This window comes from Manis pentadactyla, chromosome 4, assembly GCF_030020395.1.
Source record: "Manis pentadactyla isolate mManPen7 chromosome 4, mManPen7.hap1, whole genome shotgun sequence".
NCBI classification, from domain to species: Eukaryota; Metazoa; Chordata; class Mammalia; order Pholidota; family Manidae; genus Manis; species Manis pentadactyla.
Genome location: NC_080022.1, coordinates 111,349,834 through 111,494,012, shown reverse-complemented (window position 1 = coordinate 111,494,012; position 144,179 = coordinate 111,349,834). Strand labels below are relative to the sequence as shown.

Sequence of the window (144,179 nt, the reverse complement as noted above, 5' to 3'; positions counted from 1 at the left end):
TCTACACCAACGCAGTGGCAAGATGCCAGAGAAAGAGAGCGAGTTTCAATACCACAAAGGCTTTATGGGGTTCTAGGGCAGTTGGTGGGGTGATGGTCATGGCTCTGGCTGATTGGCTGGATCTAGGGGTAGTTGGTGGGGTGATAGGTCGTGGCTCTGGTCAATTGGCAGGGTCTAAGGGTGGTGGGTGAGCTCCTTGCTGACTGGAGAGGAGAGAGACCAAGCTCCGATTGGGTGAAATAGGATCCGGGTCCCGATTGGCTGAGGTAGGATCCGGGTCCCAATTGACTGAAATAGAATCTGGGAGCTTACCCTTTCACCCAGGAGCTGGGGAAGCCTTTCACATGGCCTACCAGTGGTCCTTGTACCTCCCTTCAAAAGAGTTTATAAACTGTGTAAAATGCATGTTTTTTAGTAGTCCTAGAATCCAATTTTTAGTTTTCTTCAGTAGCTAAAAACAAATTTTCAAGGAAATTCTACCCCACTTCATTGTTTTTTTAAGAAATTTAGGTAAATGTACATCCATTTTTTATGTAGCTGTTGATTTTTTTTTGTATAGTCATAATTAGTGGCCTATAGAATTAAGGGAGGCTTTTACTGTCTTGAGTGTAAACATTCCATGGGCAGAGAAATGGGGTAGTTTCTAAAATGGATAAACAAAATTTGGTGAAATACAAAGCATAAATTAATGGCAATTTGGAATCAGTCACTAAGATGTCTCATGTCTTGGAGATGGTCTAGGACGTTAGGCCACCATCTTCCTGAATAAAGCAACCTTTCCTTTTTGCCAACACTTGTCTCTTGAGTTTTGGCTTTTTGAGTAATAAGCAACCAAAGCTGCATTTGGAACCAGGCCACAGCTCCATTAAAAAAAAAAGGACATAACATGTCTTAAACATTTTGAATGGTCTATCTTCTATACTCATATTTTTAAAAATAAATTTACTGAAGCTTGTTTTATGAATCATATAATTCACCCTTTTAAATGTACAATTCAGTGATATTCTTAGTAAACTTACCAAGTTGTGTAGCCATCACCATAAATCAGTTTTAAAACATTTTCATCACCCTGATAAGATCCCTCATGCACATTTCTTCTTAATCTTGTTTCCCTCTCCTCCCACAGGCAATCACTAATCTACTGTCTCTATAGCTTTGCCTTTTCTGGCTGTTTCATATACATAGAATTATACAATAGGAGGTCTTGTGTGTGAGAAACACACTCACTGGTCCAAATTCAATAAGTGGACACGGAGACAAAGAGAACAGTGGAGCGAGGCTTTAATGACGGTCTTGCACGATCGGGTGTCTGGTGGGCAGGCACACCTGGGGAGATGGGCACCAATAATCTATCTCCTAGTGCACGAGTCCCTCGCTGGTTCTTCATTGGCTGAGTACTACAGTGTTCACATTCTTTCCCGGACGTCGCATAGGCCAGTTATATCTTTCCCTTACATTTGCCTTAATATTATTGGTAGGTTTAAAAAACTCAAACAGGTATAGCTAGGCCCTTATCAATTCCCACCCCTACTCTCAGCCGGAACAGCTTCCACCACATGGCCCTTTGTTAATTTAAGAATTTCTGATTTTATTCCCAGTAATGTACTTCAACTCACTCTCGGTCTTTTTTCAAATTTCTCTAGTAGATTTTTACTCTCTTGTTTATAATCAAATTTATCTTCTAATAACAGAAGATTATTTTGGGTGTATGTCATAGGTATTTGTTTATGGCTGCCTCTATAAGCCTCTGCTGAGTCAGGCCTCTCACACAAGGGATTATACAGCATTTTACAGCAGTTACAACTCCTGCGACTATAACAAGGGATGTTAAAACAGAGGCAACCATACCTTTCCATTTTCCAAACCACCCTTCTAACCAGTTCATAAAAGGGTCATTGATGCCAGAGTCTGCAGCTAATCCATTAGCTAAAGTGGTGAGCCCTTATAGGCCTTTAGTAATAGTACCATCAAGGCCAGTATTATTTGGGATAAAAAATACATTTTCCTCTCAACATAAGATTCTTCTTTTTTTCTGCTAACATCACATCTAATGCTTTCTTATTTTCCCAGGCCATCCTGCTGGTAGCATCTAATTGGCTAGCTACTCCTTGAAGAGCATGCCTGGCATAGTTAATAATAACCCTTTGTTGATTATAGTAAATACAACTGACTAAATTTACCTTTTTGTTGATGGTGGATGCCAAAATAGTGCTGATTTAAACCCTACAGCTATTTGGTTTCTAGCTTTAAATTTATTAGGGACTCCCCTAGGGACTCCTATTGAGTCAATTTATATATTCAAATCAAAGGATCTTTGTAATGATCTGTGATTTCTATGAAAAATTTTTTTCTTGGGTGTGGAGAGAAATGCCAGGGTAAATGGGATGGCCAATTGGACTAACACACAAGTCCCAGTCCAGGTGGGTGGCAAAAAGTAGCACAGGTTCCCCTTTCCACATTACCACCAAACATCTGCTCAGGGGAGGCGTAATTTCAAGAAGTTGCCCTTTTTAGAGACAGAGGACGTGGGTACAAGTCAGTAAGTTCCCTACAGGAGTTGTGAAACCTTCCCCTTGTGTAGAGAGGCATGAGGAGTGATTCACCTTCCCTATGGAAAAAGAGGGGATTGCCCTCGCGTCTGACTTCTTTAGTGCAGGAAAGAGTAGAGACAAGCCATTGCAAGTCTCATTTCCCCAAGCATCATTGTCCTGGTACAGGGCCAACATGCAGTTCATCTCAGTGGGGTCTGTGTCCCAGCTGAGAGGAAAGAGGACCACCTGCACCTGTGGCCATCCAGCAGCACATGCGTAACAATCTCTTTAAGCTAGTACTGAAAATTTAACCCACTCTACCCAGGCATTGGTGTCTCTATAACCTCTCTCTGTTTCAAGAGTCTGTTTTAGATCTTTTATCTCTTTTACAGTAACTAGTCTAGGGTCATTATGGGGAAGCTCTGGCTCATTATTTCCCTCAGGATTGGGGGTGGCCACTATGGGCAAAGTCTTGTCTTTGATTAAATTAAGACCAAACCTTACCACAGGATCTACTCCAATGACATCTGCACCAAGTCCGTAAACATGAGGGTCAATTGCAGGGTCTGAGTCTAAGTTTTGAGGTTTATGTATAATTAATAAGAGGGGGTTACACTGTCTGTCCTGGCAATTATCAGGAGGAATTCCTTTAGCTAAGTGGAGCTTTCTTTTTAAAGATTTTCCTGCTGCATGAGGGGCTGTCCACCTTTGAAACTGGGTAGTGTACCAAACACTGCTCCACCCTGGACATGGGGGCCCACTTGCCTTTTTTATTCTATTAACATCCATCTATTCAGGACAGAGATACTTATTATCTCCAAAAAGCTGTCTTTGGTCATTTAGGTCACCACAAGAGAGAACCTGACAAGCATCAAACCTAATGTTTTGGAGGCTTGATGTTTTAGTAATATTGATCACCAGTTTGACAGGATAACCTGTAGTTCCTTCCCATTCTAGGGCTCCCTGCAACTTGCCTGTGAAATACAGAATTAGAAGGATAAAAGTTAACATTTTAGGTTCTTTTTAGTTTCAGCCTTAAGGGTTGGTTAGCCACCTCGGACACCAGCCAATTCTCTGTTTTGTCCTCAGATCCCTCAGTCAGTTTCTTTACTCTGGTGTAATGAGCCCAACCCTTTTCAGCCGTCCTCACTGCAGTCTCTGTGGTCAGGGGCCTTCCCAGCTAGGCTGGAGTTGATCTTTCCAGGATTTTACTAACAACCAGGTCTCTAGGCTGGAAGCAGTGAGCAAAGAACTCAAGTGGGGGAGTCTGGGTGAGGAGTCCTTTCAGCCTGAGAGAAGATAAGTTAGAAGACATGGCTGGCACATATTCCCTTAAAAACTGATCTTTTGTTTCCAAAGTGGCCAAGTCTGTGGCCCTTCCCAGATATGGTAGTGAGACAGGGACCGTTGATGTACTCAGGAGTAGGGTGAGGGCCTCTGGAGGGGGCAGGGTGGGATATTTGCAGTCAGAGCAATGTAATTACATGCAAGGAAACCCCCCCCTACTAAAACTCTACATGGAACATTAAGTTTTTTTGTTCCCATTAATTTTCACATTCCCAAATATCCTCAACTGCCTATAAAATCCCCAGACTATGCACTACCACGGACTCTTGTCCCCTCCTGGCATGAGTCAGGAGCTCTGTCCTTTCACTGTATCTCTAAATAAAAGCCTGTACTTTGCTCTCCTACCTTGAGTGTTTGTGAAGCTCATTCTTCAGCTTCATGAACAAGAACCCCAGCATCAGTAACTCATATAATAATTCATAAGGAGAAAGTCCTAAATCCTTTCGGGAGCAGTTCTAATCCTTAGGAGTGCTATAGGAAGACATTTAGTCCAAGGCAACTTGGTTTCTAATATTAGCTTGGTTAAATGCTTCTTAAGAGTCTGATTCATTCTTTCTACATTTCCAGAGGACGGTGGGTGGCAAGGAGTATGGAAATCCCACTGTACCTGGAGTGCCATCATTACTCCCTGTAGTACTTTTGAAGTAAAATGACTCCCATTATCTGAGTCAACACTTTCTATTAACCCAAACCTAGGAATTACTTGCTCTAAAAGTACCTTTATCACTGATCCTGCCATTGCAATTGTTAATGGGTGGGCCTCCACCCATCCAGTGAGATGGTCAACAATCACTAATAAATATTTAAGCTTCCCCACTTTTGGCATCTCAGTAAAGTCAATTTAGATACTTTGGGGTGGTCTTATTCCTGGAGGGTCTCCATCCAGGTACTGGCTTTTTCATATACTTGTTAATTATTTGGCATGTTATACAGCTCCTACAAACTTTTTTAGCAATGGTGTAATACTAGTGATGCCGGGGTTCTTGTTCACGAAGCCGAAGAATGAGCTTCACAAACAGTCAAGGTAGGAGAGCAAAGTACAGGCTTTTATTTAGAGATACAGTGAAAGGACAGAGCTCCCAGCTCACACCAGGAGGGGACAAGGGAGTCCGCGGTGGTGCGTTGTCTAGGGGATTTATAGGCGGTTGAGAGACCAAGAGTTCCACCAGATGGTCTCTAAGTGTTTATTTTTAAAGAGACACTAAGTTTCTAATCAGTTTTCCAGACTATTTTGTGGAGTTAACATAAGAAATTTACTGTTTTGATTCTTTCTTAGAATAGCAGTTTCTTGGTTTGGGAGCATATTATTCAAGGCTGCTTGTTTTTCTTTCAGGTTGGGCTGAGTTATTGTCTGTTAAATAGTCTTAATTTCTTATCCTTAAGATGGAATCCTTCCTGCCCTTCACTACGTTGTTTATGGCTGGGCCTGCCTGTGACATTAATTGCCCAGGTTATATATTACTTGATTAAGGGCTGTGGGAGGAAAAGCAGCAACTGGATAAAGTTAAAGATAAACTGGGCTTTTTAGCAGGTTAAAGTTAATTTTACAATAGTCTCATTTAATTGATACAAACAAGACATGAGCTATGCTGCAGTATTTTCTTATCTGGGGGATGTTCAAACCTTCCAGGTCAGGTTATTCCTGGCTTTTTAGTTTTAACTAATCTTCAATGAAGAATGCTTATATTCTTAGCTTGATATTTTACTTTAGAGAATTAATGTCACTTTGTCTTCATTTAATTGTTTAATATGGAGTTTTGGTAGGGGTCTTTTTCTAGAGGCCCTCACCCTATTCTGACTACACCCATGGTCCCTGTCTCACTAGCACACTCATAAACCTTTAGTAAAGCATCACACATCACCTGAGGACCCCAGTGGCTCCCTTTAAGATGTGTTCATCAGCTCTCTCATAATAGGTCGGCTGATCATTTCTCTCCCATCTGGTAAAATCTACCTCCCTTTCTCATCTCGAGATGCCCCCACCTCCTGTAGCTTCTTAATTTCTTTCTTTTTTTTAAAGAAAACTTTGGGATAAAGGAAATTTTAGGGATATTAGGTGTGAGACTTCAAAGTCTAATTTCATCTTCAGATGCAGCCTCTTTAGTGGCTCCATCAGCAGTTCTATTACCTGTTGCTTCATAAGAATTTCCTTTCTGGTGACCATTCACATGCATTGTAGATATTTCAGCTGGAAGTAACAGATTTTCCAGAACCTCCTTGATTAATTCCCCATGAATTAATTCTTTTCCTTTACTGTTTATGAGACCTCTTTCTGTCCAAATTTTTCCAAAGGTATGGACTACTCCGAGTCTGATATTCTATGAGGTCTATGTAACTATGACTCAATTCTGATTGGCCTTCAGCCTCCCCTGCACATAGGAAGCTGGTCAGATTGAGACAGGTGTCTGTGGTTAAGGTCAGGTCATCTTTTTCAAGTAAACTTGCTTCATATTTTAAAATTTGAGAATCTATTAGTCAGTGCCCAGTCCACTGATTAAGTATGACCTGAAGCTAGTGAGGATGACTGACCGTGAGGGTTCCGCCAAGTTAATTTCCTGCCCTCTTCCACCAGTAAGGTCGTGGCTGTGATGGCCTGAACGCATTCAGTCCATCCTCAAGAGACAGGGTCCAACAGTTCAGACATAAAGGCCACCCTACTCTGACTGGTTGTTTCTTTCCTCCCCAGGCTTGGTCAAAACCCCTACAGGGAACCTTGTTCAACAGTAACAAACTAGTGAAATGGCTTCTCTAAATATGGGAATGCCAGGACTGGGGTAGTGACTAAGGATTGCTTTCAATTCCCCTAGAATTTACTGTTCCCCTGGGATCCATTGGAGAGGGTCTGGCTCTCCATCTAATAATTTGAAATACAAGTTTCTAGCCTCTCTTCTAACAAACACTTTTTGAGCTTCTCTCAGTAATTTCTCTATAGGTTTCTCATTCCATCCATCTAAATTCTGTAATTTCTTAGCAGTATCTCGCCAACTTTTGGTTACAAAATTGACTTTTAAAAGACCCTGTCCTACCTGAGCTTCTGGGTCAAGTCCTGAATGAAAGGGCAAGCTCCCAGATTCTATTTCAGCCAATTGGGACCCGGATCCTACCTCAGCCAATCGGGACCCGGATCCTATTTCACCCAATTGGAGCTTGGTCTCGCTCCTCTCCAGTCAGCAAGGAGCTCACCCACCACCCTTAGACCCTGCCAATTGACCAGAGCCACAACCTATCACCCCACCAACTACCCCTAGATCCAGCCAATCAGCCAGAGCCATGACCATCACCCCACCAACTGCCCTAGAACCCCATAAAACCTTTGTGGTATTGAAACTCGCTCTCTTTCTCTGGCATCTTGCCACTGCGTTGGTGTAGATGAGAGATTGAGCTCGAGCTAGCTTGAATAAAGGCTCTTTGCTTTTGCATCGGTGTTGGCTCCTTGGTGGTCTTCTGGGATTTTCAACTTTGTGCACAACACTGAATACTTTCTCATCTGGCTCCTGAGTCTGTGAAAATGCCGTTGGGGTCTCTTCCTTTTACTGTTGGACTTCAAATGCCTTAAGATTTTGAGTGCTTGGGGCTGATTCCCTAATTCCCTTTATAATTAGCCCTTGAAGATTTTAGTTCTATCCCCTAGATTATTATTATCCCATCTAGGATCTACATTTGGGAACTTTTGTTCCACTGGCTGAACCCCCTAGTCCGGTGGGTGTTTTTGTTCCCAAATGGACACAGCAGCTCTCCTGATCACCCCCCTCTCACCACCAGGGAGAAGGATATTCATGATGGGCATCAGTTCAACCTAAGTATATATATTAGGTCTCAGGAATTGATCTAGTGGGTCCACTAGGCCAAGGGGATCTTCTAGCAATGCTTAAAACTTCTCACCTCAGTACCCATGAGGGGAGCATTAACAAATTTCCCCTTGTCCTAGTGGGACCTCTCAATGGAAACACCTTGGGATTCCTGGTGGGCTCCCCAGAAGGCAAGGGGAAACTCTAAGTCCTTCTTACATTGTTAAGTCCAGTGAGAGGAAATCCTGGGGCAAAATACCTCTAAAAACTGAAATCAGTCAAAGGGAGAAATAAAGTTTAAAATCCATTTATTGCTCAGAAGCTGTGGTCTGGGGCCATCTCTCTCTCTCTCAGGCTCCAGCATCAGCCAAAAACCAGACATCCCCTCACCTCTCAGGGACAGATAAGCCCTCCTTGCCTAGGTAATTACCCATTGATGTGGAGATCAACTTCTCTCCACACCTGAGGAAAGATGCAAATACACTAAAGCCATACTTCATACTTCTTTCCACCTCTGAATGCCTGTTGATATGCAGATGTACTAAAGCCGGCGAGATATTCTGGAAATGTTACAATTTTACCTACAGGGAGAGAGACAAGAAGGTGTATCCCAATATAAAATAGATATGAGTGGGGTGGAAAGAGAAAAAGGCCAGGAAAGTCCACTAAAAGACCCAGAGCTAATTAATTAAAGCTCAAAAAGACAGGAGCAACTTGGCCTGGAATGTTTGAATATTCCTCAAAGGAGGAAACCGCAGCATAGCCTGTCTTTATTATGTTAATCATACAGGCCCCAGCTTCTTTTTTTTTTTCTTTTCTTTTTTTCCCCTCCGACCCCAATCAAATAGTCTGCAACCCAGGCAATCAATTCAGCAGGCAGGCGCAGCTGTAAACAATAGAGCAGAAGGCAGGAAGGATTTCATCCCAAAGATTGCATTTTAATACTCAGGAGGTCAAGAAGCAAGACTCTCAACTTACTCATTAACAAACATACAATAACTCTGCCCCCTTGGAAGAAGGGCAGCCAGTCCTGATATGCTCCCAAACCAGGAAGCTGCTATCCTGGGAGGGGACTAAAGCAGTAAATTTCTTGTATTAAGCTAGTTTTGAAGAATTACCTAGAGGACTGATAAGAAATTAATGTCTCATCAAAGATAGTTGAAATGACCTAACAAGTCTACACCCCCAGCCCTGAGACCACCTAGCAAGTCTACACCCCCAGCCCCACTCCTAAAGAGTCCTTAAAAAAGAACCCCCAACCCCTGGGGCACTCCTCTCTCCAAGGCCGCTGGCACCCTCAAAGTGTGCAACCTTTTAACTTCAAACTTTCTCTCTCCAGCCTCCCAGGACGCCCCTCCCTGCTGAGGCAGCCTCACTTTCTCTCTCCAGGAGTAACTCCAAACAAAACTTTCACTCTGCCTCACCGCCATGTCTCTGCCCTTGAACTCTCCGCTGCTGCGGCAGGGACACGGACCAAGGAGAAAACACAACACTTCCCCAACACCCGGACTTATCCTGGGAAGTCTCTTGTAGTTCCTCCTCCCTAGCTTTCCCTTCTCTGGTGTTGAGGGGAAATAGGGGAAGCGCCCTTGGTAACCAACAGATTCCTCAGGTGAACTGGAGGCTTTTTACTATCAAAAAAATAACTTAAACCTGGCAAAGCCAGTTTTCATCTGATCCAACTTTAATCTAGACAAAACAGCAAAATTTAATTATCTTCTGTTTGTCCTTAACCCAGTACAGGAGGTGTCCCCCCACTACTTAGCCTTCACCCCAGCAGGCTATCTGGGGGAATTCCAAGGGCGATCATCTTTCTCTTTCCCTGCTTCCCTAGGCCTAGAATTTGTATTCCCCATCTTTCAAGAGGTCCCTGTGTCTCAGTTCCTGTGTACTCAACCCCACATAATGGAAGTTTCTTGCACACACCCCGAGATTTGCTTCGTCCGTCTCAGGCTGTTTCCCTCGTGGGAGAATGGAACCGCGGATTGGGACCCCACACTCGCTTTGTATCTACGACACATCTCAGCCACACACACTCGATCTCTGAAAAATGCCCAACCACTGAGGCAGTACTTACAGCCCAATTTTCCTACCGGGCTCGTGCATGAGGTTACCTGGTTGCTGCGGTGCCTACATTTACTCCCCTGCTTTGGTCATGCTATCTCTGCACAACAGTCTCAGGTCTTCTGTCGGCTTCCGTGTAAAGGTGAGATGCCCAGACAGAGCGGGCCACCCAAAGCCAGGGGGACTCGTCTTCCTGCTCTGCTTGTGCCCCCACCTTGCACAGGCAAGAGGATCCCGGACGAGCCCCCAAATTGTGAGAAACACACTCACTGGTCCAAATTCAATAAGTGGACACAGAGACAAAGAGAACAGCTGAGCGAGGCTTTAATGACGGTCTTGCACGATCGGGTGTCTGGTGGGCAGGCACACCTGGGAAGTTTGGCACCAGTAATTTAATTCCTAGTGCGCAAGTCCCTCCCCTGGTTCCTCATTGGCCGAGTACTACAGGGTTCACATTCTTTCCCAGACGTTGCCTAAATTAGTTATATCTTTCCCTTGCATTTGTCTTAATCTTATTTGTAGATTTAAAAAGCTCAAACAGGTATAGCCAGGCCCTTATCAATTCCCACCCCACTCTCAGCCTGAGCAGCTTCCACCACGTGGCCCTTTGTTAATATCTTACTGTTAAAACGTTTTAAGCCTCCTGGTGAGAATAAATCACATTTAGGTTTTATGCTGTTTTCTAACATTGTGTATAACTTATTTCACAGAGCATAAAGTTTTTTGATGTTCATCCATGCCATAGCATGTATCTGTATTTTGTCCTCTGTAATTGCTGAACTGTATCCTGCTGTAAGGACATACCACCCTTTGTCTATTTTCCAGCTGATGGACATTTAGGATGTTTCCAATCTGATTTCCATTTTGGTTATTATTAATAAGTCCGTTAAGAACGTTTGTGTCCAAGTCCTTATGTGGATATATGTTCTAATTTCTCTTGATGGATACCAAAGAGCAGAATCGCTGGGTCATATGGTAAATATGTTTTAATTTTCAAGAAACTTCCAGTTCTCCAAAATGACTATTTTTTATTCCCACCAGCAAGGTCTGAGGCTTCCTATTTCTCTACAAGCTTACCAACATTTGTTATCATCTGTCTTTTTGATTATAGACATTTTAGTGGATGTGACATGGTACCTCATTGTGGTTTTGGTTTGCAAGTCCCTAATTACTAATGATATTGAGCATTTTGTCATATGCTTATTAAAAATGTGTATATCTTCTTAGTGAAATGTCTACTCATGCCTTTTACCCATTTTTTAATGGTTATTTTCTTATTAATAAGGTGTAAGATTTCTGGATATACACCCATTTCTTCTTGGTAGAATTGTCTCTCAAGCACAACTGTACTCTGGTCTTGGGTCTCCCTCTCAGAACGATTTGCTGTCTTGCCATTTCTGGTAGGTGTAGTATACTTTTTCTGAATAACTTTGATAATGTCCTATGAAAGCTGGAAATTTTTATTGAGTATATGGTGTATATAATACCAGAATTTCAAAAGACTTAAACACTGTATTAGTTTCCTATGGCTGCTGTAACAAATTACCAAAAATTTAGTGACTTAAAACAGTAGAAATTTATTCTCTTACAGTTCTGGAGGCCAGAAGTCCTGAGACCAGAGTCTTATAGAGGTAAAATCAAGGTATCAGCAGTGCTGGTTCCTTTAGGAGGCTCCAGGGAAGAATCTTTTGTTTGTTTCTTACAGTTTCTGACAGCTGTACACACCAGTCACTCCAATCTCTGCCTCCATAGTTGAATTAATTCTCTTTTGCTGTCACATCTCACTCTGCCTCCTTTTATGAAGACCCTTATGATTACTTTTAGTGCCAGATAATCCAAGATAACTGCCCCATCTCAAGGTTCATACCCTTAGTCACATCTGCAAAGTCCCTTTTGCAATGTAAGGTAACATTCACAGATTTCAGATATCACAACCTAGATACCTCGGGGGGTCATTATTCAGCCTACCAGAGTGTCCAGTAGAAATATAACATAATGTGAGCCACAAAAGCTGCATGTCTAGCTTTAAATTTTTTAGTAGTTACATTTTTTTCTTTTTATTCTGCTATCATGAATGTACAATTACATGAACAACATCATGGTTACTAGACTCCCCCTATTATCAAGTCCCCACCACATACCCCATTACAGTCACTGTCCATAAGCACAGTAAGATACTATAGAATCACTACTTGTCTTCTCTGTGTTATACTGCCTTCCCCATGCCCCCCCTACATTATGCGTGATAATCCTAATGCCCCTTTTCTCCCCTCATCCCTCCCTTTCCACCCATCCTACACAATCCCTTTCTCTTTGGGAACTGTTAGTCTATTCTGGGGTTCTGTGAGTCTGCTCCTGTTTTGTTCCTTTGGTTTTTTCTTTGTTCTTATACTCCACAGATGAATGAAATCATTTGATACTTGTCTATCTCCACCTGGCTTATTTCACTGAGCATAATACTCTCTAGCTACGTCCATGTTGTTGCAAATGGTAGGATTTGTTTTCCTCTTATGGCTGAATAAGATGCCATTGTGTATATTTACCACATCTTCTTTATCTATTCATGTACTGATGAACAGTTAGGTTGCTTCCATTTCTTAGCTATTGTAAGTAGTGCTGCAATAAACATAGGGGTGCATCTGTCTTTTTCAAACTGAGCTGCTGTATTCTTAGGGTAAATTCCTAGAAGTGGAATTCCTGGGTCAAATGGTATTTCTATTTTGATCTTTTTGAGGAACCTCCATATTGCTTTCCGCAATAGTTGAACTAATTTACATTCCCACGAGCAGTGTAGGAGGGTTCCCCTTTCTCCACAACCTCACCAACATTTGTTGTTGTTTGTCTTTTGGATGGTGGCAATCCTTACTAATGTGAGATGATATCTCATTGTGGTTTTAATTTGCATTTCTCTGATGACAAGCGATGTGGAGTATTTTTCATGTGTCTGTTGGCCATGTGAATTTCTTCTTTGGAGAATTGTCTGTTCAGCTCCTCTGCTCATTTTTTATTTGGCTTATTTGCTTTTTGTTTGTTGAGGTGCATGAGCTCTTTATATATTTTGGATGTCAAGCCTTTATTGGGTCTGTCATTTGTGGATATATTCTCCCATACTGTAGGATGCCTTTTTGTTCTACTGATGGTGTCCTTTGCTGTGCAGAAGCTTTACAGATTGATATAGTCCCACTTGTTTATTTTTGCTTTTGTTTCCCTTGCCCATGGAGATATGTACATAAAGAAATCGCTCATGTTTATGTCCAAGAGATTTTTGCCTATGTTTTTTTCTAAGAGTTTTATGGTTTCATGACTTACATTCAGGTCTTTGATCCATTTAGAATTTCCTTTTGTGTATGGGGTTAGACAATGATCCAGTTTCATTCTCTTACATGTAGCTGTCCTGTTTTGCCAACACCAACTGTTGAAGAGGCTGTCATTTCCCCATTGTATGTCCATGGCTCCTTTATTGTATATTAATTGACCATATATGTTTGGGTTAATGTCTTGACTCTCTGTTCTCTTCCACTGGTCTGTGATTCTGTTCTTGTGCCAGTACCAAATTGTCTTGATTACTGTGGCTTTGTAGTAGAGCTTGAAGTTGGGGAGCGAGATCACCCCCACTTTATTCTTCCTTCTAAGGATTGCTTTGGCTATTCGGGGTCCATATGGTGGTTCCATATGAATTTTTGAACTATTTGTTCAAGATTGTTGAAGAATGATGTTGGTAATTTGAAAGGGTTTGCACTAAATCTGTAGATTGCTTTGGGCAGGATGGCCATTTTGACAATATTAATTCTTCCTAGCCAAGAGCATGGGATGAGTTTCCATTTGTTAGTGTCCTCTTTAATTTCTCTTAAGAGTGTCTTGTAGTTTTCAGGGTATAGATCTTTCACTTCCTTGGTTAGGTTTATTCCTAGATATTTTATTCTTTTTGATGCAATTGTGAATGGAATTGTTTTCCTGATTTCTCTTTCTATTAGTTCATCGTTAGTGTATAGGAAAGCCACAGATTTTTGGGTTTAATTTTGTATCCTGCAACTTTGCTGAATTCAGATATTAGTTCTAGTAGCTTTGGAGTGAAGTCTTTAGGGTTTTTTATGTACAATATCATGTCATCTGAAAATAGTGACAGTTTCACTTCTTCTTTGCCAATCTGGATGCTTTGTATATCTTTGTTTTGTCTAATTGCCATGGCGAGGACCTCCAGCACTATGCTGAATAACAGTGGGGAGAGTGGGCATCCTTGTCTTGTTTCCAATCTTAGGTGAGAAGCTTTCAGCTTCTCTCTGTTCAGTATGATATTGGCTGTGGGTTTATCATATATGGCCTTTATTATGTTGAGGTACTTGCCCTCTATACACATTTTGTTGAGAGTTTTTATCATGAATGGATGTTGAATTTTGTCGAATGCTTTTTGAGCATCTGTGGAGATAATCATGTGGTTTTTGTCTTTTTGTCCTTCTTTTTGTTTATGTGGTTAATGATGTTAATAGATTTTCAGATGTTGTACCATCCTTGCATCCCTGAGATGAATCCCACTTGATCATGGTGTATGATCCTCTTGATGTATTTTTGAATTCGGTTTGCTAATGTTTTGTTGAGTATTTTTGCATCTACATTCATCAGGGATATTGGTCTGTAATTTTCTTTTTTGGTGGGGTCTTTGCCTGGTTTTGGTATTAGGGTGATGCTTAGTTTCATAGAATGAGTTTGGGAGTATTCCCTCCTCTTCTATTTTTTGGAAAACTCTAAGGAGAATGGGTAGTATGTTTTCTCTTTATGTCTGATAAAATTCCAAGGTAAATCCATCTGTCCTGGTGGTTTTGCTCTTGGGCAGTTTTTTGATTACTGCTTCAATTTCATTGCTGGTAATTGGTCTGCTTAGATCTTGGAATAGTTGTATTTTTCTAGGAAGTTGTCCATTTCTACTAGGATTTCCAGCTTGTTAGCATATAGGTTTTCATAGTATTCTCTAATAATTCTTTGTATTTCTGTGGGCTCTGTCATGATTTTCCTTTCTCGTTTCTGATTCTGTTGGTGTGTATTGATTCTCTTTTTCTCTTAATAAGTCTGGCTAGAGGCTTATCTATATTGTTTCTTTTTTCAAAGAACCAGCTACTGGTTTTATTGATTTTTTCTATTGTTTTATTCTTCTCAATTTTATTTATTTCTTCTCTGATCTTTATTATGTCCCTCCTTCTGCTGACTTTAGGCCTCATTTGTTTTTCTTTTTTGAATTTCGATAATTGTGACTTTAGACTATTCATTTGGGATTGTTCTTCCTTCTTTAAATATGCCTGGATTGCTATATACTTTCCTCCTAAGACTGCTTTCGTTGTGTTCCACAGAAGTTGGGGCTTTGTGTTATTGTTGTCATTTGTTTCCATATATTGCTTGATCTCTATTTTAATTTGTTCATTGATCCATTGATTATTTAGGAGCATGTTGTTAAGCCTCCATGTGTTTGTGAGCCTTTTTGCTTTTTTGTACAATTTATTTCTAGTTTTATACCTTTGTGGTCTGAGAAGTTGGTTGGTAGGATTTCAATGTTTTTGAATTTACTGAGGCTCTTTTTGTGGCCTAGTATGTGGTCTATTCTGGAGAATGTTCCATGTGCACTTGAGAAGAATGTGTGTCCTGCTGCTTTTGGGTGTAGAGTTCTGTATAAGTCTGTTAGGTCCATCTCTTCTAGTGTGTTGTTCAGTGCCTCTGTGTCCTTACTTATTTTCTGTCTGGTGTATCTATCCTTTGGAGTGAGTGGTGTGTTGATGTCTCCAAGAATGAATGCATTGCATTCTATTTCCTCCTTTAATTCTGTATTTGTTTCACATATGTTGGTGCTCCTGTATTGGGTGCATATATATTTACAATGGTTATATCCTGTTGTTGAACTGACCCCTTTATCATTATGTAATGTCCTTCTGTATCTTTTGTTACTTTATTTGTTTTGAAGTCTATTTTGTCTGATCCAAGTAACTGCAACACCTGCTTTTTTCTCCCTATTGTTTGCATGAAATATCTTTTTCCATCCCGTGACTTTTAGTCTGTGTATGTCTTTGGGTTTGAGGTGAGTCTCTTGTAAGCAGCATATAGATGGGTCTTGCTTTTTTATCCATTCTTTTACTCTGTGTCTTTTGATTGGCGCATTCGATCCATTTACATTTAGGATGATTATTGAAAGCTATGTACTTATTGCCATTGCAGGCTTTAGATTCATGGTTACCAAAGGTTCAAGGTTAGCTTCTTTGCTATCTTACTGTCTAACTTAACTCGTTTATTGAGCTGTTATAAACACAGTCTGATGATTCTTTATTTCTCTCCCTTCTTATTCCTCTTCCTGCATTCTTTATATGTTAGGTGTTGTACTCTGTGCTCTTTTTTTGTTTCCTTTGACTGCTTTTGTGGTAGTTGATTTTATTTTTTGCCTTTAGTTAGTATTTGGTTGGTCTGCTTTCTTTGCTGTAATTTTATTTTCTCTGGTGACATCTATTTAGCCTTAGGAGTGCTTCCATCTGAGCAGTCCCTCTAAAATACCCTGTAGAGGTGGTTTGTGGGAGGCAAATTCCCTCAACTTTTGCTTGTCTGGGAATTGTTTAATCCCTCCTTCATATTTAAACAATAATCTCTGTCCAGTAGTCACATTTTTAAAAAGTCAAATGAAACAAGTGAAATTAACTTACGTAATATATTTAATTTATTCCAATATTCCCCAAATATATTGCCTAAATACAGTCAACACAAATTTATTAATGAGGCATCTTGCTTTTTTTACATGTTAAGCCTTCAAAATGTAGTGTTTTTTACAGCACCCCGAAATGTAGACCAGCCACACACAGATTTTAAGTGCTCAATACCCAGTCAAGTGACTGGTGGTTACTATATTGGACAGCATGACCAAATGCTGAACTCGAACGTCACTGAAGTAAATATCTAGAAATAGATTATAACAACATGGGTTTTCTCTTTTTAATATTTATATAAAATAATTTGTACGAACTGTTTCTGACATTTGTGTCTCATCAGGAAACAATAACCAAGACAGTGTTGAAAACAAAGAAAGTGGGAGAACTTTCCCCGTAGATATCAAAATTTGTTATAAAGCTACAGACTGTGTAGTAGTGTACAAGGATGGACACAGAAGAGAACAAAGGGTCCAGAAATAAGCCCATGCAAATATGGACATTTGATTTATGACAAATGCGGCTCTGCAAAGCAGTGGAGAAATGAGTCTTTTCAACAACTGGTGCTGGGGTAACTAAATCTCCAAGTGGAATAAAAACTGAATCATTATCCCTACCTCCTAGAATAAATAAAAATCAACTCCAGGTTCACTATTAAGTGAGATAAGAAAAACAGTAATACTTTTCAAAAGATAGAAGAGGAGCTTTGTGATCTGATGGTATGAGATTGTGAAACAGACAGGAAAAGCACTAAACATAACAATTACATTAAATTTAAGAACATCTTTTCATCAGGCACTATTAAGAGAGTGACCAGGCAAGCCACAGAGTGGATATTTCCAATATATTACCAGTCAAAGAGTTCATATCCAGAATAAATAAAGAACTGCAAATCAGTAAGTCTAGTAGACAAATATGCAAAAGACCTGAACAGACATCTCACAGAGGATATCCAAATGGCCTATCAACAAATAAAAAGATGCTCACCTCATTCATAGTCATGGCAATGCAAATTAAACCCAACACACATTCACCAGAATAGCTAAACAGATGGACTACCTTAGTTGCTGGTGAGAATGTGGAACAAGGAACTTTCATACCATGCAGGTGGGAGTAAAAATTAGTACAACCATTTTAGCATTAATTGTTGGAGTGAAGAGACTCTATGACCGAGCAATTCAACTCCTAGCTGTATACCCAATAGAAATGCATGCAGTTCTTTTTATATTAGCGTATTTGAAGTAGCCTAAAACTGGAAACAACTCAAATATCCATCAGCAGTATATAAATTCCAGTATATTTCTAAAATGGAAATCTATATGAAAATGAACATAAATGAATGCTTTAAGTCAGACACACAAAAACGACATTCTCTCTGATTCCATTCTTACAAAGTTCAAATGGGCAAAATTAGATGATTGTGCATTATTCACAATAGCCAAAGATGGAGACATCCCAAGTGTACATCATGGATAAACAAAATGTAGCATATCCATACAGTGGAATCTCACTCATCCATAAAAAGGAATGAAGTTCTGATACATGCCACAATGTGGATGACCCCTAAAAACATTATGCCAAGTGAGAAAAGCAAAACACAGGAGCCCCTACAAATACTGAAGGTATTTACATGAGGTTCTTAGAATAGGCAAATTCATAGAGACAGAAAGTGGATTAGAGGTCACCAGGGGCGGGGGGAGGTGAGAATGGGTAGTTACTGCTTAAGGGTTGTAGAGTTTCTGTTTGGGGTGAGGAAAACACTTGGAAATTATGATTGTGATGGCTGCACAACATTGTGAATGTAATGAATGCCACTAAATGACACACTTAAAAATAGTTAAAATGGCAAATTTTGTTATATATATTTTACCACAATCTTTAAAATTTATGTAATATACCAAAAACCATTGAAGAGTACACTTTGTGGGTGAATTACATGGTATGTGAACTATACCTCAATAAAGCTTATCTTTAAGAAACCTAAATGAGTGTTTTTAGGATTCATATTTAGGTGTTAAAACTATAAAGAAAAAGCAAGTAAATTATTACTATTAAGTATCAGGATAGCAATAGTAATTATTTTATAGGGGTAGGAGGAGTCTGTGACCAGAAAGCAGCATTATAGCTGCAATGCTGGCAATATCACTTTTCTTGACCTGGGTGGTTGTGGCAGGGAGTTTCATTTTATAATAATCCATTGAACTATACATTCATGTTTAGCACACATTTTAAATGTGTGTTATTTCACATGATTTTTTTTTTAATTTGAAATTCAGCAAGAACAAAGTATTGGGGGGTTGGAGGAGGATGGCTTGCTGAGCAGACAAGAGCTTAGCCATCTGAGCAGAGTGGGGAAGAGTTTTACTGGAAGAAAGCAGCATGTGAAAGTACCCAAAGCAGAAAAAAATGTGGTGGATCTGAGGAAATGAAAGGTGGACTGCCCAGGTCTGACAAGGCTTAGAGAATAAGAGGAAAGAGGTGTCTGTGATGAAGTTGATGAAGTAAAGGACTGGGCAGAGGCCAGATGGAAAGCCTGGGCATCCATATGGAGGTGTTTTAGACATTGTCCTGAGGGAACAGTGGGCATCATTAAGGGATTTAAAGCAGTGAAGTGACCTGGTCAAATCAGTTAGCAGGTCATTCTGCCTGGAGTGTGGGGAATGAATTGGACAGAGTAAGAAATAGGAGCCAGGAGACTAGTTATGAAGCTGTTTCAATAATCCTGAGGGTTGGTGGAAGCTTGGAATAGGGTGGAGGCAAGGGAGAGGTGAGAAATAGTGTCCTTACGCCCTGTGTGCATTTAACAACTCTGTTCAACTATATGCAGCACTATCTCATTTTGAAAATGTAGCTTAATGTACATATTGTGTATAAATTTAATGTTATATTGTGTATCCTGTTGTGTACATACTATATATGCACATATACACACACTTGTACATACATTTTGAGTACAGAGTTGTGAACACAAAACCATGGCTACTGTATTTCATGAGTGATTTAAGGGATTTCCAAAGGTTACGTTGACTGTGTAACATTTGCCTTATGTACTGACGTTAGAACCTAACCTTGGTGTAAGGAGCAACTCCATTGTTGATGGACTTAAGAGATATTTAGATTTACAGACTGATTGGAATGGAAGGGGGAAATGGAGGGATTAATTAAAGAATGCTTGTAGCTCCAGGAGGAGGGGGTTTCCTGCCCAGGCTTAATTCTCCAGGAGCACCATGGCTCTACGGCTCTCTCACTGCTCTCCCAGCCACCCAGTTCCCTCCTCCCATTTGGGAGTAACTCTGTGTGCGGGTCCCTGGTGACTGGCAAACACCTGACCAATTGTGTACCAGGAACTCAGGCAGAGGAGTGAATGGGTGTTTCCTCTACACTGCCCCTGGTAGGTACACCCATGAGTGACCAGCGGCTCTGTCGCTGGTAAACATCCCATAAATGTGCAAACAGGCTCTTACAGGCACAATGAGTGATATTAAATTCAGGCAGGAATCCTGGTCAGAAAGTTCCATTTTCCTCACAGTGATATTCCTAAGTCTCTTGCCTAAATAACTGAGATGGTGGCTGTGTTTATTGAGATGGGGCACACTGGGGAAGGAACAGTTGCAGAGTAAAAGATGACAGTTCATTTTTCTCAATATTTTATGAAAAGTTTCAAAAATATAAGAATTTGACACATTGTATGGTGAAAACTCACATACCCCCCACCTAGGGTCTACAACTCATTTATTGTTATTTTTTTCTTTTTCACTCCCTACACCCAGAAGAGTTCACTTTTGAACAAGCTGAATTTGTGGTATTTTAAGATACTTCCAAGTGTTGTGTCTAATAGGCCACTGGTTTAGAGCACAGGTGTACATTTAAAGATCAGGCTGTATATGCTGCCTCCCCTTCTTGGCCTCCCATTCACACTCAGTACCCTAGAATTAGGCTTTTGACATCTTCCTTCTGAAGGTGCTTTCACTTAGGATGACTGAGAGTCCAAATCGAAGTCATTATCATCCTCCTATAAAACCTTTTCCTCTAGTGTACATCCTACCTTATAGCTACCCAAACCTCAAACTTGGGAGTTATCCTAGACATCTGCTGCAAACAGGTTCTGTCAATCCTATCTCCTAAATATATTTTTTAAATATCCCCTCCCTCTTCATCCCCTGTACAATTAACAGATTTTGGGGTCTCAGAATTTCTCACAATTTTACTGAAGTTATAATTTCAACCTCTGAACCGTCCCTGTCTCTATCCTCTCACCAGCTCAGCTATTCCTATCCACTGCCTGTCTGTGCATCTGATTTATCTTAAAAAACAAAAAAAGTTCACACCACTTTTTTTTACAGTCCTTCACAGGTGCTTATGCCCAGGTTGGCATAACTTCTACAGTCCTTCAAGATCTTCCAGAAGGTATGACTAAGCCTAAATTTCCAACCTCATACCTAGCATCTCCCTCACACCGTTTTTACTGCTCAGCGGCTCTTCAAATATACCAGCCATACCTTCTCCTTTATTGCCTTCTCCTAGATCTCCCTGAAAGCTAGGGTAGGTGGCTCCCACAGTCTTGCGGGTATGTACATCATTAAACATTCAAGACTCCACAGAGGTAAAAATCCTTGAGGATGGTGTTTTAGTCTTTTTTATAGCCAGAAATCAGCACTCTGCCTAACTCAATACGGATACTCTGTTGACTTGAGCTGAATTTTGCATATATCTAGGGTTTTGTACATCCAACCCTTCCATTATAGCAAAGTCCTATTCAAGCTTGAATTCCTCCATGAAGCTTTCCTACTCCCCTTCAAGTAGGTGGGTGCTCTGACTCCTTTATTCACCGCCCCTAAACTTAATAAGCTGTATTTTAAAGTTTATCTATACAACCAAATGCTAACGCTTTCACTTTTTCTTGGTAACTAACTGCAATCCTAATCCATGCTCCCGGGCTCTATCCAAAGCCACCTCCTCCACTTAAATAGTTCCCGGGTCTCTACAAAGAATTACTTCTTTTAATTCTCTGCTCACGATGCTGATATTTATTTAGCACTTGATAACCTTTCACCGTAGGTGCTTACTATTGCTTTCCGGTTCTATTCTGCACCCAGATAGACTACACTCTTAAGCACTGCGGCAGTGGTCCTGGCAGTTTGACTCCCTATCAAGCATTTGGCACTGCTCTTGGTAAATGCAGCCCTAAAACATCTCCTGGAAGCTCCTGAAACGCCTCCAGGTGGCGGTCCCGCCCTCCGGGCCCTCCACCGGCCAGGGCTTCGATCCCCCGCGAGCTCTTTCGGGCCCGGCCCAGAAGGCGGACTGGCAGCTGGGGTGCCGGGAGCGACGGCCGGGTTTCCGCCTCCCAGTCCCTTGGTCCTACTGGCGTCAGAGAGGCGCCGCTCGTCTGCGCAGGCGCAGGGGCGGGACACTGAGCTGCTCTCGTCCGCTCATTGGCCCCGGTGCTGACGGACAAACGAAGGAGCAGCTAAATTACGGCTTGGTTAGAAACAGCCTTCCGGGCAAAGTAGAAATAAGTAAATAAATAAAAGGCTGTGGAGGTGGGGAGGAGAGAGCGGCGGGTGTCTGGCTGAGAGCCACGGAGGCTCAACCGTCTCTGGCTGGGGCAGGACGGCGGTCCTTGGCTCACCCTCCTCCGCCACAACGAGCTGGGGAAGTCCCGCCGTCTGGAAAGTTGTCGTGGCGGCAGAGTGACAGAAAAGTCGTCCCGACGGGACCTGGGTCTTCATTCCGATTTTTTTCAGCTCGTTTCCTGGGGGCAGCTTCCAAGGGCTGTTGAGTCCCACCACTCTGTGGTCCAGTTCAGACCTGGAGCTACAGCCCGCTCCCCTTAGGCATGGGCACGAAACTCTCCGAACTGCCCTCTCAGGTTTCTCCTGGCTGTCTGCCGACTAGACTTTGTAAAAGGCAAATCAGAGCACATGCTCTTCTTGAAACAGCCAGTGCCCTCGTGCCGCAGAATCGCCAAGATCTGCTTAACACCCTTGATGAGGCATTCGCGACGACCTGCTTCTTAATTTCCTGGCCGCATCGCGAGGAAGACCACCAGAGGCACTTTCGGCCTTTGCGCTTCTGCATGAGCTGTCCCTTCTGCCTGAGCCATGGCTGTTCCTTGCACCCTCTACTCTCCTGGAGAAGCTGGGACTTCACCCCCAGCAGAGGCCTTCCCCAGTACTGGCCCCAGCCTTACTCCAAACCTCCCTGCTGGGTTATCTCCCGCTCTTACCATACTGGCACACTGGGAGCCCTACACCACAGCACTTGTATCTGCTAGTTTCCTGGAATGTGAGCAACTTGACAGAAGGGGTTGTGTAGTTTCTGGACGTGTAGCCCCTGGTCAAGCACAATGGACATAAATGTTCAATAAATGGTTTCTGAATGAATCAATGCAGGGACTTCAAGGATCAAAAGGATCGAACTCCAAGGAATTAAATGTCAGGCTGGGCCGTGGCATTCTTGGGGCTCTGCAAAAACATGAACCATATCTTTTTGCCTCTGAATCCCGATAGCTGGCTAACAAGGTGACACTCCTTTCAAAATACATGAATACATTCGAGGTGACAAGAGTGAAGTTAAGCCATTTAGTTATATCCCATCACAGCTGTGGACCAGTTTTGCTTGGTGGGGACAGGGCAGTGGGCCTAGTGGCCAGTCACTGAAGAAAATCCAAGCAGCCTTAGGAGGAGGGTGTGTTTGTACATGAGATGTTACAGACAACAAAGATGCCAAATCCAAGAGGTGTTTACTATGAGTGTTCAAGGAGGGTGGGGTGGGGTGGGGTTCCCCCAATCTGATCCTCCAAGGCTCTGGGGTGACTCACTCTTCCTTGGACTTGGGCGTGGGGCTGATATTTGTTCCCTGAGTTGGGCCCTGCTCCCCCTGGCCCTTGGCACCCCCAGTGTCTCCAGCCACTAGAGCCACATTCCTCAGATAATTAGTGTTGAAGCAGTTGGTCTGTTCATCTCCAGGACTCAGGTTACAGCAGAGGGCAGAGTCTTGCCAGAAGTTACGTCGAGGACCACACAGGTCATTGATGAAGGCTGATTTCTAATGAAGGAGAAGAGTAAAGCAGAGGTGGTAGGGGAAGGGGACTGTCAGAGGTCAGGCATGGATTCTTGGGTGCCCAAAGTGCCCCTTCCCTCAGCAGCTTCCCTCTACTGCTCTCTCCCTGGGTCCCTTCCTAGATCTCCTACCCAGAGAGAGTACAAGGCTGCCTTGCACAGCTAGACTCTGTGACCCACAGATATGCACATTTGGAAATGCTTGAAGCTTGAGGCCCAGAGAAGACATAATAGGAACTTAGAGGAGTAGGTCAGGTCAGGAATGAAGACTTCTAGAACAAAGAAAAATGTCTTCCCCCTGGTGCTCATTCTGTGGACTGGTTTGAAGTTAAAAAAAAAAAAAAGAGAAGTGGTAGCCAGCAGTTCTAGCCCTCCGTCTTCCCTCCCGACATTCCTTTGGGGACTATGACCCCTGCGCCTCCCACTCACCTCCTCCTCAGCACAGCAGGCCTGCTCTGGAAATGGTAGGTCACAGCAGTGGGCAGTCATATTCCGGATCAGCCCAGGAATCTGTTTACTATGTTGGTGGAAAAGGGGCAGGGGTCAGGGTCTTTAGACATCACTAAGCATCAAAATGATGCTTGGAGACCATAATTTTGCTCATCCCAGTAGCACCTCAGAGGGTCTCCTAGAAGGTAGGTTTTGGGGAAGGGAAGAGAGTTAGGGAAGAACTGGGCAAGACTCACTGCTTGGTGAGAACTCTTCCATTTCCACAGAGATAGCCCATGAGGTTGGGGGTGACTCGGCTGAGGTCAACGGTCAAGATGTCCCTGTCATAATTGGGGTAGGGGGCCCGATGGGCAAAGCACTCATCACGTGCAGGGCTAGGAGGGTAGTGGCAACACAAGTGGTGATGGGTCTTTATAGCCTGCTCCCGATCACAGTATCCATCAAGGGTATCCTCCCACTGTGGGCCAGAGAGAGGAAGTCAGAAGCCTGGACACTTGGCCCCTTCTCCCCTGACTCTCTGTTTCCCTTACTGCCTCACTCTATAAGATGAAGGACTCCCAGCTCTAGGTGCCAAACGGGAAGGGTAAAGAGGCAGTTGTGGGTGTACGGGGTTGGGAAGGTGGAAGGTTGGAAGCACAGGTAAGGTTCGGAGCTGGTCACAGATGAACTGGAACGGCAGCTGGAGAGGGTCAGGTGAGGCCCAAGCTGGATGGATGGATGGCAGATGCATGTGTGGGATCATGGGTAGACGAGGCCAGAGTGTAGGAGGAGGGCTCAAGATGAACAGACTCAGATGATGAACACGATGGGTGGATGGACACTCACAAGCAGACAGACAGACGTGCTCACAGTGGGGAGGTACATGGATGAATGGACTGGTGTGATCAGAGGTTGGAGATGGGCAGGCAGGCAGACAGGCTCTTGGAGGGCCCACTTACAGCCTTCCATATACAGGTGTGGTTGTTCCCCTGCTGGCAGCAGTGCTGAAACTCCCCCTCCAGCTGGGTCAGTGCCTGCAGCTGCCTTTGGATGGGGTCAGTAGCTGGGAGGTTGCGTGGCACTGAGCGGAAGCGTCTTAGGTGGCAGATGTTCTTGACATTGTCCAGTGTCGGTACCCCAGGGGGAAAAGGCAGCTCGGGGCCGGAGGAAATACCAGGCTGGTGGCTGAGGCAGGCCCGGAGCTGGTAATGCGGCCAGGGAGCTGCCTCCTGGAAGCAGGACAATCGAGCCTCCCCCTGCCGTTTGCAGCACCAGTGGGCTCGAGTCTTGATCGAGAACTCGGCCTCACAGAACCGGGTCATTGCATCCTTCCACTAGAGCAAGAGGGGTGGGTCAGCCCAGTAGCCCACTGTCCATATTCCTGTCTTCCTCCCAGGCTCCAGAAAAGGACTCTGGGCAGGCAAATAAGAGAGAAATAGAGGCTGTCCTCTACTCTCCCGGCATACTGGGGAGGTCCAAGGTAGGGCCAACAAAAGGGACCCGAGGTTCCTGTACGTGCAGGCCTAGGTTTCTAGTGCTTGAAACGTACATACCCTCTGGGGGTTAAAGCACACCCCCAGGATCAAGAGCCCAACCCTTACCACAAGTTTTGCACAGTCCAAGCGGTTTATGTAGTTCTGACAAACGCAGCAGCGGGAATATCCAGTCTCCAGCAAATTGAGGGTCTCACCCTGGCGAGTAAGGTGGGAGAATCCAGACTGCGGCAAGTTCCAAGGGCCATACACCACATGCTGACGATTAGGAAGGCAGATCTGGTCCAGGTTGTCGGGAGAAGGTCGCCCTGGGGGGAAGCCATCCAGCCGGTAGCCCCAGCCCCCTCGGGATTGGCCCTGTTGGCAATGCTGGGCTGGATTCCAAGACTCAGCCTCTGGGGGGCCACGGTCCACAAAGAGAGCTGGCTTTTCTAGAATGGGGAAAACAGAGTGGGAAAAGGGAACATGTGTTGCAACAGAGAAAGGCCAGATAAGATAGGAAGATTTAAAGAACTTGGGTTGAGGAGAAAGGGTTAGGGGGGATACAGGGAAAAAGAGAAATAAATGAATCTGTGGCTCTTACCTTCAGAGTAACTGACTGAAAGGAAGAGAACTGAGGCATGGAAGGTGTCACACTGACAGCCCCCCCATCCCAGTGTGGGCCTGCTTCTCAAGGCCCCAGCTTCCTGCTCCCCTCCCCAGGGTCCTGAGCTCCAACGCAGGAGAATGGACAGACCAAAGCTATCACTCACCCTGTCTCTGCTTAGGTTGGAAGGTCATCTCCTCCTGATGTGGGAAAGATGGGTCTACTGGGGTAGAAGCAGATGTGTAAGCACAAATCATGTTGGGACAGGCATCTCTAGAAGAGGGGAACTTGGCCAGTTCCCATGCATGAAGAGTAACTCGGTAGAGAAGCAAGTGAAAATATATGCTACTTTTATGCCATTTAATTTCATAACTATAAAATAGGTATTATTTCCCCAATTTTATAGATGAGGAAACTAAGATTTGGAGAGGTAACTTACCCAACGTTACACAGCTAATAAATGGCAGAGCCCCCAAAGCCCATGCTCTTCAGGTGCGGGAGGGGTAAGGAGAAGAGAGTCACTTACCTTCCTTCTGTTCAACAGGGGGCTGGTGAGGGGGCATCTCCTCCTGGAAAGGGATGGCCTCCCGAGGGAGAGGAGGCTGCACTGCAGGACAAGGAGCACGAAGGGCAAGGATCAGACTGGTGGCAGCAAGACCACAGTGGGCTGAAGGCGAGGCCAAGGCAAGCATTCACCTTCCTCTTCCGCGGGGAGCTGGGGAGGAGGCAGCTCCTCCTCACGGGCAGGGGCAGCTTCCTGGGAGGGAGGTGGCTGCACTACAGAGCAGGGAGTGGGTGAGGAGCCCGGCCCCTTCCCCCAGCCTGGCACCGAGAGAAGGCAAGGGCCTTCCTCCTCCCCATCAGAAGATGGGAGGATCGCCAGTCTAGAAGTCTGGAGGGGTAATTGGGAAGTGCGTGGTGGACTTACCTTCACTCTGTCCCTCAACGTGAGGTCCACGCTGAGAGGTGTCAGGGTGATCCATGGGGAGGGCTCGGGCCAGTGGCGGGGAAGGTGGTGCTGCAGAGCCAACTGGAGGCAAGAGAGGAGATGGTCAGAGCCTGCAGTTCCTTCTGAAAGCCTAGTCCTATACCACTCCCTCAAACTCTTACCTTCTTGAAGGTGGTATGTGAGGTGCTGTGGCCCCAACTCCCTCTGTTCTAGACCCCTGAAGCCTGGAAGAGGAAGGGTCAGTCAGGGGTGGTTTTGAGGGGAGCTCCTTCTTGGCCCTGAGCGTGGGCTGGGGCGGCAGTAGAGGTCAAGGGTGTAGGAAAGAAGACTGAGACACCAGAAGCCCCTCTGTATTGCTCCTGCTCCATGTCCCCAAATCCACCCCTCAAACACGCCTAGATGAGACCCACTGGGTTCTGTGAAACCTTATAATATGCTGGTAGCCTTGTGGGGGCTAAGCCTTGGGTGTCTCCAGTCCAGGCTGAGGGAAATGTGACTGGGGAGGACATGGGACTGGGGAGGAAGGCTCTCATACCCCGTTAGTGTCTCTCAGAGCTTCTGGGATGTCCTCCCCACAGCCTCTTTGCTGTGATGCTTCTCTAGTTTTCAAACCTTGAACTGGATGGAGCCTCATCTGCCCACCTCTTCTACCCTCCCTCCTACCCCCAGGCCCTTGAAACATCCGTGGGCCTTCTGATAAAGAGCCTAGCCACAAGTTTAAATGCCTCTCCTCCAGCTGGTCCCAAATCCTCCTTTTTATGTTTATGTCTCGATTTAGGATCCAGGGAACTGGAATGATTCAGGATTCCTGGGGCAAATTACCCCATAGCCACAGGGAAAGGAATCACTTGCAGCTGATCTGCAGCCACAAAAGAGTAAGGCCTGGGAGAGACAAGATGAGGCTTTACGGAAATACAGACAGCTCTATGGTACTCTCTCATTTCCCCCAGTAATGTTCTGTGCAGCATCCAAACAGATGATATGTGTCTACTAGAGGGTGGCTGTCCGGTCACCTGCAGATGGACATCCTCTCAACTCCTCTTCTAACTGAAAGGGAGTCAGTCAAGGCTCTCCCATTTTGGGCGGCCTTGGGGCCCCTTTTTCCTCTCCTCTGCTTGATAGGCTTTCTCTCTCAGGCAGAGGCCCCTTACTCTGTGAATCTGCCTATCCCCTCAGGGCTTGTCCATTTCACTCCCATTTCCTGTTTCTTGGCAGCCTCTCCAGGAATCCCTCTCCTACTGTGCCGATCCCCATCCCTGGTTAAAGGCTCCAGGGCCCAAGACTACCTTGGGGCCTGCTCTGAAATGGGGAGGCCAAATGGACAGTCACCCTGCCGGTGGTGAGCCATCCAGGAGGGCTAGACGTGGGCCCAGGCCCACGCTGGCCAGGACTCCTTCAGAGCGCTGACTCCAGCCCCAACTCACCTTCTTCAGAGGCTATGGCAGTAACAGCTAAGCAAGCCCAGAGCAAGACCGCTGCGGACACAGTCCCCATCCTGGGGCAAGGACTGGTCGGCGGCCACCCAGGTGAGTCCTCTCTGGCAGGTCTGGATCTGAAAGGCTGGGCTGCCGGGAGCCTGCTTCTCTGGCTGTTACTGCTGCTGTGAACGGCAGGGCCAGTTCCTTCTTTTTATATGGCTATCTGGGGATAGCTCCCGCCCTCCTCAGCTTCCTGCCATGACTCAGTTCCAGCTGCTCCTCCTCTGGCAGCCACTCCTTCCAGATTCATCCTGAAGCCTCCTGAGAGGATTGAGAAGAATGGGGTGAGGAGAGGAGAGTATTCTTGTGAACCCCTGGAGAAACTGATTCTGAGGATCAGGGAGCAAGAAAGATTTGAGATCTGATCTTGTGCCTCAATTTCTCCACTTCAGCATTGCCTGTTGTGAAGAAGGGATCATCTGACAACCTACTGAATTGGGGTTGAGGAAACAGGGCACTATGGGGTTCAGAGTGGGAACAGGACAGCCATCCCAGGAAGCTTCCCTACCAGGGAGGGACCTGGGCTGCTGCCCCCTCTCCATTTCCCCAGTGCCCTGGGACAAGAGAGAGAGGCAAAGAGTCAAGCTCCCTTTTAACCTCACTCAAGAGTCAGAGATGAAGACACATCTTGATGAGCTTCAAGTTTATTATTTTTAGTTTCACTCTCCTCACATCCAAAACGGCTCCCCCAGACCAAATCTCTTCTGAGGAGAGCAGATTCATGCTTCCACATGAGCTCCCAAGGGCCTGAGGCCCTCCAGATCTTGTCAGGCAGGTTGGGCTCTCCAGTGTGAAGGGAGGCTGGTGGCTCCTGCAGGTCTCTGTCACGTCTGTATACATAAGCTCAGAACATCTCCTCAGCATTGGGGACTCTGGTGCTCTGTAGCTCCAGCAACCGTTGTATAGCCTCAGTCAAGTCCCGTTCCCCCAGCCGGCGGTTATCCCGAGTCCGAACGTTCACTGTTCTCTCACTCTGCTCTTTCTGGCCAACCACTGCAGGAAGAGGGGAGGTGAGGCTCTCAGGGAAAATTCATCCACATGGGACATCTTCTTTACTAAGAAGAAGCTTAAGAGACCTAAATCTTTAGGAAGGGTGAGAGCAAAGTTCAGATATGGTTCACAGAAAGGATATATTTAGCTCTCTTACTCTCTAGTTCCCTGCTCATCCTGAGGAGATAAGGGAATGTTCCAGACATTCCCCTGCAAGCCTTATCACTTGCAGTCAGGAGTCCAGGGGTCATAGATAGTAGGGTCAGCCAGAGAAAGACAAACAGGTCAAGCAGCAGCCACAGAGAAAATGTGTGTGTGTGTGTGTGTGTCTGTGTGTATGCACACAATAGAGAAAGGAGTAGAAGACACATGCAAGTCCACAGGACCATGGGCAGCTTGCCTAAGTGCTGGCAGGGTCAGTGAGTATATAAAACTGGAGAACCAAGAAATCTGGTTGAAGAGTTTCTGCTCTTCTCCTTTAATAAAGAGCTCTGAACCTTGGAAGATGAAAAAAAGAGTAGGGCTTGACTTCTCTCCTTAAGGACTTTCTCCTCACCCCTTAGGGCCAACTCCATGGAAGACTAGAATAAACAAAGCTAACTAATTAATGCCTTATGAACCCTTCCTGTCCCTTTCTCTCTGATGCTCCCTTGGTTAATTAATCTAACAGACATAAAGAACTAAGGCGAGGAGGGTCAGAAAAAACTGTCCTGAGGATCAGACTTAGTTGTCAGGACATGAAGAAATGTAGGGCCCAAATGGCTCAGGTGTCCTGAATCCTGGTTCCTGCCTAGCTCAGGTAATGAGCCCCAACTAACCCCAAAATGCAGATGATCAAACTTACTAGATATGAAACAACAGTGTAGAGGGCAGGTGGAAGAGGGCAGGTGGAAGGGTGCAGGGTTCTGAGGGCCTGTGCTGATCTGATCACTTACCAAACTGAAAATTGTAGTGGGTGAGCTGAGCCCGGCGGACTCTCCGGCTGAGGGTCAGTCCACAGTCAGTGTCCAGGTCGCAGGCCAGTCCTGCAGCTTGCAGGCTCTGCTGTGCCTGGAGCAGAGGTTTGGTGACAGGAATTTATTTTACCAGAAGGCGGAAGAGCTAGAGCAGTCTGATCCCAATTTCCCCCAACCCCCCAATGGTCCCCCTTCCTTGGCCTCAAGGCTCTCCAGCTCTCATGTCCAGCCCTCCTCACCCATCCCTGCATGGAGGGCCCTCCCCAGCCCTCAGAGCTGCTTGTCTCCCTCCTCCTGGAGCTGAGACCACCACCAACTCCCCAGACTCTGCCAGCCTTGAGCCACTGCTCTACCCAACCAGGTGCTCAACTCTGGTGTTGTCCATGTCCTTACTTCTCTCTAAAAAGGAAAAACGAAACCAGTACTTACCCAAGCCCCCTTTGGTGCCAAGTGCTCAGCTATCAATGTTTAACATTTGTTAATTTTTTACACAAGGCGTGGTTAGTCTCTTTACTCAGATGTGGAATTTCTACCATGTAGGCCAGCAGCCATTCAAGCCCAGTCTTGTGGCTCCAAGTGCTGTTCCCCTTCCACTACCCAGTGTGGCCTCTTCCTATGCACTGCTAGTCCCAGACTCCCTATCCCAGACTCCCTATTAGACCTGCTTCAGCCCCTGTCCATACCCCCAACTCCTCCTCACCTCCCTGGCATATTCCTCTTGCTCAGTCCCCACAGGGATGACCACTACCTGGAACGGGGACAGCCACAGCGGCCTGGTTGAGAGAGAAGAGGAGAGGGCAAATTACTTCTTTTGGCTCTGACCCCAAGTGTGGCTGCAGGGAGCAGACTGGAGAAGGAAACACAAGCTGCTGTCTGCAGGGGGCCAGAATCTCGAGCACGTACTATCTAGTTTGATGGCCAGAACAAATCTGGGGTCCGAGGTCTTACCATTTTCCCCCACAGCTTTCCGCCAGCACTCCCAGCATCCTTTCCACAGAACCTAGCACTGCTCGGTGAATAAGGACTGGACGCTCTGGGGCCCCTGCCTGCCTGAGAAGGAAAAAGAATGGAATGGAATGCATCAAGATCACCTTCCACTTTTCAAGAAATACTCAGCTCTGGCAGGGGAGAGTGTGGAGGATTTTGTTTGGCTTTTAGGGGCAGAGAGGGAAGGTAGAGGGAAAATGGTTCATCATCCACTCAATGGACAGCCAGGGGAAAAAGGGATGGAACAAAGTTTTACCCCTTGTACTGGAGGTTAAATCTCAGGGGCAGTTGGAAGTCAAGCTGGATTGTCCCACATTGATGGGGCCGACCCAGAGCATCGTGGAGGTGCACATCAATCTGGGGGAAACAGATGTGAGGGCATGAAGAAAAACCAGAACTATTATTCGTACAACCCCACCCCCTCCCCACCACCTACAGTTTTGAGAGACATGCTACCCAGCTGTCTTATACTCTGCTTCACTCACTAGGAACTCTGGCAGTGACTCTTTACACTGAATAATGGTTTTATAACATTCAGGGACATTAACAATGACACACCCTGGCCTCTCAATTCCTTGAGCTCTTCATCTCAAAGACCTCCATCTACAGCCATGCTACGGGTGTCACCATCCACATCCCGTCATCGCCTGGAATGGTTGCACCTCTGAAACAGTACATCAGACACCCTGCTCTGCTCACTGTCTCTTGGCCCTCCAGCTCTGACAGTTATTCCTAGTAATGGCTCTTCAACATCTAGGTTCTTTAACTCCTCTTCTTTCTTCCCACTCACAGGCACCACCCACCTTTCTTTTTTTCCCCCCCATGTAGCTATAACCACTCTCCTTGGTTCCCGTGAATCCCTGTTCTTCTGTCACATCCACATGGCAGGACTCCCCCTGATGGGCCCTGTAACAGAACCACTCAGTGCTGCCCACCATGACCAACGCCACACAGACAGACAGTAGGGCGACACCGCCATGTAAGTCACTGTTTCAAACCTCACCCAGACCCTTGCTGCAGCCAGCAATCATTCAGTGGCCCTAATCAGCCTGTGTCCTTTCTCCTCTGGGGTTTCCAAGCTGCTTCCTCTCTCTCTTCATGCCTTCAACCTCCTCACTGACAGTTCTCCTCTCCCCTGCTCCTGTCTCAGCAAACTAGCCTACCTCTCATCTCATGGTGAAATCAGATAATTGGCACTATCAGATGGGAAAATACCTCAGCTTCCTCTCGCCACACCTGTAAACTTCCTTTCCTCTACCCCCAGGCTTTCCTCCTGTCCCCAGGATGGAACAATGGCAGTGGGGGTCCCTTCTGTTGTGGGCTCTCAGTCCTGCCCTTCAAGTCTCCCCAGGAACCTCCCTCTACAGAAATCCCGGCTACAACTTCACTCCTCCCTGATCCAAATGTAACATAACAGCTCTCCTCATCATAAACTTTAAATATGTTCTCAAGTCTCCCCCTACAACAAAATCTCTTTTGACTATTTAGGCCCCTTCGGCTACTCTCTTTGCCTTTTTAAAAGCCAAAATTCTTAAAAGAGTTAGGTTCATTCATTTACTTCTGACTCCACCCCCGGTCCCCACTTTACCAAAAATGGTCCTTCAAAACCTAACAGACTTTTTCCTAAATCCAGCACTTTTCAGTCTTTTTCTCCTCCTTTTTTCACTTCTTCCAACTTTCCGTGTTAGTTTCACCCTTCCCCCCAGCCTTTATCCACAGTTTCCTCCTGAAACACCTCTTTACTTGGCTAACAATTACCTTTCAGCTCAGAGAGGGATTCCTGCATGAAGCCCTTTCTGGCCTCCTGAGGAACAAGCTCCTCAGTGCCCACATGGCCCTGGTGCTGTGACGCCACAGCACCCCGTCTGCTTCCCACAGCCCTCATGAGACCAGGAGTTCCATGGGCAGGAGCTGGATTGCTCTTCTTTACATCCTATACTGGTTTACAAATATTCCTCCTTATCTATTGAATGTTTAATAAAACATGACAAAAAATGAATAAATGAAACTCTAACCAGGGTCTCCAGCTTACCTTAGGCCCATAGAAGGCACCATCTCCAGGGTTGAGGTCCCAGGGTTCTCCAAATTCTTCCAGAGCCTGTTGAAGGACCTTTAAAGGATGAGGCACAAGAGGACGATGTCATCTCAGACTTTAAGAGCAACATGACCATCTAGCCCCCAACGAATAACCCTATTAGCATATGTCTCTACTGAGAACCCTCATGCCCTTGCACCAGAGAGTGCCTTACCTGCCTCTGCTTCACTACCACCTACTCACCTGCTCAGCCTGGTCCCAGTGGCAGGGCTCTCCCAGGAAGCCAGACGGCCGAGTGGACAGTGCCAGGTGGAAGGAGAAGCCAAGGACAATGTAGACAGAGTGGAGGAAATCAAGACATCCTCGGATCTCTGCTTTCAGCTGGGACAGGAAGTAAAGAGGGGTCAGCTGTGTGCTAGTTAGAGCTCTGGGGTGATGGTAGTTTGGGGGAAACAGGGTAAAAACACAGAAGAAAGTTGGGGATATAAAGCAGCATAACTGTAGTATTTATAAAGAGGGTCAGGATGTTGGTGGTTCATAAGGAGAATGGAAGGTGGTTTAGAAAATGCTTTGGTGGAGCTGGGGAAGGGGCACCTGATCCAGTGCACAGAAGATGTGAGCATCATCCTGCTGGAAGCACCGCAGCCGGGTCAGTCCTCCCAGACTACCAGAGGCCTCTGCCCTGTGCAGGGCCCCAAAGTCTGCCAGTCGCAGGGGCAGCTCTTGCCAGGATCTGGGCCGGTGGGCAAACATCAAACTGAAGTTGGAGAGGGGGAGAGTCAGGGCCACAGGGAAAAGTAGCCCCCCTAAGACTGCTCCTCTGCCCAACCTGCCTGTTTCCCTTCTCTGCACCATCAGGTAACACCTCATCCAGCCTCAGCAGACTCTCTCACACAGTCCTGCCAACCTATGCAATCTGACCCCTGAATATTTCAAAAGTGAATTACTCAGCAACAAAGATAACAGACATCATTTACTATTCCTGTTCTGTGAGAGGCACTGAGTTGAAAGAGGAACCTCTGAGAGCAACTCTAAACCCTTGATGTTACCCATAAGGAAAATGAAGCTTAGGAAAGTACAATCATTTCCCTAAATTCACCAGGTTAGAGGGCGGATTAGACTCAAATCAGGTGTCCCAACACTCTTCCAAGGTGTTTTCTGGCACTTAATATTTGGCCATCTGGTTGCCTAGTGCCAGCCCTGGGAGGACCCAGGCCTCTGGGGTCCCAGCTCACCAGTGTGCAGGGCAGTTCATGGGCTTCAGGGCGAGCGTGTCTGTGGGAGGGCTGGTAGAGTGGTCACCCGGGTTGCTGACAGGCCTGCCAGAGCCTGGGGACTGCAGGGCAAACATGTCTTCCGAATAATGCTCCCAGTGTCCTGACCGCTCCCACAGTTTCGTAGAAAACAGTGTGGGGGTTTTCACTTCTAAGAAACCACGGTGGGTATACTCGGCCTGGAGAGGAGGGTACAGACATGGTAGGCCGGAGTGACTGGGCAGAGAGGGGGCAGAGTAGCAGCTGTGTGACTCTTCTGGGCCCTCAGGTCATGTTCATCACAGCCACAGCCTATTGAATACCATGCTCCCTCTTTCTGCTCACCCACTGTAGGCCACACCTTTCTAGTACCTTGATAAAAGTCACCAGCCCTTTACAATATTCATGTTTATGCTTCTAACACTCTCTTTTTATCACTTGGTTTCTTCTAGGCCCTCAGTCCCTCCCCAGTCGCCTTTCCCCGGTCTTGAGTCCCCCTTACTCTGATAAAAGCCACCAGTGCATTATAGACCCTTGTCCCTCGAGGCAGGAAGAAGCAGCTCCCAGGGCTCAATTCGTGGAAGAAGAAGAGCTCCTGTTCCTGGGGCCAGGAATGGCAATGGTTACTTCAAGGGGAGAGCAGGGGCTTTGAAACCCAGAAGAAATAATGCTCAAGCTGCTGGACTCTGCTCCCGGCCTCACAGTCAGGTTCCTTCATCCCCCCACTGCCCGGATCGCTGTACCTTCCCAATGCGTCGGTGGTCCCGTGACTCGGCTTCCTCCCTCCACTCTTCCCAGGCCCTCAGCTCCTCCACAGCGGGAAAGGAAATCCCTGACACTCTCTGCAGTGTCTCTGGGGCGTCTGACAACCTCCACAGGGATGACGAGTTCTATGGGAGGACATGGGGGGTCAAAGTGAAGGTGGGGAGAACTAGACACCCGACTCTCTTTCAGTCCTCATCTGATACTTTTGGTGTGAGCATCACAGTGTGTCACTCTCACCTCTCCACCACCCTTTCCACCATCACCACCACGAAGAGGACCACAACCCCTTTGCCATGGTTACAGCCTTGGAGGTGCTTGACTCTTGATTCCTGTGTATGTCCTGCTCAAGCCTAACCTTGCCCTGCCACCTCTCTCACTTCATTCTCACTGCCACTGCCTGGCTAGCACCCTTGGTCTTAGTTCCTTCCTCTTCTAGGCAAGGGGCACTCGAAGGAGAACCCTAAACTTTGGTCAATTGTGAGTCCATCCATCCCCTTATCAATCTCCAATACAGCTGCTAGAAAACTCAATCCCCCACATTATGTCCAATTCCTGACCACATGAAATTCATATGCCCTTGCTTCCTCTTTCCTTGAACAATACTACGAACAGCCTGTATTTTATACCACTTTTAGCTTTTCCTCACTTTATCCTGCATTACTTGGCTTTGTCTTAATGATACAGGAATTAACAGTTTCATTTTGCAGATGAGGAAAATGGGTAAGGAGATTTACCCAAGGCCACATGCTCCATCAGTGGCACAGTGAGGACTAGGTGCAGACGGCTAGGTGTTCAGTTCAGGGCTCTTTTCTATGTTCCTGCTGCTTCCCTCTCTCCCCACTCCCATTCCATCTACAACTCACTTTGCCCAGAATTAGTATTTTCATGAAAGGCATGCCTTTGACTTGGAGTACTGCCCCGGTGCCTGTCAAGTGGTGTTTCGGATGTCCTCTCTCTACTGTGTGACCCTGACTGGTGTGCTCATGCCCTCCTTCTCCATTTCCCTATCTCCCTGAGCACAGATGTCTGACTATGGGATTTGAATTTGTTTTGGCCTTGGCAGGGTGTCCTGTATCTGCCTTCAGTTTGGGAGTTTCTAGGTGGCAGGGACTAAGTATCTTTCTCCTTCTGGATTCCCCCTTTAGCTGTTAGAATGGAGAAAGGGCTGAGAGAGAGAGGATCCTCTTTCCACTTCCCTGCTTACTCTAGTGAAACAGGAGTCTCAGCCTAACCCTGCCCTCACTACTGACCGTCAGCAGTTTCAGTCCTCCTATCTGTCCAGTATGCCGAAGGTGGGGGCCCTGGCAAAGATCAACCAACGTGCCGCACCTGGAAGAAGGGAAGGGCCAGTTAGTGGCTTCCAAATTCTTGAGCTTCTAGTCTTCTTCCTCTCATGGCTGTTAGCTAACCGAAAGGTATCAAGAACTGTTCTACAGAGAGAGCACTGGAAGATAAAAAACAATTTTTTTCTGGAGCAACAGATTACCTTCTCTTCTTTCCCTTATCCCATTTATGGCCTCCTTTGCTGCATCTCCACCTCTCTCTGTTTCTCTCAACTTTGACAACTCTTACCCATACACTGTTGCTGTTGGACCTGTCACTTTCTTCTCGATCAGGCGAAGCTTAAAGGGGTTATCCTGAAAGAAGGGAAGAGTGAAGATAAGTTTTTATTTCCTTAAAGATGTCCTGGGAAAGAATCATCCTTTCCCTCATGCCTCTCAATTTTCCTCTTAAACTTGGCATCTTCTCCCCACCTTGAAAAGCTGGCGAAGCTCATCCTGGGAAGCCTCTAGCCTCCGGAAAGGTTGAGCAGCAGCTGCAAATTCCTGGCAAATCCTCTCCAAAACTGGCAGCTCTAAGCCCCGGACTGTTCTGGAAATATGAGAGTTGGTTGGCTTGCATCCTCTAAGAAGCATCACCTGCGTGACAAACCTATTGGCTAGGGGGTGAAATCCTGCCCTCCAGAAACATCTAGAATTATTGGCAAAAACAGACAAACTAAGAGAAAATATAAATAGGAAATCAGGCACAAATTTTATAATTGGAACAAAAAAGCTCTATGCATGAAATTAGAAGTTGAGTGCAGGCAGTCTGGATGGACAAAATTAGAGCAAGAGTAATAAGGGGTGAAGTAAAAGTTGGAGGATTCATAAAGGTAGAGAAGGTAAGTTTCAAGCAGAATTAGAAGAGGAAAGACATGGACTAGTGTTGTAGGTGGTACCAATGTCCTAGATAAGGCCTGGAGAGACCCTCAACCCCAGCTTCTCTTTCAAATGAAACATGCCCAAGGCCCCAGAAAAGGGCCCAGAAATCACCTAGTAAAATGGTACACATTCTAAATTACAAAATGAATTAGATCTGAGGAGCTAATGTACAATATGATGACTATAATTGATAATCCTGTATTGTAAAATTGAAATCTGATCAGAGAGTAAATCTTATGCACTCTCAAAAAAGAAAAAATGAGACGATGAAAGTGTTAACTCAATTGTGGGAATCCTTTCACAATGAAAACGTATCAAATTTTCACATCGTACACTTTAAGTATCATTACAATTTTGTCAATTGTACTTCAAAAAATTTAAAAGTAAAATAAGATATCGTGAAATATCTAAAAATTAAACCATCCCAGAATCATTCTCTTCCTTCCTTGGCTACTCACCGTTCCTTTCCCAGGAAGAAATCATGATAGAAGCCACATTCTGTACTCGGACCTTGGCAGAGTATAGCACCTAGGAATTGTTCAGCTGCTGCCCCCAAGACATGGCTGCTGGAGTGCCAGAATACCTGGGTTCACAAGAAAGGAGTTCATGAGTTCATAACATTCTTCTTTAACCTCCAGTTTGCTGATCCTTGCCTCAGAGAAGCTGGTATGAAACCAATATGACTCTTTTAGGAATAACTTTCACAAAATGGGGAACCTGACCTTGACAGTGACCAAAAGAACAGAAAAGAAAGCAACAGGCCAGTAAGAGTAGTGTACTGAAGACAGCAGCTTGTAGCCCCACTCCTCAGTGCTTCCTGGTCCTGCAGCCTAAAAGTAGGAAACCAGCCAGTTGTCTTTTGCTGCTCCTAACATCCCCTTTTAGGGCTTCAGAGTAAACTAATTTCTGAAGACAGTGGTTCCTAAGGGCTCTGTTCTTTTAGTCCTATTTTTTTTTCTATCCTAGGAATCTAGTGTGATGCAACTACTCCTGTAGGATTTGGTCACCACTTACACATAGGTGAAATGAGAACTTAATTTTTTCTGGATACTAACAGATGATGTCTGCATTACCCAAACTGACAAGAAGAGGACAAGGTGACATGGGGAGGAGGCCAGGTTGTGTGCTCAGCTGTGGAAGCCAGATTAGAATTAAATACACTAAAGTTGATTTATAATGAAGGTCTCAAGGTGGGGCACTGAGTCGGCATATTAACATTATCCTGTTTTCAACTTACCATCTCTCCCTTTCACTAGCACAAATGATGTCTGCTTAATAGATCTAAACTAAGTAAAAACCTTCATCTTAAATTTCCAGCTTAGCCACAAGTAGTCAAGACAAGCCATCTGTGGTAGGTTTTCCTCCCTATTACAACTGGAGAAAGTGAGGCAAAAGAAATAAATACTAGAAATGCCCTACTTCAATACCTCTTAGTTTAGTAGACACTGTATTCCTGAAAAGGAACTTACTGCTTTTCCCTCTGTGGAATCGAATGTCAGAAATCTGATGTCAGAATCGGTCTCCAAGGGCCGCTCCAGATCATAAGGTTCTCCATTCACTTGAGCAGCAACTGCAGTATCTGCCAGAGGTGAACTTCAGCAGTGGACGATGGGAGATAAAGAAAAAGACCATTTACAATCCACAGGGGAAGAGGACTAATCTCTTAGCAACTCCAAACTTGCAAAGGGGAAAGGTGTTACCACAGCAATACAACCTACCATTCTTTTCCCAAAAGATAACAGAGGAAGGGCAAAGACTCTGAAACTAATGCAGATAAAAACTAATGCAGGACCCTCAGGAAAAGACTATATTAATGGGGATGGAATAGAAACAAGCATAATTTTCTTTCCCTGATGAAGTCCAAATAAGTACAATGGTAGAATAATCACCCTGGTAGCTATGAAATGGGTCTCGTACCTGATCTGCTGGGCTAGTTGGTAAGGAGTTGTGTTCCATGCTACAGCATCCATTTTCTGGCCTCCAGCAAGTGTTATTTTAATAGTCCGGTGTTCCTTCTGTGCCATGCTTGCTAATCTCTTTACTTGAGCAGCCCATAGCTCCTCAAAAAGGCTAAGCCGCTCTGCTAACCAGTGTGGAGGCGTACGCACAGCCTGGCAGGAAAGATGTTAGGTGACATAGGTCCCAGCATTCCTTCCTGGGACTGGGGATGGTGGGAGATGAGGTCATTTAAGTGGCCTTGGTCCCAATCCCCACTCTTAAGAGGATTGGGTAACACAGGGCCCTAGGCGGGGAGCCCGACGATCCCCAGGCTGTTGACCCCAGGAAAAAGATGATGCAACTAAGGGCTAGGGTAGTCGAGTCCGGGTACTCAGGGCGGGGGCAGGGAGTGTCATGCTGGGTTGAGCCCGATGCCGTTCGTAACTTTGGGGTACCTTACGGTCCGTGTGTAGCCTGCAGGTTTGTAACCCTGGGAACCGGAGCCGCCGCCACCGCTGATACAGCCCCATGTTCCTTCAGACTCATGCCTACATCCTCAAATTAATCGTCGCGTCTGCTTCACCAGATTCCTCAATTGGTTTCTGGCCCGACAATACCCATGTCTATTGGTTACTAGAGCTGCCACTCTAATCTGGGACCACTTCCAGGAACTCGGAAGAGGTACACTCCACACAGCACAAGCAGCGGTGTAGGAGGTTCCGGTTGACCGGAAGACCTAAACTGTTACACACCCCGGCATTCCCTCGACCTGCAGGTGCAGCCCAAAAGCAGCAGCAAGATGTCCTGCAGTTTAAGGACAGGGGTAGGAAAACTCCGGAGCGTGAGAGTGGGAGTGGAGAAAAACAGACCGAAAAAGGCACTTAGTCATTTCCTTTTAACCTTAGATTTTCTATTACCTAGTCTTTGCTGTTTGTAGAAAACAGGTAAAAGCACAGACTGAAGCCAGACTGACTTAGTGTAAATCCTGATTTGCCATTCACTATGTAATTTTGGGTAGATTAATTTTGGTCTAAGATTTAATTTTCTCATCTATAAAATGAGAATAACAACAGTATCACTTGAGGTTGAGGTTAGTTTCATGTAAATAATCTGATTTATTGCGTGGTGTAGGGTAATGAGCAACAAAATCGACAAGCTCTTAGAATAGATGAATAGAACAGCTTTGGGGCTGGAGCAAAGACTCTGCAGAGAGCACTTCTTGAAGTCCCTTATTTCTAATGGTACTTAAGAGGGGCCTTAGAGACCTCTTCATCTTACAGATGAGGAATTTAAGGCGAGAGAGGGTTAAGTGACTTAAGATCAAACAATAGTGCTGATGCTTGATCCTGAATCCAGGTCTTGTACTCTTCTACTACACCATGCTTTCTCTGGTAATCGAGTTTCCTCCCAATATATGCCCCCGTCACTTCAGAAAGAGGCACCTGACCCTACAATCTTAGCTCTCTGCTTCCTACACAAAACTTTTGCCTCATTCCCATCCTAGTTCTCAATTTCTTTTATCCCTTCTCTTCTCTCTCCCTGAAAATACCTAGGACACATGACTAGGTATATTTATTTTACACAGTAAAAATTGAAACACTATCAGATTTACAGTAAAATATGAGGGGAAATGGACTTGGGGGCAGGTGTGACATTTTTCAGTAACTCCCCTTAGTCCCCTCACCTGGGGTTGGGGATGGTTAGAGTTGGTTCTCAAGTTTCCAATGGTGATGGAATCAAGAACTGTGGAGGAAGAGCTGTCAGAGAAAGCTGTTTAATCTATTAGATTTCCAGAGGCCAGCGGTTCTTTCTGGGAAAGGCAGCAGTTGACCTGAGTCACAGGCACCACTCTGAGTCTTGGCTCCATGTCTTGGTATGTTAAGACACCCTGCAATACAAACAGAAATAGACAAGACTGTGGTAGAGGAAGATAACTCGTGGTGGGGTTGAAGAGAAGGTAGTGAGAATTTTTAAATGGCATTCAGAAAGTGTGACAACAAGAATTTTCCCCATGTCTCTGCAACAAAATAGAGGGTGAGCATTATATTGCAGGTAACAAAATGGCAGTTGCTTAATAAGTAAGTATTGAATTAAGAATGTACCAATCACTGTACTGACTTAAAACTACAAGAAATACGTATACTGACACACAGATTCTTTAATCATTCTACCTTGTCCTCTTTTGTTAGGATAGTAGAGGGATGGTGGAATAAGTAGGCTACCCTGTTAGGGCAGCTTCCTGCACTCATCCCTCAAAATGTTTACTAAATGCTTATTCTGTACTGAGTACTCAGTACCCCAAACCGAGTACTCAGGGGGTGCATATCACCTACTACATTATCACCTAAGTAACTGTTACAGTGGAGGAAGGAAGAATGTCAAGTTATTCCATTCCTCCCCCTCTGTCAGGCAAGCAGCCAGCAAGGAACAGCAAGCTAGCTAAGGCCAATTCATTAATCACTGGTTCTTTTACAACTTCTCATTTACGACTAGTATGTCAGCCTCAGGGAATTTTAACCCGTTAACCTCTTAAAACTGCTCTTACCTGCCACCCAGAATATCACTGAACACTTGACTACATGCCAAGCGCTATGCCTTCGCTGCCCCATTCCGAGAACAACCCTGACAAATACTAGCTCCTCCTGTTCCCTCTAAAATGGAAAATGACCCTCAGAGAAGTCAAGCTCCTGTCAATCTGAATCCCCAGCCAGTGTTATGCCGTGCCATACTGCCTCTCGGGGACTGGAAGTCATAGTGCATGTTTAGTAGCCCAGCTCCCTTCTTCTCTCCAGGGTACACTACATGGAGCCTTTGGGGCCAAAGAGGCCTTTAATAAAAGGGTGGAGAGAGGGGTCCAATAAAATGCCAAGAAATGTCTTAACAGATTTTCTCCACCAGACTAAAGTTAAGGAAAAACAAGTGGTTATGAATACCAGATTTCACAGAAGTCTAGGGAAAAGGGAATCCTCAGCAGGATTTCCCCAAAATCCTAAATTTGGGGAAATTCTCAGCTTCACTCCACCTTTAGAACAGACATCCTTAGTCAGCCAAAATGTTGGTTAAGGAGTTGGTTTGTTTTTTTAATAATCCTAAACTATATGTAAGAATGTTCTCCATTGAAAGTACATTTTCCATTGTCATCAGGATCAACACAAACCTCTAAATCTATCTTAGCTTTTAGAAGGAAAACTCTGCATCAGAGGTAGAAAAGATATTGGAGGTAAAGAAGAAATTTAAGGTAAACTATCTAAAAGTTATGTCATTATCACCAAATGTTTTTGAGGCCCCGAGAACTAGCCAAGTGGCTAAAGGGTACAGTAGGTGGTGTGGGTAGTTAGGTTTTTTTCAAATTTCCTTAGTAATAAAGATTTAGGATGGGGCCAAGCTTTTACCTGAACTTTGCTTTAAGATGCCACAAGGGGAGATGAAGTCTAGTCAAATTTGCTGAGTAAATAAAGAGGTGGATGCTTCCTATCAGGGCATAGGTAAGTAGAACTTTGCTTTGAAAACAAAGCCTTGGGCTCACTATAAATCCCTACTAAGAGTTCCCTCAGCCAAGACCTCTTGAAACTGTATTAGAGAAAGACAGAAAGTCACTTCTACCCCTGCCTTTTAAACCCTGATTTGTCAGGTCAAGGCCAAGGGAAAAATACAGGAAGTCTCCCAGACACAGGAGTCAGTGCTGGGATGCGTCATATTAGGATCAATTCTTAAGTACAAAACAAAGAGCTAAGTACTGTGAAAAGTCCGATACATTTACAGATGGCATCATACTACTAAGCCCACTACCGATTAGGATTTCAAATCCTTTACTAAACTCCATGCTCTCACCAGTGACTGGCTACCTAGAAGATATGGGACCTTAAGTGGTTCTCATGTAAGTGCAAAGAATTCCTAGCCAGGCAAGGGGTAACAGAAGGAACTGGCTGCTGCCCAACTCCTTTCTACCCATTCCAACTGAAATACCCCCCCCAAAGAATGTAGCAAGTTTCTAGTCTTTTTATCTCTTTCCCACAAATTATGCAGTAAAGGACTTGAGCAATTCTCAAAAACAAGGGAATACAATGAGGATGAAGGAAGTTAAGTTGCTGAAACATCTAATTTGCTATGAACCCCAAAAGATCCAGGATGGACTGGTTTAGCCAACACCCTTTCGAGCCAAACACACAAAGCTGCAGCCTGTATTTTTGTTCTGTTGGTGCTGCTCACTAGCCCTTCCACCCACATCTGGGTTCTCAATTTCAACTCTTCCCAGTTAGAACACAGGAAAAGGATAGAAGTAAAATAATGGAACCGTAAAACCAATTTCTAAATGGATCTCAGCCTTCTCCTCTCCTTTCCCTCAAACTTGTGACCAAGCATACAATGTTTCTCCTTCCCTACCCCAACAGTTAGCCACAAAATGTGAGTTTTGCATTTCACTTGTTCTTTTCCTTTAAAGCATATGTGCTTCTCTTTATTTCTACATGGGGGTAAAACAGGATGTTTACTTAAGAGCTGATATCTCACCTAATAAGGGTGTCCCTCTCTAGCTTTGTCTATGCAGCTTCAATGAGTTATTACTCAGCAATAATGAACAATAGCTGACTAGACTTGCCTATACACTCATAAACAAGTATGAGAAACGCCCCAATACCCCAAAACCCATTTGGATGGTGTGTTACTGTCTACATACAGGAGAGGGTAACTCATTCCTCCCATACAAGACTGGCTTAAATAAAGCAATTTAGGGAAAGGAAGGTGAGCATTTTTAACATGCCCAGAGTCCAACAAGCAAATCTAAAATCTGTTGCTCCCTTGAGGGTGGAAAAAGGAATTAGGAGGGCAAGCCAGGGTCCCAAGAGACAAGAAAGAATAGGTGTGTGCCAGATTCCAGAAGGACCCAGTTCAGTGGACACCCTACCTGCTGGGTGTGTTCCTAGGCCACTGCTATTTCTGAAGTATCTCATGACACATGTAGCTTCATGTAATCAAGGCTGCTATTTAGAGACTTCTACCCTGCCAGTAACCTAGGGCTAGTATAGATGTGGTGACACTCTCTTTACCCCCTTAAAGCTGACATTCCATTTATTAAGCCTCACTGGGTGATGAAAAAGGGATGGGGCAAGAGAGGAGGGTTAAGTGTAGCTTCTGCATGACAGACTACCAGTATGCAGCAAGAAGGGTAGATGTAGGCAAAGAATTGGCCAGAAGGACCCCTACCCCTCTTCTATGCTTGCTTTAAAAATGCTTAACTCAAAACTGTACTATTGAAGACAAATACAATTATTCACAGTATATCCCAGTTCATTACCAACCACTCCTGAACATCTTGATCTTACCCCACCCATCATCCCTTTCTAAAACTGAATTACACAAATGATGAAACAGAAAACATGGCATGAAGATCTTAAGGGCTCAGACTGCCTTCAGTGACACTGAGTGCATAAGTCAAAGGGGACAACTGGACAAGATCAATGTGAGGGGAAAAGTCAAACACACAACAAAGGAAACCGTATTTTATTAAACTGGAAAACAAAAACAATACTGGAGACAAAGATTTAAAAAAAAGAAAAAGGAATGGCTGGAAGAGAGGCAAGTGCGAGTGACCACAAGGCAGGGATGAGAGGGCGGTCTGTGGTCATCTGCATGCCTCAGAAATGTGCAGACACCGACTTCCCCCACTCAGAGACCAAAAGCCAATAAAAGCTTATCTTCAGGCTTTTTTTTCTGTATCCTGTAGCTGGTTTCACCTTCAGCCCTGGACAGTCATGTAGCATCTTTGCCGGAGGAAATTCAGTTTTCCAAGCACAGATCTGCTCCACAAGGCAGCAGTTTTGGCTCCTGTAGAAGTTCCCTTCTATTTGCACTCACCAGAGAAGACAGGGGCCCTTGGTCAAAGCCCCAAACCTCAAAGAAAAATGTCAAACCTTTAGAACTAGGTATTTTATTAAATGATATTAACACACATTTCAAAAGGATTTCATTGTTGTTGTCTCTAAAGCATGAACTTCCTTTTTTTTCCACACTGAACACATGAGAATGTCAATCCAACATATCTAATTTTAGTTTGAACAGGCACCCCCACCCATTCAAAAGGGGGGGGTATGAAAAAAGGGGAAAAGCAGTAAGTTACAGCGGCTTCAAAACAGTAACAGCTGAAGCTTAATTCTGCATGAACTGGTAACTTGAGGATTGACAGTGAATATTCTGCAATTAGGAAGTATAGCATACTCACATTACCTAGATGTGTTTGCTGTACCATGTATCACAAACATTGTATTCCTAGGATCAGAAAGGATAGAAGCCCTACTCTCTGATCATTTTACCCTCCCTGGAATCAAACCAAATTCTACTTACTTTCAACTTTTTGGAGGGCAGATGGGAGCTGGGAGAGAGCTCTCATCTTAACTCATTGAATCTTAGAAAATACTTAAGGACTCTATTTCTGAATTTTAAGTGGTACCAGTGTGTTCATGACCCCCACCAATTCTCTGTCTGTGATTTTACAGTGAGCACCAAGGACCTCAGTAACAACTTCACATATTCTGCTTTCATATGAATCATGTCCTTGCCAAGACACACTATGTTATACTTTCTTTAAAAAAATTTTTTTATTGCCTCTTTAAACTCAGGTTGGAATACAAAAGTCAGAGCATGGGCACGGAGTTTTAAATCACAGACACAGAAAGAATAAAACCCCTTTGTTTCATGTTACGAATCCCAGAATTTGTTTCACTATATCACATATATACATCGTTGTCTTCATTTACTGCTGTAGACAGATTTCCTTAAAGTTAACAGCTGACAGTCACGTACAAATCCTCACTCCTATCCTGAAACACAGAGGATTTTGTGGCTTAAAAAACAACACACCCACACAAAAAATCATCCCTTAAAAAGTCCATCTTTACATTGTACAAGATCTTCCTTTCATGTACTAGCCATCATGCTTTTGAGGGTAATTACCCTGCCCCAACATTTGGGAAGCCATTTTCCTGACATTCCCACATTTACTGATAAAATCAAATGGTCAGAGAGCCTTTTCAAGTAAACTACTTTTATCTTAAACAAGAGCAGCAGAAAGAATTCACATTCTTTTATTCTAGAATGAAAAATAACCCACTTAATTTCTGGAAGGAAAAAAAAATAATCTATTTCAGTTTTGAGTCAATCAGAACTTTCCCTCCCTCTCCTCCAACTCCTACGCTTACTCTCTCTTGTACCTTTCCTTAAACAATGTCTTAGTAGGACTCAATATGGCCATATTGTGTCTCTGCTTTGCTGCACTACATACACCATCCCACACACAAAGCGTGGTGTCATGTGTTTTTTGTTGGGAGAGCTACAGGGTAGAGAAGTTTGAGAAGGTCAAGGAAACAAAGGACAGCTGGCCTAAGACCAGGAAGATGAATGACTTGCAGCATCCCAACCACAGAATACATGGCGAGCTGAAATAAATAACAGAATAAATTACATCAAAACTCCCAAACTATGATGCACACCTGGTTTAAGCTGCTCTTTATCTGAAAAGCAAGTTTATTCTGAGAAAATCATCTGTCACTACATTTACCACTGTCTCCCATCTTTAATATTTCACTAGAGGAATCCAAAACAATATCTATACTTCCTACAGTTACTTCTATATTCACTAGGAAGAAAATATTAAACTTGCTAGGATTCCCTAAAAAACACAACACATTGACTCACCTAGCTGGAAACAGCCAGTGGTACTTTAGGGTAAGACACTAAATAAAAATAGAAGTAAAGCAATGCTTGCTTTTCAGTGTTCCTAGATACAAAGATATAGACACTCAGACTGCAGTGATTGTCTTTTTCTCAGTATTAGTTGTAGAAATACAAGTTCAGGGAGAAGAAAAGCATTTCTTTCTCATGTACAAAGACTAAGCGCAGAAACCTTCTTTATGTCTCCTCTTGGGAGGGGGAGGTGAGAATAAGGCCTGAGCCTTGAATGTGACAGGCTGTTATCTGTAGAGTGGGGGTAAATTTGGACCTATCAGGTCCTCCCATTTCTCTATAAAGATATGTGTAGTAATACCCACTTGTCACTAACACACATCGGAAGAGGCATAAAGGAAGATGTTACTGAACCTTCTCCTTTGCAAAAGCAAAAACAGGAGTGAACACAGGACTGGAGCAAAGGGAAAAGATAAAGACAAATATTTCCCCTTCCCTAGTAGTTAAACCTTCACTGAAAACCACCACCAAGTAACATCTACATTAGGGAGTCGCCACGGTAAAAATGTCTACCTCTTATATTAAAAATACAGGGATAATATTTCAGTTGCACCTTTGTATCAACTGTCAACCGCACTGCCTTTCTGGTCAAAGCAGAAGTGAAAACTGAGGAAGAAGAGCAGAGAGCAAGAGCTTGCTACAAAATATCTGCAACTACCTCAAAAACATTCCTCTTCTCTCGTTTATGAAGGATGGGCAGACCACATCACATTAATGATTACCTTGTCTCTCTATATATTACAGCGATTCCTTATTTTAACCTTGAAATTATATCCAGCTCCTTCTCCTTCATCCCAAGGATAAAGAGGAAAAATGTTTTACTAGGGTGGAATGAGGCCTGCATCTTCTCAAAGTTACTGCCTGATAATACTTTACAAGAGAAGGCTGATTCATTTTTTTAATTAAGATTTTAGGAGAAAGGTAAAGAACTCAACTTCAACATGCCTTTAAAACGAAACTGACAGGCCCAAGGTCTCACACATCTCCTCCCTTGGTATCTACTGGCTGCCAGCAAGGCATAGGGTGCCCAGAGTAGGGGGCCAAGGTGGTTGTAGCAGTTACTTAGTGGGGGAGAGAGGGAGCAGGAATCCTTCTATTGATTACTTGATAAGCCAAGCCCAAAATAACACCCCAACATTGCATATGTTAATATCTGTAATGATGGGTTTTATTTCAAATGTAGTAATACTCTTCAATAGATGGGGTAAAATAAGAATTATTGTTTTCCTCCCCACTCCTCAAATGCCCCAGTCAAGTGAAGTGGCTTTGGTTGTGTTTCTTGGCCGCCCCCTGCCCCTCATAAAATACAACTTGAGGAAGGTAGGTAAGTGCAATGGGAGGACTGGATGGAATAGTGACATGTAAGCATATATGACTTTTTAAACTGGAAGGGAGGCCCTTTGTCATAATAAAAAAATAGGAATAAATCAAAGGAGGAAAAACAAATAAAAACAGTAATAAACCAAACTCCTACTTCCAATGCTCTCTAGATTGTTCAAAATGCCTTGCCCTTGGCTTCCATCAGTACCTGGGAGGAAAGAATGGGCGTTTTGGTGCAAAGAACGGAGGGCCCCTAGCAAAAGGTGGCCTGGGTCTCTTTAAACTGTGGAACGGGTCTCTGCTGAGAAAAGGTTCCCTAGGCCGAAAGTCAGGCCGGGGATTCCGCAGAATCATACCACTCCGGCTGATGGCGTCTCTGTGTGAGGGACCCAAGGTGGGGCCACTGGAGGCGTTGCCGCCTACCCCCCCTCCACCTCCATGGACTGCGCCCAAGTGCTCCAGGGAATGGGAGGGCAGGCTCAGGCTCTCGCGAACACGGCTAAGGCCAGGGCCATTGAGGTCCCGCTGGGTGGGGCCCCCGTGGTCCCTGGGTCCTGGGAGCACTCCAAAATGCTCAGCCAGGGTCCCTTGAAGGAGGGAACTATGGTCCTTGGGAAATACTGCCACAGCCCCAGCCACTCCGTGCTCTGCCAGTGGTGGGGCTGGGAAGGGCACAACCCCAGAGTGGTCAACAGCAGGCGGAGGAGGAGGTGGAGTAGAAAAAGGGACACCATTCCCACCACTGCTGCTATGCTCCCCTGGGGGTGGAGGGGGTGGGGTGGGGAAAGGAACACCACTGTGCTCCCCAGGAGTGGGTGGGGCAGCATGGGCCAGGGCCGCCTCCTTTGTGAAGGGGTTTGAAAGCTCCACAGAGGGTAGATGAGTGGGCGCATCTCGAGAGAAGATACCACCATGATCCTTAGGAGGGGCAGATGGGGCAGATGATGGCCCCACTGGCTCTCTCTGGAAGGGTGTCCCATGTTCCAAAGGGGACGGGGGGAGATGATGCTCAAATGTTGAGTTGAAACTGTTGGAATGAAAGCTGCCGATACTTTCCTGAAATTGGGGTGCCCGTTCCTTGTATGGTGCTGTTTTAAAGCCAGTGAGGCCTCCGCTGCCCCCACCCCCAAGGGATGCCAACTCAGAGGCGCCTGAGGGGCCATTGTCAAAAGAGCTGCCTGAGGTGCTCAGATCAAACCAACCCACCCTTGAAGCCTCACGCCCGTGTCCTCTAGTTCCCTTTCCAGGAACTCGGATGGACTCTACGGTCTGTATTGGCTCCCCTGACATCCTCCTATTGGATGCATTGTGATACCCCAAGGTCTCTATAGGGGCCCCCTTCTCTTCAGTGCTGTCAGGCAAGTCTAGGCAGGAGGAGGAGACTCGGGTTTCTATGCGGTAGTGCTCTTCTTGCTGCTGCTGATCAGCGGCCGTCAAACTGGGCTGGGCGAGGTTTGAGAGACTGACACCATCACCTGAAGTGCCCTTGCTGGGAGCCTGGCCAAAATGCTTATCATCTGAGGGCTTTCGTGAGGCATTTTTAAGCATATTCTTAAACTCAATCGTCGATGTGGTGGAAATGGTGGAGGCCAGGACTTTCTCCATGCCTGTTGTGGGTGGGTGGCCCGTGGGAGCGGCAAGTGTATTCTGCGGAGAGAAAAGGGAACGATGTGGGACAGGGTGAGGAGAGTCTGGGTATTTCTGTGGCAAACTGAGATGCCCACTGGTAGACTGAGACAAGCTATTGTGGTTGGAGTCAGGGGTGAAAAAGGAATCATTCTTACTCGGTGATGGTGACCGGTCACACCCCGGTTCATTTCCTCTTATGCTGAAGGCACCAAACAGCCCAGGGGAAGATGAGAGACGGTCACAGTTCTCACTAGAGTCCAGGAGGGCCCTTACAGATGGAGGGAAAGCAGACTTTACCCCAAAGTCTTGGGCCCTGTGGCTATAACTGGACAGGATTGGGTGGTACTCAGTGGTATCAGAAAGCTTGCTTGATTTCAAGATAGACTTGGCTGGTTTCTTCTCTAGGTTCATCATAGCAGAGGGTGGAGGCCCTGAATACTCAAAATCTCTGTAATCCTCATCTTCCTGGAAAGAAGTATCTGGATAGAACTTTTCCTGTGAAGAGTCCATCAGGGAAGATGGTCTCTCCATTACATCAGAAGGCTGCTTATAGGGTGATTCACTGCCCAGGCCAAAGGGTCGATATGTAGATACAGAAGTGGAGAGATCCCGGGGGTAGCTTTCCTCTCTCCCAGGGGGTGGTGATCTTGTACTGCTGGGTGTCGAGGAACCAGGGCTAATGATCTTAGAAAGCAGGGACATGGTGTCTACACTGCTGGATGTGGGCTTGTCCATCATCTCATCTTGGGTGGGTGTCCCACTCCGTTCATCCCGCACAGGGGTTCCGTCAGTGTTGTCGATTGACGTGCTAGTAGGGCCACGCTGGAAGTCTGAGGGACGGCTTTCTGCTGGGGCACTGGATCCCAAACTGCTCAAGATTGGGATGTTTAAGTTTAAGCCACTGAAACCAGGATTACCTTTTAAGAAGTTGTGGATCTTCATTTCCAGGCTTGGGGAGGTGGAATCGGACTCCAGCTTTGGCTTAGAGATCTCTGAAGATTGGCACATGGCAACTTCAGGAGGTGGGACAGCAGGGCTAGTACTGTGGGTACCTGTAAACCCCATAGAATTGGATGGTAGCTTGAAAGTAGTGCTTGGGAGCCCTGGGCTTTGCCCAATTGAGGCCTTACTGGCTGAAGTTGAAGAGACTTCAGAAGTTGATGAATTAGGAGAATAATTGAAGCTTTTGGGAATAAAGGATTGGGTATTGGCGGGCAAATTTCTTCCTTTTATGCTGGAGACTGTGCTGTTGGCAGGGGAAGCTGAAGTGCTCTGGGGTACAGCTTCACTGGCTGGAACTGAGTTCCCAGCAACACTCTGAAGTAAAGACGACAGGCCTGTAGAAACAAAGATCAGAGGAGTTGAAAAGAACGACTTCCCACCTCTCAGTAAGAACAATGTAGGCTGATCAGACACTGTCATTCACTCCACTGGGAACCAGACAGACATTCAAATATGAGGCCAAACGGATTCCAGACTAAACAAGCATTGGCTAAATGTCATAGAAAATACTGGACATATTTATCAATTTTATGAAGAAAGCAAATCACTGAAATGTTTCTAGTATGATCATGAAACAAGTCCAACATAGCACAATAAAAGGCAACAGAATGGGGGAGATTTTAGTGTCAGAATCATTCACAGTTTAACAAGACAAAGCAGGAAAAGAAAGGAGGCAAAATTATTATTAAAAAAACACTTTCAAAGCCAGTATTTTCAAATGTTTGTTCTGTGGAACTGTTTCTCTAATTGCAAAGAGATATTCTGCTCTACCCTTCCTTCCTTCCTTATCTCCACAACTGTCTCTAATAAACTAATATAATGTTATTCCCAGGAGAAAGATAACATATGCAGAAGGCAGAAACTGACTGGGACAGGGGCACTTGTTTCAAGAAATACCTCTTGCTAGACTAGTGTTACCTTTGGGGAAACAGAGCACTTGGGTATCATTTTTGGTTGTAAAATGTAGAAGTAATAAAAACACAAACACACATCATAAAGACTTACAAAGCTGAACCATCAGGGGCACTGATCCTTCCAGAAGAAAACACACAATGCCTGCCTTACAGCTTGGAAAAATCCAAGGATTACTGACCTACCTAGGTTAACACTGATGAGATTCAACCCTACGCACAATAGACAAAACCTCAGAAGCACTGAGAAGAAATTCTTTGGGCAAAGGCTGATATCCACCAAAGCAAATTGCTCCTACAGGAAATTTTTTAGGAAAAAACTTGACAGAAAGGTAACAGAAGGTCCTATAAATCTGACCATATTTTGGAAAATTTACCCAATTTTTGGTTGTAAGTAGGAAGTTTTTATATACTTTACCCAGATTTAAAGCTTTTAATCATACATCGACTGTTTTCCTTCATAATGATATAGTGAAAGAAAATAGTATTTCATGTGATACTTCAAAATTTTAACTTTAATCCATATTTGCTAAGAGATTTAAGGTCTGAAGAATTTTAAGACTGCTCCATCTTTGTGGCATTTTTACCTGCCATCTAATTCTAAAAAATGGTATGTGGTTTTTACTGTTGTCCAATATTCAGTAATATCCGAATAACCGAAATAGTTTACTTCAATTATTATCCTCCTGACCGAAAAAAAAAAAAATCTGTATTTCACTTCCAAAAAGTTTCTTGGCTATCTTACCAAAGCAGAAGTCCTCAAGCACTAAAATATATAATGTCATATGATATTTCAAAGATATTTCAGCATATCTTTCAGTATCTTTCAGAAATTGTGGGATAAATTCTTCAAAAATCATTTTGTTAAGATAGATACTACTTAGATTTCTGATAATAGATGAATAGTTTCTTACTACTAAATATTACTTTTCTTCAATCTTAACAAGCCATACTCTATGGCCCTTGGTCCACTGAAGTCACTGTGTGTTGAAAATCTGTCATTAAAGGGCTGTGGGTGACACAATCACACACAATACAATAAAATATAAGTGAAGAATTCAAGGTTCTACTGTAACTATAGGATGATGGTAGAAGAAGGACTAAAAGAGAGAAGTCATAAACATACCAATCTCTCAAACTCATTATCCCTGAAATTAGTAGAGGATATCCAGTGAAGTATTATTCTCTATGGCTAGTGCCAGTATACGGGAGATGTGGATAATTATTTAACAGTATTTGGTGCTATGTCACAACATTCTCCTATATATATATATATTTTTTTTAATAATTATTTTTTATTGAAGGGTAGTTGACGCATAGTATTACATTACATTAGTTTCAAGTGTACAACACAGTGGTAAAACATTTATATACATAATTCTAGGTTCCAGCTATCACCCTACCAAGCTGTTACAATATCTTGACTATATTCCTTATGCTATACATTACATCCCGGTTACTTATTTATTTTACCATTGGAAGTCTGTCCTTTTTTTTTTTTTTTTTTTTTTTTATGAGGGCATCTCTCATATTTATTGATCAAATGGTTGTTAATGACAATAAAATTCTGTATAGGGGAGTCAATGCTCAATGCACAATCATTAATCCACCCCAAGCCTAATTTTCGTCAGTCTCCAATCTTCTGAGGCATAACAAACAAGTTCTTACATGTAGAACAAATTCTTACATAATGAATAAGTTACAGTGAACAGTACAAGGGCAGTCATCACAGAAACTTTCGGTTTTGCTCATGCATTATGAACTCTAAACAGTCAGTTCAAATATGAATACTCATTTGGTTTTTATACTTGATTTATATGTGGATACCACATTTCCCTCTTTATTATTATTATTTTTAATAAAATGCTGAAGTGGTAGGTAGATACAAGATAAAGGTAGAAAACATAGTTTAGTGTTGTAAGAGAGCAAATGTAGATGATCAGGTGTGTGCCTGTAGACTATGTGTTAATCCAAGCTAGACCAGGGCAATAAAACATCCACGTATGCAGAAGATTTCTCTCAGAACAGGGGGCATTCTCCTATATTTTAAGACAAAGTTCACTATAACACAGTGCTTGGCTAATTCACACTTAGAGAACAGTTCAGGAAGTAAGAAAAACTCATGTATCTGAACAGCTCCCTATACATACTAACCAGGGCTTCTCAACCTCAGCACTACTGACATTCTGGGCTCAATGAGTCTTCACTGTGTGCTGTCCTGTAGCATCCCGGGCACCAGCCCATGAGCCATAATAGCATCCTCTCTCCACCCCAGTTGTGACAAAAATATCTTCAGACATTGCCCAATGTCTCTTGGAGGCTCCTGGTTGAGAGCTATCAAATTATAAAGTAAATTGCTATATTGAAGATAATATTCTGGTATTGGTGATTCATTGTGTAATTATACTGAGGTACTTAATAATAAAGGCTGTGTTGCTATCTGGAGGATCTGAGAACTGAGAGCAGGTAAGCTTTATGAAAAAAGTTAGAAGCAGACAGTTCTAGGCAAAAAGAGATAATGAGCAAAACTGAATAGAGAGGTTCAAGTAAGGTAGAGATTATAGGTAGGCAAAACCAAAAAATATATACTGTATCTATATATGGAGGCCTCTATAAAACATTAGGACATGAAAGAGATATTCGTGTCTCATAAGATTTTTGATAGCAAAATGTCCTTTCTTACTGTCTTTAGTTTGGGTTAACATTAAAATATGTAAATCTCAACATACATTAACCTGTACTAAGAGCTGGGATAAATGCAGCCCTTAGGACTGTCATGGAATAGGTGAAAGAATACTGGACTCCAGTCATGAAATCTGGCTTTTAGTCTCCGCTCATCACTGAATAGACAGATGTGTGACCTTGAGCAGCTTACAACATCTCATTGAGCCTTAACTTCCTCACCTGAAAAGGAGTGGAATAGACTAGATATTTATGTGTCTCTCAGCTTTGACATTTTATAATTCTATAAATGCAAGCTCATAGATGCGCCATATAAAGAGAATAACGGACTAATTGTATTATACATTTCATGGTTTTGGATTACTCAGAAATGGAATCTAGGATTAAGCCAGAGACAATTCAAGTCCCTGTGGCACACATCAGTTTACCTTGCAGTGCAGGGGCTGACTGTGTCTGGGTTTTGGAGAGAGCCGACAGAATGCTTTCTGGGGTGATCTCCACCTTGGAGAGGATATTTGCCAGAGGGTTGTGAGATGTTGTTGTAGCAGGTGCAGGTGTTTTCAGGCCACTGGTGAGGCTGCTGGGACTTGGAGTTCCCGGAGAAGGCCTTGATGCAGGACTGACCCCTGGTGGCAGAAAGATTAACTGAAGAAAATACAATTCAAAATGACCTTTAAATTCATGATACTCTGCACTCAAAAGTTTGGTATGTTGAACAGGAATTCTTCTATGTGAGATTCGCAAATGGTTCCTATCATGGCTTTAACAAAGAAAAATTCTGAAAATTAGGTTAAGATTTGCTCCCACCTCCTTGGAACACCCATAAAATGAACAAGTATTGTTCTATAGTGGTCAATAAATATTGTTGGCTAATTTTGATCAATCATTGCAATTGTATACTCAGCCACTGCATGATTCTATGTGCTTAATAAATTATTGCTTTTGAAAAGGCTTTTAAAATAAGATTATATACGCAATCTCCTTTATATTGTTACTTTTTAAAACACGGGGTTGATTTTTAATATAGGAAAAAAGGTATATAAAAATAAGATAAAATCAATTTGACTTTTGAAATGAAAATTAAAACATGATTTTTTAAAGACTGAATTTGACAAAAAGATTACAATACAATAGTGATGGACATGTTGAAGAACAATGGCAACTTTCATATACTTGGTACATAAAATAGTACATTTTTGGAGATCATTTTATAATATGAAAAGACTTAAAAACCTGCATGCTGATTGTTTTTGAGGCTTTTATCTTCTAGAAATATATATTTAAGTATTTATGAAGAAATGAAATAATTTTGACTTTCTTCAAATAATCAGGATTGGGCAGGACATAGCAGAAATAAGACTGGCCATGTTTTTCTACTGTTGAAGATGAGTGATGAGTATGTGGAGGTGCTCTACTTTTGTAAATTTTCATTACAATTTCCATTAAGAAAAAAAGCCCTATTTCATCAACCATTTTAGGAAGAGTTGTGTATAAAATTTTAGCATCAAGGTTGTTCATTACAGTGAAATGAACCTGTAATTGAAAAGACCTTTATAATAACTATTCTTTATATTCTTTATAACAGTGAAAAATTGGATACATACCATGTTTAACAATAAAGGCTTAAATAAATTACTGAATGCTATATAGCTATTAAAATGCTATAGATGAATATTCAATGACTTTCAAAAACATTTATATGTGGTTAAATATTAAACAGCTGGTTTCAAAACAGTATATGCAGTATGTTTCAATTACTGAAAGAAAAATTATTATGAATATTTAATCTCCCCATTCATATACACATATATTTGTAAGATGAGATATATAACCTGGTTTCCTTTGGGGTAGTAAGATTATGGATATTTATTTTAATCTCTTTATTAATTTTCTAAGTTTCTGTAATGACCATGTATTAGTTTTTGTTTGTTTTTTATTAAGGTATCTACATTCTTATGAAGGTTTCACATGAAAAATACTGTGGTTACTACATTCGACCATGTATTAGTTTTAATTTAAAAAATTACTTTTAATTTTAAAAAGTCAACAGAAGAACCAGACTGATGGTTCCATTGGAAATGTGGCAATAGCTTTTTACCTTCTTTACTGGTTTTACTTACCAGTATTTTTCATGACTGATGTCAAGCTACTAAGGATGGAACTGATCTTTGCCAGGTCCACATTAGCCAGGTTTGGCAAAGCCAATGCTGGAGAAGGGGACAGAAGAGAAGTATTCACAGGTTTTGGAAGAGGTGGGGTTGTTGTCATGGTCACAGGCACTGGGGTACATGAAGAGGCCTTTGAGATGCTTTCTGTTGGCTTTGTAGATACAGAAGTGGACACAGCTGACTTCTCCACAGGTTTTTCCTTCCTGTCCTCTACTGTTCAAATAAAGAAAAGAGATATTACATCCTACTACTTTCCAGACTCTGCTTCCAATATGAGAGAGTATGGCTTAATATTTCCTGATTTGGGGGTAAAAGTATTATATTTCAAAGAAAAATCAGTAACTTCCTGATTTTCTAAATAGTCATACTCTTTATGATCCTTCCTGTCTTTAATACCTGCTTAAAATAAAATTCCCAAATTCATTTTTCAGTTTACTTTAATGTTTTCTTTGTATCTAAGCTTCTGTGTATTAAATTTATACATTTCTGGAAGCATGTTATTTGGCACCCATTCATATTCTCTTGGTAATGATATCTTTGTCATAACTTGTACTGTCTTTTCTGTTCCATTAACCTGGGAGCATTCTTAGAGACAGAAACTCTGTACACCATCTTATTTTTCTTTGGCTTTCTGAAATTGGCCTATGGGGTGCAGTTAAGCATTAATTTGAAACTGCAGTATTTTAACTCTTGATGCCTTTGCAATATACTCCTTTAAATACTGTAAAGGTTATGCACTGTATGGACAGTACATTAAATTCAACAGAAGTCAAACATTTATAATTAATAAGAATATTATTATTATTAAGAATATTAGTAATTGTAAGGCAGGGATGTCAGAGAAACAATGCACCAATCCAGGTTTATTTCGAAAGTGTGGTTAACAAACTGTAGCTCTGGAATCTTATGTCAAGTAACAGAGAATAAAGAATTCCAGTATAAGTACCCCTCCCTCTAGAGAAAAGCTGTTCTACAGAAATATAATTCAGGCACGTAAGTTTCAGTTTTTTAGTAACCACATTAAGAAAGAAGAAGAAACAGATAAAAATTAATTTTAATAATATATTTTATTTATCTCAATATATCCCAGATATTTTCATTTCGCTAAGTTATAAACATAATTAATGGGATATTTTTACTTTTTTGTGTAGTTAAGTTTCTAGAATCCAGTGTGTATTTTATGATTACAGCATATCTCAAGCTGTACAAGCCACATCTCAACTGCTCAATAGTCACATGTAGCTAAGTGGCTACCATAATGAAGAGCATAGATCTTAAGCAATGATTCCTAACCCCTGTAGCATACCGCATCCTGAACCACTGTGCTCTACCAACAGTAATGCTACCCTGGTGTTCTAAACTTAACAAGGGTTGACCTATCTTTTAATAGTTACCTGTGATAGATTTACCGGTGGGAAAGCAAAACAGATAATGAACAAGTTGTCTATTAATCACTTAAGGACATACCAATGATTTTTGACGCATCATCTTCCACATCTGAGAGTTCCATGTCTTCAACATCACGGTTATCAGTCACAGGCTCAGGTGTGGCAGACTTCTCGCTCTCCATGGTTGGTGACTGGGATTCCTCACCTCCCATTCCCTGAAAAGGAGACTCAGAACCAGTTGGGGAAGGAGCATCCATGCTTGGAGAAGGAACTGGTGATTCTTCAGGATCAGGAAGGGTTGACTTCAATTGATCCAGCTTTTTCTTTAAATTGTTCACTCGATTAGCAAAGGTTTTGTATGCCTAAAAGAGAAAAAGAAGAATTTACTCTTCTGAGAAAAGGACCAAGAAACTACCATTTAATCTTTGACCAGATTTCCTCACTATTGTTAACTATATCACTGGTACAAAACAAGAAAATACCATCATCTGTCAAGCAGGCAGTAGTTTCCAATCTTTGCTTTTTGTATTCCTTAAGTGAATATTACCATCCATGCAGTTGCCCAAGTTAGAAACTCAGAGGTTATCTACTTCATTCTCCCTTGCTCTCCTATCCACCCACCCAACCAATATTTATCAAGAGTCTAAATGTGTTGACCACTCTTCTAGGTGGACAATGAATGCATAAATAAAGTACAGCCTGGAAGGTCAAATACTATTGGTTTTTTAAAAAATAAGCTTTTTATTTTAGAACAGTTTTAGGAATACAAAATTACTGTGAAGATAATACCGAAAGTTCCCCACACCTAACTTCCCCTTTTATTAACATCTAATATTAGTATGATACATTTGTCACAATGAATGAACCAATTTTAATTAACTAAATTCCATGCTTTATTCAGGTTTCCTCAGTTATTAGCTCATGTCCTTTTTTAATTCCAGGATCCCAAGCAGAATACCTGTCTTGTCAATGGGTTTTAGCCCCAAGCCAGTTCACTATGGATTCAATGTGACCAAGAAATGACAGTAGAATGTTCTTGGGGTGAAAGGATCACACCCAACTTTATTTCCACAGTGGCAGGTCAATCACTAAAATCTCATTCACTCAGAGTGAGTCTGCACACAGCAAGCCAGTCTTTGCCTCTGGGCCTCTCTGCCCACACAGCCATTCTCTGGGCCTCTGTCCTTGGCGCTGCCACCACTCCAGCCTCTGCTCTGCTATCCTACAGCCTTGCAGGGGTGCCACCGTGTCATGCAGAGCACTGGGCGGAGCTCTTTATATAGAGTCAATAACGACATATTGCCCACACATGTGTAGTGAGCTAGTCAACCCCGGCCAGGTGAGAATCCTGGCCACAGGAACCTTCATTTTATCCACAATCCCACAGTACATTTAGCAGTCATGTCTCCTTAGGCTCCTCTTTTTTGTGACAATTTGTTACAACTTTCTTTGTTTTTTTTGATGGTCTTGACAGTTTTTGAAAAGTATTGGTAAGGTATTTCGTAGACTGTCCCTCACTTGAATCTCCTTGGTATTTTCAGACCACAGAGGTAAAGTCATCAAATCATATAAAGGATATATACAATCAATATGATTGATGTACCATTTTTTATGTTAACCTTGATCACCTGGCTTATTTCCTTCTGATCTGATCATCTTAATTGCCAATACCATAAAGCTGTGTATCTTTCTCTTTCTAATTAACTCTTCTTAAGTCTTGAACCATCAAATTATGAAATCATTTTGGTTAGTCAAACAAGAAGCATTATTTAAAAAATGGAATGGAACAGAAAAGAATATACTAGAATTGAGCTTTTGCTTCTGGCTATAATTAAATAGCGTGTAGTAGAGCAATGCTCCCACCACGAACAACTAGAAAAGCTGGATGTATACACGTACATATTTATACATGCTTGCGCACACACACAGTTTTGTTTGAATGTACTGGAGAATGCTGAGGCAACCAAGACCTAAGTGGCAAATCCTTCAGCAGGAGGAAACCATGAGGAGAGCTAAGATAACATTCTGCAGCTGCCTTTTTTTTCAGGGTTGTGCTGACTTTGGGGAGCTAGGCGAGAATTTGAGAATTCAGGCAGAAGGATAAGAGAGTGGGCCACTACTAAATATAAAGAAAAAAGCAAAGCTTTTAACAGTCTTCCTGTTCTGTTTAGATAAAAACTAGAGACTTGAAAGGTCAAGATTCTGATGAAAAAGGAAGAACAGAACTGGCTCAACAATATGCTATTTTTTTCCTTCAAGATATCTGCTGAATTTGAAGCTGCAAAAAAGGAAATCAATAAGCCAAGCAGAAAACTTCTGAAAAGCAGAGTAGAGTTTAACACAGTCTTATGGTGCTGAGGAGACAAGGATTACAGTTCAAATCATACAGTGGAGAAGGGGCCCTAGTGAACAGGCCAGTCTCTCAGTGGGAAAAACCTGTGTCCTAGAAGCTGGGATGAACTGGAAGATAAAGACTTGGCCAAACTGCAGTTCAGCTTTAAGTCAGTTCAGTTTCTTATCTGCTTAACATGGTCAGCTCTCAACAGTATCTGCCTTGCAAAGGGTGAATCCTCTCAGAGGAAAATATGTCACCCAGAGACTCTGTAAATACTTTCATATTCAATGTTCAGTTTATTACTGAATAATAAAAAATTAGGAGGCATGCCAAGAGATAGGACCAAATGACCTAAAAGAAAAAACAGACAATCGAAATACTCATAACAGGTGAAACCAATACCGGAATTACCTGATAAAAACCAAATAGTTGCGTTTTATATGTTCAAAAAAATAAAGAAAAATCCTTTCTTAAACAATCCAGTCCAAAATCCATTAGTTGGAGCTTAACAGGAAGGCTTGGTGTCTAGAGTTAAAATAATGGAGCCAAAATGGGGTGACGAAAATGTCTGCATGGGAGGAAGACATTGCATGGGATGTTGAAGCCTAAGCAAGATAAAGAGAAAGCCCACAGAAGTGGCCGGGGAGGGACAGAAGTGCTGGGACACTGGCTACACACAAGGGGATTTAACACATAAGAGGTTATGCTGAAGATAAGGGGACCAAGGTTTTGCACTGTTAGAGAAAGCAATTACTAATGTGGAAAGGAAGGAAACTAGAATGAACCTTATGGTGTTGGGTTTGGGACTGGAGGTAACAGTGAAAACTCGTGGTTTTCAATATATATAGAGAGATACAGAAATACAGATGTAAATGTATGTATATATGGTTAACCATGTATATGCATACATGTATTTCCTAGCTCTGTCTACACTACACGGTCTGGCAGCAGTGATTCCAACAGCAACAGGTACACCTTGTACTCAGATCTTGGTTTCTAATACTTTTTTTTTTTACTAAAAAGAACCAGGGTTCCTTGGAGAAATGACTGATTCCAGGGCTGGGCAGTGAAATGCAAGATGAGCCTGTAATACCTTATTCCAAAAGTAAGGAAATACTCAAAAAATGATGGAGACATGTCAAAAGAACACATAAAGCAGTTTGAAAGGAGCTCCCACTGGCCAAATCTGGGACAACTTGAGCATCAAAATAATTATCAGTAGAAATGAATTAAAACATTGGATAGGACTCTGTAAATCCATACTGATATACATAAATAATTAAATTGAAAGTCTGATGAGGAACAAGAAATTTAGATAGTTTCAAAATACCTCCCCACAGAACACTCATTAATTACTATATTAGTTTTCTAGGGTTGTGGTACTAAGGTACCACAAACAGAGTGGCTTAAAACAACAGAAATTTATTATCTCATAAGTCTAGAGACTAGAAGTCCAAAATCAAGGTGTCAGCAAGGCTATGATTTCTCTGAGATGGGCAGAATGCTTCCCTTTTCCCAGCTTCTGGTGGTGGCCACCAGCCCTTGGCATTCCTTGGCTTGCAGCTACATCACTAAAGTATTTGTGTTGACACATGACCTTCTCCCTGTGTGATTCTGTCTCCAAATTTCCATCCTCTTAGAAGGACAAGAGTTATATTGGATTAAGGTCCACCTTAATGGCCTTATCCTGAATACATCTGCAAAGACCCTATTTCCAAGTAAAGTCACATTCACGTATACTAGGTGGTTAGGGCTTCAATGTATCTTTTTTAGGGTACCAACTGAACCCATAGCAGTTACAAGGGAAAAACTTTTCAATGGACAAGCCTGGAAAATGTCACATTAATAAGATATCAAAGAGAATATTATAGGTAGTGAAACAAATCAAACTTGCGTACTAAACAAAAGGATGAAATGAGAACACCATCACTTCCATGATACTCCTACTAAAGATTTATAACCTTAATCTGATGACAAAGAAATGTCACATAATTCCAAATTGGGGGACACTGTACAAAATATTTGAATTATAATCTTTAAACATATTTACGTTGTGAAAGTCAAGAAAAAGACTGGGGAACTGTTCCAGATAAAAGGAAAAGAAAAAGAAATGCAATAAATGCAACCTGTGATTCTGGATGAGATCTTTAGCTATAAAAACTGATCAACCTGAATAGGGTCTCAGTATTAGATGATAATAGTGTGTCAAAATATCAATTTCCTGATTAAACAGCTATACCTCATAGTTATGAATATAATTATCTGGTAGGAAAATACACATGAAAATATTTGGGGGTGATAGGGTGTCACCAACTTACTTTCAAATGATTCAAGAAAAAAAGGTCTTCATTTGTACTTAAGATATTTAAGTCTGAGAATATTTTAAGATAAAAAAAGAAGACTGAAAAAAAAAAAAGGAAAGAGAAGAGGAAAATAGATCAACAGAATTTTACCAGAAAAGTGAGTTCTTTCTAAAAAAAAAAAATCAAACAGCAATTCCAAAACAGAAAAATTAGCCAACCAAAATTAACTGATGGATTTAACAATAAATAACATTTGAGGAGAAGAGGGAATTAATGAAACAGAAGACTGGCTAATAGAAAAATATCTAGAAGGAAGAAGCACTGAGAGAAAAGGGATGGAACATACAGAAAGGAAAATGAAAAGACATTTGGAACACAGTAATGAGATCTAATACACATACTAGTAGAGTTCTGGGAGGAGAGAAGAAAGAATGTAATAAATACACTACTTGAAGTGGTTAATAGCTGAGAATTACCCAAATTTATGAAAGACATCATGTCATTTGTTATGAATTGAATTGTGTCCCCCCAAAATTGTATGTTGAAGTTCTAACCCTGTACCTCAGAATGTGACCTTATTTGGAAATAGTTTTTACGGGGGTAATCAAGTTAAAATGAGGTCATTAGGATAGGCCCTAATCCAATATGACTTGGTACCCTTTAAAAAAAGGGGAAATCTGGACACACAAACACATACAGAGGGAAGACAATGTGAAGACATATATGGCACAAATGGTCATCTAGAAGTCAGAGAGAGCAGACAGGAACAGACCCTTCCCCCACAGCCCTCAGAATCAGCCCTGCTAATACCTCAATTTTGGACCTCTAGCTTCAGTAAGTATGAGACAATAAATTAATGTTGTTTAAGTCACCCAGTCTAAGATACTTTGTTATAGCACCCCAAATAAACTAATACACCATGGATTCAAAAAGTTCTGCAAACCCCAAACCAGACGAATATGAAGACATCTACACCTAGGTACATCACTGTATAACTACTAAAAAACCAGAGACAAAGAGAAAATAGTAATAGCAGCAAGAGAAAAAAGATACTCAAGGAAGGAAAATTAGGACTGACAGCTGATTTCCACTGAAATGATAGACATCCTCAAGACAATAAATATCTTTAGTGTTCAAAGAAAGTAACTACCAACCTAGAATTCTTCACCCAGTGAAAAAAGACATTTTCAAATCAGCAAATTTTAAGAGTTTGCCACCATCATATATACAGTAAAAGACAGTCTAAAGAATATGCTTCAACAGAGGCAAAATTATCCCAGATGGAGGATCAAAGATGCAGTGCAATAAAAAAGGTAAGTCTAATAAACACTGACTATCATAAAACTGCAGAATATATATGTGTTTGTATGTACACATATGTATAATTAAAATATACAACAATAAAAACATGTTAAGTAGAATGGTAGATATAGTTCTTTTGATGGTACCTCCAAGGAACCCAAAAGAAATAGCAGCTAGAAAGCTAAAGGTCTGAGCAGAGATTTCAACAGCTGCCCATAGCCTGTGAAGACGGAGTGTAGGATTTATATGCTGCCAAACTGGAGAGGCAACGACAACACCTCCACCCCATGAAGGCCAATAGCAATCCACTGATAAGTTACATGACTGCTAGAAAAAACTTAGTTCCTTTTAAAGGAAAATGACATAATTCAGAGTCTCCACAATTATCACCCAAAAGGTCCATAATAAAATAAATTCTTAGACAAGAGACAAAATATAGTTATGATTAAAATACACCAAAAATAATCATGGAATAATCAGTTAATAGTAAACCTAGAGATGACACAGACATTAGAACTAACATACAAGGTCTTTAACACAGTGATTATAAATAATTTACAAAAAGGTGAAGAATGGATGAATAGATGGTAAGAGGAAAAGGAGCTCTAAGAAAGACCCAGATGAAAATTCTAGAACTGAAAAATACATTATCTTAAATAAACTCCAGTAGATGGGTATTCTTAGCGACTGTGCTCAGCAAAATATTTGAACTCGAAAACAGGTAAATATAAATTAGCCAAAAATTAGTTGAGAGGTGGGGAAAAATGAATAAAACAAAGCAGAAATCTAAGACCACATGGGTAATGTAACTGGAGTGCCAGTAGGAGAGAATGGAAGAGAAGAAATACTTGAAAAGATAATGGTCAAATGATTTCCAAAACTGAGGGAAGGTATCAAGCCACATATCCAAAATGACCAGAGAATCCCAAGCAGGTAACTACAAAGAAGAATAACCTAGGCACAATTGCATCTCATTACAATAAGGGATACTAGATGGGAGTAACATTTTTAGGTATTAAAGATAAAAACTGTCAACTTAGAATTCTGTATCCAGAGAAAATACTTCTCAAAAATGAAGGCAAAATACATTTTTGGATAAATGAAATCTGAAAACTTCATCACCAGCATTTCTACCCTCTAAGAAATCCTAAGTAAGGGCTTCAGGCTGAAGGGAAATGATTCTAGATGGAAAAGCTAATCTGCAAAAAGGAATGAAGAACACGAGAAATAGTAAATATGTGAGTAAATATTAAATATTTTTCCCCTTAATTTCTTTAAAAGTCTATTGACTATTTAAGAAAAATGACAGAAATTATAAACTATATAAAATATAAGTAAAACGGTTAATAGTATGAAGACCCAGGGGAAGGTAACCCAACCTTCATGAAGTTCTTACATTGTATATATGTGACAGGGTATTAATTTAAGGTATTATAATAAAAATAATACCAAGATACAAATATTAAAAATTAAGGTGACTTAAGGTGGTAAATTAGGGATGTATATTATAATCCCCAGAGCCAACCACTAAGAGAGAATGAGAGACAGGGAGGAAAGAAGAAAGGGATGGGAGGAGGGAGAGAGCAAAAAGAAGACATAAAATGGAATCTAAAAATTACTTGATTAATTAAAAAAAAAAGGGGGGGCAGAGAAGTAACAAAGGACAAATAGGACAATTAGAAAACAAGTATCAAGATAGTAGACAAACTCAAGCACATCAATAAATGGGAGACACACTCCTATTAAAAGGCAAAGACTTACACTGGACTAAAAAACAGTAAAACAAAAACAAGATCCAACTGTATGCTGTTTGTAAGATACCCTTAAATAGAGTAACTTATGAGATGCAGCTTAGAGGGAAATGCACTGTATTAAATATATACAGACACTAAAAACGCTAAAAATCAATTACCTACATATTTATCTTAAGAAATTAGATGAAGTACAAGAAATAAAATAATGCAGAAGAGTATCTCCCAGAGTATTGTGTATGAGTAAATTTCATTAAACTTTTGCCATATGTATATGCACATGCATGTGTATGTGGTTCTCAGTTTTCATATAAAATCTCTTTCTTGTAGATTATGGTCAAAATCTTTTTGAAAATATTGCTTAGAGGTTTAAGGTTTTCAAAACAAGTCCACCTGGATTACTTCAATAACCTAACTTGCCTCCCTACTTCTACTATTCTCGTATTTTCTATTCTGTTATCTTGACTCTAAAATGCAAACTTGATCACACCACCTGCAAAATTAAAATCCTACAATGGCTTCCCACTGCTTTCAGGGTAAAATTCAAAGACCTTAGAATAAATACAGACCTCTCAGAACCCTGTTCTTAACTACCTCTTCAGTTTTATTTCATCATATTATTTCATCATATAAGCCAGTTATAAGAAATTACTCTCAAGTTCACCAATTTTGCCATGCTCTTATGTTCCCATGCTTTTGAAAATGCCCTTCAGATAATATGGGCCTTCACTTAGCTAATTACTGCAATTCCAGAGTTCAGCTCCTTTGGGAAATTTTTTTCCGTATCTTCCATCCTCACTCCCAAATTAGCTAAAAGCACAGAGTCTATCTGATCTCATAGCACCGTGTAGTTCCTTCTACTACAGCATTTATCACACAGAATTGCAATTATGAGTGCTCAATACTTGCTGAATAAACTTCTCCCAGCCATTTGCTGAGGATCCTCCAAAGTATATTAAATGATTTTATATGATTTCCTAAGTAAGTAATCATAGGTCACTACTTAAAAAATTATAAAATGGTCTTTTGGGTTAAAACGGTGAATTGACTATTCCCATTTACTGTCTCTCCCTTCCAGGACTCCTGTAAAATGAACAGTAAAGGAATATAAAAGTATTAACCAACAACAAAAAGCATACCTGAGAAAAAGATTTCTAAGAATATTCAGAAGACAAAGTGGGTGGAAGAGTAAGAAGCAATGAGGGATGGGTGGGGAGAACAAGGTTAGGAGTATGAAGAAAAGGGACCTACAGCAGGGAAAGGAGCTGGTCTATCCTTCAGAATCCCTGAGAAGCTTTTATCCAGGAAATGATGAGTATAAAAGGGTGTAGTGAGTAGTAGGGGTGAAATCAGGATAATTAAAGTGTGACTACCAAACACCCAATACCAGCCCCTCTGCAGTCTTCATACTTGGCAGCCAAGGAGGCACTGTGCCCCAGTCACACAAGACGAGGTCTTCTCTAAAGAGTTAAAATGTCCTGGCAAAAAAGACTTTAGTCTTCTGACATTTAGAGTTCCTCCCACATTAACAGCCGTCTCCTCACCTACACAGACTTTACTGGTTAAACCCAAGAGTAGATCCCTACCTACAGAGACTCCAACCGAGTTTTTCATACCCCATTATTAAATATTAATGTACAAAGAGATATTATCTGATTTTTGAGGAAAGCCAGACTCATGAAAGAGAAAGACCTTCTTTACTTAACTATATTATGCTTTTGGTAATACATTAGATCAAACTGGTATTCTATTATAAATATTAATTTGTTATTTATTTTTAATTTTTTAAAAACTTTGGTACCATTAATCTACAATTACATGAGGAACATTATGTTTACTAGACAATCCGTTATTTTTAAAAAGCATTATTTTTAGTCAAGAAAAAAAAAGATAACTACAGGGGAAAAAAGACTGTATCTTCTAAAAAGCTGAACAAAAAGATCAAGGTGAGAAAACATGAGAACATAGGACAGAAAAAAATTATCCCAGAATTGAAGAATAAACAGTCTTTAGACTGAAAGAACCCTCTAAGTAACTGATACGAATGAAAAACAAAGCCTCACATGTAGACATATCATTATAAAAATTTCAGACCATCATGGATGAAGTCCTGAAAAGCTTCTAGGCAGGAAAAAAAGTCACCTACAAAGGCTCTTGTAAAGACTTCACATCAATACTAAAGATAATGGAGTAATTCCTCCTAAGTTGTGAAGGAAAATGATTTTCAACCACCAAGTCATCAAAGCAAATGTGAAAACAGGATAAAGACATTTTTAGATATAAGGACTGAGAAAATTTATCTCTGTGCAAACTTTTTTTTGTAAACTGAGGATGTGCTCCAGCAAAACAGGAGACAACCAAGAAAAGAAGAATCTTAAAAACAGAGGGCTCAACTCAGAATGTTAGTGAAGAGCAGTCCTAGGATATGATCTAGATACCTAAAACAGGACAAATGAAGTTCAGTCAGGTAGGGAGGTCACTGGAGGAAAAGGTAGATTCAGTGTATCTAATGTGAGAGAATTTAGAAGAAAAAAAAAAGAGGCTGTAAGAAGGCAAACAACACACACAAAAAAATCTCTAACATAACTATAGTTACCATACGACCTTGCAGGGAACAATGCTTACACAATTGTAAGCTTTATTAATTTTCAGCCTTTAGAGCAGGAAGTAAGAATTATGATTACAGAATAGAATGTAAATATTAAACCTTGACAATGTAAAAGTATAGTTAAGAAACTGAAGGAACAGATGAAAACTAATGGGAAAGGATAGGGAAGTTAATGTCCTCATTTACAACGTGGGGAGTCTACAGTTAGTGGTCAAAAAATAGTAAATATAGTATTTCAACTTACAAAGGTAAACCTGTTATTTGATATTGGAAGAAGGGGGAGGAAGGCAGGTGAGCATACGCTAAATCCTCATTCATTATACCAAGAAGTTAGTAGATATTTCTTAAATAGCATATATCAGGAAATAATAATACATATTCAGAAATATGAAGGCAAATGCCAGAAAAAAAAAAAAAGCTAAATGAGTTAAGAGATTGCTTCTAGGAATGGTGGGTCTATACTACCACATGCTTTTATGACCATATACAGTGATTAAAACTACAAAAAAATTAAGTATAAAATGGACAGTTTTATCTGAAATCTTCACAATACCATTATACTGGATTTATAATCAATAACATCTTCTATAAAATAACAGCAAAAAAAAAAAAAAAAAAAAGGACAGTTTCTTTTAGAGGCCATTAGACAAATGTCCAATTATCAACCCCTCTTCCAGTGGAGGTAGAGACAAAGAGACCTTAATTCAGTTGATGAAATTTAGTAACAGAATGTTCCCATATAATTTCCTGGTTAAAAAAAAAGTATACATACTTCTACCCAATTTTATATCCTGTATGTAACTTGGCATACACCCTTTGAAATGCTGACATAAGTCTTTAGTTTACAGTTTAATCATCAGGGTATCCCTTAAGCTTTAGCATCAGAAAGGACCAAGTCTTAATTTAGACTCCTTCACTTGATAGCTGCATTACCATGTACAAGGTTACTAACCCCCTTCAAAAGTAACTTCATCTGTGAACTGCAGATCATAATGCTTATCCTCATATAGTTAGATAACACACATCAACAGTCACTAATATATAATGTAGTAAGCAATCGTTGCAAGATAGCTTTGATTATTACTTACATTGGCCACCACTTTTACTTCTTTGTATTGTGCTTCATAGAAAATTCCAGCATTTTCCAGTGCTTCTGTTAGTGAGGGCCCATTTTTCACTTGCTTATCTAATCCATTCACAAATTCTTCTAGCTTGGAACTTGCCTCTTCAAATTCTTTGGAGAACTTCTTCCCACCTGTCTTATCTAAAATAACGAAGGAAATATTCATTTCAGGACCAAAACAAAAAAGTAAAAATTGTAATGTTTTGAAGAAAATCCTTTCTAAAGATAATCTGTAAACCTGTTCTTGCTGCCTTTGTAACATTCTTAGTCTCACAGTTTCACCTTAAAGAAAATTCTCCAAATCATAAATATTACAAAACAGTTTACTAAAATAATCACTGAACCTGCTAGAGTGAAACAAAAGTACATCACAAAGACATCTGTAATTAAGGTAAAGACAAAGTTCAACTAAAAGTTTGTTGATCCTTTCTTCAGAAATCTGATGCCACACTGCTAATTAGGAGTGACAGGATGAGGTTCAATTCTGTTCACTTGTATCATTAACTTTTACACTACAGAATGTAACAAAATGCATTTCTTCGATAAAATGGAGGTTCAGAAGAAGTAAAGATAAAATTACCTCTGGGTGTATCACACTAAAAATTCTTCTTTCCTGTATGAAGATCCTTGATAATTTCATATCAGAAGAGGGCAAGTCATGAATTTTTCAACAGTAGTAGTAGTAGTGACATTACAAACCACTTCTTACTCTCCTAAGTATATACTTCCTTTCCAGTGACTGCTGGAATACGACTCTAAGTAAAGTTACAAATTTTGACTTTGCCATTTACCAGCTGTGTAATTTGGGCAAGCTACTTGTTTCCTTATGAAGTCTCAGATTTCTGAAGTAAAAAACTGAGGTTTTTAATATGCTCTGGGTTAGTGGGAGGATTAAATCAGATAACATGTAAAATTCAAAGCACGGTGCAAGAACGAAATAGGTGCCAAAATGAATAGCTGATCATTTTCTCAATTATTTCAAAAATATTTAGCAAATGCTTACTATGTACCAGGCACTGCTCTAGGCACTGGGATATAGCAATGAACAAATAATCTTCCTGAGATTTACATTCTAATCAATTATTAATATGACTATTATTTATAATTTACAAGGTAAGGAAAAGAGGGCAACTAACTAGATTTTATGAAGCATTACAATGACCTTATTAAAGAACATACCCAAATCAGTTAATCACACATGTGAAACATACCTGTCCATATATAACCCAATACACACCATGAAACCACGAGAAGTAAGGAAAAGGACAGAATTTATTTGTTATTATTTTTTTATATTTATTTTTTTCTCCAGCTTTATTGAGATATAATCAACATAAAGCATTATGTAAGTTTAAGGTGTACAATGTGAAGGACTGGAATTTACTTATGAAATTTTTATGAATGAAATCACTGCCTGGGAAAGCAGAGGTGCCACAATTCATCTCTATAACCTAAGGTTCTCTTTATGGGAGAAACCAGTCTGTACTTGAAAATGACAGCTCTGGAAAGAAAATCTCAGTTATCCTATTTAAAAAGATAAAAACATTACCTTTTAAGCATTTGAGAGTTTCTGTGCTGCATACATCCACCCTCATAGTTGACAGCTGTTTTTCCTTCAATTCTATCTGATCTTCTGAGCGCTTGTATAGCAACAGCTCTTCAATGAGGGCCTGAGACTGAACACAGACCAGTGTCACATTTCATTTATGAGATCATTATTTATTCTAGCTTTCTTTGTTAAAATTAAACATGACTAAAACCTAAAAAAACTGTGAGAGGAAAAACATCCTACATATTTCCTCATGAAATCAAGGATATCGATAAAATTTCTCATGTCAAAACCATTATTTTCAGTTATATACTTTAAAAGATCCTTTCCTGAATTATTCAAAGCTAATTTATGGATATGGGGTAAGACTGAAACAAAGGGTCCATTTGTATCTTCTTTAAATTTTCACTAGATAAACACAGTCTTCTTATATTTAACTCTTAGCAAATTCTAATTTAGTAGAGCTTCATAGAAAGATGAACCCCTTGTTGGGAGTTTAGTACAGAACTCAGCTGGTAACAGATACTCTGGAAGGTTATTTTTCCATTAGGGGAACAGATAAAACTCCAAGTAATCTGATCACAATCTAGATTCCTTTAGAACAGTTCAAATATGTTTAAAATATAATTTATGTACAACTGAATAAAAAAATCCTACTGGAAAAAAAAAATCCTACTGGACTATACTGGGAAACTGTAACACAAATGGGGTGAAAAATGCCTTAACATATTAAACATATTCTGTAACTTACTCGAAATTCAGCAACTATTTTAGACTTGAGAGCAGCTTTTGGATTCATGGATGCTGTTGGAATTAAACAAAAGGTTACTGAGAATACAGACAGAAAAAGCTGACAAATATTCAGAAAAGTTTTCAGCTCTACAGTTAAGGGTATACTCTTTGAACATACATCAAACATGCATATTTAAATCATAATTCCTAAATAGTGGAATACAAATTCAAAACAGTCCCAGGCACTGTCAATATATACTGTCTAGATAGGTCTAACCTACTTACCTCCAATAGACCCTTTAAATCATAAAGTCCTAGAAGTACTGATTTGGAGATACTGAGATACATACAGTATCTTTTTTCCTAGTCTGACTGAGTATAAGATCTCAATACTTCAAATTAAGAGTGTTCAAGAGCAGGATATCCAATTAATCCTGAGCAATAGCTGAAGAAAATTAGTTAAAAACATCAACTCTATTCCTATGAATTTAGCTTTGGATTTCTTTTTCTGCTAACTCAATTCACAGCAAAAATAGACAGGGAAAGTTCTAAGTACTTGACAACTGTGGCTGAACTTTGGCTGAAATGATGACTCTTGTTGTTCCTAAGCATGCATGCAACTTATAACTGAAAAGATGTCAGAGGACTCTCTTAATCATGACAAACATCATATGCTTGCTGGAGTAAAACCATCCCAAGTGTCCTGTTTCACCTCCCAATTCTGTCTTTTACCTTGCTCCCTCCACACCATCAAGTCTTTCTCAATATTCCTCAGTTTGGCCCACAGTGACCTATTACATGCAGTATTCCACTCCCTTGATCTCATGCTGGGTAAACACGATAAACACAGCATGAGTTCCTGTTACAGACTGAGTTTCTGGCCATGATTTGAGGCCCATGTCTAATCTGGCAGAGTGCAACCCCACATCTGAAGGATTTCATGGCTCCCACAGAAATGCTTCTCAATGCCCAGTCTCCTCTTCAGCTCTGCATATATTTACTGCCAGCTGCTCTAACCTCATGTATCTTTGAACCTGAGAGCAAGCCTGGGCACTAGGCTGTTTTTTTTTCTTCTTTCAACCCCCCAACTACTCTTGAATCTTCACTCACTTAAACCCTTTCTCTGCATTTCGTTTGTTTAAAAGTAGTTCTTTTTTTTTTTTTAAGAAGTTAACTCCATGATGGCTTGTTTAGTATAAGTCACTGGGAGCCTCCCAGGCCTGGAAAACACAGGCTTGCCTATGGTTTATGCCAGGTACAAGGTTAAATGGTCTACATTTTCTTCTGCTCCAAAAAGAGGTTATTTTATATTAGTTGAGATTTTGTTCCTTACTTTGTGATTTCTTCCACTGCTTATTCGGTTGTTTGTTCAGATTTTCTTTCAGCTGCTTCTGAGTTTTGAAAGTAGTACCTGGAAAACATTTCAGTTTTTGCAATCTGGTATTATGGGAAGATGTTCCGTAGGTCCACTTCAGTGTCAAAAGTTGCAGCATGAAAAAAGGCAATCCAAGACTGTGTTGTTTCTTTCTTTCCTTTTCTTTCATTTTTATTAAAAAAAATAAAAACACCCACCAGATCTAAGAAGCTGTCATATAAAGATGATTTCTGTAACTAATGAAGCTACTGATTTTGCGAATAGGGCAGGAAGCTTAAAAAATACCAGTCAACATATTCAAATGAAGAATTTAACAGCTTCTTAGAAGATGTTATTCTTAAAGCAAATTTCTAGTCAAATCATGGTATCAGATATCACCAACTTCTACTCAATGGCTTAATTACATGCATCTAATACATGGAACTAGATAACTTTTAAAAAACAGGTGCACAACTTACTGCAAATCTAAACCAAAATAGAGACTGAAGAATGCCAATATAGGCTTACTACCAAAATAGCTTAGTGAAAACTGAAACCCTGTCCAAAAAGTCTCCAACAGTAAGAAGACAGGGCAATATTTATTAAACACAAAAAATGAACAATTTAAAACATTCAATTAAAGTAAAGAAAAGGCAGGAAAGTAATCAGATGGCCATAATCACTTTAAATATGCTTGACCTTCTGTAATTGATAAACAAAATCCAACCCTCCCAAAACCAATTCTACTTAAATGTTAATTCAAACAGATTTTTCTAAGTATTTAAACAGGGCCAGATCCAAAACTTTATTTTTCGTTATTAAGCAATAGGACCAGATCTATAAAATATACATAACTTTAGAACAATGAGTCAAATCTTTCTTTTAGGAGAGAAAAGACACTTACTCAAAGCTTCTCTCAATGCCATAATCATTTCTTCTGGGTATACATTTCTGTCTTCCCAGATTTTAAAGATTCGTTCTACAGACTTCGAGACAGATGGATCCCTGAAGAGAAAGAAAAAGACAGACATACAAAAATGTGAACTTATATCTAAATCTAGAAATCTGAAAATAAAGTTGTCAACAAAATTATTTTCCAAATATCTTCTGATGTTTATTTTAAAATTTTTTTTCTAGTGTCTAGCACTAAAATCCAACACTCGTTATTCAATATTTCTTATTAATGACATACACGAAGCTTTGGATGACATAATGAACTTTCTGACGTACATGAAGTTGAGAGAGCTAATCAATGTGCTCATTAACTGGCATCCCAAAAGATAGGTTGTATTTAGTAAGATGAAATCTAGCAAGGAAGAACCTGGTCCAAAAAACAAATTGTACTGGTTCAGAATTAGAAGACAATGTTTAAGCAATGCTATAACATTTGCTTTTTCTTAAAGGCTTGGTGTAATCATGAATCAATCACATGCTGTAACATGTTTTCCAAAAAGCTATCAACTAATACTGCAAGAATACATATCTAGATGAGGGAGGTGAGGAGTATCACTTTACTGTTTGCCTCCCAATGGGCTTCTGTGTCAGGTTGGCCACCTTACTTAGGAAGAAAAGTGTTAAAGTAGAAGTGCTTGACAAGTAATTATGAGGGAGCAAAAATTAAAATCATGTCTTATGTGGAACTGTAAAAGAAACAGAAAAACAATTTCAGGGATGCAAAACTGTTATAAAGAGGAGGAACCAAATCGTGGTTCTGTGTGATCCCAGGAGGCAAAACAAGGACATGGGCATGAAGTCACAGGGAAATAAATTTCATTCTAACAGATCCACCAAAGAACTGACGACATTTCTAACATTAACAGATGTGTCAAAAGACAAAAAGGGAAAGAAAAAAAGAAAAAGAAAAAAACTCGGGAACTTAACCTCTCCCCAAGTGAATCCAAACCCATATGGAAACTGGAGATAAAAAACTGAGCTATGTCAACTTTTTGGCCGCTTTCAGAGTCTATGACTCCATAACATCATGTGTTCACAAGGGACTTTTTTTTTCTTTTGCCTAGTAACAGCATGTACAGGCAACAGAGAAAATTGTATTAATCTTCTGGAAAATTGTATTTTCTAGAGACTTACGAGCCACAGTGGACAGCCTTTTCTTCTTTCTTTTCCTACTTTTATGTTGATAGCATTCTTCTCATTATAAAAATATGTATATAGTTACTTACATACAGAAGTACAAAACCATAAACAGTATTTATTATATTTATAGTAGAGTATATATTGTATTTATGTCATATGTCATAAACACTATACTTAAGTATGTTATATATAAATATATATGCTATAAATACTATATTATAAAATTGTTTCTATAACACTGAAAAAATTATAAGTATTAAAAAAACTGCCCTCATTTTCAGCAACATAGATTTATAGTACACCATTTTCAGCATTACTATCTTCTAGTCTTTTTTTTCCTATGATGCTAATATTTTTCTCAAACAAGGTTTACATTGGTGTGTGCACACATAACTGTATTTTTTTTTCAATTAACCAAACAAGCATTTCCCAATGTTTCAATCAACTCTTTGTAAACATTACACTTGATGACTGTTCCAAAATTTACTACTACATGCCTACTGCTGGATATTACTGCTCCTTCTAGATTTGTTACAATAATTAATGCTATAATTAAAGACTCTTAATAAAGAAATGCTTTCTGAGAGGGTTGTACCAATCTATATCCCAACCACGAGTATGAGTATACTTCTATAGCAATGGTTGTTTTCACTTCAATTTGTATTTGTAATCTCAGTTTAACCATTTCCCTGTTTTAAAATCTCTACTATAAAAAGTTTCAAACATATTTAAAAGTGAAATGATACAGATGCAAGAACTTACGATTTTGCCACATTTTCTAAATCTTTCTGCTTTGAAGTATTTTAAAGCGAACCAGGTATGTTCCTTATCTTAACTCTTTTCTAACATTTTGCTATCTAACTATAGTGCTACTATAATACCTAACAATTTTTTTTTTTAATTTTGGTATCACTAATGTACAATTACACAAGCAACATTAAAGTTACTAGACTACCAAGTCCCCTCCACATACCCCATTACAGTCACTGTCCTTCAGTGTACTAAGATGCTATAGAATCATTACTTGTCTTCTCTGTGTTGTACTGCCTTCCCCGGGCACACCCCCCCATTATGTGTGCTAATCAAAATGCCACCCTTTTCCCCCTTATCGCTCCCTTCCCACCCATCCTCGCTAGTCCCTTTCATGGGTTAGTCCATTCATGGGTTCTGTGAGCCTGCTACTGTTTTGTTACTTCAGTTTTTTCTTTGTTCTTATACTCCACAGATGAGTGAAATTATTAGATACTTGTCTTTCTCTGCCTGGCTTATTTCAGTGAGCATAATACCCTCTAGCTCCATCCATGTTGTTGCAAACAGTAGGATTTATTTTCTTCTTATGGCTGAATAATATTCCATTGTGTACATGTACCATATCTTCTTTATCCATTCATCTACTGATGGACACTTAGGTTGCTTCCATTTCTTGGCGATTGTAAATAGTGCTGCCGTAAACACTGGGGTGAATCTGTCTTTTTCAAACTGGGAAATTCCTAGAAGCGGAATTCCTGGGTCAAATGGTATTTCTATTTTGAGCTTTTTGAGGAACCTCTATACTGCTTTCCACAATGACTGAACTAATTTACATTCCCACCAGCAGTGTAGGAGGGTTCCCCTTTCTCTACAACCTCACCAACATTTGTTGTTGTTTGTCTTTTGGATGGTGGCCATCCTAACTGGTATGAGGTGATATCTCATTGTGGTTTTAATATGCACTTCTCTGATGATTAGTGATGTGGAGCATCTTTTCATGTGCCTGTTGGCCATCTGAATTTCTTCTTCGGAGAACTGTCTGTTCAGATCCTCTGCCCATTTTTTAATTGGCTTATTTGCTTTTTGTTTGTTGAGGTGCATGAGCTCTTTATATATTTTGGATGTCAACCCCTTATCAGATGTCATTTATGAATACTTTCTCCCATACTGTAGGATGCCTTTTTGTTCTATTGGTGGTGTCCTTTGCTGTACAGAAGCTTTTTGGCTTGGAATGGCCCCACTTGTTCACTTTTGCTTTTGTTTCTCTTGCCCGGAGAGATATGTTCATAAAGAAGTTGCTCATGTTCATGTCTAAGAGATTTTTGCCTATGTTTTTTTCTAAGAGTTTTATGGTTTCATGACTTACATTCAGGTCTTTGATCCATTTCTAATTTACTTTTGTGTATGGGGTTAGACAATGATCCAGTTTCATTCTCTTGCATGTAGCTGTCCAGTTTTGCCAACACTAGCTGTTGAAGAGGCTGTCCTTTCCCCATTGTATTTCCATGGCTCCTTTATTGTATATTAATTGACCATATATGTTTGGGTTAATATCTGGACTCTCTATTCTGTTGCACTGGTCTATGGGTCTGTTCTTGCGCCAGTACCAAACTGTCTTGATTACTGTGGCTTTCTAGCAGAGCATGAAGTTGGGAAGCAAGATCCCCCCTGCTTTATTCTTCCTTCTCAGGATTGCTTTGGCTATTCGGGGTCTTTTGTAGTTCCATATGAATTTTAGAACTATTTGTTACAGTTCACTGAAGAATGCTGTTGGTATTCTGACAGAGATTGCATTGAATCTGTAGATTGCTTTAGGCAGGATGGCCTTGTTGACGACATTAATTCTTCCTAGCCGAGAGCATGGGATGAATTTCCATTTGTTGGTGTCCTCTTTAATTTCTCTTAGGAGTGTCTTGTAATTTTCAGAGTATACGTCTTTCACTTCCTTGGTTAGGTTTATTCCTAGGTACTTTATTCTTTTTGATGCAATTGTGAATGGAATTGTTTTCCTGATTTCTCTTTTTACTAGTTCATTGTTAGTGTATAGGAATGCAACAGATTTCTGTGTATTAATTTTGTATCCTGTAACTTTGCTGAATTCAGATATTAGATCTAGTAGTTTTGGAGTGGATTCTTTAGGGATTTTTATGTACAATATCATGTCATCTGCAAACAGTGACAGTTTGGCTTCTTCCTTACCAATCTGGATGCCTTGTACTTCTTTGTTTTGTTTGATTGCCATGGCTAGGACCTCTAGTATGCTATGTTGAATAAAAGCAGGGAGAGTGGGCATCCCTGTCTTGTTCCCGATATTAGGGGAAAAGCTTTCAGCTTCTTGCTATTAAGTATGATGTTGGCTGTGGACTTTGTCCTATATGGTCTTTATTATGTTGAGGTACTTGCCCTCTACACTCATTTTGTTGAGAGTTTTTATCATGAATGGTTGTTGAATTCTGTCATGCTTTTTCAGCATCTATTGAGATGATCACGTGATTTTTGTCCTTCTTTTTGTTGATTTGGTGTATGATGTTGATGGATTTTCAAATACTGCACCATCCTTGTATCCCTGGAATAAATCCTACTTGATCATGATGGATGATCTTTATTTATTTTTGAATTTGGTTTGCTAATATTTTGTTGAGTATTTTTGTGTCTATGTTCATCAGGGATATTGGTCTATAATTTTCTTTTTTTTGTGGTGTCTTTGCCTGGTTTTGGTATTAGAGTGATACTGGTCTCATAGAAAGAGTTTGGAAGTATTCCCTCCTCTCCTTCTTTTTGGAAAACTTTGAGGTTGGGTATTAAGGTATTCTTTAAATGTTTGATAAAATTCTGCAGTGAAACCGTCTGGTCCAGGAGTTTTATTCTTAGGTAGTTTTTTGATTACCTATTCAATTTCATTGCTGTTAATTGGTCTGTTCAGATTTTCTGTTTCTTCATGGGTCAATCTTGGAAAGTTGTCTTTTCCTAGAAAGTTGTCCATTTCTTCTAGGTTATCCAATTTGTTGTCATATAATTTTTCATAGTATTCTCTAAGGATTCTTTGTATTTCTGTGTTGTTTGTTGGTAGTGATTTTTCCATTCTCATTTCTGATTCTGTTTGTGTGTGTACTCTTTTTCTTGATAAGTCTGACTAGAGGTTTAACCTATTTTATTTATTTTCTCAAAGAACAAGCTCCTGTTTTCATTGATTGTATCATTTTAGTCTTCTCGGTTTTATTTATTTCTGCTCTAATATTTATTATGTCCCTCCTTCTACTGACTTTGGGCATCATTTTTCTTCTTTCTCTAGTTTCATTAATTGTGAGTTTAGACTGCTCATTTGGGATTGTTCTTCTCTCTTGAAGAAAGCCTGTAATGCTATATACTTTCCACTTAGCATGGCCTTTGTTGCATTCCACTAAAGTTGGGGTGTTGAGTTGTTTTCATTTGTCTCATATATTGTTTGATCTCTGTTTTTATTTGGTTTATCGATTCACTGATTATTTAGGAGCATGTTGTTAAGCCTCCATGTGTTTGTGGGCTTTTTTGTTTTCTTTGCATAATTTATTTCTAGTTTCATACCTTTGTGGTCTGAGAAGCTGGTTAGTATAATTTCAATCTTTCTGAATTTACTGAGGCTATTTTTGTGACCTAGTATGTGATTCTGGAAAATGTTCCATGTGCACTTGAGAAGAATGTGTATCCTGCTGCTTTTGGGTGTAGATGTCTGTTAGATCCATCTGTTCTAATGTGTTGTTCAGTGCCTCTGTCTCCTTACTAATTTTCTGTCTGTTTGATCTGTCCTTTGGAGTGAGTCATGGGTTGAAATCTCCTTAAATGGATGCACAGCTTTCTATTTCCCCCTTTAATTCTGTTAGTACTGGTTTCACAAATGTAGGTGCTCATATGTTGGGTGCATAGATGTTTATAATGGTTATTTTTTCTTTTTGGACTGACCCCTTTATCATTATGTAATATCATTCTTTGTCTCTTGTTACTTTTCTTGTTACACATCAAAATGTGTATTTTATCTGATACAAATACTGGAACTCCTGCTTTTTTCTCCCTATTATTTGCTTGAGATATCTTTTTCCATCCCTTCACCTTAAGAGTTCTTTTATTAGTTAGCTACCTTTTACCTACTTACCAATTCTATTAAATATTTCCTGTTTAAATTACTGGTGTATAGTTTCCCCCTCTTTATTGGAACTGACTTATATGGTATATAATATAGCTCAGCAGTCTAGAGCTGTATGACATGTGATATCACAACAGACTGAATGCAGAAGCAGGTATGAGAATTTAGCTCTCTGCTATTAAGCAGATTTTCAAGAGATCTGCCAGAATACAAAACACTACTCTACTTACTAAAATAATTTTGTTTTTACATTTATTGTTTTAAAAGTGATTAATAAATATTTGAACATTTTAATTATTAATATGACAAATGGCAGGCAAAATCTTATTCTTTTTGTCTTTTTCTTGTTATTTTGTAATTCTTTATGAACACTGTTGACCCCACTGCAAACATTTCTCCCACTCTGTGGCTTGTCTTCTCACTCTGTACTGTGTCTTTCAATAAATGGAAGGTCTTCATTTTAATGTAGCTAAATTTAATCTTATGAGGTGAGGTCATGAGATATTCTCTTTATATTGTCTTCAAAAAGATTGATAGATTCTTTCAAGTTCATGTATTTAATATGCAATTAATTTTTGTGTATGGTGTGAATGGGATCTGATTTTTTATATATATAAATAACTGTCACAGCAATATATATGAAAAAGTTCTTTTTCCACTGCCTGTAGTTTCATATACAGGTCAATTATATAGATACATTGGCCTGTTTCTAGACTTTGTATTATGTTCCAGTGGTTTCTTTGGTTGTCTCTGGGCCAACACCATATTGCTTTATTTATCACAGCTTTGTAAGTAGTTTTGAAATCTGATAGAGCCAGTTTTCCCACCTTGTTCTTCTTTAAGAGTTTCTCAGCTTTTTCTTTTTGGGGGAGGGAGAGGAGGGAGGTGTTTGCACCCTTCCATATAAAATTCAATTTGTAAAATAGAGGTGCGGAACCCACTGGGATCTTAATTAAATTGCACTGGATTTGTAAATCAATTTGGGAAGATGTGATGTTGTTAATATTGAGTCTTTCCTATCTGTAAACATTTATTTAGCTTTTCTACCATATTTCTCAATTTCATTTCATAATTTTCTCTAGAGATCTTACACATCTTTTGCTAAGGTACAGTCAATCCTCATTAATCATGGATTCTGTACTTGCAAATTCAGCCACTTGCTAAAATATATTTATAACCTCAAAAGCAGTACTTGTGATTTTGTGGTCATTCTTGGGCATGTACAGAGTTTGAAAAGTGCATGTTCTCAGATAAGTTAAAACAAGGTGGTACTCTGCCATCTTATTTCAGCTATCATACTAGAAACAAGTGTCCTTTCTGTCATCTGATTAGTGCCGCATTTCTTTGCATTTTTGTTGATTACACTGTTGTAAAATGGCCCCAAGCATGTTGCTAAAGTTCTGTATAGAGTTCCTAAGCAGAAGGCGATCATGATGTGCCTTACTGAGAACATATAGGTATTAGATAAACTTAATCTAATTTATGCCTTAATTTATTAATGCCTTAATTAGTATTCATGCCTTAGTTATTGTGCTATTACCTGTGAGTTCAACATTAATGATTAATCATTATATTAATATAATAATCAGTATCAAACATATTAAATAAGGTATTTTTATATAGAAACACACATAAAGCAAGGGTATGTACTGATCAGTTGACAAAAATATTGTGACTAAGGGCTTAAAGGAATGTAACCCTGTATTTCCTACAAGAGCAATGACTCGGCATTCACTAATTCAGTGTTCATGGCAACTTTAAACATAATTACTGTGAATAACAAGAATCAACTGTGGTTTTTTTTTCAGTATAAGGAATTAAAATGTTTTTCATTTTATTACTTTGTTTCCCACATATAATTAAAACAATTAATTTTACTATATTGGTTTGAGTCCAGCAATCTTGCTACACTCTCTTAAATAATGCCAATAATTTATTTGTGGATTTTCTTGGTTTTATGTATATACATTCACGTCATCTGTAATTACTGACAATTTTTAAAAGCTTTTTTCCTTTTTCATTAATACATTTAATTTTATATTAATATACATATTTATATATATTTATTCTCTTTCATTTATATATTTTCTTTCTTTTTCTGCCTTATTGTAGTGGTTAGGAACTCTATTACAAAGTTGAACAGAAATGCTGATACTGGGTATCATTCTTGTTTTGTTCCTCTTAGGTAGCATGTTTGCTATAGGTTTTTATTTTTGGAAGATATGTGTTATTTTACTGAAGAGATTTCATTCTAATCCTGGTTTGTTTTATAATGAATGGGTTTTCTAAATCCACTTTTTCTGCAAGTTTTGAGATCATCATAAGGTTTTCCTCTGAACTTTTATGAAACAGTGAATTATATGAATTTATTCTCCAATATTAAACCATGCTTCCATTCCTGGGAATCTCCACATAGTTATGAGGTATTTATATTCTTTATACTCTGCTAGACTCAGGCTGTTTTTTTGCATCTCTGCTCATGAATAAGGTCGGTCTATAATTTTCTTTTCTCATACTCTCCTAGTCAAGTTTTGCTGTTAAGGTTGTGCTAGTCTTATTTAGATAAACTGAGAGGCATTCTCTCTTCTTTTCTTGGGACAAGTGTGCATAGATTGGAATTGTTTTGTCCTTTAGTATTTGGTGAACTTGGTGAAGGATCTATTAGGGGTGGGTTTTTTTTCTTTTCTTTTCATTAAATTTTGTTCTAATGGGTCTCAAAATTCTGTGATATACTTTTGATCAAGTACTGATTTTGAACATGGCTAACTTAAAATTTCACACACAAAAGCCACAAATGGTCCACAAAACAATTTCCTTTCTGTCTGTAGGTTTTATGATGCACTGCTAGCATTACCCAACCCTCTTTTCCAATTCAGCGGCCTCCTTAAAGTTTTTGATGGTTCTTTTGTCAATTCCATCACATTTGTAGATCAGATGACCAGTAGTGTTAGATCTGTGTCCAATGACAACAATGTTGGTATAAGTCTTTTCCTTTACCATTCTGATTTTAGCATTAGTGGTGATTTTTAATGATATTTGTGTTCTGGTGGCAAACCACTGCAAAAAAGGGGGATCTTCTTATGGGAAGATTTTTTATTACTAATTGAACTTATTCAATGTTTATAGGATCATATGGTCCTTATTTTTTTTCTTTGAGCCATTTCAGTTACTTGTATTTTCAGGGTAACTTGACCATTTGCCTGTATTTTCAAATTTTTTGGCATAAAGCTGTTCATATTATCCTTCCTATGGTCTATAATATCTGTAAACATGTCCATCTTTTACTTTTCTAACACTGTTTTTTTATGCCTTCTCCCTTTTTTCTTGATCAGTCTCATTTAAAGTTTATCAATTTTATTATTTTCTCAAAGAACCCATGTTTTTTTGGAATTCTTCTATTGAATGCTTGCTTGTTTCGTCTTGAATGTTTTCCCCTGAATTTTCTTTTTATTGTGGTAAAACACACATTACATAAAATTTACCATCTTAATCATTTTTAAGTGAACAGCTCAGGGTATTGTACATTCATACTGTTGTGCTATCATCACCACCATCTATCTCCAGAACTCTTTTTATCTTGCAAAACTGAAAGTCTATATCCTTTAAACAGTAACTCCGTATTCTCCACTCCCTCCACCTCCTGGCAATCATCATTCTATTTTCTCTATGAATTTGACTATTTTAGGTACCTCATCATGTTTGATTTTTTAAATTTCATTAGTTTCTGCCCTTATTTTATTATAGCCTTCTGTCCATTTGCTTATTTTGCTATACTTTGTAAAACTCCTTGAGATAGAGTTCATTAATTTTGGAGCACTTTTTACGTTCCTGAGGGCTTTATAAGTGCTTTTACCTATATTAGCTTAGTTAATCCTCACAACAATGCTGATAAAAGCTGTACTATTATTCTCATTTTACCAGTGAGAAACTAAAGCAGAGAAAAACTATATAACTAGTCTAACAAGTGGTAGATTGAGGATCTGAGATTTGAGCCTAGGCAACCTGATTCCAGAGCTTGCATTCTTAACTTCTAAGCTTCACTGCTTCCCAAGAAAGAAGAGATATTCTAGGAAGAAAAATCCACAGGCACTTATATTAAGACATACATAGTATGAGTATTTGGCAAGAGCAATGGCTCATTATTGGGACATGGGAGAACTGATGACAGGATATGAAGGAAGGTTGAGATTTGATTGTAGAGAGCTTTACATGCCTTCTCAAGGAGCTTGGATAACAGTACGGCAAGGCAAAAAAAAAACTCAATGAAGGCTACTGAGTGACATAATGTCATTCTTTCTTAATTTTTAAAATGTTCAATTTCTTGTCTTAAAGTAGTTTGGTATCGTTTATTATCAGTATACTCATTTGTAACGTGAAGACAATAATCTTTGCTCCTAACTATATTATACAGTTGGTTTGAGAATCCAAGAAAGTAATAAAAATGAAAGGAATTTGCTAAATAATAATATAAAAATATATTTTAAAGAATGACTGGAAAACATTAGTAATAATAGTAGGAGTAATCACCATCTTCATCATCATAGCAGCAGCTAACACATGTAACTGATTTATTATATGTCAGTCACCATTCTAAGCTCTTTGTATGTATTATTAACTCACTTAGCTCCCATACTCTATAGAATAGGTACTATTATTGACTCCACTATACAGATAAGAAAATTGAGGCTAATTTAAGTTGTCTAAAGTGATACAGCTGGAGTAGGGCAGAACCAGCATTCAAACCAGCATGTCTCTGGACATCAATGCGTATGCAGCCTGAAGTGAATGAAAGGATATCAGAAACTAGTTAAGTTGTTGTAATAATATAAATAAATCAAACAAAGATAATAATGGGAAATTAAAAGGCAGAGAGAAAAAGAAGAAGACCCAGCAAAAGAATCAACCGCTGGTAAGTAACTAAGAAATGAATGGACAAGAACTTAAAATTACTAAGTGGCTATTGTAAGATGAAAAACTTCAAGTTTATGAGGACTCTGTGGTAGAACTCAAATAATACAGGTCTAGAGTCAGAAAGAGCTTAGTTTTAGTCTCAGCCCTTTTACTAGATTGTCATCTTACATTGGGCAATTTCTTAACTGCCCTGGGCTTCAGTTTTCTCATTTTGTAAAGACGAATAAGAAAAGCCAATCTGTTTACCTGAAAAGTAGATCACTGTGAGTTTCAAGTAACGTCTGTATAATAATCTTCAATTTATAACACATTTTCATAAACATTGTAGGAGTAGGCTTTATACAAATGTCAAGTACATTAATGTTTTAGACATTCAGAGCTGAGTATCATAATGTAACAATGAAGGAGCAAATCCCAGAAAATAGTTGAAGACATGGAAAAAAATCCAGAGATACAGATATAGCCCTTATTAGCACATGAATAACATTTAAATATATGAGTAGATAAATCTCTGAGAACATGTGAAAAGACACAAGAAAGGAGGGGTGACAGTTTAGTCAGAAAGAGAAAGCTGCTAAAACCCAAACTCCCAAATGGTTTCAAGACTTTCTTCACTAACAAGGAGCTGTGGGGGCCATCAGAAACCCTTCTTATGCTGGTTTATTTCAGAACACTAAGCTAATCAATTTCCCAAAATCTGTCATGACATATTTTCCCAACAAAGGTCAGACATACAACTCTCTCTATACTCTTAGAATAAAAAAATTACATTAAGCTCTGACAATAATTAGCATAAATTCACTTTTCAATTAAAGATGAGAATTTAAAAACAAAAATGACTGCCTTTTATAAAAATCCTGGGATAACAACAGGCCTTAGGAAAGTTCCACCCACATCAAAGATGTACCTACTCTCAAACAGTCCTGACATAATACAAGCAAACCTTCAGTTCTTATAGGGATTCTTCTGTAATCTATATATAATGTGTTTGTTTGTTTCTTTATTGTATCATTGATATGCACTCTTATGAAGGTTTCACAAGAAAAACAATGTGGTTACTACATTCACCCATATTATCGAGTCCTCCTTCACACCCCACTGCAGTCAATGTGTGTGTTTATATATAAAAACTTAATTGAAACCATTGCTGGTAGCAGAGTTAATTCAGAGTTTTCCAAGCAGTAACTCTGACATTCATGAAGACACTTTCCCTGTGCTTAAAACTGAGGTTTCAACTATTCTGTTCTCACAATGACATACACATTCAGATGAACTGATCTTTAGGATACAACTGGTAAATAAATAACAGATTGGTTTGCCTTCATTTATGCACCTCCTCTCATACACATATTCTCATTACAATAAAAACTAGTCTCCAGGTTCTCAGCCTATGGAATTTCAAGCCAGGGAGGAAAGAATAAACTGAAATTTAATAATTGAAAGGAGCTGTTGGATAATTGTTTGGAAAGAAAAAGTTTCCCAACCCATCTGAAAGTACTGATTTCTCTCTTCTGTCATCTCTCTTAACATATGGCATTAAGTCTATTCCATAGCAACTCTTAATCAAGTGAAATTAAATAACTCCTTAGAGGGATTAAAGGAATAAAATCAATGCCTTAATGCAGAGGTCTCTAGGTTGTCTTTGGCTCAAATTTAGTCATCATATGTATTTTGTTTGGCTAGTGATGTTTACTACGCTGATGGACAGTGACTGTAATGGGGTATGTAGGGGGGACTTGATAATAGGGGGAGTCTAGTAACCATAATGTTGTTCAAGTAATTGTACATTAACGATATAAAAAAAAAAAATCCAGATTCTGACTTAGGTTAAAAGTGAGAAAACTCTTTGGAAGGTGTGGCAGCATGTGTTAACACTGGCCTCGTATTTCCTTACGGCCATACACTAGGGCTAAGTAGCTGCTGCTCCTTTTAGAAAGGTTTTTCCTCACATTCAACCCACCTCACTCATCCATGTTACCCTTCTGAAACTTCTACACATCTGTCCCTTTATTGCTTTAAATTAAGAGAAAAGAATTCACAAAAGGTTAGAAATGTATTTAAAATATAACTGTAAATAGAAATTTAAAAAGGGATAGTGGTGGCTAGGATGGGGCTGTTTTAAGGAATACAGAAGCTCTTATCTTAAATCCTCTCATTTACCATACACTTTGTAATTAATTTCTTTGTAAGCAAGCATATATTGTTTCACTGATTTGAGTCTTCTCTTTCTGCTTCTATATATATAACTGATAGGGGAACTCTAGCCTTACTGTTCTTTCAAAAAATTACTTTGCATATTTATCCTTCCACTTTAAACCCTACTGAGATTTTGACTGGGCTTACACTGAATTTTCAGATTACATATTGGGAAAGAACCTTTTTTTTTTTTTTTTTTAACAATACCAAATCTTTCTTTTCAAATGGTATTCGTGTATGGATGTACATATATATGTGTGTGCGTGTATTATCTATACCTATATCTATATATCTTCATCATTCCAGGTCTTCTTTAATTCCTTTAGTGATGTTTTAAAATCTTGTTTATAAAAAGCCTTACCTGCTTCTTATTACATTTATTCTTGGGTGAGTTTTCTTTTATTTTGGGGGACAGTACATTTGTTACAAAAGGAATCTTTTTTTCCTAATTACATTTTCAAATTGATTACTCCTAGCATACATGGGAAAACTACTGTTTTTCTATGTTGAACTTGAATCTGATTATTTAACCCGAACTTTCTAATTAGTTGACTCTACATAAGCCAGACTAGGAACTCAGGATAGACCTGGCCTGCTGCCTGTTTTTGTAATTAAAGTTTTATTGGAACACAGCCACACCCATTTGTTTATGCATTGTCTATGGCTGTGTTATGCTATAACGGCAGAGTTGAGTAGTGGCTACAGAGATCCTATGGCCTAAAAATACTTAACATGTGGCACTTTATAGGAAAAGGCTGTTTACCCAGAAGTAGGCAATCCTATCTGCAAATAACAATGCAGTCTCTTCTAAATGCATTCTTGTTTATTTATTTATTAACTTTTGTAGAAATTAATGGATCTCCAGCATAATGATGAATAGTAATGATGGTAGATGGCATCCCTGTCTTGGAAGGCTTTCATTCTTTCACCATAAAGTCTGATATTTACTACAGCTTCTCTGAAGATACTGTTCATAGAGTTAAGAACATTTTCAGGGCTTAAAATTTTAATCTAAAGGACAATACTTTATTCTCAGATTATGCCCTTCACACCTTTTTCTGTCAAATAGTAATAGTAATACAAAGTAGTTGTTTAAAAAAATATCTTTATATAGTAAAATAAAAGCTGACAACCTCATACTAATTCACAAACTAGTACACAAAATCTAAGTTTAGGAAACACCAGGTTAAGTTTTAAAAAGACTATATAGTGATATTACAGTAGTGGACATTATCCAGCATACTGTTTTTCTTACTCAAAATCATACTGGGGTTTATATATGTAAAGGTGAAACACAGATTAGTGGTTAAAAGGCAAAGAACATGGGCTTTGGGGTCTAGACAGGCTTGGGTAGGAATCCTGCACATCCACACAACCACTTTCCCCACAGCTGTGAGAGCTTAGGCCAGCTACTTCATCTCTATAAGTCACAGTTTCCCCCTTCTCAAAATAGGGATAATAGCAGCAGCCACTTTATAAAGTTGTTCTCAGGATTAAATGACTTAAAGCACACAAAGCATTTTGTATAGTATCTGGTTAAGTATGAGTGTTCAATAAATGTTAGGTGCTCTTACTATTTACAGCAGCCAAGATATGGAAGCAACCTAAATGTCCATCAGTAGATGAATGGATAAAGAAGAGGTGGTACATATACACAATGGAATATTATTCAGCCATAAGAAGAAAACAAATCCTACCATTTGCAACAACATGGATGGAGCTAGAGGGTATTATGCTCAGTGAAATAAGCCAGGCAGAGAAAGACAAGTACCAAATGATTTCGCTCATCTGTGCAGTATAACAACAAAGCAAAAACAAAAGGAACAAAACTGCAGCAAACTCACAGACCCCAAGAATGGACTAACAGTTATCAAAGGGAAAGGGACTGGGGAGGATGGGTGGGGAGGGAGGGATAAGGGGATCAAGGGACATTATGATTAGCACACATAATATAGGGGGGGCCCGGAGAAGGAAGTATAGCAGAGAGAAGACAAGTAGTGACTCTATAGCATCTTACTATGCTGATGTGCTGATGGACAGTGACTGTAATGGGGTATGTGGTGGGGACTTGATAATAGGGGGAATATAGTAACCACAATGTTGCTCATTTGAAACCTGAGCATAAGATTGTACATCAATGATACCTTAATTTAAAAAATGTTAGGTGCTACTATTATTTTATGTATTTATGACATGTGTACAAATCTTTATTACTTAGTATATTCAAGTAGGACCATATTTTAATCTTTTGTCATACCAAAGTAGATATCTCAAGCTAACAATGCAAAGAAAGGAATAGGATGATTCAGTTATGTGTTAATTCTTAACAAACAGATCAATAATACATAACATTCATGTTTTTATAAGTATATAATATTAAGCTAGTAAATATGTAATTTGAGGAAATAGCTATTTTGATTGTTCCATATGATTGTTTATTCTCTGTGTGTGTGTTTGTGTGTGTCTTTTGCTCCAAACAAACGACTCACAAATATGGATGAAACACAAAGAAAACACTTCTGGTACAGGGCAAAAATAAGGTATCAAAAATAAGTGTTTGGGAAGCACTTTGTGAAATGCTGTATATAATTTTGCTAAGAATGGAGTAAGTCAATATGGAATTGGGAGTAAGCATTCCCATTTCTATTTAATTACACATATTTCATGGAGAGGGGGCAAGATTTCAGGAAGACTGAAAGAAGAAAGGAAATGTGTAAAAAACACAAAAACAGAAGACGTAGTTGGAAAGAAGCATATCCAAAGAGTATGACTAGGAGATTTATATGGCCAAGTATAGAGAGAATAGGCAGAGTAAATAAATAAAGAGCTTTTAAAAGAAAATTGTATTAGCAGGAATGTTACAATGAACAATTTAGACAAAATATGCTTGGATCTTCAAGCATATGCAACAGTCCTTACTAAAGGCTAAGAAGGGAAATGAAAACTACATTTTCCAAGCTTTATATCCTGAAGAGTAGTAAGAATTTACTTACTTCACTAGAGCAGCTGCTTCAGGAAGTACATCAGCAAATGATTCACGGAATATGATTGCGTTTTTCCTTTTACAGTTCTGGATGACATCATTGGCAAGGTAAAAGAGATTCAAACGGTGGGGATAGGCAGCTAGAGATGACAAAAGACAATAAAATAGAAATTAAGTCAATTAATACTTATTCAACTTATTCTAAACAGTGTTCTCAAACTGTGTAACTGCTCTTACACGGATGAATGGATGGATAGACAGACAAATTAACTAACCTACTGCTTAAAAACCTTGACAAGCTTTAAGTTAAGTTTATGTTCAAGGTACTCCCCAAGCAGATTTTTACTACACTTTTTAGATGTTTGCCACTAAAATATCATTAACCCTGGAGAAGCTAAAATAAAACTTTCTCCTAAGTATTTGGAAAGATAAAAAACTGAGCTGAAAGCAGCTCAACTTGTTGCAAACACACCAGTGTTGGTGAAAAGAGCATGAGCTTTAGAATTTCATTAGAATGTGACCTTAGGCCAATTGCTTAACCTCCCCTACATTATTATTGTTACAGATAAACTCTTTTCATTAACCAGTCCAGATACCACCCAGGCAGACCTAAATTCTCCCATCTCCTGGAAGAGAGGCTCTGCTGCTACTCTCAGCACTAGGTGAATGTCCTGGGAAATAGGCAATTTGATCATATAAATACATCTAGGTCAACTTTTTCAAATTCCCATGGTAAGGCCCAATCAATTTACTATCTCAAACCTTAAACACCACCTCAAGTTTCATTATTATCCTGGACAATTCTAATGTCCATATGGATGATCCATCATGTTTTCTAGTCTCTTGATTTCTTGATCTTAAATTGTGACCTTCAAGAACCACTCCTTTATAAATTTTAAAGTCCCCCTTTCTCACAACTTCCCACTCCCATTAATTTGTTCTTCAATTCCATTAAGATCCCAATCCTTTATTTTTACTAATTCTGTAGTCCATTCCAGCACTCCATTGTAGAGTCTTTGATCCAATAAACCACTCCTTTATCAAAACCATTTTATTTTCCTCCTCCCTACTAATTTAGCCCTTCTATCGTGTGCATTCAACAGATCAGTCTAAGTGAATGCCTTCACTGTACCTTTATTTCTGTTCCTCAGTGCTACTGAGGAAAAATCACAGCACCAGGAGGACTGAAAATCCAAATAAATTCAGTCTCCTCTTTCAGTTTCTGGGGCTTCAGTGTTACAGTGTTGCAGTCCTTTCACAAGTCCTAAATCAGCATCCCCTCTCATTTGCTCTAAGAGCTATTCTAAATTTTTACTACCCCCATCAAGCCACTTCTTCTCACTCTCAGGAGGTAAGTTTATATGCTATTTCATAGAGAAAGCAGAAATCATTACATGGGAACTGTGTTATCTCTCAAAAAAAAAGTATTCATATTCAAGCCCATCCAAATCCATTTACTGGAGTCAGTTATTATCTTTCAGATTCAGAAATCTGACAGTTTTATATATTCACTGTCTCCACTTTAACTTTTAACTCCATAATCAGAGGAGCTACTTTTTCCCCTGTACTTAAAATATGCAATCTACTGTTCTAAGAGCTTTATATAAATCATCTCATTTATGTTGCCATCACTCAAACAGCAATTACCAAGGGTATCAATAAATTCCAACTTATTAAACCCAATGGAGATTTTTTAAAATGTTTTTTCTTTGTGGCTTTGGCATAAAGAATAATCTGTTACAGTAACTCCTTTGGATTCTGTCATAACCATTCTCCTACCTCTCTGGTTCCTCCTACACCCATACACACATACGCATGTATAGGCAGGCAGCTATGACTTTGATCCTCATCCTTTAAATGCTGATGATCCCCAGGGTTCTCTCCTGAGCACTCTTCTCTATTCACCCATATCACAGTATTTTAAGATTTCAGGTTTTAAGTCAGATAGCCTTTTCCACTCCTGGTTCTGTTTCTTACTAGCTTTGGGGTCTTATACATTACTTAACTCTTCTATATGTCACTCTTTTTCTTTGTAAAATGACAACTTCACAGGGTTGTTATAAGAATTAAATGAAACAACAAATGTGAAGCATTTAGGACAGTGCTTAGCACACAAAAACGGAATGCTATTGGCATAATCATCCCCTTCTGTATATTTTACTACTACCTCCTATGTATCAATATCTCCCGTATCCATAGGTATCAAGCCTGATTTCCTTTTACCAGTCAATGCACACATCCATTTCTAAGTCTCAAAGGCAACCTGAGCTTGATTTTTCAATATTTTATGAATAATCTTTCTGCTCTTCTATCTGTTACTGCTTTTGTATTTAGCCAGAATTTTAGCAATCTTTTTTGAATACCAGCTACTCCCTATCTGGCCCTCACTCTCCATTTGATACATCTCCAAATCTAGCCAATTTTGTCTCCAATAGTATTTGTCAAATGTATCCCTTCTTCTCCTTCTCTTCCTACTACTGCTCTTTGCTGGGTTCCATCACCTTTAACCTGGACTACTACTGCAATCACCTCCTAAGTAAGTTATCTGGCCTCTGAACTTGGTCTCCTCAAATTCACTATCTAAATTGCTTTTTTTTTGCACTAATTAATCTTTTAACATGCAAACATTATCCAATTCTTTCTCGTATTTACAACCGCTTACTGGAAAATGCCCAAACACAGTCTCCACTAATGATCTAGATCTTACCTTCTCTCCCAATCTTATCTCTTATTCAAATTCAAAATTCCATCTTTAATGAACTGCAATTCCCAGACAACTTGCTCTCTCAGAATTTTCCTTTTCTAGGACAGCCCATCTTGGATAGTCTTGTTTTCTACTCACCCACAGCAAATAATTTTATTGTGAGAAATAATAAAAAGAGCTAAGAATACTACAAAAAAGCAACCAAACAAAATCTAGAAGGTGAGATATTCTGCAGGATGAATGGCCTAATCTCATCAATGAATCACTGGCATAAATTGCAGTGGAGAGATTAAGAGACTCAAGGGACAAAGCAATCTGATGTAACTAACCTGGGTTCCTGAACTGGGTACAGATTTGGACTAACCAGTTATAAATGACATTGAAGAAATCTGAATGTGGTCTAGGATTAGATAAAATATAAATATACTGAAATGGAAATAAATTATCAACTGAAAAAGAACAGTAATTACAGAATGACCTTGGTATGAACTCATATATAGAAAACATACAGTGAATGAATGTGCATGCATGTATGTGTATGTACTACTTTCTAAATCTCTCCATTGAAAAGGCTTTTTAGAAGCAATAATATTTCAGTATTTAATATCTAGATATTAGTCTCTAAAAGGAACCACAACTTCTTGGAGAAATGGCTGACTCCAGGTCAGGAAATAAAGTACAAGAGCTTGGAACACGTTGTATCAGAAAATAAAAAACTGCTCAAAGAATAATGTCAAAAGGACACAGGCACTACCTTCAAAGAGTTCCGACTGGCCAAATCTATGGAACAGACAAGTGTCAAGTTAACAGTGAAGGATTATAATCTGCTGAATAAAATAGCAATCCATGAATACATACTGATATAATTAAATAAATAAGGATGGGAAGGGGAAAACCTGCCTTATAATCAAATGCCGATAAATGGGTAAGGAACAACGGAATTAAAAAACACTTGGCAACCACCAGAGTAAGAACTGACTCAAGCAGCAACCATCAATGGATGCTAAAGCCAGTAAGAGAAAAGTATAGTTCCAAGCAGGGTACTTATAATCTCACATTCCTTCCCCACGAAATACTCACTCACTTTACAGTGCAGGAACCTGGCAAAAAGCCATCTTCACCCAGGTGGTAAAAGTTAGTATCACTGGTAATGGGGCAAATTCACATTACATTCCTCCAAATACAATACATTAAGAACACAGTAGCACTTCCATGGTATTTTTGCTCAAAGCTGCATAACCTGAATTTAATAATAAGGAAACATCAGACACACACACATTTATGGCTATTTTGCAAATTACTGGTCCATATTCTTAAAAAATGTCAAGATCATGAAAGATAAGGAAAGACTGCATTTATGTGTGTATTTCAGACTGAAGAACACTAAGGAGACACGACAACTAACTGCAACGTGTGACCCTGGACCTCTTGAAAACCATTACTGGATTACTAGTAAATTTAGCTAGGGTCTGTGGATTTGATGGTAGTATTATACCAATATTCATTTCCTGATTTTGGTGGCTGTACAGATGTTCTACAACAAGTGTTGCAATGTACTGAATTTGTCTCCCCTAAATTTCTATGTTGAAGGCCTAACCCCCATGTGACTATATTTGGAGACAGGGCCTATAAGGAGCTAATTAAGGTTCAATGAGATTATAGGGATGGGGAGCCTTATAAGAAAATAGAGTGTCCTTATAAGGAAAGACACCAGAGATATCTCTCTCTCCACCCTTTCAAACCCTCCCTTCCACCACCTGAGGACACAGAAGGAAGCAGGCCATCTATAAGCCAGGAAGAGAGCTTTCACCAGAAACTGAACCTTGATCTTGGGACTGGATCTTGATCTAGAGCTTTCCAACCTCCAAAAATGTAAGATAATTGATTTCTGTTGTTGAAGCCACACAATTTGTGGTATTTTGTTATGGCAGAACAAACTTGTTAACACAACTATACAAGGAGAATATCTTTGTTTTTAGAAAATGGACACTGAGTACTAAATACAGCATCATGTCTGTATCATACTTTCAAATACTTCAGAAAATATGTGTGTGTGTGTGTACATGTAGTATAGAGAGAGCAATAAAAGATAAAGTAAATATGGTAAAACATTACTGAGGAATCTGGGTGAAAGGTACACAAGAAGTCTCCGTAATATACTGTAATTTTAAATTTTAAATTATTTTAAAATAACATTTAAAAAAATTTATAGACTCCTACTACTACTTACCATTGCCTCCTGGTCTAAGTCATACTCATCTTTTGCTTGAATTACTGGAGTAGCCTCTTAACTGATCTCCCTCCTTCTTCTACCTTTGCCCCACTTCGGTCTAATATTGACTCAGAAGAGTGATCTTTTTAAAATATAAATCTGATCATATCCATTGCTTAAATCCCTCCAATAATGGCTCCCCTTCCCTACTTAGAGTAAAGATCAAAATCCCTACATTGGCCTATAAGTCCTAAACAATTTGCCCCAGTACCTTCTCTCTGATTCTCTGTTCTGGTCACCATTCATTCCATTCCAGCCATGTTGGCCATGTTGCTGCTCCAAAACCTACAACATACTCATGTGTTCTCAAGGGTTACTCACTCATTGCCTTGCAATCTTTGCCCCAAGGTCACTTTCTCAGTGACTTCCTGTACTTCCCTGACCAGGAAGACTGCAATATCAAGCCACACTCCTATCATCCCTCCTTGCTTTATTTTCCAATATAACACATAATTTCCCAATATACCATACAATTTATTTTTTGCCTGTCTCCCCCCATGAGAATATAAACCTCAGGAGGACAAACTTTTTTGTCAGTTTTGTGTAGTACTGAATTCTCAGCATCTAGAGCCACACCTAACATACAGTAGGTTTTCAGTAACTATTTCTTGCATAAATAAATTAGGAAAAAGTACAAGGGAAAAAAAAGAAAAGGAATGAAAAATGAGCAGTCTTCTATTCAGTTTGGTTAATAATTCCATAAGGCAGCTGGATTCTGTATACAGGATAGATAGGGACTAGACTTAGTGTAAGGTACAATTAGGTATTCTAGAGGCTGTTGCAGAAGTTAACCTAGATATAATGTCAATGTTCACAACAGCAATTCCTCAACAATCTAGAAACTAAGCACTCAAGCCTCTTGCTTCTTGTCAACATGGAGATATCATGAACACATATTTTCCACTTTGTCCTACTCGCTCTTCTATGTCCTACTATGTACTAGAGAGAGGCTGGTCCAATCTAACTGCCTGACTGGAAATGTAATTTCCAGCACTGTATCCAAAACAAAATCTGCTGTAATTATTTTGAATACTCAGGATCTTAAGAACACCTTATCTGCATCATCATCACTGTGACTGTAATATGTAATTCCAATGTCTTCTTTATGCTTGGATCTATGCCAAAATACATGTATTATCTTCTTAAATCTAGATAACAATGCTGAGATAATTATGATCTCTACTTATAGATGAGAAACAGAGGTTCATAATTTAAGTACTTTACACAGAGTTACCCAGGTATTAAGTGATGGAAGTTTTGAACCTAGGTCTAATTCTAGTCTGCATTTTTCTGCTGTTCTATAGTAACCCCAATTAAGGCAGGGACAAATGAAGTACAGAAATGATAATCTGGTCAAATTGTACATCAAGTCCGTATAAGAGGCATATCGTGAGCCTGCCAACAAAACCATATCATTATGAAGAAGGGGAAAGACACAATATGAAAAGGAGGGCTACTGATTTAAGTACCTTCAAAATAAAACTGTTAATATGGTGGCAGAAGGGTTAATTTTTAACTTAATATTAATATTTTATGTCTGCCCTGCCTTGTTCCAAAAACAGGTTAAGACAGCTGATACAAATGATCTAATATAAAACTTGCAACCTGAGTGGTCTTTCAAATTACAGAGAACAGCATTATGGTATAATGGAATGGGCAACAAGCATAATCAGAAGGCCTGAGTTGTTACCCTTAGCAAGGACAAGTTTTCATTAGCTTTAGTGACTTCATCTGTAAAATGAGGATGTTGATAGGAGAAACAAAAAGCTGAAAAGGCCACATGGACAAAAATGTTATTTGTAATTGTAGAAAAATTATAAGTGACCTAAAAAATAACAATAGAAAAATAGTTAAGTAAAGGTACATTCATATTATGTGGTTGACAAGCATCTCTAAATAACATGAAGATGCTTGCATTAGAGTTAGTAAAAAACACAGGGAAGAAAGTGTATATATACCATACACAAAGCTAAATTATTTTCTAAGTTTTCTGTAACATAGTTATGTGATCTTTATATTAAAAAACGAGAGCATATAAAATAGCTTATTTGTACTAGATTATCTATACTGTTCCCTCTGGCTTTACTATCCTATAACTAAATGAATATTTACTTGTGAGGATATATAGTACAAATAATGGCAGTGCCACGTAAATATTTAAAGAGAAGAAAATTACACCTTTTCCCAAAGAATCTGTATCTTCTCTTTAAAAAGGAAAATCTTCCATCTTCCTTAAAATCACACAGTTGCTCTGGTTAGGGTTAAACAAGAAAATATTATCTGAAAAAGCATCAAGGTAGTAGAAAGAACACTGAACTACAGAGAAAATCAGAGTGCCACACTGCCTACCACTAGGGGAGGATGATCACTTATCATCTAAATGTATGAGAGTGAAAGGGACATTAATCACATCAGGGCATGTGGACACCTATCTGTAGTACCAGCCCAACTAGCACAAGCTTTTGTAAAATGAATGCATTTAAAGAGCTTCTCTGGCCCCTTTTAGAACTACAATACAATTTTCTTTCTCTTATGAAAATACTGAGCAGTGCTGTACTATATAGAAATCAGAGGTGCTTATTTTACTATGCTTTTTTTTTGTTTAAAAGAATACCTTAATATTTTGTTTGGGGGCTCAGAATAATCATTAAGTTTATCAACAGGTTCATCAACAAATGTAATAGGTACCTTAAACTGTCTCAAGGAAATGTTCTTTCTGGGATTGGAAAACAATGTACTAAGTCAGTGATACCATGGAAATGAGAACCCTGGCACTATAACAAAAGTTAGACTAGTAACACATGCTTCATAGAATGAGGTACAAATAATATCCTAATGTAGAAATTAGAGCTTTCAAGAAATATTGGTTACTGGCGGTCACATCATATTTGTACTTCACTTTTAAGAATTCATTTGTAAATACTCAGCTAGAATTTAGGAGAAAAAACAATTAACTAAGTTAAAACAAATGTTCAGGGGAAAAGGCAATTACATTTCACAAAGAAATTGGAGGCCATAGAGAAATACTATCTAATGAAGAACTGTAAGAAATAATCAGATTATCTTCACAAAAGTGAAGAAAGAGAAGAACCAGCAAGCTTAAACCTTCCTAAATGTGCTGGTGTTACAAGCATCAAAACATTCAACTGATTTAATTTCTGAATGACTCACTCTAATGGAAGTGTATACAACCAATAACAGTAACATATATTTCTGTGCAAGGTTGTTTACCAAAAAAATCTTGAATATTGTAAATTAGTGAACAATTTTAAGGCTAATCTCGTCTTAGGTATTAATTTTAAACCCTGAGTCCTGAATAGAATGGCTTCAACGTTTACCAAAAGAGCCACATCTAAACTAAAAATTTCAAAGTAGTTCCTTTAAAATTCATGAGGTATTAACCCAGAAGTTCTTTAATTTGCCACTCAGCAAAATATGTGAAAGAGATTAAGAGTTACAAACTTCCAATTATAAAATAAATAGGTCATGGAGATGAAAAAGGAAATATAACCGTAAGAAATATAGTTATATTCGGTAATGTAATAACTTTGTATGACAACAGATAGTAACTACACTTACTGTGGTAAGCATTTCACAATGTCGGTAACTGCTGAATCACTATGTTGTACACCTGAAACTAATATAATATTGTATATCAACTATACTTCAACTAAAAGAGCACACAGAACATGGGTGTACTTTGCACAGAGTTCTGGCACTGGCTTCCGGAGTCTCTGGTTCAGTGGGTCTGGCACAGACACTGAGGATGAGCATCTCTAGCAAGTCACAGCTGATGCAAATGCTGCCCCAGAAGCACACTGCAAGGACCAGCGCCTTCAATGTTAACCATCCCCAGCCGCAGGTGACCCACTCACACAGGGAGATTAGAACAATGGCTCATGGGCACTCCAGGCATGAAGGAAAGTCCAGCAGAAGCAGTGATTTAACAGCACATTAAGAAGACAGGCCACCTCTGCAGAGGACAAGCCCTCTAACACATGGCTGCTTGGGAAGGTAACCAGAATCACTCTTATGAAGGTAATTTGGCAACAGTTACCAAATAGCCCCTGTATATTTCCTTTGGCCCAGAAATCCTACTTTCAGGAATTTATTGTACAAATATACTTGTATACATGAAATGACATCTGCCAAGATTATTCATGAAAGCATTGTTTTTTAAAAGCAAAAGACTGGAACCCACCTAAATAACCATCAGCAAGGGACTGTTAAAAGAAATGTCTGTACACCCATACAATGGAATACGGTACAGCCTTATAAATGAGGATTGAACTGACATTCAAGTTTCTCTAAGGTTCTCTGTTAAGTGAAAACAGTAAGGCACTGAATAGGACACGGAGCATGTACCCTTTGTGTAAGAGTAGGAAAAAAATAAGAAAAATGTCTTTGCACACACTTGCATTTGCATGAAGAAATCCTTGAAGGACACATGAGCAATTAAGAGTGGTTTCAAAGGCAGGGGTAGGGTAGGAAAGGGAGAATGGAGCCAGAGGAGGGAGATAAATTTTTTACTGAATCCTTGTTTATGCATTTCAAAAAACATTTGGAAAAAAAAAAGCTTGCCAATTAAGAGTATTTGTTAAGATCCTGTTATATACAACTATTTAGAAATCTACTAAATCCAAACACTCCCTAATTCTCAACAGAAAACTGCAGTGTTACTGATGATCTGTAAAGAGCTAAAAGAAAATTATAATCTAAATATCTACCAATACTGGATTGGTTTATTAAATTCATAAAATTAATGGAACCGTTAATCAAATATAAAGGTCATACAGACAATAGAAAAGTGGTTTACATACTGAAGAAAACAGAAAAGGTATGTCAACCTTGACGCTTGCTTTTATTTCCTATATCTAAATCCTTTCAATCCATATTATTTCTGTAATTCAACCAATTATTACTGTATTTTATGGAATTTAAGATACCATTAGTTTTAAGATGCACCATTTTATATACCAAGAAAATTTTCTCACCATTATTACAACAAACCTAATAACTGATCTCTGCCTCTAGTTTCACCACCTTTCAATGCCTTCTTCAGACCACTGGGAATTTATCCTACAGATATCCTTGCCCTATGTACAAACACCTATGTATAAGGATATACTTTGCAGCACTATTTGCAGCAAAAGTCTGGATATATCCTGACATATATTAATAGATACAAGTCCATTAATAGGGGCTTGGCTAAATAAATTATGTTAACTGCATCCAATTGAATAGCACTATTAGAAAACATAGGAACATACTACAGTTTATTCAGAACTACCTCCAAGATACAAAGTGAAAAATACAAGATACAATGAGTCTAATATGCTACTACATGTGTACAAAAAATACAAACAAGCATATACTTCATCATCACAGAGAATAACTGGAAAGATATACGAAAAACTGCTAACAGTAATGACTCTATGGAAGGAAACAAAGGGATCAAGAAACACAGGAACTGTCTTGATAGATGAATGTTTTTACTGTACACTTTTTAATTTTGGTATCATTAATCTACAATTACACGAGCAACATTATGGTTAATAGACTCCCCCCATTATCAAGATCCCATCACATACCCCATTACAGTCACTGCTAGTCTACTCTGTGTTGAACAGCCTTCCCCATGCCTACCCCCTTACATTATGTGTACTAATCATAATGCCCCTTTTTCCTCCTTATCTCTCCCTTCCCACCCATCCTCCCCAGTCCCTTTCCCTTTGGTAACTGTTAGTCCATTCTTGGATTCTGTGAGTCTGCTGCTGTTTTGTTCCTTCAGTTTTTGTTTTGTTCTTATACTCCACAGATGAGTGAAATCATTTCATACTTGTCTTTTTCAACCTGGCTTATTTCACTGAGCAAAATACCCTTTAACTTCACCCATATTGTTGCAAATGGTAGGATGTGTTTTCTTCTTATGGCTGAATAATATTCCATTGTTTATACGTACCACATCTTCTTTATTTCATCTACTGACAGGCACTTAGGTTGCTTCCATTTCTTGGCTATTGTAAATAATGCTGCGATAAACACTGGGGTGCATATGTCTTTTTCAAACTGGGATTCTGCATTCTTAGGGTAAATTCCTAGGAGTGGAATTCCTGGGTCAACTGGTATTCCTATTTTTAGTTTTTTGAGGAACTTCCATACTGCTTTTCACAATGGTTGAACTAATTTACATTCCCACCAGCAGTGTAGGAGGGTTCCCCTTTCTCCACATCCTCACCAACACATTTGTTGTTTGTCTTTTGGGTGGTGGCCATCCTAACTGGTGTGAGGTGATATCTCATTGTGGTTTTACTTTGCATTTCTCTGATGATTAGCGATGTGGAGCATCTTTTCATGGGCTTGTTGGCCATCTGAATTTCTTTGGAGAACTGTTTGTTCAGCTCCTCTGAACTGGATTTATTTTAATCAGATTATTTGCTTTTTGTTTGTGGAGGTGCGTGAGCTCTTTATATAATTTGGATGTCAACCCCTTATTGGATATGTCATTTATGAATATATTCTCCCATACTGTAGGATGTCTTTCTGTTCTACTGATGGTGTCCTTTGCTGTACAGAAACTTTTTAGTTTGATATAGTCCCACTTGTTCATTTTTGCTTTTGTTTCCCTTGCCTGAGGAGATACGTTCATGAAGAAGTTGCTAATGTTTATGTCCAAGAGATTTTTTTAAATTATATATAAAGTATTTATTTTTATGCATGTATTTACCTACATAATTTACAGAAAATAAAACAATGCAGAATATATAGAATACCCTCTTAAGGCTTCTTAGGATCAGAGGGTTTATTGCTGCAGTTTGAGGAATAAAATTTTATACATGTGAATGCCACAATGAACACATTTAAGTTAAATGGTAGGCTTGTTAAAAAATTTTTGTCCTGTTATTGAATGTTCATGTCCAAGTGATTTTTGCCTATTTTTTTCTAAGAGTTTTATGGTTTCATGACTTACATTCAGGTCTTTGATCCATTTTGAGTTTACTTTCATGTATGGGGTTAAACAATAATCCAGTTTCATTCTCTTGCATGTAGTTGTCCAGTTTTGCCAACACCAGCTGTTGAAGAGGCTGTCATTTCCCCATTGTATATCCATGGCTCCTTTATTGTATATTAATTGACCATATATGCTTGAGTTTATATCTGGGCTCTCCAGTCTGTTCCATTGGTCTATGGGTCTGTTCCTGTGCCAGTATCAAATTGTCTTGAATACTGTGGCTTTGTAGTAGTGCTTGAAGTCAGGGAGCGTAATTCCTCCTGTCTTATTCTTCCTTCTCAGAATTGCTTTGGCTATTTGGGGTCCTTTGTGGTTCCATACAAACTTTAGAACTATTTGCTCTAGTTCATTGAAGAATCCTGTTGGTATTTTGATAGGGATTGCATTGAATCTGTAGATGGCTTTAGGCAGGACGGCCATTTTGAAAATATTAATTCTTCCTATCCATGAGCATGGGATGTGTTTCCATTTATTGGTTTCTTCTTTAATTTCTCTCATGAGTGTCTTGCAGTTTTTAGAATGTAAGTCTTTCACTTCTTTGGTTAGGTTTATTCCAAGATATTTTATTGATTTTGATGCAGTTGTGAATGGAATTGTTTTCCTGATTTCTCTTTCTGCTAGTTCATCATTAGTGTATAGGAATGCCACAAATTTCTGTGTATTAATTTTGTATCCTGCAACTTTGCTGAATTCAGATATTAGATCTGGTAGTTTTGGAGTGGATTCTGTAGGGTGTTTTATGTACAAAATCATGTCATCTGCAAACAGGGACAGTTTGACTTCTTCCTTGCCAATGTGGATGCCTTTTATTTCTTTGTTTTGTCTGATTGCCGTGGCTAGGACCTCCAGAACTATGTTGAATTAAAGTGGGGAGAGTGGGCATCCTTGTCCTGTTCCCAATCTTAAAGGAAAAGCTTTCAGTTTCTCGCTGTTAAGTATAATGTTGGCTGTGAGTTTGTCATATATGGCCTTTATAATGTTGAGGTACTTGCTCTGTATACCCATTTTGTTGAGAGTTTTTATCATGAATGGATGTTGACTTTTGTCCAATGCTTTTTTAGAGTCTATGGAGACGATCATGTGGTTTTTGTCCTTTTTTTCGTTGATGTAGTGGATGATGTTGATGGATTTTCAAATGTTGTACCATCCTTGCATCCCTGGGATGAATCCCACATGATCATGATGGATGATCTTTTTGATGTATTTTTGAATTCGGTTTGCTAATATTTTGTTGAGTATTTTTGAATCTGTGCTTATCAGGGATATTGGTCTGTAATTTTCTTTTTTTGTGCTGTCTTTGCCTGGTTTTGGTATTAAAGTGAAGTTGGCCTCGTAGAAAGAGTTTGGGAGTATTCTCTCCTCTTCTACTTTTTGGAAAACGTTAAGGAGGATGGGTATTAGGTCTTCACTAAATGTTAGATAAAAGTCAGCAGTGAAACCATTTGGTCCAGGGGTTTTGTTCTTGGGTAGTTTTTTGATTACCAATTCAATTTCTTTCCTGATAATTGGTCTACTCAGATTTTCTGTTTCTTCCTGGGTCAGCCTTGGAAGGTTGTATTTTTCTAGACAGTTGTCCATTTCTTTACATTTCATTTCTTTTTATTGTCAAATAGTATTCCATTTTAGGAACGTCCTACAGTTTGTATCACAGTTTGTTGAAGGATATTTGTTGTCTTCATGTGGGGTTTTTTTGTAATTATGAATAAGGCCACTATACACATTCCTTTGAAGTACCTCAAAAAGAAAAACATTTCTTAATTCTGATGAAGTCCACTTAATCGAAAAAATGTTTAATGGACTATGTTGTTGTGTGTCATATTTAAGAAATCTTTGCCTACCCCAAGATGACAAAGGTTTTTTCATACGTAACAGTGAGACTGAAAGCTGTCACTGTTAAGGATAGGGAAATAATGTATTTGCTCTTTCCCTTCCTCTACAACAAGAAGTTCTAGCCAGTGCAGTAAGACAAGAGGAAAAAATAAAAAGCATATAGCTTGGAAACAAAGAAAACATATTCTCTTTTTGCAGACATCATTTGTCTACATAAAAAACCACAATGATCTACAAAATTAGGTGCTAGAACTAGTGAGTTTAGCAGAGTTGCAAGTTACATTATAGCTGGAAAGTAATTTTAAAAAAAAGTACCACTTACAAAAGCATGAAAGACTTAGGTATTATGTGGCAAAATACATACAAGGTCTGTGTGCAGAAAAAAAAACAAAATACTGATGAAATCAAAGATGACCTAAATAAGTGGAGATATACCATATTTATGAATTGGATGACTCAATATGTATTGTCAATTCTGACAATGTAGATTCAACACAGTCCTAATCAAAAAGCCAGCATGATTCTCTGTAGAAACCAGTAAGCTGATTCTAAAATTTATATGGAAAGACCTAGAATAGCCAAAGCAATACTACTTGATTTCAAGATGAACCAAAGTAATCAAAACTGTGGTATTAGTGAAAGGACAAACACACAAGTCGATGGGACAAAACAGAGTCCAGAAATAGATTCATATGTTTAACTGATTATTAACAAAAGTACAAAGGCAATTCAATGAAAAAATGAAGAAATGACATCTTTTCAACAATGGTGTTGGAACAGTTGGACATTAACTAAGAAAAACATGACACATACCCCATACAATTTGCAAAAATTAACTCGAAATGCCTTCCTGGTCTAAATGGAAAACCTAACTATAAAACTTCTAGGAGTTTAATGACTGCAGGATCTGTACTGTCACTTTTTCATTCTTATTAGGAACTTACATCTTTTTTTTTCCCCTTAGTCTGGCTAAAGATTTACCAATTTTACTGATCATTTCAAAGTACTTCTGATGGAGTTTTAAATGAGAAACAAATTAACAGTACTTGTAAAGTCACACAGTTGCATTGTATCCAGCAATTCCACTTTCACATGTGCCCAGAATAGAAGCATAAAAGTATGCATAGCAGCATCATTCATCATAAAAAATATAATAAAGACAGAGGACAGAAGGGAAGATGGCAGCATGAGTAGGGGAGCAGAAATCTCCCAAAACCATATATATATATTTTTTAATACAACAAATAAAACTAAGCCTAACAGAGAGACCAGAGGATACAGTACAACAGCCAAGCTACATCTACACCTGTGAGAACTCAGCACCTTATGAAGAGGGTAAGATACAAGCCGTGGCCCCGCGGGACCCGAGCATGCCCCTGACCCCAGCTCCCCAGTGGGAGGAGAGGAGTCAGAGCGGAGAGGAGTGGAAGCACAGGACTGCTAAATAACCAGCCCTAGTCATCCGGACCAGGAGCGCAGACACACAGTGCGTGGTGTGCTGGATATTAGGGAAATGAAAAAGTAAAATCTGCGAACGGGTCTCTGCAGCCAGCTGCCCCGGGCCAAAAGAAAAGCGAGTGCTTTTTGAAAGTCTTAAAGGGACAGGGGCTTCACAGCTGGACAGAATCGTCCCGGCGCACTCAGCCCAGCAGCTGGGAATCCCGGGGAATTTCAGGCGCCCTAACCCCCTGGGTGGCAAAGCAGCTCTGAAGCCCCTCATGGCGATAAACAGCCTGCCATTCATTCCCACTCCCATGCAGCCCCGGCAGAGCAGCTTGGGAGCAGCCGCAGCCACAGCAGCTGCCCAGAGCCTCCTCCCGGCGCTCAGCTGCCAGGGCCAGAACTGAGGCCGCTGCCAGCGCACAGGTGCCCAGCATAGGCAGAGGCATGAAGGGGCGCCATTCTCGCAGGAGAGCAAAGCCAGGGCTCAATTTTCCACAGCTCAGGAAATTAACCCGGAGCCTGCTCCCGGTATGCGGGTCACCGGCACACACAGTGGAGAAGGGTAAGGAGACCAGCAAGCAAGAAAGGACTTCGTTCTCCCAGCTGACACACGTGATACCTGCCTACGACTACCCCTATCGCCAGGAAAAGGCAGAAGTATTTGATGCAGTCCAGAATCACCCCACACAACCCCTGTAGAGGACCGAGGGAGATAGATTTAACCAATCTTTCTGAAAAAGAATTCAAAATAAAGGACATAACCATGCTGCTGGACCTGTAGAGAAATATGCAAGAGCTAAAGGATCAAGTTGGGAGGGAGAATACAGAAATAAAACAATCTCTGGAAGGACTTAAGAGCAGACCGGATGAGGTGCAAGAGGCCATGAATGGAATAGAAATCAGAGAAAAGGGATACAGAGAAGCTGAGGCAGAGAGAGAAAAGTATCTCCAGGAATGAAAGACTATTAAGAGAATTCTGTGACCAATGCAAACGCAACAATATTCCCATTATAGGGGGTACTAGAAGAGGAAGAGAGAGAAAAAGGGATAGAAAGTGTCTTTCAAGAAATAATTGCTGAAAATTTCCCCAAACTGGGGGAGGAAATAGTTTCTCAAACCATGGAAGCCCACAGATCTCCCAACAGAAGGGAGCCCAAGAAGGACAACAGCAAGACATATAATAATCAAAATGGCAAAGATCAAAGATGAATACAGAGTATTAAAGGCAGCTAGAGAGAGAAAAAAGGTCACCTACAAAGGAAAACCCATTAGGCTATCATCAGACTTCTCAACAGAAACATTACAGGCCACAAGAGAATGGCATGATATATTTAATGTAATGAAACAGAAGGGCCTTGAACCAAGAATACTGTAACCAGCACGATAATCATTTACATATGAAGGAGGGATTAAACAATTCCCAGACAAGCAAAAGCTGAGGGAATTTGCCTCCCACAAACCACCTCTACAGTGTATTTTAGATGGACTGCTCTAGATGGAAGCACTCCTAAGGCTAAATAGATGTCACCAGAGAAAATAAAATCACAGCAAAGAAAGCAGACCAACCAAATACTAACTAAAGGCAAAAAATAAAATCAACTACCCACAAAAGCAGTCAAAGGAAACACAAAAGAGCACAGAATAAAACACCTACCATATAAAGAATGGAGGAGGAGGAAAAAGAAGGGAGAGAAATAAAGAATCATCAGACTGTGTTTATAACAGCTACATAAGCGAGTTAAGTTAGACGATTAGATAGTAAAGAAGCTACCCTTGAACCTTTGGTAACCACGAATCTAAAGCCTGCAATGGCAATAAGTGCATATCTTTCAATAATCAATCTAAATGTAAATGGACTGAATGCACCAATCAAAAGACACAGAGTAATAGAATGGATAAAAAAGCAAGACCCATCTATATGCTGCTTACAAGAAACTCACCACAAATCCAAAGACACACACAGACTCAAGGTCAAGGGATGGAAAAAGGTATTTCATGCAAACAATAGGGAGGAAAAAGCAGGTGTTGCACTACTTGTATCAGACAAAATAGACCTCAAAACAAAGAAAGTAACAAGAGATAAACAAGGCCATTACATAATGATATAGGGGTCAGTTCAACAAAATGATATACCCATTATAAATATATATGTGCCCAATACAGGAGCACCAACATATGTGAAACAAACACTAACAGAATTAAAGGAGGAAATAGAATGCAATGCATTCATTCGTTCTAGGAGACTTCAACATACCACTCACATCAAAAGACAGATCCACCAGACAGAAAATAAGTAAGGACACAGAGGCATGGAACAACACACCAGAACAGACGGACCTGATAGACATCTACAGAACTCTACACCCAAAAGCAACAGCATACACATTCTTCTCAAGTGCACATGGAACATTCTCCAGAATAGACAACATACTAGGCCACAAAAAGAGCCTAAGTAAATTCAAAAAGATTGAAATTGTACCAACTAACATCTCAGACAACAAAGGTATAAAACTAGAAATAAATTATACAAAGAAAATAAAAAGGATCACAACACATGGAGACTTAACATGCTCCTAAATAACCAATGGATCAATGACCAAATGAAAATAGAGATCAAGCAATATATGGAGACAAATGACAACAACAGCACAAAGCCCCAACCTCTGGGGGACGTAGCGAAGGCAGTTCTAAGAGGAAAGTATATAGCAATCCAGGCATATTTAAAGAAGGAAGAACAATCTCAAATGAACAGTCTTAAGTCACAATTATTGAGACTGGAAAAAGAAGAACAAATGAAGTGCAAAGTCAGCAGAAGGAGGGACATAATAAAAATCAGAGAAGAAATCAGTAAAATTGAGAAGAAAAAAACAATAGAAAAAAATCAATGAAACCAAGGGCTAGTTCTTTGAGAAAATTAAAAAAAAAATAGATAAGCTCCTAGCCAGACTTATTAAGAGAAAAAGAGAATCTACACACATAAACAGCATCAGAAATTAGGAAGGAAAAATCACGATGGACACCACAGAAATACAAACAATTATTGGAGAATAATATGAGAATCTATATGCTAACAAACTGGAAAACCTAGAAGAAATGGACAACTTCCTAGAAAAATACAACCTTCCAAGACTGACCAAGGAAGAAACAGAAAATCTAAACAAACCAATTAACAGCAAAGAAATTGAAGCGGTAATCAAAAAACCACCCAAGAACAAAACCCCTGGGCCAGATGGATTTACTTCAGAATTTTATCAGACATATATAGAAGACATAATACACATTCTCCTTAAAGTTTTCCAAAAAATAGAAGAGGAGCGAATACTCCAAAACTCATTCTATGAAGCCAACATCACCCTAATACCAAAATCAGGCAAAGACCCCACCAAAAAACAAAATTACAGACCAATATCCCTGATGAACAAAGATGCAAAAATACTCAACAAAATATTAGCAAACCAAATTCAAAAATACATCAAAAGGATCATACACCATGATCAAGTGGGATTCATCCCAGGGATGCAAGGATGGTACAACATTCAAAAATCCATCAACATCATAACAAAACAATAAACAAAAAGATAAACCACCACCACATAAACAAAAAGGACAAAAACCACATGATCATCTTCATAGATGCTGAAAAAGCATTTGACAAAATTCAACATCCATTCATGATAAAAATCTCAACAAAATGGGTATACAGGGCAAGTACCTCAACATAATAAAGGCCACATATGATAAACCCACAGCCAACATCATACTGAACAGCGAGAAGCTGAAAGCGTTTCCTCTGAGATCGGGACCAAGACAGGGATGCCCACTCTCCCCACTGTTATTCAACATTTCTGGAGGTCCTAGCCACAGCAATCAGATAAAACAAAGAAATACAAGGAATCCATATTGGTAAAGAAGAAGTTAAACTGTCACTATTTGCAGATGACATGATATTGTACATAAAAAACCCTAATGATTTCACTCCAAACTACTAGGACTAGTATCGGAATTCAGCAAAGTTGCAGGATACAAAATTAATACACAGACATCTGTGGCTTTCCTATACAGTAACAATGAACTAACAGAAAGAGAAATCAGGAAAACAATTCCATTCACAATGGCATCAAAAAGAATAAAATACCGAGGTATAAACCTAACCAAGGAAGTGAAAGACCTATACCCTGAAAACTACAGAACACTCTTAAGAGAAATTAAAGAAGACACTAACAAATGGAAACTCATCCCATGCTCTTGGGTGGGAACAATTAATATTGGCAAAATGGCCATCCTGCCCAAAGCAATATACAGATTCAATGCAATTCCCATCAAATTACCAACAGCATTCTTCAATGAACTGGAACAAATAGTTCAAAAATTCATATGGAAACACCAAAGACCCTGAATAGCCAAAGCAATCTTGAGAAGGAAGAATAAAGTAGGGGGGATCTTGCTACCCAACTTCAAGCTCTACTACAAAGCCACAGTAATCGAGACAATTTGGTACTGGCACAAGAATAGACCCACAGACCAGTGGAAGAGAATAGAGACTCCAGACATTAACCCAAACATACATGGCCAATTAATATACGATAAATGAGCCATGGACATACAATGGGGAAATGACAGCCTCTTCAACACTTGGTGCTGGCAAAACTGAACAGCTACATATAAGAGAATGAAACTGGGTCATTGTCTAACCCCATACACAAAAGTAAACTCAAATGGATCAAAGACCTGAATGTAAGTCATAAAACTGTAAAACTCTTAGAAAAAAGCATAGGCAAAAATCTCTTGGACATAAACATGAGTGACTTCTTCATGAACATATCTCTCTGGGCAAGGGAAACAAAAGCAAAAATGAACAAGTGGGGCTATATCAAGCTGAAAGGCTTCTGTACAGCAAAGGACACCATCAATAGAACAAAAAGGCATCCTACAGTATGGGATAATATATTCATAAATGACAGATCTGATAAAGGGTTGACATAGAAAATATATAGAGGTCACGCACCTCAACAAACAAAAAGCAAATAATCCAATAAAAAAATGGTCAGAGGAGCTGAACAGACAGTTCTCTAAAGAAGAAATTCAGATGGCCAACAGACACATGAAAAGATGTTTCACATCGCTTTTCATCAGAGAAATGCAAATTAAAACCACAATGAGATATCACCTCACACCAGTAAGGATCGCCACCATCCAAAAGACAAACAACAACAAATGCTGGCGAGGTTGTGGAGAAAGGGGAACTCTCCGACACTGCTGGTGGAAATGTGTATCAGTTCAACAATTGTGGAAAGCAATATGGAGGTTCCTCAAAAAGCTCAAAATAGAAATACCATTTGACCCAGGAATTCCATTCCTAGGAATTTACCCTAAGAATGCAGCAGCCCAGTTTGAAAAAGACAGATGCACCCCTATGTTTATCACTGCACTATTTACAATAGCCAAGAATTGGAAGCAACCTAAGTGTCCATCAGTAGATGAATGGATAAAGAAGATGTGGTACATATACACAATGGAATATTATTCAGCCGTAAGAAGAAAACAAATCCTACCATTTCCAACAACATGGATGGAGCTAGTGGGTATTATGCTCAGTGAAATAAACCAGGCAGAGAAAGACAAGTATCAAATGATTTCACTCATATGTGGAGTATATGATCAAAGAAAAACCTGAAGGAGCAAAACAGCAGCATACTCACAGAACCCAAGAATGGACTAACAGTTCCCAAAGAGAAAGGGACTGGGGAGGATGGGTGGGAAGGGAGGGATGGTGGGGGGAGGGGGGAAAGGGGGCATTATGATTAGCATGTATAATGAGGCAGGGGCACTGGGAGAGCTGTACAACACAGAGAAGACAAGAAGTGACTCTACAGCATCTTACTACGCTGATGGACGGGGACTGTAATGGGGTATGTGGGGGAGACTTGGTGATGGGGGGTATCTAGTAAACATAATGTTGCTAATGTAACTGTAGATTAATGATACCAAAAAAATGTAAAAAAGACTGAATGCTCAATAGTGTGGATCTCTTGAGTTTATGTTAGAAGAGTTTTATTTTTTAATTTGATGAGATCTAATAAACCTTGGCAAAGATATCCACTTGGATATGAAAAACAACTTGTTTAAAATGTTGAAGGTGGTAAATTGCTTCAAATGAATACTTAGCCACAAACACATGTTTATAAAAGCAAACATCCACGTATGATCACACAAGCATGGCTGATAAATCAGCTGGGTTTGGAGCCTTTTTCAAGTTTTCTACTGAGAGAAGGGAGAAATGGGGAGTTTTTGTTTAATGGGTATGGAGTTTCAGTTTGGAAAGATGAAAAAAAGTTCTGGAAACAGATAATTTACTTTTTCATTACGTTTATTGTCTGTCCCTTTCTCTAACAAATAATAACTCCATAAGGTCATAAATACTGATGCATTCACTAATCAATTCCAGATACACATAGTAAGAACTCAATAAAATAGGCACATCGGTTTTGACATGCAGCATTCTCATTACTGCTCAGTTCTATGTATTTTTATATTTCCACTATTTCTTCTGAAGTTATTCATGAGTTATTCCAAAATACATATTTTAATTTCCAAAGTGGGATTTTTTTGTTTTTGTTATTAACTCCTAAGTTAATAGTACTGTGGTTAAGAACATAAATCTGTATGACACAGGGTACTTGAAATTATATTAATTTTGCATTAGAGGTCAGTACACATCATTATTTGGTTTAAATATTCCATGCTTGTTAAAAAGGATGCATATTTTCTAATTTTAGAGCATAGGGTTCTTTCTACATGAGTCCCTTAAATTAGATAAAGTGTAGTCGAAACTTTCTGAATATTTTTACAAATTTTGTATCCGCTTAAACTACCAATAATTCAGAGCTATGTTTTTTGGTTTTGATTTTGCCAGGTTTACTCCAGGGATGCAGGCCCCAGAATCAGCAGGGTGAGTTGTCCTGGGCCATATAACTGGATGGCACTGTCCAGACTCTTTGCAGGAGTGCTCAGTAATGAGGTGATTTCCCACCACACACACCCCTCTTAAGAGCTATGTTTTAACTCTCCCACTACACTAATGGCACTGATAAATTCTTTTAGTATACAAATGTTTGCTTTACATATTGATTAAATATATTATTACATGTTGATTATATATTATTATATATTGATACACCTATGTTATTAGGTGAATACAAATTTAAAACTGCATTGAAATTCTTGTCATTTTAGGCACCCTCCTTATCTCTTTTTTTTCCCTGAAGTCTCATTTATCTGCTATTCAGTCAGCTACCACAGTAGTGTTTTTGATTATTTTTGCTTAGTAACTGCTTTTTACCTTTAACTTTTCCATTTTCATTATGTCTCTCTATATAACTAGACCTCTTTTTTAATCCAAACTGGTCATATCTGTCTTTTAACTGGTAGGATTTTACACTTATATTTAAATGTGACTGATACATTTGTACTTTTTATTTGCCCTGCTTGTTCTATGTGTCAAGCTTCCCTGTCTTCCTTTCATGCTTCTTTGGAAAATTTGTATTTATTAATTCTGTGTTCCCCCTTGTAGTTAGTTGCTGGAAGTTACATATTCTGTTGTCAGCAATCAAGTAGATACTCTTTAAGTTTTACTATGTACATGTATATATGTATGTGCATGTTTGTATAAAAAATATATATATATATATATAAAACTCTCAAGTTAAATAATATGTTAAACATCTTTCTCCTGACAAAATACAAGGATCTTCAAATACTTCTATTCAAATGAACATCTTCCTTTAGAAGGTCATAAAGTGAAGATCTGTTCAATTTCCAGCTTTTGTCTTTCTGGAAATGTCTTCATTTTTACCCTGTTCATAAAAAATAGCTTTGTTAGGTATACAATTCTAGATCGATAGTTGTTTTCTCTCTATATTTTGAATATTTTATTTTACTGTCTTCTGGCTTCCACTGTTGCTGTCAGTTTGTCAATCCTTCACATGCTACCTATCTGCTCTCTCTGGCTATTTTTAGGGCTTCTCTTTGTCTTTGGTACTCTTTGGTTTAACTATAAAGTGTGTAGGTATAGATTTCTTTCAATTTAACTTCCTTCATATACATTCTGCTTCCTGTATATTGAAGTCCTTCCTTAATTCTTCAAATTTCTCAACCATTACTCCTTCAAATATCACCTGTTCTCCATTCTCTCCTGGGACTTCAATCACAAGTATGTTAGATTCATCATTATATCATTCCCATCAACTTACCTCTTGGCATTACATTCTGGAAATGACTTTAGATCTATCTTTCACTTCATTAGTCCATCTACTGAGCTTTGAATTTCAACAATTTTATTTTTCATTTCTAACATTTCACCTTGGTTCTATTACTACATAACCTCTACATAACCTTGTATGAGTCTTTAATTTCTTGCTATATGTTAGGTTATTTTATTAATTTAAGCAACCTACATGCTACTTTATATTCTGTATCTTATCAAGTCTTTTGGGGTTTGTGTCTACCAAATCTCTCACAGTGTCTTATTTCCTTGTGTTTGGTAATTCTCTCTTATTGTGAGCTTAAGTTTTGTTGACTTTTATCAGTGGAAATTCAGAAAGCCTAATCAGAAAAAGCTCTCTCAGAACATATTTGCATTTGCTCTGGCAAAGTCAAGGGTGGTAAAAGGATCTTCCAATTTGCCTCCTTCTCAGAGGGTTCTTCCACTTTGCTGTGAACTCATTAGTGCTAATATGGGCATTTGGCCTTAGGGTAACCTTGCTTGTTTGTTTGTTCACAGTTCATTACTCCTGTTTCAGCTAACTCGCTACTTTTTTGAGTGCAGCTAGACCCTGTAGAGAACTCTCTTACTTTTTAGCATACCCAGTAACATTAAAACTTATTTCTGTACCTTCCGTACAGAAGAAATCCAAATAATATACATATATACCACCCCTTCAAGAAGGTGGGGTATAATTCCCCACTCCTTAGGTGCATACTTACTTCTTCTCAAAGTGTACAGTTTGATAAAGAGGGAAAAAGAGTAACTTTACAGTGAAGAAACTAGACACTGTCTCAGGCAGGAGATCAAGGTTAGCATCATCAGTGGTAAGAGATGTTGATAGGATACCCTTGATATCATGTGCTGAGAACAGTACTTTACCTCTGTATTCTTCTTCCAAGAACCTATCACCAGTTTAATCATGAGAAAAAACACAGACAGACCCATATTGAGGGATGGTCTATAAAATAGCTGATTACTTCTCCTCAAAACTGTTAAAAGTCTAAAGGAGCCTGAAGAGACATGATGACTAAATGTTAATGTAAATTTTGGATGGGATCCCGGGACAGACAGAAAAAGATATTATGCAAAAACTAAGAAAAACCATAAATAAAGTATGGGCTCTAGTTAATCATTATGTGTCAAAATTGGTTCACCAGCTACAACAAATGCACCATACTAACCTAAGATGTTAACAACAGGGTAAGTGGGTGCAGAGTATATAAGAACTCTGTACTATCTTTGCAATTTTTCTGTAAATATAAAGCTATTCTAAAATAAAAAAAATTTTTTAATTATTTATTGTAATTTCTGCAGGATTTAGCTGTTGTATTTTTAGTGAAAGGATCCTGCAAAGTATCTACTCTGTTACGTCATCAGAAACAGAAGTTATCCCATTCACTCTTCTGCTCAAGAAATCATGCGGCTTCCCACAACTATGTGCCATTGAAACTCCCCTGGCAAACTTTCTCTTCCCTTAGTTTCTGAGAAATCACTTTGCTCTGATCCTCTCCCCCTACCTAGTACACCTTTTCTTCTGCCAACCCCTAAAAGTTCTTTCATTGGTCCTGTTCTCTTCTTCCTTAAAACACTGTCCCATGAAGTATTCATTCATTAACTACTACCAATATGCTTACAGTTCCCAAGTCTACAACTCTTGTCCAAGGCTCCCTTCCATATACAATACAGTGGTTATGAACATACTTTTTAAGTCAGTCAGACCTAGTTTCAAAGCCTAGCCATGCTTTTCCCAACTGCATGACCCTTTCAAAACATTGCTTTCCTCATCAAAACAATGAGATAGTAAGAGTACCTACCTACTGACCAGTTGTTGTCAAGATTACATGACATAATACATGTAAAATTCCTAGGTAACACCAAGTACATGCCTGTCAATAAGTATTAGTATTAGTATTATAAGCACTATCTACATGGCTACTTTACCTACTGAAAAAAATCTTCTACATGCCCTCCAGACACTCCAATTCCATATGTCCAAACCTGCTTCCATCATCTATCTCTTCCTCCCAAATACCGTCACCCAAGACAGAATCCACAGAATCCATCTCCCACTTTCCTCTAACTTGCTCGGTATTCAACTGGTCAGGAAGTTCTGTCAAATTCTACTTTCTAAATACCTCTTGAATATTTTCTGCCCTCTCCACTACCTCTATACTAATTCAAATTTTGTCACTTCTTAAGATTATTATAATATCCTACTAACATTTTCCCCAAAGATGTTATTTACTTTTCAGTAATTTGTAATATCAGCACATACTGTGCTATTTTAAATACCAAAAATACAAGTATTTGTGTTGGCATAATACAAAACCAGCTTCATTCATCTTTCCTGGTTATTTTTATCTCTTCCCTACCTACTCTACTCACCCATCCCCCTCAACCCTCACTTTCACCACAAACTCCACATCCTTACTCCTATTTACTTCCCAGCTCAAGAAACTCTCAACTCAGTCCTCTCTACTCTAACAGTCACCTCCCACTAACAGGGTGAGTCTGTGCCTGAGGGAAAGAACTCCATAAAAAAGCATCTCTCGAGGAGGAGCCAAGATGGTGGAGTGAGTAGAGCAGCAGAAATCTCCTCCCAAAACCATATATATTTTTAAAAATACAACAAATACAACTATCCCTAAAAGAGAGACCAGAAGACACACGACAACAGCCAGACTACATCCACACCTGCGAGAACCCAGCACCTCATGAAGGGGGTAAGATACAAGTCGCTGCCCGGCGGGACCCGAGCGCCTCTCACCCCAGCTCCTAGCGGAAGGAGAGGAGTTGGAGCAGGGAGGGAGGGGGAGCCCAGGACTGCTAAATGCCCAGCCCTAGCCATCCGCACCAGAGCGCTGACACACAGTGTGTGGGGTGCTGGATACTAGGGAAATGGAACAGTAAGACCTGTGAGCAGGGTCCCCACAGCCGGAGCCCCTGGGACAAAGAAAAGTGAGTGCTTTTTGAAAGTCTTAAAGGGACAGGGACCCCACAGCTGGACAGAAGCGTCCAGGGACACTTAGACCAGCAGCTGGGAATCCTGGGGAACTCCGGGCTCCCTATCCCTGTGGGCGGCAGGGCAGCTTGGATGCCCTTCACGGCAATAAACAGCCTCCCGCCCGATTCCCCTTTGACGCAGCTCCGCCTTAGTGGAGAAACAGCCTGAGGCTGGCCACACCCACGGCAGCAGGGCAGAGCTTCTTTCACGGCAGCCGGGCAAGAATTAGAAACCCCGTCTGTGCACAGCTGCCCAGCAAAAGCTGCTAGGGGTCGCCATTCCCCCAGGAGAGGAAGGAAACAAACCAGCAAGAAGGGACGTTCTCCCAGCCAACACAGGCACCAGCTCCCCACAACTACCTCTATCGCCATGAAAATGCAGAAGAATTTGATCCAGACCAGACTAACAGAGACAACCCCTGAGAAGGAGCTTGGGGAGGTAGACCTAACCAATCTTCCTGAAAAATAATTCAAAATAAAGGTCATAACCACACTGATGGAGCTGCAGAGAAAAATACAAGAGCTAACAGACAAAGTAGGGAGGGAGACTACACAAACAAAACAATCTCTGGAACAACTTAAAAGCAGAACAGATGAGATGCAAGAGACCATTAATAGAATAGAGACCACAGAACAGGAACGCAGAGAAGCTGACACAGAGAGAGAAAAAAGGATCTCCAGAAATGAAACAATATTAAGAGAACTATGTGACCAATCCAAAAGGAACAATATCTGCATTAAAGGGGTACCAGAAGAAGAAGAAGAAAGAAAAAGGGATAGAAAGTGTATTTGAAGAAATAATTGCTGAAAACTTGCCCAAACTGGGGGAGGAAATAGTCACTCAGACCATGGAAGCACACACAACTCCCAACAGAAGGGACCCAAGGAGGACAACACCAAGACACATAATAATTAAAATGGCAAAGATCAAGGAAAAGGACTGAGTTTTAAAGGCAGCTACAGAGAGGAAAAAGGTCACCTACAAAGGAAACCCATCAGGCTATCATCAGAACTTCTCAACAGAAACACTACAGGCCACAAGAGAATGCCATGATATATTTAAAGCAATGAAACAGAACAGCCTTGAACCAAGAATATTGTAGCCAGCACGATTATCAGTTAAATATGAAGGAAGGATTAAACAATTCCCAGACAAGCAAAAGTTGAGGGAATTTGCCTCCCACAAACCACCTCTACAGGGTATTTTAGAGGGACTGCTCTAGATGGGAGCAATCCTAAGGCTAAACAGATGTCACCAGAAAAAATAAAACCACAGCAAAGAAAGCAGACCAACCAAATACTAACTAAAGGCAAAAAATAAAATCAACTACCCACAAAAGCAGTCAAAGGAAACACAAAAGAGCACAGAATAAAACACCCAACATATAAAGAATGGAGGAGGAGGAATAAGAAAGGAGAGAAATAAAGAATCACCAGACAGTATCTATAATAGCTCAATAAGCAAGTTAAGTAAGGCAGTAAGATACTAAAGAAGCTAACCTTGAACCTTTGGTAACCACAAATCTAAAGCCTGCAATGGCAATAAGCACATATCTTTCAATAATCACCCTAAATGTAAATGGACTGAATGCACCAATCAAAAGACACAAAGTAATAGAATGGATAAAAAAGCAAGACCCAGCTATACGCTGCTTTTAAGAGACCCACCTCAAACCCAAAGACTGCACACACTAAAAGCCAAAGGATGGAAAAAGATACTTCATGCAAACAATAGGGAGAAACAAACAGGTGTGGCAGTACTACTATCAGACAAAATAGACTTCAAAACAAAGAAAGTAACAAGAGATAAAGAAGGACATTGCATAATGATATAGGGGTCAGTTCAACAAAATGATATACCCATTATAAATATATATGCACCCAACACAGGAGGACCAACATATGTGAAACAAATACAAACAAAATTAAAGAAGGAAATAGAATGCAATGCATTTATATTAGGAGAGTTCAACACACCACTCACTCCAAAGGACAGATCCACCAGACAGAAAATAAGTAAGGACACAGAGGCACTGAACAACACATTAGAACAGATGGACCTAATAGACATCTACAGAACTCTACATCCAAAAGCAACAGGATACACATTCTTCTCAAGTGCACATGGAACATTCTCCAGAACAGACAACATACTAGGCCACAAAAAGAGCCTCAGTAAATTCCAAAAGATTGAAATCCTACCAACCACAAAGGAATAAAACTAGAATTAAATTGTACAAAGAAAGCAAAAAGGCCCACAAACACATGGAGGCTTAACAACATGCTCCTAAATAATCAATGGATCAATGAACAAATTAAAATAGAGATCAAGCAATATATGGAAACAAATGACAACAAAAACACAAAGCCCCAACTTCTGTGGGATGCAGCAAAAGCAGTCTTAAGAGGAAAGTATATAGCAATCCAGGCATATTTAAAGAAGGAAGAACAATCCCAAATGAATAGTCTAATGTCACAATTATCGAAATTGGAAAAAGAAGAACAAATGAGGCCTAAAGTCAGCAGAAGGAGGGACATAATAAAGATGAGAGAAGAAATAAATAAAATTGAGAATAAAACAATAGAAAAAAATCAATGAAACCATGAGCTGGTTCTTTGAGAAAATAAACAAAAATAGATAAGCCTCTAGCCAGACTTATTAAGAGAAAAGGAGAATCAACACACATCAACCGAATCAGAAACGAGAAAGGAAAAATCACGACGGACCCCATAGAAATACAAAGAATTATTAGAGAATACTATGAAAACCTATATGCTAACAAGCTGGAAAACCTAGAAGAAATGGACAACTTCTTAGAAAAATACAACCTTCCAAGACTGACCAAGAAAGAAACAGAAAATCTAAACAAACCAATTACCAGCAAAGAAATTGAAGCGGTAATCAAAAAACCACCCAAGAACAAAACCCCTGGGCCAGATGGATTTACTTCGGAATTTTATCAGACATATATAGAAGACATAATACACATTCTCCTTAAAGTTTTCCAAAAAACAGAAGAGGAGGGAATACTCCCAAACTCATTCTATGAAGCCAACCATCACCCGAATACCAAAAACAGGCAAAGCCCCCACCAAAAAAGAAAATTACAGACCAATATCCCTGGTGAACATAGATGCAAAAATACTCAACAAAATGTTAAACCGAATTCAAAAATACAACAAAAGGATCATACACCATGACCAAGTGGGATTCATCCCAGGGATGCAAGGATGGTACAACATTCGAAAATCCATCAATGTCATCCACTACATCAACTAAAAAAGAAGGACAAAAACCACATGATCATCTCCATAGATGCTGAAAAAGCATTCGACAAAATTCAACATCCATTCATGATAAAAACTCTCAACAAAAATGGGAATAGAGGGCAAGTACCTCAACATAATAAAGGCCATATATGATAAACCCACAGCCAACATCATACTGAACAGCGAGAAGCTAAAAGCTTTTCCTCTCAGATCGGGAACAAGACAGGGATGCCCACTCTCCCCACTGCTATTCAACATAGTACTGGAGGTCCTAGCCACAGCAATCAGACAACACAAAGAAATACAAGGAATCCATATTGGTAAAGAAGAAGTTAAACTGTCACTATTTGCAGATGACATGATATTGTACATAAAAAACACCAAAGACTCCACTCCAAAACTACTAGAACTGATATCGGAATACAGCAAAGTTGCAGGATACAAAATTAACACACAGAAATCTGTGGCTTTCCTATACAGTAACAATGAACCAATAGAAAGAGAAATCAGGAAAACAACTCCATTCACAATTGCATCAAAAAGAATAAAATATCTAGGAATAAACCTAACCAAGGAAGTGAAAGACCTATACCCTGAAAACTACAAGACACTCTTAAGAGAAATTAAAGAGGACACTAACAAATGGAAACTCATCCCATGCTCCTGGCTAGGAAGAATTAATATTGTCAAAATGGCCATCCTGCCCAAAGCAATATACAGATTCGATGCAATCCCTATCAAATTACCAACAGCATTCTTCAATGAACTGGAACAAATAGTTCAAAAATTCATATGGAAACACCTAAGACCCTGAATAGCCAAAGCAATCCTGAGAAGGAGGATAAAGTGGGGGGGATCTCGCTCCCCAACTTCAAGCTCTACTACAAAGCCACAGTAATCAAGACCATTTGGTACTGGCACAAAAACAGCCACAGACCAGTGGAACAGAACAGAGACTCCAGACATTAACCCAAACATACATGGCCAATTAATATATGATAAATGAGCCATGGACATACAATGGGGAAATGACAGCCTCTTCAACACTTGGTGCTGGCAAAACTGGACAGCTACATGTAAGAGAATGAAACTGGATCACTGTCTAACCCCATACACAAAAGTAAATTCGAAATGGATCAAAGACCTGAATGTAAGTCATGAAATTATAAAACTCCTAGAGAAAAACATGGGTAAAAATCTCTTGGACATAAACATTGGTGACTTCTTCATGAACGTATCTCTCTGGGAAAGGGAAACAAAAGCAAAAATGAACAAGTGGGGCTATATCAAGCTGAAAGGCTTCTGTACAGCAAAGGACACCATCAATAGAACAAAAAGGCATCCTACAGTATGGGATAATATATTCATAAATGACAGATCTGATAAAGGGTTGACATAGAAAATATATAGAGGTCACGCACCTCAACAAACAAAAAGCAAATAATCCAATAAAAAAATGGTCAGAGGAGCTGAACAGACAGTTCTCTAAAGAAGAAATTCAGATGGCCAACAGGCACATGAAAAGATGCTCCACATTGCTAGTCATCAGAGAAGTGTAAATTAAAACCACAATGAGATATCACCTCACACCAGTAAGGATCGCCACCATCCAAAAGACAAACAACAACAAATGCTGGCGAGGTTGTGGAGAAAGGGGAACTCTCCGACACTGCTGGTGGGAATGTAAATTAGTTCAACCATTGTGGAAAGCAGTATGGAGGTTCCTCAAAAAGCTCAAAATAGACATACCATTTGACCCAGGTATTCCACTTCTAGGAATTTATCCTAAGAATACAGCAGCCCAGTTTGAAAAAGACAGATGCACCCCTATGTTTATCGCTGCACTATTTACAATAGCCAAGAAATGGAAGCAACCTAAGTGTCCATCAGTAGATGAATGGATAAAGAAGATGTGGTACATATACACAATGGAATATTATTCAGCCGTAAGAAGAAAACAAATCCTACCATTTCCAACAACATGGATGGAGCTAGTGGGTATTAAGCTCAGTGAAATAAACCAGGCAGAGAAAGACAAGTATCAAATGATTTCACTCATATGTGGAGTATAAGAACAAAGAAAAACTGAAGGAACATAACAGCAGCAGAATCACAGAACCCAAGAATGGACTAACAGTTACCAAAGTGAAAGGGACCAGGGAGGATGGGAGGGAAGGGAGAGATATGGGTGGGAAGAAGAAAGGAGGCATTACAATTAGCATGTATAATGTAGGGTGGGGCATGGGGTAGGCTGTGCAACACAGTGAAGACAAGTAGTGATGCAACAGCATATTTCTACACTGATGGACAGTGACTGTAATGGGATGTGTGGGTGGGACTTGGTCAAGGGGGGAGCCTAGTATATATAATGCTCTTCATATAACTGTAGATTAATGATAACAAAACAAAGCAAAAACAAAAACAAAAAAAGCATCTCTCCTTGGGCATAGATAGGATTTTGACAAACCCCCATCACAGCAATCTTTCCTGATTTGTCCAAGAAAAAAATAATTAACTTCAGTAATTTTGAACTACTGAACAAAGATGACTGAAAGCACTAGTGAGGGGAGTTAAACATGGCAAGAAGATAGTGAAGTCCAATCCAACCAGCTATGTTACACATGGCATTATGAGGGTGCCTCAGGCAATATGACCAAAGTTCAAGGAAGCAGCAAGACCAGAAGCAGCTCAGCTAATAATTTATGTTAGAATAGAAACCTACATTTAGTATTCATTTTTTCACAAATTCATATTTACTTGTTTAAGAATATAATTTTTTAAACATGAAGTGTATTACATAACTGCCCTCACTGATTTGATTTCAATTATTTTTAATTCCAAAAGTTTTGAATAAAACCCAAAATTATACTAATACCAGCATTATAAAAAATCATTTTGGTCTAGTGTTACAATCACTCTCTATTGCAGCTTTTTTCCCTATACAATTACACTGTTTTTAACATACTTTCTCCCCTCTTATGTCTTAAAAATCATGCCTTTTAATAAAATTCATCCTCTATTGGTTGTCACTCCCAGCTTGATTCCTTCACCCCTTTGCATCTGAGATGCCTTCTTCTGCCTGCTTCACAACTTTTTTGAACAACTGCTTCCTCCATGAAGCCTTTCTTAACTACATAACAATGTAAGGTGGTTCTCTCTGTTCTTTAATTAATCGCGTGTTTCCTAGAAAAACTTTCATAACAAGTTTTCCAAAGCATCTTCCACTGAACACTAATCACATGAAAATGACTAGAAAAGAAAGGGATTCCAAGGTCAAATGGTCAAATACTGAATATCCTATCCTTTACCCCTCTTGGAAATTAATGAACCATTTTATCAAAGGTACTACAGTCCAGTAGCAGGAAACAATGTTTAACTTTAATCTGGTAGTTCCTAAACTTTAACAGTGATATCCTACACTAAACATCACCACTTTTTAGAAAATGCTGTTGTGCAAAGTAAAAATTCATACTTCTATTTTTGTTCACTGCCATTTCATTTTTTCTATATCTTATCCACATTTGTCAGTTTAAACGAATGTACTGCACATGGCAATCTGACAAACTTCAGAAGACATTAATGAATTATTAACCTAGTTTATACTAAACAGTATATATGTGTAAAAATGCCCTATAAATGGATTTCAGAAGTTCTTTGCTGTTTCATTATATTTTTTTATTACCAGCCTTTTAAAACAAAGTGAAATCAATCTTTTAAACTGTTTTGATATGAAATTTTCTTTTTAAAAAATCTTTAACTTAATTAAAAAAATTTAAATGTAAATATGACTGACTAATATTTGGTCTTTTATTACCCCAACTTCAATTTGTAGAAGCTCCTTATTTTTGACAGGTTATTTATTTTTAAAAATCCAGCAACACTAAAGATTCTCCTAACCCTTTGAAATCCTTTCTTTGAGATGCATTTTCATATTAGCACAATAGCTATAAAAACATATGAAAGGGTCTTAAATTCTAAGAATTTCTGGATAAGATGTTGCTATACAATCAAGTGCATGAAATACTCCAATAGGTAAACAGTGTCCATATTATGTGTTCCCAGGAATTTAGTAGTATTAATAAGAAAGGACTAAAAAATTCATGTTCATTCCTTGGGGTTATTAACCTTAAAATTTCACCTAAGTATATACAGAATTAACTGGAAGAATTTAAGACTTAAGCAGACAGGCCTGCATGAAACACAGTGAAATAAATGTACACATAGCCTAACTGCGTTTAAAAATGACAACAGTCTACTGATTCAATGCAATACCTATCAAAATACCAAAGGCATTCTTCAATGAACTAGAGCAAATAGTTCTAAAATTCATATGGAACCACAAAAGACCCCAAATAGCCAAAGCAATCCTGAGAAGGAAGAATAAAGCTGGGGGGATTATGCTCCCCAACTTCAAGCTCTACTACAAAGTCACAGTAATGGTACTGGCACAAGAACAGACCCACAGACCAGTGGAACAGACTAAAGAGCCCAGATATAAACCCAAGCATATATGCTCAATAAGATAAAGGAGCCATGGACACACAATGGGGAAATGACAGCCTCTTCAACAACTGGTGTTGGTAAAACTGGGCACCTACATGTAAGAGAATGAAACTGGATTATTGTCTAGCTCCATACACAAAAGTAAACTTGAAATGGATCAAAGATCTGAATGTAAGTCATGAAACCATAAAATTCTTAGAAGAAAACATAGGCAAAAGTCTCTTGTACATAAACATGAGCAGCTTTTTCCTGAACGCAGCTCCTTGGGCAAGGGAAACAAGCAAAAATGAACAAATGGAACTACATCAAGCTAAAAAGCTTCTGTATAGCAAAGTACACCATTAGTAAAACAAAAAGGCATCCTACAGTATGTGAGAATATATTTGTAAATGACATATCCAACAAGGGGTTAACATCCAAATATATAAAGAACTCACATGCCTCAACACCCAAAAACCAAATAACCTGATTAAAAAATGGGTAGCGGACCTGAACAGACACTTCTCCAAAGAAGAAATTCAGATGGCCAACAGGCACATGAAAAGATGCTCCACATCACTAATTATCAGCAAAATGCAAATTAAAACCACAATGATCTATCACCTCACACCAGTTAGGATGGCCAACATTGAAAAGACTAGGAACAACAAATGCTGGCAAGGATGTGGAGAAAGGGGAACCCTCCTACACTGCTGGTGGGAATGTAAATTAGTTCAACCATTGTGGAAAGCAATATGGAGGCTCCTCAAAGAGCTCAAAATAGAAATACCAGTTGACCCAGGAATTCCACTCCTTGGAATTTACCCAAAGAAAACAAATTATCAGATTCAAAAAGACAAAGGCACCCCTATGTTTATCACAGCAATATTTACAATAGCCAAGATACGGAAGCAACCTAAGTGTCCATCAGTAGATGAATGGATTAAAGAAGATGTGGTACATATACACAATGGAGTTTTATTCAGCCATATTGCAACAACATGGATGGAGCTAGAGGGTATTATGCTCAGTGAAATAAGCCAGGGGGAGAAAGACAAATACCAAATGATATCCCTCATTTGTGGAGTGTAACAACAAAGCGAAACTGAAGGAACAAAACAGAAGCAGACTCACAGACTCCAAGAAGGGACTAATAGTCACCAAAGGGAGGAATGGGGGAGGGCAGGGAGGGAGGGAGGGAGAAGGGGATTGAGGGGTATTATGATTAGTACACATGGTGTATGGCAGGGTCATAGGGAAGACAGTGTAGCAGAGAGAGGAAAAGTAGTGACTCTGTGGCATCTTACTACACCAATGGACAGTGACTTCAATGGGTAAGGGGATGGTGGTGAATGAAGTAGTAACCACAATGTTTTTCATGTGAAACCTTCATAAGAGTGTATATGAATGATACCTTAATTTCAAAAATCGCAATAGCTACCATTTGCTTAGCTTTCTAAATGTCAGGTAGTTAGCAAAAACTTCATATATAAATCATCTTTTTTAATACCACCAATAACCATATAAGGTTGACTATACTATTATTATCCCATTTAAAGGCTTTAAGAAGGAGCAACCATAATGCCTATGAAGTTCAAAGTTCACGTTCTTAGCCAATTAATCACTATATGATACTGTATATCCTCCTACATGTGTAGATCTAACAAAACTGTATATAACCTCTATAGCAGCAATTCTTTTTCTGATCTGGGGTCAGATTTAAGAAAGATTCATTAATTAGGCACTATGTTCTGTATCCTCTTCAGGTGCTGAGATGTAACGGTGGGCAGAACAAATTTCTTGCTGTCACAGGCTGACATTTTAGTTGGGGACAAGGTGGGGCATTCATCTCAGTAAATAAGCAAAGAAAAAAGGTAGTATCTTATATAGGCTTTGTTTTGTGGTGCTTTACTGTACTTTGCAGATGTTACATTTTTTACAAATTGGAAGATTTGTGACAACTCTTGTCAAGCAAGTCTCATGGTGCCACTTTTCCAACAGCACTTGCTCACTTCATATTTGTGTCACATTTTGGTAATTCTTGCAGTATTTCAAACCTTTTCATCATTATTATTATGTTTATTATGGTAATCTGCTATCAGTGATCACCACTTATTGCAGCTCGGATGATGGTTAGCATTTTTTAGCAATGTAGCAGTTTTTAATTAAGGTACACATATTGTTTTTTTAGACATAATGCTATTGCACACTCACAGACTACAGTATAGTATAAACATAAATTTTACATGCACTGGGAAACCAAAAAATTCATGTGACTCTATTCTGGTGGCCTAGGACTGAACCGCTGATATCTCTGAGGTATGCCTGTCATGAGAAGAGCTATGAAGAAAATAAGGTGATGTAGTTAACAGAATGATGAGCAGGGGGAAAAGGGCATGGGGCTCTTGGCTAGAACAATAAGGAGTCAACCTATAAGGAGACAACATCTGAGCTGAAAGACAAGTACATCAAGCAAAGTAAATTTTTTATATAAAGTAGTATCACAAGTTAAAAAATAATTAAATAGTTGACAAAATAAAGTCTGGAAACTACTGGGCAACATGCAGTATTAAGATGAGAGACAATGGATGTGTACCTTATAGAAACTTGATAAACGTCATTCTATATTACAAAGCTGTGGTTCTCATTTTGGTTTTAGGATCCCTTTACACTCTTAAAAATTACTAGAGACCCCAAGGAACTTTTGCGTATGTGGGTTATATCTATGCTATTCACTGTTTTAGAAATTAAAATTAATAATTTAAAAAATCTATTAATTCATTAGAAACAATAAACCACTAGTTAGTAAGTTACATGCATGTTTATTAAAAATGATTATATTCTGTAAAACAAAAAAATTTAGTGTGGAAAGTAGCACTGTTTTACATTTTTGAAAATATATGTAATGTTTGGCTTAATAGAAGACAGCTAGGTTCTCATATCTGGATCTATATTCAATTTATTGCTATATACGATTGAATGAATGATTTTCAACTCCGCAATTCAGTGAAATCATCAAAGTAGGCACGCAAATGACCTCGTAGCAGGACAGTAGAATGGTGGTTGCCAGGGGCTGAGGAGTGGGGGAAATGGAAAGATGCCAGTGAAAGCATTCAGCTTCCAACTATAAGATGAGTAAGTTCTGGGGATCTCATGTACAGCATGGTAACTATAGTTAACAATATGGTATTATATACTTGAAAAATGCTGAGAGTAAATCTTAAATGTACGACAAAAAAAAAGGTAATTTATATGAGGTGTTGGAGGTATTAACTAACCTTAATGCAGTTATCATTTTGTAATACATACATGTATCAAATCATGTTGTATACCTTAAACTTACACGCTTTATGTCAATTGTATCTCAATAAAGCTGGAAAAAAAATAGGCACATGGCTATTTGGAAACCATTACATTATATACACCATGATGCTATGGAACAATACAAAATACCAACAAACTTTGAAAGAAGTGGGAAGCAGCCTAGTACAATAGTAGAGTGTAGATTCTGGAGCTAAGACTGCTTAGATTTGAATACTGGGCCTACTGTTTACTAGCTGTGTACCTTGAACAGCTTATTTTATCCCACTGAGCCTTTAAGACCATCACTTACTATCATTTATAACGTTTTATTATTTTGCCTGTCACCAGTGTATGTATTTTACATATACATCACTAATAGACTTAGCAGTAAAATTACATAACATTTACCTCATGAATTGTTATATTTAATGAGATCACAAAAGAATTCAGTAATGTTAGCTATTTATTACTAAATTAGGGCTATGTTCACAAAATTAACTATATTAAACTATATTAATGACTGGAAAGTTAATAAAGAACAATGTTATAACAAAGTACTTGTAAGCAACTCAGACTTTGACTCCACAGTCTTTCTTTTATTTTTCCCACTCACTCTCACCCTCTGCCTAGATAAAACAAACAAACAATAAATAAATAAATAAAAACAAAATTAAGTTTATGCTTAGCCACCCTGAAACCAGGTATGGTTTCCTCTACCTCTGCTAAATGTTCTGACAACTTCTTCAAAATAATTAACTTTCCTCAATTTGTAAAATTTTAATGTGGGGATAACTTGTATCTCACCGAGGTGGTATCACAGATATATTACCCATAATCCTGACATCTAGTAAGTATGCTCAGTGAATACCTTCAGTCCAATCTAAAAGTGATACCTTTTCTAAACTGTTACAGCATATACTCACACAATCATACTTCCCAGAACCAGCTATTTTTGTTCAATTCTTACCTTAGTTACTAAATGTTAAATTCATTATAATTCACCTTTCAGCACCCAATAAAAGTTTTACATAAAGCAAGCACTTAATATTTCTAAATTCATTTCCTGATTTCTGTATCTTTGAACACAGGAACACACTGTAAAATAAATTTTAGTAATTCAAATAATATTGATGACTCCTGGATACAGAGATAATCATTTCAAAGTAACTCCTTATGCTACAGTGTTAAAACTATCATGATAGTAAAGGGAACAAAAAACAGCAAAGGTTCCACTCTTGTTTCTTAAAAAATTGAAAATGGTAAATTGTAATTCCTACCACTCAAAGTTTATTCCCTTCTAACAAGGCAACTTTTACTGAAGGGTAATAAAGAAACATCATCTCCCTCTGTTAGCAGGTACCAAAGAACCACAGAGTGAAAGTAAGTGAAAATAATCACTAGAGAGTGAAGTGGAGGGAGGAAGAGAGATGAGGGAAAAAGGCCACAACCAAAATGTAAACACAGCATACTAAACATTTCATTTCTTTCAAATTGAGCCTCTATTTTAATGTTCCCCTCCAAGAGAAGAATAAAAACAAAGAAGTACTTTTTTAAACGGTCTTTATCTTAGCCAGAAAAACTTTAATGTTCCAAAGCACAGAGAATTGTTGCCTTTTTCCAAAAAAAGTAACTAGGTTCTACTTTCTCCACAAGATGTGCGTTTCTCCAGTGTTCTATAATCAAAAGCTGTGGGGGGAAGTAGAAACAGAGAGCACTATAAAACAGCAACTGCTTTTTGTTTCCTTGACAAACAAATGAGAAACTCAGTCAAGATGGTTTGTACAACAGTGTTAAGTTTTTGAGTAATTTTTACAAGGGTCTCTGAGCTCCTTCTACACGTTAACAACCTCACATATCCTTGGTTTTCAGACAATTGAAATTTTACAATTAACCCACATATCCCCTTTGGACTTTTTTAAAGGACTGCTATAAAACAACGAACACCTGGGAAAAGTGAAAAAATTACCATAACTGATCGACAAAAGCCTAGGAGGAAAAGGAGTTTGGATGCATCTATTATTCATTAGTTTATGAAAGGCAGGAGGCCAAATCATTAAGAATAAATTCACTAAGCCTCCACTCTCCAAGAAATTACACACATACATACACTCACACCTTCTATACAAACAAAACTGTAATTTTGGGGTGGCCTGTTTGAACAAATTTTAATACTAGTATTTTTCTACTACCAATGAAATTTTCCTTTCAAGGTATTTCCATACCACAAAACCATTTGAGAAGTCTGTCAATACTGTTTCAGACTTTGATTTACAAGAACGTTTATTTGCTGAATAATTTAACATTTAGCTTACTACATGGGATGTATGGCAAAATTATGTTTTACCTATTGCTTCAAACCCACCAAGGGCCGTACCACCACCCTTCTGCATTTGAGACACAAACATCTAAATGAAGAACATTAAGACTGCCTGTAAAGTCTAATACAGGTGTAAAGTCTAATTACACCATTACAACAAGTCTATGTTATAATTCAGGTAGTTCCATGTTTTGAAACACTGTCAGGAGATAGGGAAAATATTATCAACGTCTCTATGAACTTGGGACAATGGAATTAAGAAGGGTGAGGTAGGCATCCAAGAGGAGAGAGAGGACCAACTACCCAATAATTTTACAATTGGAAATGAGAATATAGAGAGAGGGATTATAATACTACCTAACTCAATCCAGAAGTGCCATTAAGCCTAAACTAAACCAAGAGTAGAAACTGGCAAGAGATCAAAATAGATTTATTACTTCTTTGGAGAGATGAGATAAAGTTTACCATGACCTCAAAAAGAACCCGAGTCAAGAATACATTAGACCAAACAAGTAGAAAGAGGAATCTAAAATATCGAATGCCCCAGAGCCTTCTCTCTGAACCTCTTCTCTACCTACGCTTATTACTCTATATTACTACACCTACTTCTCTATCTACACATAATCCCTAGTAGATCTCTTCCAGCCTCCTGGCTCTAAAAGCAATCCACACACTAAACAGATACTCAGTGGTGACTGTTGCACAATACACTAAAACAACTGAATTGTACAGCTTAAATAGGTGAATTTTATATTTTTGAATTGTACCTCAATAAGGATATTTTAAAATGTAAACAGCTCAAACTTAACATTAAAAACTAAATTTCTGTGTAAACAAATACAAAGATGCAGTATTATAACTACATAAAATTACCTGTAGTACATACTGTACTAAAATAATTTCATAGCTACCTCCTGTTGCTAATGTAGTGAGCTCAAGTTTCAAGATAATTCATCTTATAAATGGATGGTGTACACTTACAATATTGATAAATACAGCACAGTACTGCAAATGTATTTCTTTTATGAATTTATCGTTTTATTTTCTATAGCTTACTTTATTAAAAGAATACAGTATATAACATATGTAACACACAAAATGTTAACTGTTTATGTTAGTAGTAAGGCTTCCAGTCAGCAGTAAGCTGTTTTTTGTAAAGTTTTTGGGGAGTCCAAGTTATACTCAAATTTTTTAGTGTATGGGGTTTACCACCCCTAGCCCCCATATTGTTCAAGGCCAAAGGTACAATAATTAGTAATGAGGTAACTGTTGTACTCACAGGACAAAATTTGAGTCTGTATCTGAAGATGATCGGCACATATCCATGGATATGTCATTGTCTGCCTTTGTAGGTAGACTTTTCAAAGATCAGAAGTAACTGATATCCAAGAGTATACTGAAACGCAGCCTGGTATTTCTCAGTTATCAATACCACTGGGAAGAATAGGAAAAGCAAGACGGATATTGGGATAGGCAGAATAATGCCCCCACCCCCAAGGGAAAAAAAAAATAAACTAAACTAAGTTTCTTTCTCCCAAAATCCACTCTATTTACAGCCTTCCCCTTATCAATAAATGTCAACTCTTACTAGTCACTCAGGCAAAAAGCCAGTCATTCTTGATTACTCTCCTTTCTTAGTGCACATTTAATACACTCAGAAATCTAATTGGATCTACCTTCAAAACAGATCCACAAATTAAATTGTTTCTTATCACTTCCATTAGCCACAACCTGGTCCAAATAACGAACACCTTATGCTAGGATACTACAATAGCCACCTAACTGGTATCCATGTTTCTCCAACACCAGAACGACCTTTTAAGAACATAAATCAGTTCACATCACTCTGCTCAAATGGTTCCCCATCTCATTCAGAATAAAAGCCAAGGTCTTTCCAATACCTATAATAAACTCTTTGTGACCTGACCCCCCCCCAATCACCTACCATAATCCCTAAATTCAACTGCTTATCCTCATTTTAACTACTCCTTTCTAGCCACAAAGCTTTCTTGCTGTTTTTGTAAACTCACCACACACACTCCAACCTCAGGACCTTTGCATTTTTCTGTTCTCTTTGTCTTGATACATGCTCTCTTCACACTCTTTGTCAGTATCTTTATCACTTGGTACCTCACCTTCCTGCTCAAATGTCACCTTCTAAGTGAGGCCTTCCCTTACCTCCTAATTTAAAACTGTAAACACCCATAACACTCTTCTCTTCCCTGTTGTAATCAGCACTTCTAATTTTTTACCTTCTAATATACTTTATATTTTACTTAATTATTTGTGTTTATCTCCCCTTACTAAAGTATAAATTCTAAGAGGGCAAAATTTTTCTCCATTTTGTTTACTGGCTGTATCCCCAGTGCCTGGCACAGTAGGTATTCAGTAAGTTAAAGAATTGAATGTAAACTAGGGATTTATAAGCAAATTCATCTTGGAACATAAAATCATAATGTGTGGTGTATCTAGTCTATCTGTATTACTTGTTTATATACATGTATGTGATTAAAAAGCTCTATGCCTATTGCAGAATTGTTACATACTGTACAATCAAGTCTACATATTTACTACAAAGGATCTATTACAAATAAAGGAACAGGGAACAGTTAATGGCTACATTTCAGAGCCCAGAGCTACAGAAAATAGTCTCAGAGCCCTCAGATACGTGGACTATCAAATGTAAGATAGCAGACCCCATTCCCCTCTGACCAGTGTTGTACCTCAAACATTTTGCCACCAAAAAAGCCTTTTTATTACTTAAACTAAATGCACATCACATTTAGAGATTTTTATCTAGCTTAAATAACATGTTCAACTTATTTTCCCATTTTTTACTAACCAAGAACATAAAGGCCTACTAGAACTTCAAATCCACACAAGATAATCAGTTTCCTAATCTTATATATATTTAAAGGTAGTACGAAAAATAGCTGAAGGGAAATCTTTTTTTTTGGTATCATTAATCTACAATTACATGAGGAACATTATGCTTACTCGACTCCCCCCATCACCAAGTCCCCCCCGACATACCCCATTACACTCTCTGTCCATCAGCATAGTAAGATGCTAGAGTCTCTACTTGTCTTCTCTGTGTTGTACAGCCCTCCTCATGCCCCCCCATTATACATGCTAATCATAATGCCCCCTTTCTCCCCCACCCCCCGTTATCCCTCCCTCCCCATGCATCCCTCCTAGTCCCTTTCTCTTTGGTAACTGTTAGTCCATTCTTGGGGTCTGTGAGTCTGCTGCTGTTTTGCTCCTTCAGTTTTTTCTTTGTTCTTATGCTCCACATGTGAGTGAAATCATATGGTACTTGTCTTTCTCCTCCTGGCTTATTTCACTAAGCATAATACCCTCTAGCTCCATCCATGTTGTTGCAATGGTAGGATTTATTTTGCTGAAGGGAAATCTTAACAGATTTTCTGCTCTACAAATGATTCTACTTTCCCTTATCCCAGTTTTCTTCAAAAACTCACTCAAGTTCTCAATAACACCTTCTAAAACAGACCAACCCATTCAATGGTAGAAACAAGACAACATGGAGATGTAATGAACACATATTTTCCACTTTGTCCTACTAGCTCTTCTATGTCCTACTATGTAATGCACTAGAGAGAGGCTGGTCCAATTCATCTACCTGACTGGAAATGTAATTTCCGGCACTGTATCCAAAACAAAATTCTGTTGTAATTATTTTGAATACTCAGGATCTTAAGAATACCTTTATCTGCATCATCACTGTGTTCATAATATGTAATTCCAATGTTTTCTTTATGCTAGGATCTATGTTAAAATACATGTATTATCTTCTTAAATCTAGACAATGCTGAGGTAATTATCTCTACTTATAGACGAGAAACGGAGGCTCATAATTTAAGTATTTTGCATAGAGTTACCCAGGTTTAAGTAATGGAAGTTTTGAACCTAGGTCTAATTCTAAAGTCTGCATTTTTTCTGCTGTTCCATAGTAACCCCCATAAAAAATGGCAGGGACAAATGAAGTATAGAAATGATAATTTGGTCAAATTGCACATCAAGTCCATATAAGAGGTGTATCTTGAGCCTGCCAACAAAACCATACCTATCATTTTTTTCACTGAAACTTGAAGTTCTTGATGAACTTTTTCAAGAAATTATTTTGGCAAAGATTTACTGATTGCTTACTGTGTGCCCAACACTGTTCTAGTTGCTTAGGGATACAGAAACAAAGACACAGCCCTGTCATCTGGTGGGAGTAGATAGGGATAATAAACATTCAAACTAGGTAATTTCATATACTGCAAATAAAGTGATGTGATAGAACCCAATTGAAGGGATTACTTGAAATAAGATCATTTAGGGAAGGCCTTTCTCAGAAGGTAATATTTGAACTTGGATCTAGATGATGAGAAGACTGGATTGGAAGCAGCCTGAGAGGCAGTAGGCAGGGCAAATGGTGTAGGAACTTGTAATCGATAGCAAAAAAAGTTTAGTTCCTAACCCTGTTCCGATGGAATACCACTAAGAGGGTTTTTAAAGCAAAGGAATGACATCTCTTCACACTACAGAAAGATCACTTTAAAAAATGATGGTAATGAATGCTTCAAATAAATTAAAAGAAGCCTGAATAGTCAGTAGGACTCATCCATGGACTGAGGTGGAACCCACCATCCATGGAAGCCTACAAACTTCTCTGAATCATTTCCTTGAGAGTGAACAAAAGTCTATTTCACACTTAAAGAAAGAATGAAATGAAAATATCTCTGGAAGAGCTAACACAGTTACTTAAATTCACACTGAGGTCTAAATATAAATTACTAAATAACAGATGCCAGAAGAAAAAAGAGAAATAAAAGTGGTATCAGGAAAATGGACAGAAAGGCTGAGAATGCCAAACCCGCCTACTTCACAATCGCCTAAAGCTGACTTAGAAACCAATCTCAAATAATTCTAACTGTAAAGAATATGAAACTAAATGGGAACGAGACCCAATGCATAAACTGTTTTCACTGTGCCCTTCATGACTCTCCTGAATCTCTCTCAACATATTTTATTTACCGTAAGAGACATGATATTCACTCAATGTAAATACAAAATGACTACAAATTAACCTTAACCATTTTAGAAAGTTAAGTTCCACTAGGGAAAAAAATCAGGTTTTTTAGAAAGCTAAAAGCAATTAACTATATAAACTATATATAATATACTTGAAGTATTGTCTTCCTAAAGCAGTAATTTTTCCACCCTCAAGATATCAACAAGGGAAATAAGCTCAGGGGCAGTATCAACAATAGAGGCACAAAAATTCTGGCTCCAATATATCTCATTATTATTTGCCTAGAAAAATATATTGTAATTGCCATTTGTAATCCCACATGGAAGAGATGGAACCAACTTCTTCTTGTAAATGATGTAACCATACAATTAAAGCACCAGAGCCCAAAGGTAGGAAATGTTAAATGTTTGTATAATTTAGTGAAAATGTTTTAAAACAGAAAGAATAGGTCTAAAGGGAACACGTCCTCAGGTTCACATGAGCACCACCACGGACCAATGGTGTCCCAAGTATGTTAAATAATCTTGAAAATATTATTAGTCAAATGTGACCACTGTCATCTGATAAGGTGAAATCAAATCCTAACTCCTCTATTGTACTGCGTGACCCTAAGCAGCTTAACATTTCTGAGCCTTAGTTTCCCCATCTCCAAATCAGTGATAAAAAACTACTTCATAGGGCTAATTTGAGGTATAACAGGACAGATACATTGTAAATGACAATAAAGGGCTGGCCACTTAGCAGATACTTAATATGTGAGAATCTTTGATGACAACTTATCATATTTGATATTGTACGTTCTAATTTCACTTCTGGTAAAGTAAGTCACTTTGATCTGCTAATGGTGAATATAGGTAATCCCCATCTTGGTTCTCAACCCATACTATTCAAAGAGCCACAAAATCTCTCTCCCAACAATTTTATACATAAATGGTTTGAAGCCTGGAGCCTATGATTTTTTCAAGTTTTATCTATCTGTTCCCTAAAAAGTAAACACAAATCAAAACACTACAGGGCAATAGCACAATTGGAGTAAGAAGAACCGGATGATAAGTCTCCCTGGTAACATGCCACAGACAGGAAGCAACAAAAGACCTAAAATTCAAATAGGTATATATGGATTTAGGGTTAACCCTCTATTCTCAGAAGGAAGCTACAGTGACTTCTCCACACTTCCTCCTAAAAGATTTGAGATCCTTTGCAAACCATCCACTTCCTGACAGTTTAATAGACCTCTTTTCTGTAGAACTGCAGCAAAGCGGAAAAAACTCCCCAAGGAAACAAAAAAACAATAAACTGGGAGGAAAAAAGTACTATTTCTTGATTTCCCGTTTTGATTACCTACATAATCAAACTCAATTCTTTAAAAAGGTGTTTCAAGTGAGTAAGAAGTAGTCAAATGTTTTACATTTTAAGGTATTAGTGATGATACTGACTACAGTTGTTTCCGGTCAGTAACAAAAAGCCTGTATTTTAATCCAGCAAACACAGGTACAAGGAAACCTGCCAGGTGGTCGCCTCAGCTCTATGTGGAGTTCATGTTACTTCTTACTAACATTCACGTAGGCAAGGCCCTTCTTACTACACATCACAAGTTTTAGGTCAGTGGAAAATGGAGTGATCCAACATATTCCAGAGAAGTAGGTGTATTTATTTACTACTGCTTGTCTATCGTCAGGAAAACCAGAAATCATTAACACGTCAAGGCCTATAAAAAATAAACGGACGCGACAATTCCCGTGAAGGTTCAGTAAAGACAACAGCACCTTTCAAGGCTTTGAAATGAAATAATACGCAAATGACTATAGATTGGGCCCAATGGCCCAAGGTCACACCAAGTCAGTGGCTAAAAAATCCAAGAAATAATTAACCTCCAGCCTAGTTCAGGACAACCTTAGCTAGGAAAGAAGTCTGGGTTTGGAGACACTCGGATCAAAGCTTTCGTGTGAACAACCGCAACCGAATGCTGCGGCTCCGTGGGAAAACCCCAAGCGTTTTATTTCCTTCCATTTCCCCAGTCTTCCCTTCCCTAGTCATCCCCAACACTCACATCTCCGGAGCCACTTCATCCAATGGTAGACGATAGTAGTGTGGTGTTTCTTGTTCTCTATACACCAAGACGACAGGCCTTGAATAGATTCCATGGTGTTGGTTACCGACTGGAATTTTCGATCCAACGAGGACTCCAGAGCCCCAGCCGAAGAGGCCGACGAGGAGGAGGCCTTACTGCTGCCTCCGCCGCCGCCGGCCGCCATCTTCCCGGTTTGCACAAGCGCTGCGGCTCCTCTGGCGGCCGCTGCGGCCGCGGCGGGAGCGAGCAAAAACAATCACTGAGTGCGTGAAAGCCGTAGTTGGGGAGGGAGGCCAGGGGGTGGGGATGGTGCACGCGCTTGGCTCTTCTGGAGGTAGGACAGGAGGACCAGCTGCTGGGCACGCTGGCGACTCCTACACGCTGCAAGGAGGGGCTGCGGGTTTCAAAGGTTTATCAGAATTGTTCAAGGGGTTGTGTTTAAACCAGTCAGTAATCACAGACTAAATTATGCAGGTCCTGCAAAGCCTTTCTAAACGCCTGGCCCCAAAATTAATGGTTTTATATTCTTCAGCTCTCAAAGCTAAGGCCCCTCCCCACTCCTATCGTCCCACTCCTGAAAGGGTGGGCGTTAATATCTTAAATTTAATAATACCCGACTGCCCCTTCAGCTGCAGAAATCAATCTCTCTCTCCAGATCCTCTAGCACAGAAAAGGCCCAAGGCTATCCAGTCGAGATTTTTTGTGGAACGCAATAGCAGCAAACGAACAGCAACAGTATTGCGCACGCGCTGGCTGGCCCCGCCCCGCCTCTTCCTTCTCAACCTAGAAAGCAGAGGGAAGCGTGATGGCGGGGCAATCTAACCAATCAAGGAAGAAGAACGGTAAACGCGCGCAGGAGCTCTCAAGCTCCAGCGCTAAGGCGGCGCGCCGATTATTTGCGCGCCTGCGCAATAGGCCAGCGTGTAGCGGGCTGGGAGGAAAAAACGGGAGGGAAGGATGGGGCAGCTAGTCAAACTATGAAGTGGTTGGGGGAGGGGCTTCACCTCTCCGCCCTTCCTTTAACTCCCAAGCGGGGACTCTCCTCGCGCAGTCCAGCTCACAAACAGTGCCGCGAAATTCCCACCGCTCAGAGACCACTGTTACCCGCGGGAGGCTGCAGCCACCACCGCCGCTAACTCCTCGGGGCACCGACTCGCGACAGAGTGGCCGCCATCTTGCCTTGCCTCAAAATGCGCATGCGCCCGCTCCAGGGAGCTATTCACTACGCAGACTCCCAGACCAAACAATATTTTGCACTACTTTTGGACGATACGATTCGCAGCCGCTTGCCTCTTTGGATTACAGAGAGAGGAAGCAAATGAAGTAAAACGAAAAGTTTCCCCGTAAGATTTTCGAGACAAGGAAAGACTATAAGGCAAGCTATGATCTCAAGCCGTTATCATGCAATCACCATTGCGTAATATAATTTATAAGAAACCGCCTCAGATAAATTGATTAGCACAATCTAGGTTAACCATTCCATCGCATCTGCCTATGTAAATCCTCTGGGCAGATATGGAGGCTCTGCAAAAACATGTAATCAATGTGTTTTTTATGTCTCCCCAGTATACTTAACATGTTTTGAGGCAGAGAACCTGTTTTGTCAACCTCATATCTGTATTCATTAATTCAACAAAAAATTGCTGTTAAACGTCTTGTGCCCAAAAAGTTCTAGGTATTGGGGAGTAACAGCAAAACGGACAAAAATCCTTTCCCTCTGGGACTTAGTGGCAGGAGGTCATAAATAAATATATTTAGACAGTAATAAGTTCTATGAGGAAGTACGAAGCAGGGAAAAAAAGAGAGTGTATTTTGTGGGATCCTGTAAGGAAAGGCTGTGTTGAAAATAGACTTAAGGGTCACCAGTTAAGGAGTTTGGAATAATCCATATAAGGAAAAATGATGGTGGCTTGTACCAAAGTGGTAGCAAAACAGATTAAGTGGGGTCAGATCCTCCATATATTTCGAAGGTAGAGCCAGAAGAATTGCTCCTGGAATTAAGGGGATTATGAGAAAAACAAGTCAGGTATGACACCACGGTTTTTTATCTGAGCAACTAGAACACTGTCAGCATTTTTTCATTACCATTGCAACTAAGGACCCTTGTGGGTAAAATTGTAGTATTTCCAGAATCTCTCGCCGGACTTTAGTGCATCTGCATATCAGTAGGTCTAGTTTCCAAGGGGTGGAGGGCATTAGTCTATCTGCATATCAATAGGTAACTACACGGGTGTGCTAGGTAGGGTTTATCTGGACCAGAGAGGATAGGTGGAGCTCTCTGGTACTGTGTCCTGGTCAAGAGAAAGACGGCACGACTGCTTGTAAGAAATAAATGCGTTTCTTAAACTTTACTTCCACCTTTGATTTTGGTTTCAAAGGTATTTTGCCCTGGGATTTTCCCCCCGGAGTTTCAATACTTTTTAGGTATTTTTTCCCAATCCTCCCAACCCCCATGAAATTTTAATGCCGCAGATATATATATATATCTATTTATGTACTATGTGTCTATGTGTGCTTTATACAAGAGTAAGAATGAACTTTGCTTTTTTCAGTGCAGTTAAGACTAAAGTCTTTAAGTTAAAAATTATAAAATTTAGAGCTAGTAATATTTAACTATTTGCTGAGTAAACTACTTAAATAAATTGTAGTTTATTGCATTACAATGCAAATTGGCAATTTATGTAAAAACATAATAGCAATGTAATAAATTTTCATAATCATTCCAAATTTTTATTTCCAGCAAAGGTAAAACAATTGAAATGACTAATTTCTTAAAAAATTTTAGTGAACTTTCTTTGACATGAGAAAATTACTGTTAGATATTCATTCAGATTTTGTTGAATTTTTTCTTCTCAGCATTTGACACAGTGCTGATGAGCTAATGAATTGAAAACTTTTGCAGAATTCAATAATAAAACTGTTTTTATTAGCTTCTCAAAGCCAAACTCATATGCAAAAGCACTAAGAATCAAACAGCATTCACTAGGCAGTACATCACAACAAATAATATGTAGGCCATGTCCTGTGTTACAATTTCAAAATAAGGCAATGAGGAGGAGAAAGTTCACTAGTCACAGCCATCTATTCCTCATAATTCTATAGCACTGACCTTGTGTACATTTTGTGTATTTTCCATAAACTCAATGCTACTGCTGCTTGTGTCATACCCAAGAAAATGAGAGAAACATTAAATAAGGAAATAGATTTTGTTAAGTAGATTTGAGCTTTGGAGATTGAGCTTTTACAAACCATTGGCTAAAACCTAAGACTTTTTCATCTCTAAGAGACATTTTTTCCCTCTGTGGAAGTGACATTTTTCCCACCAAGAATGTTTGAAATAGAATAATGAAGTTGCCATTTTCTCAGATGGACCAGAGGAAGGAAAGGGGGAAGAGGGAACAGTCCTGTGAGAAATGAGTAGGAGTCAGAGTTTAATTATGGCCATCTTGATTTTGACATATCAGACACATAAACATGTCATGTTGAGGAGAGAAGTCTAGGTAGGAAACATCAACTTCAGAATTATCAGTATATCGATTATCTTTAAAGCCATGAGGTGAATAAGGTTGCCCAAGAAGTGAGTGTAGATTTAGAAAAGAGATCCAAGGAAAGAGAAATAAGGAGCAATTTGAAAAAGAATGACCAATGAAAAGAGAACCCAAGAGTAATGTTCTGAGTAATGTCAAAAGCCAAGTAACAAAAGTTTATCAAGAAGGAGGGAGTTAGTTGTGTCAGGTGTTGCTCTCAAGGTTGCTGAAGACGAGGACTAAAATAATCACTGGATTTGGTAACATAGAGATTATTGGTGGTTTTGACAGGAACTGCTTCCAAAAAGTGAAGTGATTGGAGGGGATTCTGTAGAGAATGGGAGAAGTGGAGATACCATGTATCTATTCTTTTGAAGAAATGGGAGTAGAGAAATGGAGCTGAGGAGAGATGTGGGCTCAAGGGATCATTTCTTTCACCAAGATGGGAAATAATCATAGCTGATAGAGGTGGTAAGTTGACAGGAAATACATGGGAGATGAGACAATTGCTGGACTGATGTCCCTGAGTAGGTAGCAGAGGATAGGTGTGGATAAAGTGAAGGTTCCTGTGGCCAGGATTCTCACCTGACCCTGGTTGGCTGCCTTACTACACACGTGTGGGCAATATGTTGTTATTGACTATATAAAGATCTCTGCCCAGTGCTCTGGCAACATGATGGCACAGCTGCAAGGGTTCAGGAGAGCAGAGACAAGACTGGAGTGGTGGCAACACCAAGGACAGAAACTGAGACAGCTGCAGGGGTAGAGAGGCCCAGAGGCAGAGACCAGCTTGCTGCATGCAGACTTGCTCTGAGTGGATGGGATTCTAGCGACTGACCTGCCACTGTGGGAATACAGGTGGGTATAACCCTTTCACCCCAAGAATGTTCCACTGTCTTTTCTTTGGTCTCATTGAATCCATAGTGAACTTATCCGAGGCTGAAACCTATTGGCAAGACAATAGGATTAAGTGGTAAGAACACAGAATTCCTTTCTTGTAACCAGGAAGTAGAAAATCTAGAGATGCAGAAAGATTGGTGGATTTGTTGATGAGAATATGGAGAAATTATCTTTATCTTCAGTTGTTTCTCTTTTCTGAGTGAAACACGTAGGTACAGTAGGAAGTGCTGAGGAAACACCCACTTAAAAGACACCAGTAGGGGGATTAAAGATGGTGGTGTGAGAGGTAAGATAGAGACTTCCTCCTAAAACCACATATAATATGAAAATGTAATTAATACAACTAATTCTGAAAGAGCAACGGGGAAGAGGACTGAGCCACACTGCATGCACCTGGAGAAAAGAGCAGACCTCAGGGAACATAGTAATGTACCAAAGCTGTGGCCAGACAGGACCCAAGCCCTTCCCCCACCCCCAGCTCACCCAGCAGGAGGAAGAGAAATGGAGTGGGAAGGGAGGGGAGGCCTAGGACTGCTGAATAGCTAACTCCGGTGATCTGCGCTGGGAGCACAAACCTACATTTCATGGTGCTTTCATGATAATCTCATGATTAGGGGATTGGAAAGCTACGACAGGCAGAATTCCTGGAGAAACTGAGATTCCAGCCACTTGTGGAAAGCAGGGATCCATATCCGGCTGCTCGAGGACAAAAGAAAGGTAGGCAGTCTGAGAGACTTCCTAACAAGGAAGGCCTTAGCAAGAGGCCTGCTAAAGGGGCAAGGATTGCACAGAGTTTACTGCTTAGGAGAAAGGACTGGTAGACAAAATTGTCTGGGTGCAGTCTGCCCAGCAGGTTGGGAGCTTTCACGATTTCCAGGTGCGCCAACTCCCTGGCTGCCTACACAGCTCCAGGGACCCCCTCTGGGATACACAGCCTACAGTACCTTTCTCCCAGCCAGCCCCACCTGGCTTGCAAACCAGCAAACCCTACCCTGGTGTTAGGCCAGCCAGAGGGAAAATCTCTCTCCAGCAACTACAAACGCAAAGCATAGAGGCTTATACCTGTGTGCTCAGCCAACTGGTTAAGGCAGTGGAGACAGGCATAGCAGCTGGGAAGCAGGAAACAGCTCTTTCCTCCCCCCAGGCACCAATACCACTCCCCTGCAACCTGCGACATTGCTTCAGGGGCTGAGCATCTCCACAGAGTAGAGCTTCTGGACAACAGAGGGCGCCATATACAAATATGAAATGCCAAAGGAACCTGGTTTGGAGTAAAATTAATATAAGTCCAGAGAAAGATGACATGGATGTCATGACTCTTCCTGAAAGGGAGTTCAAAATAAAAGTCATTAAGCTCATGGAGGTACAGAAAGATATTCAAAAACTCAGGAATGAATTCAGGTCAGAGATCCAATCGTTGAAGAGCTCAATGGAGGGTATTAAAAGCATATTAGGTGGAGGAGATGACAAATGAAATAGAAACTAGAGAAGAGGAATACAAAGAAGCTGAGGCACAGAGAGAAACAAGGATCTCTAAGAATGAAAGAATATTGAGAGAACTGTGCGACCAATCAAAACAGAACAATATTCACAGTATAGGGATACCAGGAGACGAAGAGACAGAGAAACAGATAGAAAGTGTCTTTGAGGAGGTAATTGCTGAAAACTTCCCCAATCTGGGGAAGGAGATAGTCTCTCAGGCCATGGAGATCCACAGATCTTCCAACACAAGGGACCCAAGGAAGACAACACCAAGACATACAGTAATTAAAATGGCAAAGGTCAAGGATAAGGACAGACTACTAAAAGCAGCCGGAGAGAGAAATAAGATCACATGCAAAGGAAAGCCTATCAGGCTATCGTCAGACTTCTCAGCAGAAACCTTTCAGGCCAGAAGGGAGTGGCATGATGTATTTAATGCAACGAAGCAGAAGAGCCTCGAAACAAGATTACTTTATCTGGCAACATCACCATTTAAATTTGAAGGAGGGATTAAGCAATTTCCATATAAGCAAAAGTTGAATTTACCTCCCACAAACCATCTCTACACTCTATTTTGGAGGGACTGCTTTAGATGGAAGTGTTCCTAAGTTTTAATAGCTGTCACCAGAGGTAATAAAACCATACTAAAGAAAGTAGAACAGGTATAGGGGAGAGCCTAGTAAACATAATATTCGTCATGTAAGTGTAGATTAGTGATACCAAAAAAAAAAAAAGGGCACTTCCTGTGTAGTAACCTCCAATGAGTTCTACACAAGGGTATAA

General features: G+C 39.5%; 3 protein-coding genes across 17 annotated transcripts; all 3 read right to left on the bottom strand.

The window, feature by feature from the left end:
• Positions 1–23,082: 23,082 nt before the first annotated feature.
• Positions 23,083–28,808, bottom strand: ECM1 (extracellular matrix protein 1). 7 transcript variants are annotated; one of them, XM_036905274.2, is made up of 11 exons: positions 28,350–28,808; positions 27,087–27,149; positions 26,905–27,006; positions 26,673–26,753; positions 26,503–26,583; positions 26,143–26,199; positions 25,499–25,821; positions 24,857–25,231; positions 24,155–24,375; positions 23,898–23,985; positions 23,083–23,454 (listed from the first exon to the last, which is right to left on the bottom strand). In XM_036905274.2, exons 1-11 carry the CDS (start codon positions 28,417–28,419, stop codon positions 23,224–23,226), a joined length of 1,692 nt encoding a protein of 563 aa, XP_036761169.2. In that variant the 5' UTR covers positions 28,420–28,808; the 3' UTR covers positions 23,083–23,223. The 7 variants fall into 7 exon arrangements, with proteins under 7 accessions (XP_036761169.2, XP_036761170.2, XP_057356669.1 ...); XM_036905275.2 differs by having other exon boundaries at positions 26,143–26,196; XM_057500686.1 differs by lacking the exon at positions 26,143–26,199 and adding an exon at positions 25,974–26,096.
• Positions 28,809–29,031: 223 nt separating this feature from the next.
• Positions 29,032–40,143, bottom strand: TARS2 (threonyl-tRNA synthetase 2, mitochondrial). Of its 7 annotated transcripts, none has more exons than XR_005028779.2 (19): positions 39,987–40,143; positions 39,511–39,704; positions 39,063–39,186; positions 38,052–38,176; positions 37,144–37,261; positions 36,962–37,026; positions 36,640–36,718; positions 35,368–35,514; positions 35,127–35,225; positions 34,607–34,824; positions 33,966–34,128; positions 33,615–33,752; positions 33,369–33,446; positions 31,593–31,693; positions 31,298–31,399; positions 31,050–31,122; positions 30,720–30,748; positions 30,329–30,443; positions 29,032–29,396 (listed from the first exon to the last, which is right to left on the bottom strand). XR_005028779.2 is itself a non-coding variant. In XM_036905268.2 (18 exons), the coding sequence occupies exons 1-18, from the start codon at positions 40,059–40,061 to the stop codon at positions 29,361–29,363; spliced, it is 2,139 nt and encodes a 712-aa protein (XP_036761163.1). In that variant the 5' UTR covers positions 40,062–40,143; the 3' UTR covers positions 29,032–29,360. The 7 variants fall into 7 exon arrangements, 5 of the variants coding, with proteins under 5 accessions (XP_036761163.1, XP_036761161.1, XP_057356666.1 ...); XR_005028780.2 differs by having other exon boundaries at positions 29,296–29,485; XM_036905268.2 differs by lacking the exon at positions 30,720–30,748 and having other exon boundaries at positions 29,032–29,485.
• Positions 40,144–45,015: 4,872 nt separating this feature from the next.
• Positions 45,016–138,687, bottom strand: RPRD2 (regulation of nuclear pre-mRNA domain containing 2). Of its 3 annotated transcripts, none has more exons than XM_036905262.2 (12): positions 138,592–138,664; positions 137,467–137,881; positions 90,490–90,619; positions 74,330–74,430; positions 73,405–73,482; positions 72,091–72,143; positions 71,340–71,466; positions 69,756–69,931; positions 58,448–58,730; positions 56,933–57,193; positions 55,241–55,438; positions 45,016–51,554 (listed from the first exon to the last, which is right to left on the bottom strand). In XM_036905262.2, the coding sequence occupies exons 2-12, from the start codon at positions 137,669–137,671 to the stop codon at positions 48,790–48,792; spliced, it is 4,377 nt and encodes a 1,458-aa protein (XP_036761157.2). In that variant the 5' UTR covers positions 137,672–137,881; positions 138,592–138,664; the 3' UTR covers positions 45,016–48,789. The 3 variants fall into 3 exon arrangements, with proteins under 3 accessions (XP_036761157.2, XP_036761158.2, XP_036761159.2); XM_036905264.2 differs by having other exon boundaries at positions 49,997–50,235; positions 50,373–51,554; positions 137,467–138,687; XM_036905263.2 differs by having other exon boundaries at positions 56,933–57,190; positions 137,467–138,687.
• Positions 138,688–144,179: the final 5,492 nt, after the last annotated feature.

Bases quoted from the DNA above. Each gene is read 5' to 3' on its own strand.
- RPRD2 (XM_036905262.2), bottom strand. From the start codon at position 137,671: ATGGCGGCCGGCGGCGGCGGAGGCAGCAGTAAGGCCTCCTCCTCGTCG. The intron at 90,620-137,466 runs GTGAGTGTTGGG...TGTCATCTCTAG, and splicing joins GATGAAGTGGCTCCGGAGAT to CTGCCTATCCCCACCGTTTG. The intron at 74,431-90,489 runs GTAAGTAAATTC...CTTTCTCTTCAG, and splicing joins GAAGCAGCTGCTCTAGTGAA to GGATCCATCTGTCTCGAAGT.
- ECM1 (XM_057500686.1), bottom strand. From the start codon at position 28,419: ATGGGGACTGTGTCCGCAGCGGTCTTGCTCTGGGCTTGCTTAGCTGTT. The intron at 27,150-28,349 runs GTGAGTTGGGGC...TTCCTCTTCCAG, and splicing joins TGCCATAGCCTCTGAAGAAG to GCTTCAGGGGTCTAGAACAG. The intron at 26,584-26,672 runs GTGAATGCTTGC...CTTGTCCTGCAG, and splicing joins GCTCCCCGCGGAAGAGGAAG to TGCAGCCTCCTCTCCCTCGG.
- TARS2 (XM_036905266.2), bottom strand. From the start codon at position 40,061: ATGGGGCTGTATCAGCGGTGGCGGCGGCTCCGGTTCCCAGGGTTACAA. The intron at 31,400-31,592 runs GTAAAACTTTGT...TTTCCTTCTCAG, and splicing joins TTTAACCTCCAGTACAAGGG to GCAGGCAGGGGCCCCAGAGC. The intron at 30,444-31,049 runs GTGAGGAGGAGT...CCTCTGCTCCAG, and splicing joins AAGAGGAATATGCCAGGGAG to GCACAGCAGAGCCTGCAAGC.